This window comes from Stylophora pistillata, chromosome 13 (genome assembly GCF_964205215.1).
Source record: "Stylophora pistillata chromosome 13, jaStyPist1.2, whole genome shotgun sequence".
Taxonomy (NCBI): domain Eukaryota; kingdom Metazoa; phylum Cnidaria; class Anthozoa; order Scleractinia; family Pocilloporidae; genus Stylophora; species Stylophora pistillata.
In genome coordinates this window covers 21,571,615-21,686,614 of record NC_142531.1, presented here as the reverse complement: position 1 = coordinate 21,686,614, position 115,000 = coordinate 21,571,615, and the positions used below count along the sequence as shown (strand labels likewise).

At 37.8% G+C, this 115,000-nt stretch overlaps 13 protein-coding genes and 1 pseudogene across 16 annotated transcripts in view; 6 read left to right on the top strand and 8 right to left on the bottom strand.

Moving 5' to 3' along the window:
- LOC148718142 (uncharacterized) overlaps positions 1–2,432 on the top strand; it is a 4,800-nt pseudogene extending 2,368 nt beyond the window's left edge. The window contains exons 3-4 of the transcript XR_015994573.1: positions 151–237; positions 1,136–2,432. The product of XR_015994573.1 is annotated as an uncharacterized LOC148718142 (transcript). The remainder of the gene's footprint in view (positions 1–150; positions 238–1,135) is intronic.
- Positions 2,433–2,754: 322 nt separating this feature from the next.
- Positions 2,755–4,289, bottom strand: LOC148718141 (uncharacterized). The gene is made up of 2 exons (XM_088742885.1): positions 4,152–4,289; positions 2,755–3,776 (listed from the first exon to the last, which is right to left on the bottom strand). The coding sequence occupies exons 1-2, from the start codon at positions 4,287–4,289 to the stop codon at positions 3,405–3,407; spliced, it is 510 nt and encodes a 169-aa protein (XP_088599011.1). The 3' UTR covers positions 2,755–3,404.
- A 5,461-nt stretch (positions 4,290–9,750) lies between these two features.
- Positions 9,751–10,729, bottom strand: LOC148718140 (uncharacterized). The gene has a single exon (XM_088742886.1). It carries the CDS (start codon positions 10,563–10,565, stop codon positions 10,236–10,238), a length of 330 nt encoding a protein of 109 aa, XP_088599012.1. The 5' UTR covers positions 10,566–10,729; the 3' UTR covers positions 9,751–10,235.
- Positions 10,730–13,844: 3,115 nt separating this feature from the next.
- On the bottom strand, positions 13,845–20,754 carry LOC111329313 (adenosine 3'-phospho 5'-phosphosulfate transporter 2). The gene is made up of 10 exons (XM_022933975.2): positions 20,274–20,754; positions 18,628–18,746; positions 18,078–18,174; positions 17,650–17,707; positions 17,339–17,446; positions 17,121–17,218; positions 16,596–16,688; positions 16,008–16,119; positions 15,859–15,928; positions 13,845–15,563 (listed from the first exon to the last, which is right to left on the bottom strand). Exons 1-10 carry the CDS (start codon positions 20,535–20,537, stop codon positions 15,404–15,406), a joined length of 1,179 nt encoding a protein of 392 aa, XP_022789710.2. The 5' UTR covers positions 20,538–20,754; the 3' UTR covers positions 13,845–15,403.
- Positions 20,755–27,465: 6,711 nt separating this feature from the next.
- Positions 27,466–40,725, bottom strand: LOC111329339 (NEDD8-activating enzyme E1 regulatory subunit). The gene is made up of 22 exons (XM_022934010.2): positions 40,586–40,725; positions 39,058–39,161; positions 37,664–37,724; positions 37,428–37,458; positions 36,449–36,520; positions 35,602–35,681; positions 35,336–35,445; positions 34,531–34,640; positions 33,971–34,033; positions 33,450–33,513; positions 33,006–33,097; positions 32,850–32,909; positions 32,682–32,742; positions 32,081–32,153; positions 31,246–31,321; positions 30,910–30,949; positions 30,488–30,574; positions 30,029–30,121; positions 29,817–29,860; positions 29,069–29,139; positions 28,548–28,597; positions 27,466–27,907 (listed from the first exon to the last, which is right to left on the bottom strand). Exons 1-22 carry the CDS (start codon positions 40,714–40,716, stop codon positions 27,798–27,800), a joined length of 1,683 nt encoding a protein of 560 aa, XP_022789745.2. The 5' UTR covers positions 40,717–40,725; the 3' UTR covers positions 27,466–27,797.
- Positions 40,726–40,755: 30 nt separating this feature from the next.
- Positions 40,756–53,336, top strand: LOC111329311 (transmembrane 9 superfamily member 4). The gene is made up of 23 exons (XM_022933973.2): positions 40,756–40,900; positions 41,027–41,149; positions 41,525–41,624; positions 41,967–42,010; positions 42,181–42,293; positions 42,994–43,045; positions 43,249–43,293; positions 43,881–43,936; positions 44,028–44,069; positions 44,336–44,430; positions 46,151–46,191; positions 46,735–46,846; positions 47,348–47,418; positions 47,741–47,873; positions 48,013–48,094; positions 48,480–48,555; positions 48,711–48,794; positions 48,888–48,983; positions 49,872–49,951; positions 50,393–50,456; positions 50,834–50,953; positions 51,564–51,653; positions 52,377–53,336. The coding sequence occupies exons 1-23, from the start codon at positions 40,862–40,864 to the stop codon at positions 52,524–52,526; spliced, it is 1,908 nt and encodes a 635-aa protein (XP_022789708.1). The 5' UTR covers positions 40,756–40,861; the 3' UTR covers positions 52,527–53,336.
- Positions 53,337–54,117: 781 nt separating this feature from the next.
- On the bottom strand, positions 54,118–56,189 carry LOC111329312 (uncharacterized). Its single transcript, XM_022933974.2, has 4 exons — positions 56,049–56,189; positions 55,541–55,911; positions 54,870–55,174; positions 54,118–54,431 (listed from the first exon to the last, which is right to left on the bottom strand). Exons 2-4 carry the CDS (start codon positions 55,896–55,898, stop codon positions 54,309–54,311), a joined length of 786 nt encoding a protein of 261 aa, XP_022789709.1. The 5' UTR covers positions 55,899–55,911; positions 56,049–56,189; the 3' UTR covers positions 54,118–54,308.
- A 697-nt stretch (positions 56,190–56,886) lies between these two features.
- Positions 56,887–62,359, top strand: LOC111329333 (syntaxin-7). Its single transcript, XM_022933998.2, has 12 exons — positions 56,887–57,026; positions 57,681–57,743; positions 58,079–58,156; positions 58,744–58,813; positions 59,228–59,324; positions 59,932–60,009; positions 60,155–60,226; positions 60,739–60,785; positions 60,936–61,023; positions 61,333–61,405; positions 61,503–61,585; positions 62,085–62,359. Exons 2-12 carry the CDS (start codon positions 57,707–57,709, stop codon positions 62,178–62,180), a joined length of 819 nt encoding a protein of 272 aa, XP_022789733.1. The 5' UTR covers positions 56,887–57,026; positions 57,681–57,706; the 3' UTR covers positions 62,181–62,359.
- A 3,943-nt stretch (positions 62,360–66,302) lies between these two features.
- LOC111329327 (uncharacterized) lies at positions 66,303–71,588 on the top strand. Its single transcript, XM_022933989.2, has 7 exons — positions 66,303–66,581; positions 66,659–66,772; positions 67,093–67,230; positions 67,881–67,938; positions 68,372–68,454; positions 68,673–68,762; positions 70,630–71,588. The coding sequence occupies exons 1-7, from the start codon at positions 66,324–66,326 to the stop codon at positions 70,690–70,692; spliced, it is 804 nt and encodes a 267-aa protein (XP_022789724.2). The 5' UTR covers positions 66,303–66,323; the 3' UTR covers positions 70,693–71,588.
- A 1,831-nt stretch (positions 71,589–73,419) lies between these two features.
- On the bottom strand, positions 73,420–89,891 carry LOC111329332 (hydroxyproline dehydrogenase). Of its 2 annotated transcripts, XM_088743155.1 has the most exons (11): positions 89,460–89,874; positions 84,032–84,237; positions 83,554–83,609; positions 83,199–83,254; positions 82,647–82,748; positions 82,188–82,259; positions 81,506–81,652; positions 80,127–80,398; positions 79,789–79,831; positions 78,834–78,922; positions 78,061–78,199 (listed from the first exon to the last, which is right to left on the bottom strand). In XM_088743155.1, exons 1-10 carry the CDS (start codon positions 89,787–89,789, stop codon positions 78,854–78,856), a joined length of 1,353 nt encoding a protein of 450 aa, XP_088599281.1. In that variant the 5' UTR covers positions 89,790–89,874; the 3' UTR covers positions 78,061–78,199; positions 78,834–78,853. The 2 variants fall into 2 exon arrangements, with proteins under 2 accessions (XP_022789731.2, XP_088599281.1); XM_022933996.2 differs by lacking the exon at positions 79,789–79,831 and having other exon boundaries at positions 73,420–78,199; positions 89,460–89,891.
- LOC148718139 (E3 SUMO-protein ligase ZBED1-like) lies at positions 74,259–76,746 on the top strand. Its single transcript, XM_088743154.1, has 3 exons — positions 74,259–75,619; positions 75,795–75,957; positions 76,068–76,746. Exons 1-3 carry the CDS (start codon positions 74,259–74,261, stop codon positions 76,554–76,556), a joined length of 2,013 nt encoding a protein of 670 aa, XP_088599280.1. The 3' UTR covers positions 76,557–76,746.
- A 1,637-nt stretch (positions 89,892–91,528) lies between the features above and the next one.
- Positions 91,529–105,596, bottom strand: LOC111329338 (SANT and BTB domain regulator of class switch recombination). 2 transcript variants are annotated; one of them, XM_022934008.2, is made up of 23 exons: positions 105,241–105,596; positions 104,283–104,520; positions 103,720–103,732; positions 103,530–103,584; positions 103,355–103,425; positions 102,845–102,885; positions 102,172–102,381; positions 101,633–101,691; positions 99,894–99,988; positions 99,399–99,464; positions 99,050–99,133; positions 98,293–98,403; positions 97,202–97,279; positions 96,674–96,869; positions 96,405–96,561; positions 96,004–96,217; positions 94,765–94,834; positions 94,585–94,650; positions 93,932–94,085; positions 92,917–92,977; positions 92,340–92,511; positions 92,100–92,200; positions 91,529–91,708 (listed from the first exon to the last, which is right to left on the bottom strand). In XM_022934008.2, the coding sequence occupies exons 1-23, from the start codon at positions 105,364–105,366 to the stop codon at positions 91,669–91,671; spliced, it is 2,478 nt and encodes an 825-aa protein (XP_022789743.2). In that variant the 5' UTR covers positions 105,367–105,596; the 3' UTR covers positions 91,529–91,668. The 2 variants fall into 2 exon arrangements, with proteins under 2 accessions (XP_022789743.2, XP_022789744.2); XM_022934009.2 differs by having other exon boundaries at positions 104,283–104,393; positions 105,241–105,594.
- Positions 105,597–107,474: 1,878 nt separating this feature from the next.
- On the top strand, positions 107,475–111,097 carry LOC111329343 (uncharacterized). Its single transcript, XM_088743359.1, has 2 exons — positions 107,475–107,634; positions 109,893–111,097. Exons 1-2 carry the CDS (start codon positions 107,628–107,630, stop codon positions 110,930–110,932), a joined length of 1,047 nt encoding a protein of 348 aa, XP_088599485.1. The 5' UTR covers positions 107,475–107,627; the 3' UTR covers positions 110,933–111,097.
- Positions 111,098–113,686: 2,589 nt separating this feature from the next.
- The window catches only part of LOC148718138 (uncharacterized), a 3,129-nt gene continuing 1,815 nt past the window's right edge, over positions 113,687–115,000 (bottom strand). Inside the window, exons 3-5 of the mRNA XM_088742715.1 lie at positions 114,926–115,000; positions 114,419–114,568; positions 113,687–113,839 (exon numbers count right to left, since the gene is read on the bottom strand). The exon at positions 114,926–115,000 is cut by the window's right edge and continues 72 nt beyond it. Of these exons, the coding sequence (XP_088598841.1) occupies positions 113,814–113,839; positions 114,419–114,568; positions 114,926–115,000 (251 nt within the window). The 3' untranslated portion in view covers positions 113,687–113,813. The remainder of the gene's footprint in view (positions 113,840–114,418; positions 114,569–114,925) is intronic.

The following is a 115,000-nucleotide window of genomic DNA, read 5'->3' as shown; positions in this document are numbered from 1 at the left end:
ATACATGTTAATTTGTGCCACAAAAATCTTAAATATTATTATTAATATCATGTACCATAGTAAAGCAAACTAGCAATGTGTAAAACTGGGTATCAAGGGAATGTGAATTACCTAAGAGAAATATTTTAAGGATTTTCCTTTTTTTGACAGGTTGCACAGGCTGTAGAAGTGTCTACACTTGACCAAGAAGAATGTGCTAGTTTTCTGACTGAGTGTGGCCTGGCAGTAGTTTTAACTGTAAGTCTAAAGCATACTAATTAAGGCAGCATGGCCTCTGAATCATTCCAACTTGTCTCTCATGAAAAAAAAGCAGGTGCAGGGAATGGTGGTAGGGAGGCCAAGAAGGGAGAGAAAGGGCTTGTAGATCCTTTGTCAGAAAAGGTGGCTGTTTACATTTCTTTACTCAATAAAATGCCTGGATTTTGGTGAATAGCTTCATGAGGAAATACATATCTTATATTTTTCTTATAAAAAGATCACTGGGAACAAGTCAGGCATGGCCTACAGATTGCTGGTGGTTACAGCCCCCTTCTTATAGTACATTGGTTCTCACCCTCAAATACTCCTCCCTGAATTAATTTAATTTAATCAATTTTCACTGCACAATCTAACCCTAAGAGAGTATGCAAACAATTAAAATAATAATAATAATAATGTTTTTATTCAGCTCATATTTTTCATACATTTGTTTTTTAGATTCTTTATATAGTTTTGTTAGTATTTTTAGTATTTTGCTTTTTTAATTAGTTAGTAAGTTGCGAGCTGGGGAGCTAAGTTATAAGAGCTAAGCTATAAGAAGAAAATAAAGACGTAGTAGGTAATGACTAGAAGGGAACATTTGAGCCATACATACTAGTCCACTCTAGCTTTGTAAATAAATAACCAGTTAGCTTTCTTTTCGTTGATATTTTTTACAAGTTTGTTCCATGTACAATATATTTTGTTTGTTTTGTCCCCAATTAGCAAAGCAATGTTTGCAGCAGGGAGCCCAAAAGTCTGACCACTTTTAATTAATTCAATTGTTTGGTGCAAACATTGTCCAATCAGGAGAGACTGAATTAGTTTAAAGTGGTTACACTTTGACCTCCTTGTTGTGATACTGCAAGATTTAATACTGATTTTTTTGTTGTTGTAGAATGACAACAAAATAAGGGTTATTCAAGGCATAATAATCCACGATGTGATAAGTCGACCGAAGATTGTCTTAGACCAACTGCGTGAGGGATTAAATGTACTTGGCTTTGGTGCGAAAATGGCAGAATACCCTGAATTGTTCGAGAAGCTGTTTGTGCCCAACAGCGAAAGCACATTGAGTGCAACTCGAGTTGTTGATTTACTACAGTTTCCAGCTAACATGAGTGAAGCTGACACAACTGTAGCAAACTACCTTACACAGTTTGTGCAAAAAGCAGATATTCAAGTACTGAAGAAATTTTTATTTTTTGTCACTGGATCTACTTGTATGCCCTATGGCCTAAGTAAAATCAATGTGAAATTTGATCATGTTCCTTCCATTTTTGCATCAGCGTGTTTGCTTTCATTGACCCTTCCAAATCAATTTGAGAGTGAAGAAAATTTAGATGCATCGCTGAATGCTGTAATATCTTCGACAGGGAAGTCCTTTAACTGCGTGTGATCCCTATCTACCTGTAATTGCTCAGAATAGGAAAGGATTTTTTCAGTCATTTGGTAAACTACCTTGAAAGAGTACTGTTCCTCTCTATTATTTCAAGGATTAATATTTCCTCATCAATCCTTGGTTTTTGTTGTTGTTACATGGACGTTTCAAGATGTGTTTCTCATTCAGGTGAATATTGTAATTGACATCTGTTCTTGTTATATACCCATTCATATTTCTGTAACCCTGGCCTTTTAAGGTTGAACTTGATGTGTGAAGTTCAGTTAACATAAGTACAACCATTTTGTTAACTTTCATTCCATAGCACTGATTCTGCAGATATTGATAATTATTGCAGTAGCTGTTCATGTTTATAAATGGGAGTGCCTCCAATCCCATATCAGTTTCCTACCTGTTGTAATGCATAACAAACATATCTAGATCTTCTCATTGACCAAATGGCCAATATTGGCTTCCAATAGAAATTAAATAAAAAGTGTCAATAAAACTTGTGTTCAATTTGCCATGTCTCTTGACTGTGACAGGTATCATTCACATCACCCACATACATGTAACTAAGGTAGTTGTTTGCCACTCTATATAAGAAATGCTCTGGATAATTCATTGAAAAAAAGTTAATTACATGATAAGCTGTCAAATAATTTGTTCGGAGTTAATGAGTGCTTAACAACACTCATCCTCTCAGTCATTTCTTCAGCATCATTGGTTCGCTCGGTAAGTTTGAATTACTACATATTTTTACCTTTTTAAGGAAGGTGCTGGGTTCAATTTCCATCAGGGGCCCAGGACTTTTTCTTGGCCCATTATAGAAACAAGAGATTACATCTTACATCTCAATGTAGCATGCAGTGTAGCAATATCTTGGAGAAGCTAGCACTGAAAATTTCATTGAGTCAGATTGAGTGTTGTGTTTAAAGCAGGTGAAAAAATTGCTGAGGAGTGGGGCATCAGACCAATAAATGAGTTTAAGGGGAGGGAAAGGGCAAAGGAATATCCCCTTCTGGCCTTCCCTTACTAGCTTTTTGAATTCAACCATTTCCCCCCCCCCCCTCCTAAAAAAAGTTACCTATGGAAGCTTTTCTCAATACAAATTTTCCAACTTAATAGAACAAACATGATGTACAAAATTATGATTTTAGTTTTACTTTTGCAGTCCCTCAGTACATATTAACACACTGACATGACTGTCCTACTCTCATTTTAAATGAGTTTGTCTTTATACCATCTCATTTTTTCTCATGATTACTCAGTTACCTGTTTGGTGTTGCTGATGATAAAAAAAAACAACATTAACTACAACAGTAGTGGTTACCTAAACACAATGGAAATGCCATTAAATTAAAAAATATAGGAACCACTACATATCAAAAAGACATACAAACTGTTTCATGCTTAACTCATATGCTACATCTGACACCATGAAAAAAGAAGCCTACCACAATTTTTTAGAGCCTTGAAGAAATAATAATAATAATAAAGAGCCTTGAAGAAATGAATACATGTAGGTAACTGAACCAATTTGAATAGACACTTTGCACAAATGGGGCCCCAATCTGAGTAACATTACTTTGTACATCCCTGTCTTCATGTTTATGTTTCAAGGCAAAGAACTTTTTAAAAATGAGTGTCAGGCCAAATATTATTTGTTATCCAAATACTGCTGCCGTTTATTTGAGAAAACAAAATTAACTGAGCAAACCCAGACAGTACTTAGCAAGCTCTAATAAGGCCTTTCTCTTTTCCCAAAGTTTCATCCCCACAATTATCATGTTATACTTTCTGAAAGCATTCCATGAATAACTGCCACAAGCTCAGCATATTTGGAGATTCTCTCATCCCCTCTTAGGTTTGTGGGTATTGGGGAATGAAGGTGTTCCAGTTGATTTTCGCTGAGAGGGATGTTACTGCATGGAACAACTACCTCTTGATCTTCTTCTGGAACAAAAATGTCACCTTCATCTTCTCCATACCAAAATAATTCTTCCTTGCTTAAAATAACATCCAATGGCGAGTTCCTGTCATTTGCAGTTCTTAGAATGCCCTCAGTCCAAAGCTGAAGAGGAGATGAACCTCCTTCTGTACTAAGACCATGGTAATTCCATTGCCTGGAAAACTCTTCCAGAGATTTGTTTATTTCCTGCAAAAATACAAGATGAAGTGATAACAAATGAATTTCATTAACAGGGTCTAATAAGCCAGAAGTTTCCATCATACTGAACTCGTCTATATAAGTTTTGAGAACCCCACTGGTCACATCCCTGTGAAGCCGTTCCACTCTTTGATTGTGAACTGAACTTCCAGTTATCATACTTCCTCTGTTAACTCCGCGGCACTCCAACATCATTTGGGCCACACCCATGTTTTCAAGACCATGGTCACTTCTAACTCTTGAAGGTAATCCATATGTTTGGCAGGCATTCTGAAACAGTGCAATTACTGTATCTGATTTGTTGTTATTTGCACAGTGCACATATGGTATTAACCTGGAAAAACCATCAATAGCAGTATGTACCACGAATCGCCAGCGTATCATCTTATGATTTCCATCAATGTGCCAGAGTGCATTTGGGCATTGGACATTGTACTTTCTCCTACAAATGGTTCCTCTCCACCGAAGTGCTGTTCCAACTAGATCCAGCTCACGCATCATTTCTCTCACTTTCCACCGCTGCACCCTTATTCCCCTGCTATGTAATGCCCCTTAGCATCCGGGTTTGGCCAATTCCAGGAGTGACAGTCATTATTTCTTGCATGATTTCCCTTAGATCATCATTTCCAATGCACGACCAGTTCATATCTCCTTCGTCATTTAATTGAAACTCTTGCCGCCTTCTAGTTAGGGTTTTTGTGGAAATTCCGAGAAGTTCCGCTATTCTGACCCAAGGAAAGTGCAATTCTCGAAGAAACTGTATTTTGCGTTTTGAAACCTCCAGTTTTGGTTGACCTCTCATACCTGTGTAATTCCTCTCACATTGGCAGGTTGACACATTTAATGTATTTTCACTTAACTCATCTGCCATATTTTCAAAATATATTCGAAGTCTTGTCAAGTGTGTGGACAGCTCATCCATGTTGCGATGAAAATCTTCCATTTCTAAATCACGATCCGAGCTGATAAGTTCAGCCGCTCTCTCTTTCAAAATAAAAACAGTTTCTCCAGCCTCTGAAAGTCTTTCGCATAACATTTCAATCCTGTCTATGTCTTCATAGGAAAAAAATGAGTAAATGCATTGTTCCGCTTCTGCCAGTAGTGCTTTTGTCCGTTGAAAGAACGATATAAGCCGATTCTCCGACCCAGCAATACCACCAAGAGCCGCCATTTTGGTTGTGCATTGGCCGCGAAAGGCCTGGTTACCAAATCAGCATGTATAAGCGCGCGGTGCATCATATCATACGATATGAAAAGTTTAGAATGCGTTTTTTCCTTAAACAGTTTAAATTTAAGTTAGTTTAGTGAAGGAAATCTTCTCGGAGTTTAGCATGGTTAAATAACAATGACCATATAGAATGTGAAGAAAGTAGAGCATATTTATTTGGACTTTGGCAAGGATATGTGATAATGACCATGTTAAATATGAAGAAATGCCAAGATAAGTTTAAAGTGCACCTACACTCAAAAAATTTTTTTCGCTTAACGAAGTAAGCTTATTTTTTTGAGTATTTCTGCGCAAAAATTTTTTTATTTGCTCAAATCTTCAATTTTCTATGCCCAGTCAAAATACGGAAAATCGGCCGCCATCTTGCCCCACGACCGAGTTTAAAGAAGAATGGCTCTAGCGGGTAATGTGACGTCAAATCGAGAACACGAAAGTCTGCATCTCACACATTTTCACTTGTTTGGGAAGATTGTCGTCGATATCGTCCGAAATATGCCGACTAGGTGTGTTGTATGAAGATTGTATGGAGCGCGATACCCTCTTCCAAATTTCGCACGTTGCTACATCCTTCTACAGCACACTTAGTCGGCATATTTTCGTACAATTATCGACTACAACCTTCCCAAACAAGTGAAAATGTGTGAAAAGCAGACTTTCGTGTTCTCGATTTGACGTCACATTACCCACTAGAGCCATTCCTCTTTAAACTCGGTCGTGGGGCAAGATGGCGGCCGATTTTCCGTATTTTGACTGGGCATAGAAAATTGAAGATTTGAGCAAATAAAAAAATTTTTGCGCAGAAATACTCAAAAAAATAAGCTTACTTCGTTAAGCGAAAAAAATTTTTTGGGTGTAGGTGCACTTTAAGTTTAGCACGTATTATTGATGTTTGTAATATTGTCCAGTACGGCGCCCCATATGACTGGGCATCGATGCGTAATTCAAAGCTGAAGTAATCGTGCTGCAGGTATTTCTCTGCATCGGAGCCTTGCAAATAGATCAGAGCCGGAAAAACGGATGCGATTTGTGCGACCTCGCCGAGTAAACTTCAATCCTACAGAAATATTTGTGATCTACTCCGAACACTTCTCGGAGGACTGTTTCGAGAGATCTGTGTACTTTGAAGGATCTTTGAAGCAACACAACAATACATCATGACTAAGACAGAAAAAACAAAAGAGGCCAAAGTGCAACTCAACAACAGAGTTCACTTCAACCTCTCAAAGCACCGATAGTAAAAGACACGTAGGAAAGGAGTTAATGAGATCATTGACCAAATGCATCGGGGAAAACACCATGATGGCTTAGAAATGGCTTTCACAAATATCCGCCTTCGGATACACAATTAGCCATTGCCGAGAACTATTTTTACTAATCACCCGATCATTTCTCACAAAAAAGGACAATCCCTTACGACAAGCAAAAATACAGTTCGAAGGCGATAAAGCGGTGCGACCACAAAAGCCACATGGGGAGTTCGTACCGTTCTGTGTTTATCTTTATTCGCATGGCAAAAATTCATCGTTTGTCGGCGAAAAACTATCTACAGAAACTTCAGATGATTTCTGGGACAATTCATCGTCTGAAAAAGTCGACATTTCCCGACTGACAACGAAACAGTTCTCAAAAAATTAATATGTGTGACTCTCTGTGCAGCGAACAAAGAGAGTTGTGACAAAGCAAAGCATAACTTTGTTGAGCCTTGACGTCATGATGACGTTTTTGCGGGCTCGGCTGGAACATGTTTTCAGCAATGGCGGACGATTTTTGGACAACTTTGAAGCGGTAAAAATTGGTCATCGAAGGTTTGTTTTGAGTTTTTAATGGCAAAAAGGGTCTTAACTTGACCCAATTCAACATTGTGTAAACAATTTAGGCCAAAATAAAATGCTCAATTTTCGTCTCAGAGGCACTTTAAGCTGTCTGTCGATTTGCTGTTTTGCCTTTTAGCAGGTTTTCCAGCTTTACCTTCTTTGCCGCGGGTGTTTCCTTAATTTTCCAACTTTGCTCAGGACGTTCAATAGAGCGAGATAAAAAAAACGTGAGTGCTATGCGATACTCTTTCCGGCAAATATTGATCCGTAGTCATTGACGCCGGGAGATTCCGTCTTCCCATTGGCTCGCGGTTTCAGGAGGCGGGCAAGATAATCTACTAGTGTAGCACTAGTCGTTTACAAACCTCTAGAAGCTAAAATCTCTCATTTGATTTTGAGAGGAATACATCCACTTTGAGTGAATTTATAGGGTATGTAGATTTGACCGATTTTCGTCAAATTTCACCCAAAAATTTCAGGGATGCGACGAACGATAGTGTGTCGGGAAATGTTGATATTTGAAATATTTTTCAGAGGTGTCCATATTCAAGCAACACGTTTCGCATGTTTTACGCTACTCTAACCTTAAGTGCGAATATCTAGACAACCAATCAGAATATCGGAAAAGCCTGACACACTTCCGTTGATTGATGCCTTGTGAATAATCCGATACCCGATAAATTCAATAGAAGGACCCTCAGTGATCTACTTCGCAGCCGTTTTTAGGCTCGTCACGCAACGCTCCTCCCCTAAAAACGGCTGCGAAAGAGACTAGACCCTCAGTCGTTTCACGCCTTTACCGAAGGGGGGGATCTAGGATTTTCGGTTTTTGCAGTTTTGACTTTTTTTTTGGATCGGTTTTTCGGTTTTTGAGCCAAAACGGTTCGGTTTTTTGGTTTTGATGTTCAGAGCGGTCTGCGGATTTTACGTGTTTTTGCATTCGGTTTTGGGTTTTCACGAAAACTCTGATGCGGTTTTCGGTTTTTCCTTTTTGACTCCTTTGAAGGCGAAAATGTAGTGGTTTTGTCACGTTTGCGGTTTTCGGCTTTGCTGCCTTTTTTCGTCGGTTTTGGGAGGTTTTTTTCTCTGGTTTTGCGGTTTCCCAGAGGTCCCAATGCCCCCCTCGTTACCGGCTCTTGACGCTCCCTAAATAAAAAAATCGCCTTATATTTTAATCGTAAACTGCATTTATTAAGCTTTCTTTCGATGTATAGTTTGTTAGGGTTTTATTGAAACTAGGCGCATATGAAATTTTTCCCGAAGGACACCCGCGAAGGAGGGAAGTAACGAACGCCTGGCAAGACAGAAGCTTCTGTGATGCTTTTATACAATACATCGAAGAGAGAAAAATAACAGTTGTTGCTATACGGTTGATTGTATACAGTTCTGTGCACAGGCAGCCCAAGCTCACTACCAGAAAAGCGGACGTGACTTTTAACGTGTTGCGCAACGTTTTATATTTAGAAAGGTTTGTACGGGATGTTATCGGTTTGCCTTAAAAGAGAGAAAAAAATGTCTTGTTTTGAAATAAAATGGGCTTACCTTCTTGCTTTGTTGTTTTCTTTGTTGATTCCGAGCGTCTCAGGCCATTTTGAAGCGTTTTCGGCGAGTTAGCGCTATGTTGGTGTTCAACTGCTAAAAGAAAGACAAGGCCGGAAACCTCTTTTAGACGTGTCTTTCTTTTAGCAGTTGAACACCAACATAGCGCTAACTCGCCGAAAACGCTTCAAAATGGCCTGAGACGCTCGGAATCAACAAAGAAAACAACAAAGCAAGAAGGTAAGCCCATTTTATTTCAAAACAAGACATTTTTTTCTCTCTTTTAAGGCAAACCGATAACATCCCATACAAACCTTTATAAATATAAAACGTTGCGCAACACGTTAAGAGTCACGTCCGCTTTTCTAGTAGTGAGCTTGGGCTGCCTGTGTTCTGTGCTGCTGCGTACATTAGAAACTATGCTTGTCTGATAATGAAAAGATTTTGTTCGACAAATATTGTTATGCGTTATGGTAAATACACAAATACACTGCTTGGGTCGTAGCTTTAGGAAGAAACTTTCGGGCTCATTACATGTGAGATTAGGCCCGCGTCGCATTGGAGTTTTTTTTGCGAGGTGCGACCCCCAAATTAATTTTTGCAGATTGCCATATTTTCGCTGATCAACTAAAGACCCGACGTCTTGCCTCGGAGGCGTCCACATTTTGCCAAAACAAAAATTCATTTTTTTTTTCTTTTTTTTTTTAACCATATGCGAAAAATTTGGAAACATTTGAAAACATTTGAATGCGCTCTATCGCGACCTGGCCGTTACACTAGTTTGGTTGAAAGTGTCACGCAAGTTTTCCTAGCCAATCACAGAGAAAATATCTTTGAATACCATTGTTTGCACGCGACAAAGAAGAAATGACGACCAGCCTTCTACCCCAGAGGCGAACAGCGCTGTCTTACCAAAACATTGTCATTGAAAGCCTACCAAGAACCAGTTCTAGCATTCTACCCTCAGCAGGCGAGTATACCTACCACAGTTTACCACGATAAATTAGTTTTCGGTATTATCCATTAAAAAATAATGCAGTTTCATGGAATTAAGAAAACAGACTCGGTATCTGTCACTAAGTGTGGTGAAATTTACAGTTTCACAAAGGTCGTTTCTAAACAAAATAAAATGCAAATTTTCTTCACAAAGCTATTTCCTACTTCGATTGGATGTCACCACCGACAATCGTTCTAAAGCGCCATCTTCCTTAAATAAGTTTGACAGTGCTGTGGTTGAAAATCGCCAAAAAAGATGTATCGAAAAGAAAAGTGGAATGAAATTTTTAAAATAATTACGCGGATTAATTATGTTTGCCCAGGTATAAGGGACTCTCCGTCACGCGAACGAACGCGGAATAAGAAGCACTCAAGGACAAATAGATATTGCTTCAAAATATATTTATTGCCACTAAAACAGGTATTACAACCAAGAACATACCAAAAAGCTTTGACGGCTCCTTAGGGCTTAGCGAATTATCTAAAAAATGACCAACGATGTCACAATAATATCGGATACAAACTTAATCACGCTTATCATCGGCGTTTCATACAACATCTGAGATATGAAACCCTATCAATATAACAAGTAATGCATAGCACGTTCTTTAACAGAATGTAATGCTTTGTTGAGCAATGCTTCGGTGGTTTAAGAACTACAGAATAATCATTGTCAGTAAAACTACCAAAATTGACAGGAGTCGTCACGGCCAGAATAAAGTTGAATGTTCTTAAAACGTTAGAATACCATATGCTAAAAGAGCCTTTAGTTAGAAAGTATCTTGAACTTGAAGCCATTAAAAAAATCCAGTATCTGAGAAAGGTGGTTGAGAATACCTTTGTGGCCAACTTTTCTATCCCGCACACCGCTCAAGAACGAGCGATCGACATGGATCCAGGACTGCCTTTCACTTCTTGTGCGGATTGCACCAGCATGCAAAGCGGACAGCAGCAAGTTGCAAGGATGTCATTCAGAAACGTGCCATCGATGCCTTTCTGTTCCCGGATCTTGGAACGGATCTGCGCCATGAAGAAGATGTTTGCCAGCGGAACAAAAGTGGCCAGTCCACAGAGCAAGCAACTGTCTCCGACCGCCTCGGCGTTCTTGCCAGCAGTGTAGCAATGACAAAAGTAAGTTACAAGGCAAGTGCCACAGTCGTCAAAACAACCGAACAATCCATGGCTCCACTGTCTTGCCATAGTAAATCCAACTGGCGCAACTTCAGAGAGAAAAGAGCGTTAAAAATGAAGAGTTGAACGGATGAACAGTCGAAGCTAAAGCTGTGATCACTTTGCCACGATGTAAATTTGAGCAATGATTTGAGACAGCGCCTATCGTACCGGAGGTGATACCTGCTTCCTTAGAATAGCACGACCAGCCAATTGATTGACATATGCCATAGTGAAAGCCAATCGTAATTTGGATGATTTTGGAATGTAGCGACAAAGTAACGTTTGACAGTTTTGACACGAAACCGGTAAAAATTTGCATAGAAGCATAGGAGCAAAAAACAAAAAAACAAAAAAAAAAACAAAAGAGCGACAGTCAAATTTGATTTTTCAGCAGCATTCGAGCAGATATATAATTTAAAGAAATCTTCAAACTACCCGGCCATATAATTTACAAGTTATTGAATAAGAATAGCGTCTATTGTGTTATACCTCATTTTTCAAAGCCTGCCGACATAAGTAAATGATGTGGACGGGTATTCTGAAGTTGCTCCAATCGGAGTTTTATACCAGGGGAAAAAAAGCATGAATTATTTTGCGACTGTGGTAACATTTGAAAAGAAGGGAGTTGTTACATTCGACTGTTAACAAAGGACATGGCATGTTAGGCACATGTCACGATCGTAACCTATTACTCCACAGCTTGAAACCTTGTGAGACGACAGGTATCTCTAGAGTGGTGGGGAGGGGAGTAGGGCTAGACTGTAAAATGACGAGATTATTTCACATATGGAGAAAAATTTGGTTCAATGGCGGAAGCTTTTGTTAACTCTTAGAAGAACCACCCATGTACAAACAAACGCAAGTAAGAGATATAATAATGTAATTTGATATGTCTCAACTGTAATTTCCTACCTACCGAAAAACATTTTTTGAAATAAAAGAAACAATGCGGTCTCTACCACTGCTCCCTACCCCCTCCCCCCTCGGCATCAGCCCATCTCTGTAATTACGATGAAATCGATACTTGAAGCGAGCAGAATCTATCTTGACCACAAACAACACCCCTGGCCTTGTCATAGACAGTGGCGACACTTTTTCTGTTTGCGTCATTCAAAAGTCATTCGAGGAAGCCGGAAAATTTCAGAGTTGCGGCTCTCGACAAAATCCTGAAGCCGCAACACGATTTAAAGGGTAGTTAGAATTAAATTTGCAGGAGCTACTGGAAATTTCAAACTTTGAGATAAATCAAAATGCAAAATTGCCTCAAAAGCTAGTATCGAACCTGAAGGATACGGCCTGAACATCAATTAGCCTTGATCATAATTCTGACCGGAAGCACTACCCTGGCTTTCACTGGAGAAGACGCCGTTCTGTTCCGTTAATTCAGTCTGTTGCTTTATTTTGGCCATTTGAATATTTGTAAACATCTTTTGTTCTCTCGAAACAAGAAGATGTGAGATGCTTTCAAGAAAAAGAAGGAAGCTACGTGTTTATAACGACAATCTACTTAACGTTTGTCACGTTCAAGCAAATACCAAGTTTCAGTTTTAGCTGGGTAGTTTGGAAAAGCCGGAATCCCACCGGAATATTTCAACGTCTGTTTTTTCAATTCAAAACAACTGCGATGATTTTCCGAAGAGCGTCGAGCTCCGAATATACTTCGATGATTAACCGAAAACTATCCGAGGGTCTCCGAAGTTACCCGGAGATCCTCGAGGAACGATCGAACCCCCGGCTTCATTTGTTTTTTATCGACTTTTTTATCTCATCTTTTGTTTATTTTTAATTATTAACTTATTTATTTTTTAAAGGCCGTGAAACTAAATAATAAACAGCAAAACATACGTCAAATTATAGGTTAACATGGTCAGCGTCCTTTTAATCGAGATCTCGATTATACATTAAAAGGGTACAAAGAAAATATAGCAATGCCTAAGTCAGTCTGCCATTTATTCAACTACAATTCCGGGAAAGCGCTGCTTAACGAAAGTTATAAGCTCTTCCGTTAGAGACAGGCCTCCCTCAGTTCTTCTCAACAGACCTTGCAAGTGGCCTGTATGGAACCAGGGACGACGTGTGCACAAACATGCTATGTTAATATGGTACTATCTCCTTTGTGCTCATCCTCGGAGACCTAGGGGCTGTGGGTCGATTTCAAGTTAGGGCGTGAAGAGCCCTGGGGACATTGTCTTACAAGACTAGTTCCAAACGGTCGCAGTCGTTCTGCCTTCTGATTGGTGCCAGAAAACCTTTGTGTTTTTCTGCCCAATCAGAGTGAAGTGTGAGTATAGTAACTAAGTGAAGAATAAAACCATGAAGTTTGCGAAGAGCAGCCTGGTGTTTTTTGGCATTCGCGATAGAAAACCTGCAAGGTTTGTTGAGGAGGAATGAGGGAGGCCTGTCTTTAACGGACGAGCTTATCGCTTTCGTTAAGCAGTGCTTGCCCGGAATTGAAATTGTGTAAATGGCAGACTGACTAAGGCGTTGCTATATTTTCTTTGTACCCTTTTAATGAATAATCGAGATCTCGATTAAAGGGACGCTGACCATGTTAACCTATAATTTGACGAATGATTTGCTGTTTATTATTTAGTTTCACGGCCGATAAAAAATAGATAAGTTAATAATTAAAAATAAACAAAAGATGAGATAAAAAAGTCGATAAAAAACAAATGAAGCCGGGGGTTCGATTGTTCCTCGAGGATCTCCGTGTAACTTCGGAGACCCTCGGATAGTTTTCGGTTAATCATCGAAGTATATTCGGAGCTCGACGCTCTTCGGAAAATCATCGGAGTTGTTTTGAATTAAAAAAACAGACGTTGAAATATTCCGGCGGAATTCCGGATTCCGGCTTTTCCAGACTACCGTTTTAGCTGGCCATCCTTCGCTTACATAGCGACTATATTTTTCGGAAGAAAACCACGATTCCTTGCATGCTAATATTTTGATCATAAAGCGTTAACATTCTTTTGAAATACTCCACCGTTTGACTTAGCAGAACACACTTCTTTGCCCCCAAGGGAGGGGCGTTAGTAGAGGGGATTTGTAAATGCCGATGTGCAAATGCTCGGGGGTTGCCCGGGGTCACCCTCCCGGGATGGCCACTGATAATTAAGTGTATTAGAACCCAAAATCACACATAGTACACTTGGATCGCCTGTGATCACAGGCGATCCAAGTGTACTATGTGCGATTTTGTGATACAACCAATCACAAACGCCTTCCACCGAAGAGTATGGAAACAAAGAGGGATAACCAAAAGCACCAAAAACGTTTTAAGGTGGATAAATGAATATTATTCATATATCAAAGTACTTATATCTTTCTATTCTTACATTTCCTTATGATAAAAAATAATCACTACTTTAATTGATACATCGCCAACCTGTGCGGAGATACCGTAAGCTTGGCCTCTCCATGAAATAATGTGTGCATATATTGCATCAAAAATTTTCCAAATCGAAATACTGACTATAAGAGTGAATAGATTATAGCCTTTCTCTTGATATTTTGCTTTTGTTTTGTTTGTTTGTTTTTGAAAAGTAGCTTTTCGTAACAAGTTCAAAGGCCAACTTCTTAAACAAACCCAAAACGTAATAAATAAACAATGATCTTATTACAGTCCTCTTTCAAAACCATAATTTACGATTCTTCAAATGATTACTTTTTCCGTATGTTTCATGTAAAATTTTAAGATCTGTACCTGAGCAACTGCGCGGCGCCTACCCCTCCCCTCCCCTCCCCCAGCCAAACAACAGTCAGCTGATATATCATGATAACAAGCTAGAGTTAAATGTGGGTTGAGGGAGGGGTGGGCGCGCAGTTGCTCAGATGCGGGCATCCATCCAAACTTTGTGTCGCTTCAGTCTTCGAAACTAATTTTTAAGCAAACACCTTTTTTTAAAAGCGTAAATTGTACACCTTTCCCCAAGCTAGTAGAGAACTCGTCATCGTCTTTTATCAGCGCTGTATGAACCCAAAAGCACCGACGGAAAGCAAATTGAAAATTGACGTTTGAGCGGGAAGAGATTGGTTCGGGAAAGAGCCTCTCTTGTCGATCTGGCGTCTCAATCTCTGCTCGTCTTAAGCTCTCGCTTCACACATCACGAGAAACTGAAAAAACAGATGACTGGCAGTCTATGGGCAAGGAACTGGAAAAGCTTTGATGTCAGTGGTAGAGCAACATATGTAGAGCTCCTTCCAAAGAGATCTTGGCTTTCGAAAGCTCCCTGCCTTAGCGAGGAATTTTCTTCGATAGAGACAACCCCCTCTAAGAAAAGTTAGAGGTAGAGTTGACGCATCTTTAAAATATTTGCCATAAAATTTTCAAGTTCATGATCTGCACGCAATCCTTCTGAATCCTCTCCATCCTATGCAATCCTTGTTCCCTCTTGGTTTATTCTCGCCTCTTTTGTACTTTTGCTTCTCACCGAACTAATGTTTTGTTTTATTACACGACTCGGGCAGTCAGAGGGCCAATAACTAAAATCAACCAATCAAAATGCTCTATTTCCGGTCCACTATTCTCTAAGTATTGGACCGGGCACTGTCCCGAATGGTCCCGAATGATACCGCACTTGTCTCCCTTTGAACTTCAGTCGTATAATAAATCTCTTATTAACCAAGCTTGCTCGGGACCGTACTGGAAGAATATCGGCCCTCGGTCTTTTATGTATGGACCTCGCTGCGCTCAGCACGTACTGTCAAGACCTCGGGCCGATATTCTCCCAGTACGGCCCTCGCGCTTGGTTAATAAGATATACATATCTCCCAGTTTCAGGTTATTTTTCTACACTGCAAAAAAAGATCTCAAATATCCTGACATAACTCCCTCACGTCGTGATTAATAGATATCTCATCTGATATCAAACGTTTTCCATAAAAGGAGTCCTCTCTTGTCTTCGTGAGAAAAACTTCAAATAATGCGATCCGTGTTGAGAAACCCACGCGTTGATTCGTGATTCATTTTTACTGTAAACGTTCAGAAAGATGCCAAGAAGAACGATGAAACCAGACCAGACGTAGCTGCAGAGAGAGACAAGTTGAACGCCATTAGGGGACCAATCACAGGAAAGGTAAAAAATACAATCAACCAATAAGGATTAGAAGTAAGTGCGACTGTGATCGGTTGCCGTGACCGACCGCCGTGACCGGCGAAAAGCGCGGGAAGACGCGTCTAGCCAGTCTCAGGCACAAGAATCGCACATGACAAGGTGTCTTTGTTTTGACTCATGAAGTCATTCATGGAAAAAAAAAGTGTAGAAACGCGTTTGCCAAGCACTCACAGAGTTCAGAAAAGGTTATTTGCCGGCAGACTTACTTAATAGTGAATGGTTTTGCGAAGAATATGAAAGATAACACCATCGTCACAGCTTTCCGGCCAGTTGTCACTGAAAGAGAACATAATACCCGGTAAGAATTTACTCCGCGGTCGTTTTAAAAATAGCGAGCTCTGCAACTAAAGTTTACCTGTTACAGCGAGAAGAGCACCGAACGCTTTTATAAGCGTGAGTACAAAAGTTATTCCTAGATATCCAGAGATGGAGAAGATGAATGATAACCCGTAGGCTTGGAATGGATTCTACATAATAGACAAATAAGAAGATTAAATTTAAAAATCAGGTTTTCGTCAATCAACCAACGGTGCACAGACCTAAACAACAATAAGCCTGCTCATTTTTCATTGGTTAAATATTTTGCAAATCATGCGCTACGTTTTGGTACTAGCCGCACGCGCCGTCGAACCAATCATGATGTGGCCTCCAAAACAGACGTAATTTTTTTTTTGCATTTGACAAGCGAGCAGAAGAAAACGCGAGGCAAAATACGCGCGAAATGAGGAGAGCGAAAATGAAATGCGTTACTTTTTTTCGCGTTTCTCGTCTGGTACACGTCTCGTTCCGTCCGCATGAAAAACGCAAAAAGAGGAAAAACGCCCAACTAACAAACAGGCCCACCACATCTACAGATTTGCCATAAATTGCACAGTGTTTATAATCAGCGATTAGATTTATGGGATCAGAAGTCACGTTAATGATTCATTGCTTACATTCTTACCTGTGCACAAAATTTAAATGCTGGTCCAAGCCCACCAGAAAATATCAAACCAATGAAAATATAAACAAATCCAATGCCGTAAGAATACAATACCTAAAATCAAAAAAAAAAAAAAAAAAAAAAAGAAAAGGGAAAAAAACAAACAAACAAAAAAAAAAAACAAACAAAAACCAAAGCACTAAAGGTATGATGTTAGAAAGCACAGGGATGTAAAAACCCACAACTAACCCACACTGTGCTACATGGGCCTTGACCCTTTAATTCCCAGAAGTGATTAACATGTAACCTCTCCCTATAATATCCATGCATTATCCACCAAACAGGTAACGAGAATATGCAAACTTATCAGGTAGAAATTGTCATCTTGATCAAACACCAATTTCTTGTAATTTCTCACGGCAGATGGACAAAGGGCTTACACTTGAAATGTCAGCTTCCATATATCTTCTACCAAGGCCAATTTTTATTATCAATTCAGTTGATAAAACCGAAGTATTTTAAGAAATGAGCCTTGTGCACGCTTACCACTTCTGTGTTTGAGCTCTTGTGTGCCTTCATGGCCTTCTCTTGTACGTTTCCAATAATAGCATCAGCACACAGGGCCAGGGAGATTAAAACTACCCCTTTGAAAAAACAATTCAATATAGACATCTTTATTTCACCAGGTATAACCCAGATCATGAATTTCCTTAGAGAAGACGATTGGTAGAAACAAGTGATAAGACATGGAAACCACAGCTTACCAGTATGGTTGAACTCTGGTTGGACTGTGCTGTCAGCTAGGGTGAAGAGTATTAAGCCAATACTCATACACAGGCAGGCTAGAAAATCAAGGAGTCTGTAGGATTTTCCTTAAGACAAAGGAAAATAAAACCTTTTTAGCAGCACTGATGGATCCAAAGCTTGATACTATGTCCAATAAAGGAGCATTATTTTAATCACTGAAAATATTTCTTGGAAAAGTCTTTGTAAAGTGATAGCTAAAGCAACTATGTTGTGGTTATATTTCAGTTCCAGGCAAGTTTTTAACACTTTAATCACAGTTCAGCATTACCTTGTATGATAATGCCTCCAATCATCACTGGAATTAACTTACAACATTTAAAAATGACCTGAAATCAATGAAAATTACCAAGGGCAAATTAGAAAACTTTTGGTAAGGTAAGCGGTAATGTTAACTTTATTTCACCAGGGTGGCCCAATCAGCCATTAGGATGGTATCCAGAGGGTTCCTGTACAGCTAATTCTCAATTTAATAAATTTTCTGAATAACAGTTACTTAGTTTAACCTGTACTGTGTCAATTATAACTGGAATGACCCAAAAAAACCTACATCATATGAAATGATCATAGACAAGCTTGAAAATATCTTCCATACTTATTTTAAATTTGTAGTGAATTATGTTAGGGAGTTAATTAAATATAGTAACAATAAAACCTAAAATCATTTGTATTTTACAGATGTTTTAATAACTCCTCTACCTGTGTAGGATAGTTTAAATAGCTAAGAGATGTGTTAGAGAGTCCCATTGTGGCCACAGTCAAGAATGCTAAAAGTGAATATGTCCTCAGAGGAATTCTGCAAACAAGAAGATGACAAGGATAAATATCATTATATATGTTTACATGTAAGACTTACTCAGAAAAATCTGATCGGTCAAGAGTATTTAGTCAATATACAGTGGCTTGAGAAATGATAAATGCAATTTCTGTGATGGATACTGCATTTAACATGTCCAGTTCAAAGTTTGCCCAGTTTCCAAGTCCTTTGACCATGTAGAGTTCCTTAACTTTTGTTAACTCAGAAAGAAGCATCCCCTTTTGCAGACTGTTTAAAAAATGTTGAATAAAACAAATTGTATTGAATTCAGTGTAACTTGCATGTCAATCTCATCATGAATGATCAAATGTTGTGTCTGTGTTATCTACCTTTGCATCTGACTTTGCAAGATAACTCAACATCTTGGTTGTGTCAACTCATGATATCATGTGCAACCTCAACCAATAATTTGTCAGTAACTCTTTCACTTACTTTCTTGCTTTGTCTCTTTGAAAGCTGGTTTCAAATAATCCAAATACTGAATACCAAGCAAATTGAACAAGAGTGAGATACCAGCCAAATGGCTTCATTCCCGTTCTAAAGATCCACTCCTGTTTAAGGGACAAGAAAATTGACAACTGGTTTCTAAACTCTAAAGTTTCACAACTCAGGGCTACCAATGAGTTTTGAAGCAGGAGAAAAAAAAAAGTAGGTGGTTGGATTACTGTGTACACCATCTTGTTTCATCAGATTACAAGCAACATGGAACTATTGTGATAATAATTTGAATATATCAACAAAGTTGAAATGGTAAATTGGCCACTGTTACGATTATAAAAGCTGATGTTTTGAGCGTTAGCCCTTTGTCGGAGCGAAGGGCTAACGCTAACGCTAAGGGCTAATGCAAAGGGTTAACGCTAAGGGCTAACGCTACTAAGGGTTAACGCGAAGGGCTAACGCTCGAAACGTCAGCTTTTATAATCGTAACGGTGGCCAATTTACCATTTCAACTTTGTTGATATATTCAGATTATTTCGTTACCCCCACTGACGTAGCCCCAAACAGTTTCTTTAGAAACTATCAGCCTTTATTCTGATAATATATGTTCCAGCAATACTGAAAATCTAGTTGTTTCACACATCTAAGCTTTTACTGGTCAAATAAGCATTCTATTCTATTAAAACATGATATGACTGCCATACCAATTTCTTTGGTGTTGTTTCAATAATTATATCAATGTTTCTTTAATCATCTACCACGTATGTGGTGAAAGTTAGCAGACTCACTCTTGTTGACCAAAACTTCCTAACTTTGTTCCCAGAAGTCTCTTATGTAGGAAAATTCATTACTTGACGAGGGAATTCTGCATTAAATTGCACGCGAAAACTGATATTGCACGAATCGCGAAGCGATGAGTGCAATATCGGTTTTCAAGTGCAATATAATGCGGAATTCACGAGTGAAGTAATGAATTTTCCTTGAATCGCATAACTGAATAAAAATGAGACAAAATAGGAAACAATAGGAAACAGCATTACTTAAAATTTGTTATGTTTACGTAGATGCGAAACAATATCACTTAGCCTCGTTTTCAACTCGCAATTCCACGCTAAATACCTCGCTTCGTTAACCAATCAGAGTGTGAGATTTTATTCAATTATATAATTCTATAAAATATCAGATCATTTATGTCTTTATATACATTTGCTCACCCTCAAGGTACTGTTACATTATCACGGAAGTTTTAAAATGTTGTAAGGGGCTTATTAGAGAATGAGGCTAATTAGTGAGGGGAGAGGAGAGGGGGTGCTAATAAAAAATCTTACTGACACTCAGAGCACTGCAATTGTTTTTTTTTTTTTTTTATAAAATGATTTTTTGCCTTAATTTAACAAATGCCGCACAAAATGTCTTCTGATGTTTGAAAACCTAAAATGCTTCACAATAAAACTGATACAGGCGTAGCTTTCAAGGAAGTTTGAACGGACTGAAATGCTACCAAATTAAAGTAGTGTGTAAATGCCAGGTTTAAGATTTTTTTTAGGGGGTGCATTGGGAGGATTAATTGCGGCCTAATAGCAAAAGGCAAACTATTTCTTTGTTTTCTTTTTCTTCATAAAAATTGCCTCATTCCTCACCTGAACATATCCATAAATCAGATAAAACACGAAAACTCCTCCACAACAAAAAAAGAACTGGGCTGACTTGGGAAGCGAATCCAAAGCAATTCCCAGGACAACAAGCTCTTTGCGGCCGTCTGAATTTTCTCTGCTTCCGCCATTTGGAATCGATATTGTGAAGTGATCGAGCTTCGATTTTTGAGGCTCTACCATCAGATTTCTCAAGGTTGGATTATTTCTCGCAAATTTTAACGTATTTGGACGAAAGTCGTTTCTCGACATTGAGTTTTATCACCTCTGTGTAAAGATTACCGATAACATCTTTCTGTACCTAGTTCCGATGACAAATTGATTGAGCTCTATTCTACTTTGATTAATCATAGAAAATCGGGCGTACACGTGTCATTAATGCGAACCTGTACTAGAAGTGACAAAAAGAGTTGTCCTCCCTGTAGTGGATCCAGCCGCCATCTTGTTTAACCCGCAAATTCCTGGGAACGACTTACACCAATTTCGAACCCAAGGCTTCGCGCACTGCTGATAGGTATGCAATGAGTGTAAAGTTACGCTAATTCAAGAGTGGGAGGTAAGTTTTTGTTGACTTTCTTTCAAGAGGACCTTAGGCATGACGTAGAATATGCATCTACCCCTTGCACCTTGTCTATCTTGTTTCCCAACTAACATTATAACATAACCAAAGTAAAGCGCGCGCTCTGATTGGTCAATTTAGCGTCCCCCATTTGCCCATGGGTGTACGCTGCTGACGTGAGCAAATGCAAAGACTATTTTTCCGCGCGCGCTTGTTTTTTCTGGTCGCGTAAGATTTGTTAAATAAAAGGGAACTCTTTAGCTACAATGTATCAATGTAATGTTATAAAACAAATGGTAAACACCACAGCGTACACTATTGAGTTATGGATGCACTTGGGAGGTTTGCTAAGCACTCAAGAAGCTAGAGTCGCTCTCGGCTATCGCCTCGAGCGACTCTTACGCTTCTTTCGTGCTTAGCAACCTCCCGCGTGCACCATAACTCAATAGTGTACGCTGTGGTGTTTACCATTTGTTAATAAATGGATCTCAGACTGCGCGTGCAATTAACGGTCAGCGCGCGCGCTTATGCTACGTAACAATACTGCAAGTCATTACAGAACAAAACTGAAGTAAAAAACAAAGAAGTGAGGAAGAGTTTTCCGCGCTTTAATTCACAAATTGTTTCTATATCGCAAATGATAAGATTACACAGGCGCCAAACTTGGAGCCTTAAAGAAAGGATTTCAGCTAGGAAGATCCGTTATAAAAAGCCAAACGAAAACGGCATATACTGCAAGAAACCTGATGGTGTATATATCCGAGCAGTCAGTAACAAGAAAGGAAACAGTGTAAAAGTTGCGGTATTATATATTTCAAGAGTCACTTAGAAAAAAACAACAATTTTACAGTTGCCGTGTATAAATCTTACCAGTCAGCGAGGAAGGAAGCATTTTTAAAGTTGAGGGGGTTGTATCTAAAGAGTCAGCAAAGAAGGAAGCAGTTTTGAAGTTGCTGTGTATATATATCAAGGGTTAATAAGTAAGGAAGAGGTTTTAAAGTTGAGTCAGTAGGAGAGGAAGCACTTTGGAAGTGGCGATGTATGTATCTCACGAGTCACTAAGGAAGGAAGAAAGTCTAAAGTTGCGGTGATTATGTATAAAGAGTCAGTAAAGAAGGAAGCAGTCAAGTTGCGGTATATATATCTCAAGAGTCAGAAGGAAAAGAAGCAGTTTTAAAGTTGCGGTGTATATATCTCAAGAGTAAGTAAGGAAGGAAGCAGTTTTTAGGTTGCGGTGTATATATCTAGAGAGTCCGTGAGGAAGGAAGCAGTTTTCACGTTGCGGTATTTATATCTCAAGAGTACGTAAGGAAGAAATCAGTTTTAAAGTTGCGGTGTATGTATCTCAAAAGTCAGTAAGGAAGGAAGCAGTTTTAAAGTTGCGGTGTATATATCTAATCAGTCAGTAAGGAAGGAAGCAGTTTTAAAGTTGCCGTGTATATCTCAAGAGTAAGTAAGAAAAGAAGCAGTTTTAAAGTTGCGGTGTATATGTCTCAAGAATAACTAAGGAAGGAAGCAGTTTTTAAGATGTGGTGTATATATCTAGAGAGACCGTGAGGAAGCACTTTTCATGTTGCGGTATTTATATCTCAAGAGTAGTAGGGAAGGAAGCAGGTTTAAAGTTGCGGTGTATATATCTCAAGAGTCAGTAAGGAAGGAAGCAGTTTTAAAGTTGCGGTGTATATATCTCATGAGTCAGAAAGGAAAGAAGCAGTTTTAAAGTTGTGGTGTATATATCTCAAGAGTCAGTAAAAAAAGAAGCAGTTTTAAAGTTGCGGTGTATATATCACAAGAGTCAGTAAGGAAGTAAACAGTTTTAAAGTTGCGGTATATATATCTCAAGAGTCAGTAAGGATAGAAGAAGTTTTAAAGTTGCGGCGTATATATCTTAAGGGTCAGTAAGGAAAATAGCTTTTTTAAGGTTGCGGTGTATATATCTCGTGAGTCAGTAAGGAAGGAAGCAGTTTTAAAGTTGCGGTGTTTCTATCTCAAGAGTCAGTAAGGAAGGAGGCTGTTTTAAAGTTGCGGTGTATATATCTCAAGAGTTAGTAAGGAATGAAGCAGTTTTAAAGTTGCGGAGTATATCTCTCAAGAGTTAGTAAGGAAGGAAACAGTTTTAAAGTTGCGGTGTATATATCTCATGGGTCAGTAAGGAAGGAAACAGTTTTAAAGTTGCGGTGTATAAATTTCAAGAGTTAGTACGGAAGAAAACAGCTTTGAAGTTGCGGTTTATATATTTCATGAGTTAGTAAGGAAGGAAGCTGTTTTAAAGTTGCGCTGTATATATCTCAAGGGTTAGTAAGGAATGAAGCAGTTTAAAAGTTGCGGTGTAGATATCTCAAGAGTCAGTAAGGAACGAAGGAGTTTTAAAGTTGCGGTGTTTATATCTCAAGACTCTGTAAGGAAGAAATGAGTTTTTAAGTTGCGGTGTATATATCTCAAGAATCAGTAAGGAAGAAATGAGTTTTAAGTTGCGGTGTATATATCTCAAGAGTCAGTAAGGAAGAAATGAGTTTTTAAGCTGCGGTGTATATATCTCAAGAGTCAGTAAGGAAGGAAGCAGTTTTAAAGTTGCGGTGTATATATCTCAAGAGTCAGTATGGGAGAAACGAGTTTTTAAGTTGCGGTGTATATATCTCAAGAGTCAGTAAGGAAGCAAGTAGTTTTAAAGTTGCGGTGTATATATCTTAAGAGTCAGTAAGGAAGGAAACAGCTTTAAAGTTGCGGTGTATATATCTCAAGAGTCAGTAAGGAAGGAAACAGCTTTAAAGTTGCGGTGTATATATCTCAAGAGTCAGTAAGGAAGAAAGTAGTTTTAAAGTTGCGGTGTATATATCTTAAGAGTCAGTAAGGAAGGAAACAGCTTTAAAGTTGCGGTGTATATATCTCAAGAGTCAGTAAGGAAGAAATGAGTTTTTAAGCTGCGGTGTATATATCTCAAGAGTCAGTAAGGAAGGAAGCAGTTTTAAAGTTGCGGTGTATATATCTCAAGAGTCAGTATGGGAGAAACGAGTTTTTAAGTTGCGGTGTATATATCTCAAGAGTCAGTAAGGAAGAAATGATTTTTTAAGTTGCAGTGTATATATCTCAAGAGTCAGTAAGGAAGCAAGTAGTTTTAAAGTTGCGGTGTATATATCTTAAGAGTCAGTAAGGAAGGAAACAGCTTTAAAGTTGCGGTGTATATATCTCAAGAGTCAGTAAGGAAGAAATGATTTTTTAAGTTGCAGTGTATATATCTCAAGAGTCAGTAAGGAAGCAAGTAGTTTTAAAGTTGCGGTGTATATATCTTAAGAGTCAGTAAGGAAGGAAACAGCTTTAAAGTTGCGGTGTATATATCTCAAGAGTCAGTAAGGAAGAAATGAGTTTTTAAGTTGCAGTGTATATATCTCAAGAGTCAGTAAGGAAGCAAGTAGTTTTAAAGCTGCGGTGTATATATATCAAGAGTAAGTAAGGAAGGAAGCAGTTTTAAAGTTGCGGGGTATATATCTCATGGGTCAGTAACAAAGGAAACAGTTTTAAAGTTGCGTTGTAGATATATCAAGAATAAGTAAGGAAGGAAGGAGTTTTAAAGTTGCGGTGTATATATCTCATGAGTCAGCAAGGAAGGAAGCTGTTTTAAAGGTGTGGTGTATATATCTCAAGAGTCAGTTAGGAATGAAGCAGTTTGAAAGTTGCGGTGTATATATCTCACGAGTCAGTAAGGAAGGAAAGAGTTTTAAAGTTGCGGTGTATATATCTCATGGGTCAGTAACAAAGGAAACAGTTTTAAAGTTGCGGTGTATAAATTTCAAGAGTTAGTAAGGAAGAAAACAGCTTTGAAGTAGTGGTTTATATATCTCATGAGTTAGTAAGGAAGGAAGCTGTTTTAAAGTTGCGCGGTATATATCTCAAGGGTTAGTAAGGAATGAAGCAGTTTTAAAGTTGCGGTGTAGATATCTCAAGAGTCAGTATGGGAGAAACGAGTTTTTAAGTTGCGGTATATATATCTCAAGAGTCAGTAAGGAAGAAGTGATTTTTTAAGTTGCAGTGTATATATCTCAAGAGTCAGTAAGGAAGCAAGTAGTTTTAAAGTTGCGGTGTATATATCTTAAGAGTCAGTAAGGAAGGAAACAGCTTTAAAGTTGCGGTGTATACATCTCAAGAGAAAGTAAGGCAGGAAGCAGTTTTATAGTCGCGGTGTTTCTATCTCAAGAGTCAGTAAGGAAGGGCGCTGTTTTAAAGTTGCGGTGTATATATATCAAGAGTAAGTAAGGAAGGAAGCAGTTTTAAAGTTGCGCTGTATATATCTCATGAGTCAGTAAGGAAGGAAGGTGTTTTAAAGTTGTGGTGTATATATCTCAAGACGCAGTAAGGAAGGAAGCTGTTTTAAAGTTGGGGTGTATATATCTTAAGAGTCAGTACGGAAGGAAGCAGTTTTAAAGTTGCGGTGGATACATCTCAAGAGTAAGTAAGGAAGGAAGCAGTTTTAAAGTTGCGGTGTTTATATGTCAAGAGTCAGTAAGGAAGGACGCTGTTTTAAAGTTGCGGTGTATATATATCAAGAATAAGTCAGGAATAAAGCAGTTTTATAGTTGAGGTGTATATATCTCATGAGTCAGTAAGGAAGGAGGGTGTTTTAAACTTGCGTTTTATATATCTCAAGAGCTAGTAAGGAAGGAAATAGTTTTAAAGTTGTGGTGTATATATCAGAAGAGTCAGTAAGGAAGGATGCAGTTTTAAAGTTGCGGTGTATATATCTCATGGGTCAGTAAGAAAGGAAACAGTTAGAAAGTTGCGGTGTATATATCTCAAGAGTCAGTAAGGAAGAAATTAGTTTTTAAGTTGAGGTGTATATATCTCAAGAGTCAGTTAGGAAAAAATGAGTTTTTAAGCTACGGTGTATATATCTCAAGAGTCAGAAAGGAAGAAATGAGTTTTTAAGTTGCGGTGTATATATGTCAAGAGTCAGTAACGAAGAAATGAGTTTTTAAGTTGCGGTGTAGATATCTCAAGAGTCAGTAAGGAAGTAATGAGTTTTTAAGTTGCGGTGTATATATCTCAAGAGTCAGTAAGGAAGGAAGCAGTTTTAAAGTTGCGGTGTATACATCTAATGAGTAAGGAAGGAAGCAGTTTTAAAGTTGCGGTGTATATATCTCAAGAGTCAGTAAGGAAGGAAGCTGTTTTAAAGTTGCGGTGTATATATCTCAAGAGTCAGTAAGGAAGGAAGCAGTTTTAAAGTTGCGGTGTATATATCTCAAGAGTCAGTAAGGAAGGAAGGTGTTTTAAAGTTGCGGTGTATATATCTCAAGAGTCAGTAAGGAAGAAATGAGTTTTTAAGTTGCGGTGTATATATCTCAAAAGTCAGTAAGGAAGGAAGGTGTTTTAAAGTTGCGGTGTATATATCTCAAAAGTCAGTAAGGAAGGAAGGTGTTTTAAAGTTGCGGTGTATATATCTCACGAGTCAGTAAGGAAGGAAGCTGTTTTAAAGTTGCGGTGTATATATCTCAAAAGTCAGTAAGGAAGGAAGCAGTTTTTAAGTTGCGGTGTATATATCTCAAGAGTCAGTAAGGAAGAAATGAGTTTTTAAGTTGCGGTGTATATATCTCAAGAGTCAGTAAGGAAGGAAGGTGTTTTAAAGTTGCGGTGTATATATCTCAAGAGTCAGTAAGGAAGGGCGCTGTTTTAAACTTGCGGTGTATATATATCAAGAGTAAGTAAGGAAGGAAGCAGTTTTATAGCTGCGGTGTATATATCTCATAAGTCAGTAAGGAAGGAAGGTGTTTTAAAGTTGCGGTGTATATATCTCAAGAGCTGGTAAGGAAGGAAGCTGTGTTAAAGTTGCGGTGTATATATCTGAAGAGTAAGTAAGGAAGAAAGCAGTTTTAAAGTTGCAGTGTATATATCTCAAGAGTCAGTAAGGAAGGAAGTAGTTTTAAAGTTGCGGTGTATATATCTTAAGTGTCAGTAAGGAAGGAAGCAGTTTTAAAGTTGCGGGGTATATATCTTAAGTGTTAGTAAGGAAGGAAGCAGTTTTAAAGTTGCGGTGTATATATCTAAAGAGTCAGTAAGGAAGAAATGAGTTTTTAAGTTGCGGTGTATATATCTCTAGAGTCAGTACGGAAGAAATGAGTTTTTAAGTTGCGGTGTATATATCTCAGGAGTCAGTGAGGAAGAAATGAGTTTTTTAGTTGCGGTGTATATATCTTATTATTAAAAACTGGATCATTGGATAATGCAATTCAAGACTTTTTATTGGCTTAGCCATTATGGTATATCAGCCGATATACCATAATCTACAAATATGGTAAGCGTACGCGTCAGCTTAAAATCAAAAGGGAGCTAAAAAATCCAGTTTCTTCTTACAAAATAATAATTTCTTTGTGGCGTTTTTAATAAAACAATTATTCCACTCGCGCTTGTTGGATATGAGATGATTATAGCCAACTCGGCGCTACGCGCCTCGTTGGCTATCTATCATCTCATATCCAACGCGCACTCGGAATAATTGTTAATTAGCCATTAAGGAAAGGAGGAGTTAAAGTTGTGGTGTAGAAATCACGCGAGCCAGGAAGGATATTATGAAAGAGGCTGGTTAAAAATTATTTAAGTGCCATTAGAGAAGGACAGTGCTGACCACATAGGTAATATTATCTGTAATACATTTTATTACGGAATGCTGTTTTAATTATTCTTTGTCTTTGTAGAAAGTTATCGAAAAAAAGATTTTGTTGTCTACCTCGGTACAAGTCTCATTCTTTAAGCATGTCATATTTCATATCTTATTCGTCTAGGCTTTCAGTCTTCGACAATGGAAAAAAGTCGCACGAAGTTGCATTTTGGTTTAAGTGAGATAAAAAAAAAAAACAAGGACGAAAGTTTAAGACGAGAGATATTCACTGTCTTCGTTTCTACCGAGGAAATGAAACTAGAAAGACACGTGTCCGTTAGATCGAGTTCAATGAGGACTGGGCTCCTTAGAGCTGCAAAGTTGTAGAAGAACCCGTAATTCCGTTGTAGATGTATGTATCATTGAATGGTACAAACTGGTGAGTCACAAGTTTGACGATTTCTTGAGCTGCTGCACCTGAAGGAAAAAAAAAGGTAACGTAGACTTAATACCGCCTCCCATACAAGCGGGCACAAAATTCAAAAGGATTTAATAAATCTAATGCTGAATGTCATTTGTGATAATCCTAATTGGCATAAAATAATATTTTGCCGGAATGAATCAGTGGACTGGTAGTGGGTGCGAGGTATGCGGAGAGTTAAAGAATCGTATTTTTTTATTTGAGGTCGTTAGTAGGCTACGGTCAGCTTTCGCCGTGTAAAGTGGTTACGTTTCGTTTTCGTTTAAATTGATTTATTTATTTACTTTTTTTTTATAAAATATTGTCATGTTCACATCAGGTTGTACAGCTGTACTCGTATACTTCCTTAAGTAACTGTTATCTACTTGTGTATATTATGTTATTCATAGAACACCCTAACACCCCAAGGGTAGCACCACTGCCTTGGTTGGGAGTACACGTTCCCCGTTTTTTCCACCTGCTGGTTTTAGGGGTTTTCGTGTCCAGCTTTGGTGCATTAAGTCTTCTTCAATCGCAATATACTTTTGTAAGCATATTGGTTTTAAATAAATGGTACGGTGGCTTGGCTGGCCAACGGCCCAGATACCATCACTTTGTCTTCCCGGTTGAGTTGTGAAAGCAAAACATTCCTCTTACCTCCAATGAAAGCGGCGACAGGGTGCAATTCGCTAGCTCCATATCGACACCTGAAACCAGGCGGAAAGGTTACTTCAACGCACCATCTTAGCATGTTTGTCCTTAGTTTTCTGAGTGTTACCAAACCAGCTTTCCAAACCATCTGCACTCAATTTTGGGCCGATTGTGGATTCCAAAATCTACTTTTTTCAACTCAACGTGCTTAATGGCCGTTATTTATACAAGAAAAATACCGACTACAAATTTCAGTCCCCTATCACAGTTTTCATACCAACCACGAGTCCAGAATTAAAGCAAACGTGAAACTTAAGTTCAAGCATGTACAATGTGACGTAAAGTAATACTAAATAAGGCCTTACCACCAATCGTGAAACCATGATAAACAAACTAACCGAGAAGAGTACCGTTTGTCAAACAGAGCATAGAAGACAAACATTGCAAAACGGCTCCATCTAATACAAAATAAAATTCTGGAAAAGTTAAATTAGAATTGACAAGGTTAATTAACTCTTCATACTCACATTTCGTGAACATATTCTTCCTTGACGTCCGCGTTCACTGACCATTCTTGAAGTAAAGAGCTGAGACAACTCTAAACAGAACAGAATTCATAAGAAATAAATAAACTTAATTGTGTTGGGCTGAGGCAACTCTGAATATAACAGAATTCATAAGGAATAAATTAATTTAATTGTATTGGCATCAGTAGAAGAAGAAAGCACTGTTCTAGAAACACATACTCGTCCGTGCCATAACATTTCAATGACCCAATTTAGTTATATATGTTATGTGGCAAGAATTTTTAGTGAAGGAATATATGTTTATTGGTATACTGTCCGATTATTCATGGACTATCTGTAAACTCTCCTATGTTACTGTCCAATACGCCATTTGCAAAATGTCAAAATTCTCTGTTTTTAAACCGATAGCAAGTGTAAGGTCTTAATAAGAAGATAACTTTTTTCGTTTTCGAGTAATTTAAACTCACTTCCTCAAGAAAGGCTTTCCGCGTAGCCTTATTTTGAAGGTGAGGGTATTTCGAGCGCGGTAATAGAACTGATAATTCCAACCACAACGCTGAGCTGTACTGCTATAGTATGAAGCTAAGCTGTGTGCACCGAAATCTCTGCTATTAGTGCTTAAATCAGACTGTTGGCTATCAAAAGGGTCCCTAAATTTTTGCCGCTGTCCTCAGTACGCTGATAAATTAGCCGATCAAATCAGATTCTCAGACCATGAACTAAATCCCTCCAAATCAAGCCAACATACCTTTAACTTCACGACATCTGCCTCCACTTGTTCATCAAAATTACCTTGAGAAAAGTTGCCACAAAGTTATTTACTTAGCTCACTAGTAAACTTGATTAACATTTTTCTCATAATTCCTCGCAAACAATGAGACACAAGACAAACATAATACAAAAATAAGCGATAAAAGTAAAACAATTTCAAATCAGGTAGGCTGGAATTTACTTGTTTACCTGGATGTCTATGATACTGCGAGTAGAACCGATCCACTGCTTTTAATAAGATGTAGAACACAACATTACTGTCTGGATCTTCAAGATAACCAGCTGAAAAGGAGAAAAAAAGGAATTTCACAGAGAAGAATTACTCTTAAAGTGCACGAATACAGCGATAAAGAATGGTTCACTACAATGAGAAGCGCTCACGAATAAGTGTTTTAAGACCAGAACCAAAGAGATCACAACAGCCAATCGGAGGAAAGGAAAATATCACATTGAGTATCACATGAGATAGCAAAGTAAATAGACGCAAACTGCAAGCAGGAAAAACGCGAGCGACAAGTTTTCTGGACCAATCACAGAACGAAGTAGAGCAAAACGAAAGAAATCCCGAATCACTTTCGATACTCGATGTTAACTAAATACACCGCATTTAGAAGTTCTACATTTTAATAGAAAGGAGGTGACACACACCTAATTCATTCGCCTTGGCCAAAGAAGGTTCGCTCTCTTCAGCCAAGGATCTACCGCGAACTAATCTCAAAAATGCCGCATTCTTACCTAAAAAAGAAAAATGTGTATTAGACTAAAAGAGACAGTCACAAACAGGACAAAAACCACATACAGTCAAATATAAAATCTTGGGAGTTTAGGGTAAAAGAGAGAATATGTTCACTTTCTGTTTAAATAATCCATCGTTGGTTGATTGCCTTGTGAATTGACTTGCACTTGCCCACTTGTTCAAAGGGATGATATTCAACGGATAAAACGCTATCCAGCGGATAATTATTGACAAAAACTTTCAAATCTTTCGATGACTTACAGTTCGGTTTTCAAGATTTGGGAGAATGTGGATTGAATATTTAACTTTTACTTTAGAAATTGCCTCTACTTACAGAAAAGCCTAATTTCCGAATCTGAAATGCTATCTGTTGACTGAAAAATAATCTAGGTGTCAACTAACACATACAAAAACAGACTACAAAGAAATAAACAACCGTACATTTGTTAACTGAAGGGCCTGGACAACCAGATCAAAAGCCTTCATGTACACATACAGATCTTGCCTCCTGTATAAAGCTGAAAACTACCAAGTGAACACAATTCGGTTTTACTTACAAAAGGAAACTACTCAAGTAAAATCCTAATTTTAAAAAACATAGAAGAGAGAGAGGGAGAAGGGAAAAAAAAAAAAAAAAAAACAAATCAGGGTAAGTCCACAGCCATCTCACCTTTCCTAAGTCGAGTAGTATTCTATGCACCCGTTGAGTTACTACAGCAATATCTTTTCTTGCCTGTTCTTGATATCTTGAAAAGTTAAAAAATGTGAACGCCATTATCAACTTCCTTCCAGATATTCGTTTCGACCGTTTTAGCTGACTTGAAAGTTAGTACACGGTTCAAAAAATGTATTTGTGTGAGTTTATATAAATTGATTGATTGGAATTATTAACGTCCACTTTTCAAATCAATAATAGTGAGAAAATAAGAGTGAGAAAAAAAAACAACATTTTTTTCATTCATAAGTTGAAATTTTACAATGATTCGTTTTAATTCATGTATGCACTGATCTGTGTGAGCTATCCTCTCTCTCTTAATGTATTCTATTGCGTGTAAGAGGACAGCAAGTCAAAAGAAATCAGGAAAAAAAAAGTTGAAGACAATTTTCCCCTGGAAATACTTAGTACACTTCAATAAGCAAGGCATCACCCTAGGAAAGAAGGACTGTTGAAACAATTACATTTTGTTCCAGTCCAAGAGGGCAAGTTTATATGTAATATGTGTCTGTATCATCATCTGATCAAAGGTTAAAGGCTGATAGATTCGAAAGAAACTGTTTGGGGCTGCGTCGGTGGGAGTAACGAAACAATTTGGATATATGAACAAAGTTGAAATGGTAAATTGGCCACCGTAACGATTACAAAAGCTGACGTTTCGAGCATTAGCCCTTTGTCATTCGCTTCGACGAAGGGCTAACGCTCGAAACGTCAGCTTTTGTAATCATTACAGTGGCCAATTTACCATTTCAACTTGGTTGATATGATCAAAGGTTAAATTAACACTTACATATTCTGAAGCTCAATGTATCTTTTTGAATCTGCTGTCATATCTGGGATGGATCCTCTTAAGGGAAGAGCACCTAATGGGAAAATATATCATTCACCCTTGTTACGTAGTGTCACAATAAGAAATAGCAAACTTTTCATGCTTCAATACTGACTGTCATAATGAGACACTTGGAGGGCTAAGTGTTATGAACACAGTTTTTTTTTTTCATCCTGGCTTCTCCAAGAAGTGAAGGTAACAACACTTGTTTGAGTAAACAACTGGATGAAATGCAAAAAAAACAAAGAGAGAGAGAGAGAGAGAGAGAGAGAGAGAGAGAGAGAGAGAGAGAAAGAGACCAAAGAAACAAAAAGGACATTGAGTACAAACAACTGAACCTCAGCAAAATGGCACAGGGACAATCTATGGTGAAAGAATGGAGAAATGGAAAAGGAGCCAAAGTGGAAAAACAAATAAGAGTATAGTAGAACAAAAACAAAAAAAAATTGACAAATAATGAAATGAAAAAGCTGAGGTTTGGAAAAAGAGTAAGGAAACAAAATATAAACATGGTGCAGATGGAACAACAAATTTCAAAGCATATTGGATTACTAAAAATTACCTGAGCCCTCATTTTCTACAAATTCTTTGACAGCTTTGGCCAAAATCCAAAAGGAGCTACGCTGAAGAGAGAGGAACTTTTCATTTACAATCCATGCTACCAAAATGGTTCTTCTTTATTTGTACACAGCTAGTTTTGCTTTATGCTTAATTGTTCATGAATACTTACAGATTCAGTAAAGTTACTACAAAAATCATCTGCGAATATTTTGGAAACTTCACAAGGTATCTGCAAGAACAACGACAAAAAATGTGTAAGTGACAAGATGATGACTTGAAAATTCCACAAGAAGGTGAAACTATGATCACTTAAAATCTTCCTTACCCTGGTGGGAACAAGAGCTGTGTTCACAGCCCTGATGGCCTCATCAAAGTTTTCTTCTTCTTCTGGGATGCCATCTTTGTTGACTAAAATTCCTGATAGGAGAAGTAAATGAATAAAATTTTCTTAATTTTTTAGAACCCTACAAATTGGATAGATTTGAGCAGAAATTATCAGGCTTAGTTCTTTGATACCCCTTCCTAAGAACCTCTACCCATATATCTTAAATTTTCTCTTGCCAAACAAGGAGCACCAAAGTCAACAGCTGATCATAAGTCCAGATCAGCCTTTTAGCTGCCTTTATTAATGACCCACATGACAAATAAAGTAGGCAAAATCTATGTGTAATCTTCAAAGAAAGCATATGTTCAAGGTTGGTGCTTTAATTGCATTGTTGTAAGAGAGGGATTTTATGCTACATAATTTACCAAGCATGAACTGACTAACCTCCCCTAATTGTTTGTTTAAACATGTCTTTTTCTTTGTAATTTTGTGGAGCTCTGTCTTTGTGCTGTAGAGAAAATGGCTCAAGTTCAGACAAATGATTATTGTAAGTTTAGAGCACGCCCGAGGTCTTGACAGTACGGATCGAGCGCAGCTTGGTCCATCCTAAAAAGACCGAGAGCCGATATTCTTCCAGTACGGTCCCGAGCAAGCTTGGTTAATAAGAGATTTATTATAAGACTGAAGTTCAAAGGGACACAAGTGCAGTATCATTCGGGACCATTCGGGACAGTGCCCGGTCCAATACTGAGAAAATATTGACCGGCAATAGAGCATTTTGATTGATTGATTTTAGTTATTGGCCCTCTGACTGCCCGAGTCGTGTAATAAATACCTATATCCTGGGACAGATCATCTAAGGAATTTGATTGGTCAGAATTATATTTACACTCAAAGCTTAAATTGAAGATTGATCACAAAAAATATTTCTAACATTTTTAACTATTCATTCTTTAATGACTAACCTCTGCTTTCCATTTGTTTAAGTACTTTAATAACAGTACTACGTATGGAGTGTGGCCATGCTCCTGTGACAAAAGAGAACAAAGTAGAAATGAGTCTCTTTATTTCAATATTTCTTTGTGGGAAGTGTTTTATCAATTATATGTTTCCTTTCATTTAATAATTATCTAGTTATTGATAAGAACAAAATGATGCCTTATGTTCATTAAGAGCATCCCTGAGCAGCTTGGTGAAGTGATATAAGTTTTATGCATAAAACAATTTGGAGAATAAATTATGATTTTAACCTCCCCTCCCCCCCCCCACCAGAATTGTCAGGCTACCCAGACAGTTCCCTGTTAGCAATTTACACCCCTCGGTGGAGAGAGGCACTGTGAGAACAAAGTATCTTGCACAATGACTCAGGTCTTGAATCTGCACCTCTCAACCTGGAATCCAACATGCCAACTGTTAGGCTAGCAAATCTCCTGGCCAGGGGTTACACCTGGACTTTTTGATCCAGAGTCCAGCATTCATACCATTTAGAGACACTTAGTCACTTGACTAGGCATGTATTATTTACCTGTTTTGTCATGGTGTTAAGATCTAAGGCATCCACATACTGTACAAGACCAGGAAAAGGTCGGTCTAATCTCAGATCTGGATGAGTACTATCAGGGTGTGATTCAACAACTGCATATTAAGTGAGAAAATCCTTGTCAAGAAAAGAAACTTCTTACAAGTTATAGATTTTTTGCAGTTAACTTACCAGGGCAAGTCAATCCACAAAAGAAAAACTTTAATTGCAACCTCTTATTTATTGCATACTAAAAGTTTACCAGCGGTGGTAACCCAAAGTGTAATCAACCAAGTTTTCCTGGCTCACATCCTGGCATACAGAATGCGGGCAAGAAGCAAACTCCATACTCCCATTGGGGGGCTGCACTTAGCAAATGAAACCATAGTTGAAAGGGAGTAAGTTTCTAAAGAAACTGTGGTGCTGCGTTGGCGGGGGTACCAAGGTATTTTGGTTTTATCAACTAAGTTGGTAATTGTAAATTTTTCACCATAAAGAGTTAAAAAGTTGATGTTTCAAGCATTGGCCCTTTGTCAGAGTGAATTACTAGGGGCTAACGCTTGAAATGTCAGCTTTTGAACTCTTAACAGTGGTAAATTTATAATATCAAAATTAGTTGATAAAACCAAATTACCATAGTTTAAACCTTTGGCTGTGTGACCTCTTACACTGATGAAAGCTGACATTCAGCTAAATACTTCTATAAAAAACAATACCTTCCAGTCAAAATCTTTTACACAGAATGTGAGCTATTCTCAGAAATAGAGATACTATAATATTATTCCCCACAAAAATATGATGTGATGCTTACCACAGTGTTCTTGCAACACAATTCTCATGCAACCAATAAAGCCATATGAGTGACAAACTAACAGCGGTATATTACTGGACCACAGCAAGGAACCAAGTTTTAAAAGAGTTCTGTAAATTAAGATGAATTGTAAGATATCTCTTTATATTTGAAAAAGTTTGAGGGTGGTTGAAATTTAAACCAAAAAACTGAGTAACTCTAAGGATGGGACTTAAATGAATATCTTCTTATAATAAACAGTAAAGTATCTATTAGATTTCACTTACTCTTCTGGGAGCTGAGTAGCTATAACCACAGTAAATGACTTGAAATAGTCACTGTTTTCCCGTAACAGGCATTCTGTTGTCTAATCGAAATAATGACAAGATGAGACTTAATGACTAGCAAAAGTTGTTGAGTATTTAGTCTTTTACTGATAATTATACACCACTCTCAAAAATGGCTGCCGCATTGATATTCTTTTGTTTAAATTCAAATTAGCCTCACCAGCCTCGCTTGAGATAATGCATTCTTTTGAAATTTGTACTGGAGAACGAGGCCAGAAAGGCTAATTGAAATTTAAACAAAAGAATATCAATCCAGCAGCCATTTTTGAAAGTGGTCAATGATCATGTACAAAAAGCATCATACAGTGAAACTCAAAAATGATTAACCCTTTGCTACACGTACATGTTAAAAATTCAAATTGTTTCCTAACAATGTTTGCAAATTACATAATTTCATGAGGGAATGCCTAGTGAGGGTCTTATTACCCACTGCACCATGTTTAGTTGAGTGGAACAATAAGTCAGTCTGAGAAATCGATGGAAAATAGATCCAACAAATACAAGAAATAAATTGTTGTACAATTTAGGGCTATTCACAAAATTAGCTTAAAAATTATCATAGCACAAACTGTATCACCATTGAAAAAAACAGACTAAGACATCACTATGCACAATGAATGAAAATTTAATTAAGGGAAAGAAATTCACTCTTCCTTGTTTCCTCTCAAACTAAAACTTAGTTTTATTGGATGATCAATACATGGGAAATAAACAACTCTATGAGATGGCCTCAGCAATAATCTTGAGAATATTTGTGATTCCTTTGATGATTAAGAAGTTTGTTTACCTCTTCAATGAAATCTCCTGACACATCTGAATTAAGTTCAAGAAGAAGTTCAGTGGTGCACTCTGCCCGTGACTTATCAAAGAGAAAGAACATGACAGACATGGTCAACTGATTAACTTTACTTCATTTAAAAAAAAATAAAGATTTCTTTCACTGTTACCTTGCCAACATTTCTACGATGCTGTACATTATTTCTTTACTCATACATTTTCAGTTATAACTCTGTACATGTACATTCCAAAATATTCTTATTTGCAACAAATAGGAGACTGTACTCTTAGCAATAAGTGGATACAGAGTGTGCTCATAGTTATTTTTAAGTGTTAAAATTTTGAATATTACCCACAGAACCTGAAAGAATTGTTTACTCTGAGATCTGTTGACTATTCTATGAGAGGAACCAATATTATTACTCTTTTTAGACCTGTTACTGCTACTTATGGCATAAACTCTTTCAGTCCTACAGCTGCTAAGTACTGGAATGCTCTACCAGATAACTTGAGAGCTATATTGTCTCTAAATAATTTCATTTCAGCAATTTGTCAACATAATTTCATTATATGATTAGCTAATAATAATGATGATAATATTCTTATACTATTTCTAGCTAATGCAAATAGTAATTCATTTTATTCTAGGATTGAAAATTATTTTTTCTTTTTTCTTTTTTTCCTTGGAGATACTAGCCTGCCTTTGGCTACTCTTAATTTGAGATGAAATAAAGTTTTGTGCATGTAGGTAGGCATGTATGTAGGTATGTATGTATGTATGGTATGTATGTATGCATGCATGCGTGTATGTATGCATGCATGCGTGTATGTATATATGCATGCATGCATGCATGTATGTATGTATTCTAATTCACTACAGAGACACGTATAGAACAGAAAGACTGATAATAAATGGTCAGATTAAGGCACTGTTACCATCTTAATGAATTTGTGACAGTTACAATGAGGTCTAAATCTATTTTTCTTACCTTCCCAATACAATCTTTATCTAAAAAGAAGCTGTAAAAAGCAAGAGGCAAAATAACTTAAATTAAATCAAGTTACCAGTGGCACAAATATTGATATCAGAAAAAAAAAAAAATGAATAATTTATGAAAATAATTAAAAATGTATTTTCCTCCTTGAGTCAGATTCACCTATACAATACAATTAATGACTGATTTCTAACATCAAGCAGCAATGTTTGCTTCCTAAATGCACTTACTTGTTGCCTACATCTTCACCAGTAACCTTCTCCCCATCCACAATGGTAAAAGATCCTATACCTAATAGAAATGAAACACATTCAGTGTGTTACCATTTGAAACTTATTATGTGTTATTGGTGATCTGAGAATTCCCTAGGTACCATGAAGAATTCTTTGGAGAAATTCTGATGACTTTTGTTATCTAAATGAATAAAAAATTCTCCTTCTACCTCACTTTATTTTGCAGTAAATGACTTGAACCCGGGGGTAACATGTGAAGGTGTAGTCTGATCGTCCGGGTGAGTGTACTCCTGAGAAGGACTGTTGGTGGTAGTGACTGATGTTTCAACAACCTGTGCGGATGTCATCATCAGAGTCAAGTGAATGATTGTTGTCAGTAGAATGTTCTTATTCCAGTTCATGTAAAATGATCGGTTGGTTTTGCTGTGATGTTATTGGCTGTAAGACTCAAGTGATGTAAGTCGGTCGTGATTGGTCTGTTTCGATCTGTCGGTAAAGTTAGGTTGTTCTTTTTCGGTCGTTTGTGATGTTTATGTTGTGAATGAGTCGTTTGTATGGAGTGGGTAGTTGTTGATATCTGTTTAGGGGAGTCTGTTCTAAGTTAGTAAACCAGCTTTCCAGAGTCAGTCGTTGAAAATAGTCAGTGTTGTAGGTTAGGCATTGCGCAGAGTCCCAGTCAATGTTGTAGTTGGTAAGTCGATGGTGTTCAGCAATGTCATTGCTGACATCACCTTTCCTCGTCGCCCGTCTGTGTTCAGTCAGTCTTGATGTCAGCAATGACATTGCTGAACACCATCGACTTACCAACCACAACATTCACTAGGACTCTGCGCAATACCTAACCTTCAGCACTGACTATTTTCAATGACTGACTCTGGAAAGCTGGTTTACTAACTTAAAACAGACTCCCCTAAACAGATGACAACAACTACCCGCTCCATACAAATGATTCATTCACGACATAAACATCACAAACGACCGAAAAAGAATGACCTAACTTTACCGACAGATCGAAACAGACCAATCACGACCCACTTACGTCACTTAAGTCTTACAGCCCATAACATCACGGCAAAACCAACTGATCATTTTACACGAACTGGAATAAGAACATTCCACTGACAACAATCATTCACTTGACTCTGATGATGACTTCCGCACAGGTTGTCGAAATGTCAGTCACTACCTCCGACAACAGTCCTTCTCAGGACTACACTCACCCGGACGATCAGACTACACCTTCTCACTTTATTTTCTTGCTACTACTAACATTTCTTAATGAGAAACCTGTAAACTGCTAGCCTCACCAAAATTACCCAGACGTATATGATCATCACAAGCATTGGGTGCGAATGTTAGAATGTCACTGGCAGTTTAATCATAAATTTTACCTGGAAGAATGAGGTTCTTGAGAATTTCAGTTCCAGTGGCTGATGCACTTATCAAGCAAATCTTGGCTCCTTCCAGAGCTTCTTGCCCATGATCTCCCCACAGTCTTAACAACAACAAAAATAACATCTTTTTTCTAACTAGCTTAAAACAACAAGTTAAGGTACCAGTAACCTTTCAACTCTGTGACAAAAGTGAATTCAACTTGTTTTGGGATCTTTTATAAAGCTGTGAAGACAATCTCATGAGAGGTCTGGCCACCTAATGGCAAAAAATGACTCTGGATTCCAGATTGAAAGCTCTACATGTTTGAGTTCTGGTCAATCACTGAGTCAGCATGATTTTGCAGTCTGGTTGTCTGGATGAAATAGTATTGATTAAAACTATAAATGTCACTTGTAGTGACTAGTGCTGTGACAATATAGACTTTGTCTCTGATGACCTCTTACAGGCTACGGTCATCAAAATGTTGGTTGCTGCAACCACAGGGGCGGATCCAGGACTTTTTTTTGAGGAGGGGGTGCACCACTAAAGAATGGCGTAACTGACTGGTGACTGGACGTAAACAAATTGTAATAGCAAATACGAAGAAGACTTTTGCCTAGGCAATAACTTAATATGAACTGCTGAGAATACATATCAAACAATACAGTAGATTTTGTATAACTGTGAAGCAGACTGCACAGCGTCAATGCAATGCTGTAAAAGTAATGTGTCATTTTGGTCATAACACCACTTGTAATAGAAAGCCACAGGTCATCTTAGGGGGGGGAGGGTGCACACCCCCTGCACCCTCCCCCTAGATCCGCCCCTGAACCAACAACAGTTCTTCCCAGGTTTACTCTCACCTGGACAATCACATGTACACTATAGACTAAACTCTAAATCATATTTTGCAAATATAAGGTATCACCTATGCAGGAAAAAAAAAAAAAAAACCTCCCAGCCAGACAGTATTCTCTGACACACTTATTCAGAGGAAAACGTGTAACAGATAGCAGAGAGGTATTTGCTTGTCAGATACAGGGAGTTAAAGATCACTGCCGAAAGCTGTCAAAGTCACTCGGCTGTCCCTAGCCTGGTCAAGCTCTAAGGATCAATGATCAATATCTTAACTCTGCAACTCTGTCCATAACGACGTAATCATCCAAATGGGAAAGATTAACATACTGCATGAAAAAAAGGACGATAAATGAAACTGAAAACCCGCGCGCTCTGAACATAATAAATTTGTACATTGTACGTGTATGAGTGGCTAGCCACTGAGGACTAAGGTACAGACCTTATTTGATTTTTACCTGGAATGCTAATCATTTCCGTTTGGCTGGTGGACACATCAAGATCCTTACAATCGTTACATCTATGATCTGGTCTTTTCTGATATCTCAAGATCTGTTAGACGCAGTTGTCAAAAACCACTGATCACGAACGCGCGTCCAGCTTACCCGCCTATCTGCGCATTCTGTTACCCCTAACATTTCTTTCCCGATGCAATTTTTCAACATCATAATGCACATCAATTTCTCTTACCTTAACTGACGATCATATTTTTTGTTTTTATCCAGAGCTACTTTTGACATTTTCCGTTTCCTTGAAGGGCCCGGTGAATCCACCGCTTTCCTTTTCATTACGCATGGGTACTGCGATAAATAAACCACCATTCCTTCTGGACAGCGGTGCTAAACAATCTTCGACAAGCTTCGGATTCTGTCGTTAGGCTCCGACATAGGACGAGCGCAGTTTTGCCGAAAGGTACTGGTACTTGCAACGTGGCATGCGCATGAATACAGAATATACGAGACAATCATGGCGGACGTTGAATCCTCTGTAAGGTCCGCTACAAAGGTGTGTTTTTCTGATAATTCTTCCCCGCCGTGATAGACTTAGCTTCTAAAATGGTGCAGTACTTGCTAACCGCCATTATATACGAAGTTATATTAATTTCTGGTTGTTTTACCGTTGATACACTAGAGAACATCCATGTGGCTACTGACATGTCTGATCTTTTGGCTCAATATTTCGCCCGTTTGGCCCTTCTATTTGCCTGGAATTGCTCCGATTGATTACCAAAAAGGCGAAAAACTTGATGTTAAGGTACGTTATTTAAACTTCAAATATCATGATCTAATATTATGTGAGCATCCTCAATAAATCGTGAGATTTTGATGCTTACATATAGTATATCGTATTTTAAATTAAACTTATTTTTGTTTTTGTTTGTTCGAGGCAAAATTAATTACAACTGTATCGTGGAAATTTTTCTTGTCGATTCGATTTCGTTTCTGATCATGAACACTATTTGATCTTTTTAACACAAACCTCAAGAGTCATTTCCATAGATTTTTTTTGCCTCGTGAACACGGTTGCTATGCCTTCGTTTAATAGTTCAAAGCTTGAAAAAATCCTAAATGATGCCCTAAGATTGTAATAGCGGTCATGTTTGATTTAAATGGTGTTTTGTCTGTACAGGCTGTAAAAATGACCAGCATCAAGACACAGCTGCCCTTTGAGTATTACTCTATTCCTATTTGTAAGCCTGACAATTTACAGTACAAGCCAGAAAACCTTGGTAGGGGTGATTTGTTACACTTTTCTTTGTTTTTGGACCTTAAAGCAAATTTAGATATCATTGAAAAAGTTCAATTTTTGTTATAGAGTGTTTACATGTATTTATTTAATTGGGTGCTCGGAAAAAGGGTACTTTGAATAAATATATGATTAAGAATATTATGAATCATTATTTTGTGGGAACATCTAGGGTAGTGAGAGTAGATTTTGAAATTTGAGGTAAAACACTGTATCTGATAGCAGATGCAGGTCATTCCTCTTTGTTCTTCTTGCTTTCTTATAAGAAAATAAACATATTTGCCATTTAAGAGTGTTGTCTGAAAAAAGTGCAATTTGTCTGTAGGGGAAGTACTTCGCGGTGACAGGATTGTGAATACTTTATATGAGGTTTGTATTATTCTTCTAAACACTGTAGCACACCTACAAATAATGATGATGTACTTGTAAGAGGTAAACCTGAACTTCTCTCAATTTTTTCAGTTTGCTATTTACATGTCAAGTGCAAAATGCCAGATGCACTTACTACTGGGCGGTTTTTTTCTTTTTCTGCCTTGTAGATTAGAATGGCTCAAAACAAGAGTTGCACTTTACTCTGCAAGCAAACAACTGTGAATGCAGAGGAATCTACAAAACTTTCCAAGCTGATATCAGATGAATACCATGTTCACATGTAGGTAGTTTCTTACATTTGTTTCTTTTCCTGTTTTTCTTTTTATCATTTCATCTTTTGTCATTTTGCCTTCTTTCCACTTTTTACTTCTAAATGTGGCATTTTTTGTTGTGTCCTATTTTTATGTGGTTGGGTTTAAGGCTTTTACCATGATTAAAGGCTGCCAATGGTGAATTTGGCAGTCATGCCTGAAAAGTGGCCTCAAGGCCTCATTCCCATATGGGAGTCTGGGGGTGAGTTTCTACCCCCTTACACCCTCCCCCCTCCCTCCTGTTGCTGCTGAATGTTTGCAAAACTCACACACTGGAGCAGGGGTTTCAAAATGTTTTGAAGTAGGCAGCCCACTCTGGAAAAGTAGGCAACTGGGATAATCAAGAGATTGTTTGTCACAAGCAGACTGTTATGATTAGAGTAGCCGGCGACATACAATCAAGTAGCAGGTGGAACTCTGGTGGTCGCTGGCTTGTTTTGAAACCAGTGCTGGAGCCTGCTTCCAGGTTAAACTGACAGCAGTTAAAGGTTTTCAGAAGCAGTGGTAGAACACTAAATTTTTCTCTTTTTCCATCTTTATTCATTTCTCTTCTCTAAATTCCTTCCATTCTTTCTCTTGTGTTGTATTCACATAATATCTTCTCCCTTTGTCTCTCTGTGACTGGAGCATGATTTCAGTTCTCACAAACCCCTTTACATACAATTTCAGGGTTATTGATAATCTACCTGTGGCAACAAAATTTGTTCTTGAGACTGGTCAGGTAAGAAACATAGTTGCTAAAACAATTTAAGGGTCATTTTGTTTTACCCAATACTCTTTTCAGTACAATTTTCAATTTTTTTAAAAAATTGTAACTAATATTAATAATAATGTATAAAAAATTACAAATTAAACAATACAGCATGTAGTACTTTGTTCTAGTACATTTGGGTTTGTTCATGATTTTTTATAATTTTGCCTTAGGTCCAGTATGATCATGGGTTTAAACTTGGATTTTCTAGGGAGAAGGTTAGTGACAGAAAAATGAATATACTGTCTTGATATACAGTCTTGCTATAAATGCTATTTTTTTATTTTGTTTGTATTATTGACAAAAAAATTTTACAATGAAAAAAAACAAAAATCACAGAGGACAAAAAAAAAATGAAGTCACACTCTCAGCAGAGGTCCATCATTAAGTTCTGTAAAGTGAAAGTAAATTCAATGTGAATTATTTAAGTGAAATGCAATGAAGCATTAATTTTGTTGTGTGAAAATAAAAGTAGAATCTCATCTCTATTTACACACTTTAAATCCCTGTCCCACGGCTCAACACTAACAGTAGCCAACTAGCCACTGATTAGCAGAAATTCAATTTTGGCAAGTGGTTTTCGATTTCCACTAACCAGTTTGGCTAGTAAACAAACTGAAATTGTTGTAACATCTGAGATTTCCTCAGCCACTTGGCTAATCAGTTCAAAAGTTAGTGTTGAGCCGTGCTGTCTGCTAACAGCAGTGCTGTAATTTCTTTTTTTTTTTTCTTTCTTTGAGGTGATTATTTTTATTGGTATTCCAATTCTCATCCGAATTAATCGGTAGATTGTACTCTTTTTTAGGAGACTTACCTTAACAATCATTTAATGATGATCCTCAAATATCACACTTATGATGAGTGAGTAAACTTCTGCATTTTATTCCTTTTTCAGTTGTGAGTGTCGTCTCTCTTTGTAAGATAGCAAAAGTTTCTCATTTTCTTTCTGTAGTGTTACATTCCGTGTTGTTGGATTTGAAGTACAATCAAAAAGGTGAGAAAGTTATTGCAAGGAAATTAAAATTACTGACTGTAAATCAAGCTGTGATGTCAGATGCCATCCCAAAACCATTTTTGTTTTTTGGCTTGGCAGTTAGGAACCTGCTAAATGTTGGTGGTGTACTGCATTGAATTCAACTGTTAAGAATTCTTTATTGGCTTGTTTGGCCAAATGGCTCTGAGAACCAATAATGTGGTGTACCTTAGTATTGTTACAATTGAGAATGATTGATTAAAATTCCTGTTTTGAATTTTTGTTAGTGTGGCAACAGATGCTATAGCTGTGGAAGCAAATAGTAATAAGTGTTCCTTTTTGAGTGACAAGCTTTCCAGTCAGCTGCGCATTACTCCTGACCGTAAGTTTGATTGTCAAGGACAGTTTAGAGATACACCCCATGTTGCTGTGCATCTTTTCATTAGATCACAGATGATGTCTGTAACCCTTACTCTCCCATAAGTGACCAAGACAGAACAAATTATGGAATCTTCAACATAAGATTTCAGGGTACTAAAGTCTGGAATGATATAAGTGAAGTGTTTTAAGGAAAACCTTAAGCTAGTTCTTGAAAAATATTTATTTAATAATTTTTCTGGCCTTCCCTTTGCTTTTTTACACTGATATTCCTTGCTTCCTGGACCTTGTTTTGTATGATGTTGAATGAGCGTGTGTGTGTGTGTAAGTGTGTGTGATATCTGACCCAAATAACTACATTACATAAATCACCTAAGTAATAGCTGCCCTTTTTTTTCTAACCCCTATGGTTATTTGGGGCAGCTAGTACTCCTCTTTACTATCCAACTACACTTAGATGAGTACAAATAACGCCATAGATGAGTGTAAATATCGCGCGGTATTTGTACTCGTCTATTGTAGAGTACCGGTTAAACAGGTTTTCTTGCATCGCGCAAACGAAGAATTGGATTGTAGTTACGAAAAGAAAAAAGTGGCGGACAATTTGAATCATATTTCTGACAACAAAGAGTCGGAATGGCTGGCAAATATAGGTCAATGTTTATTAGATGAATTGAACGAAGAAAACCAGCTTGATGACCAGAAAATTTCTTCATTTAATGAAGAAAATAGAAACAGCAACACGACAATGGGCCAATTCCTTTCCACTTCTCATACTTCTGTCACACACTCCCTGTAGATAAATATCCGCAAAATTCGCCTGCACTGAAATAACAGTTTGGCATGTTGGATAATAAATAACTTATTAGACGTTTTGTTGTGTAGTATCGCTGAGTATTTACGGGCTCGTCAAAATACAGCACGACTCGTAAAAATACTCAGTGATACTACACAACAAAACGTCTAATAAGATAATTATATATATTCTTGTCAATTTATCATTATTTTTATCAGTATTTTTTATGTAGGGTACAAAATTAATAAACTAGTAACTGTTGTTATTGTTTTTGCTGTTGTTGTCTCCTTACAATAGCAATACAATATCAAGCAGACAAGTGATAAAATAAAAAGAAATAAATAAGTGATAAATAAAAGGAAACTATCAATTAGGGAATTATTAGATGATCAAATACCAAATTCTCTGAACTAAGATCATGAGAATTTTATGGCAGACAGTAAGGAGAATTACAAAGGAGATCTTGAGGGTTAAGTGGTTAAAATCTACAAAAGAGGCACTTAAGGCACAAACAAGTGTTCAAGTCTTGGAGAATGACAGAAAAATTTAAGATTTTGAGAAAGTTATGATTAGAAATACCTCAATTAGATGATCGTTTGATATGCATTGTTTTGAAAGTTTCAATGTCTCGGTTTTTGAGTCATCAACAAAGTTCTGAAAATGTTTGTCCAAACTGGAAGAATTTCTAAATAAATGTTTCATAGCGCTTGAATCTTGAAGAGGTCCACCCTTACTTTGTGGTGAATAATAAACAGCTATCGATTATTTCATCATTCACATGCACAATTGAGATGTTGGTAGAGATAGAAATTGAAATGATGACAGAGGTTTGAGTTTAATTTAGAAGCTGTTTATGTGCAACTGAATTTGATGGTTCAAGTACAGTAATGGTTTATGCTGAATACTTTTTTTTGTTGATTTTAAATAGAGGACAATGCGGTGCTAATGACGTATTCTGTAACTTGGGAGGTAGGTCAAGATGTGCTCATAAATACTAAATTTCATTAAATTCTATTTGATTGGTACAATATGAAGATTTATATGATTAGCTTCAAAAAAAGGGTCGTCCTTCCCAAAATTAAAAGCCAAAATTAAAAGCAAACAAGCCAAAAAAAATATTACCGGTATCTGATGTATGTTTTGCTCACTGTGTAAGTGGAAAATCCTTTCCAAAAAGGCTTGTAACTTTTTGGGTGTTCTTGCCATGAAACCCAGAAAACCATAATCATGACAAATAATTCTGGAATGGGATTATATCAAGAAAATTAGAGCCAATCAAGCTTATGAAATCTTAACTGTAATGTAGTAGTAATAAGGAGTTACTGGGGATATTTTGTGGTTTGGTGTTTCTGAGCTTGCTTAATCTCTTTATATGTTGGGACAATTCTTTGGTTTTCATGCTTTTGGGCTTCATGGTAAAAAGATCCAAGAAATAAGAAGATATTTTTAAGTGAAGCCTTGTGATCATTGCTTCAGTAATGTGTTATTTCTATTCATTTACTTTTTGCACAGGCCAGTGACATTGTCTGGGCTTCACGATGGGACACATATCTAGCCATGAGTGATGTTCAGATCCACTGGTTTGCTATTGTCAACTCTGTTGTGATTGTCCTGTTTTTGTCTGGTGAGTCACCAATCACATGTACCTTAATTTCTAGCACTAACAGGGCTTGACACTAACTTTTCAACTTGCTAGCCAAGAGGCTAGTGACAACATAGATGTTACAACAATTTTAGTTTGTTTACTAGCCAAACTGATTGGTGGAAATCAAAAACCATTACCCAAAACCGAATTTCTACTAGTCTGTCACTAGTTGGCTACTGTTAGTGTCAAGCCATGACTAAACTTGTTAAAGAAGAAAATATAAACCCTCAGTAAGGTAGAGAAGTGGAGGGAAATGTGTAGTTTGGAGTGGGAGAGACTGAAATGAAGATGTTTCAGGGGGTAAGTTCCCCTTTGTCTCCTGCTTTTGGGAGAAATCTGATTGTAGATGTACCTGTCATGGAGAGAGAAATATTTCTTTATACCTACACTGTAGCATGCAGTCAATGTTACATTTATTGTATATTTTGTAATTAAAAGTTTGATTGATTGCACCTGTTAACTACCCTATCTTTGTCACAGGTATTGTCTCCATGATAATGATAAGGACATTACGACGTGACATTGCACGTTACAATAAAGAAGAAGAAATGGTGAGTTATTTCAAGGGCCTATCAACAGTGAAAGAATTTTTTACCAAAACAGTGAACCTGTGCAGCTCTGAATAATATAAATCTTACTAGTACCCTTGCTAGGCTGTGTGACGTTTTTGTTGTTAAAGAATGAGGTTAACTTTGTCAACCACTGTCTAAATTGCAGATCATGTTGAGGCTTTAGTATAACGTGTACAAATGTGAATTTTACTAATTTTTGTCAATTTAAAGCATGATGTAAAGCAGAGTGACATGTTAAGGGGTAGTAATATAATATCAAAATGTGTCAGTTAAAATTAATAAGGGATTTTATTGTTTGCAGGAAGATACCATGGAAGAGACAGGGTGGAAATTAGTCCATGGTGATGTGTTCAGACCTCCTAAAAGGGCGTGGTTACTGACAGCATTTGTGGGCTCAGGAGTGCAGATCTTTTTCATGGTTCTCATTACTCTGGGTGAGATCAATTTAAAAGAATGTGTCAAATGATCAATGATATTTTTGTTTGAATTCAAAGAAAAGTTGAAGAGTGCTTGTAACTATATTGGGTGTTATAATTTAATTATTTATTTCATTATTTAAATATCTTGTTATAGTGTTTGCTATGCTTGGAATGTTGTCACCTGCCAGTAGAGGAAGCCTTATGACAGCAATAATATTTCTCTATGTCTTCATGGGGTGAGTGTTCAACCGTTAAGAGATCCTAAGATCTGATTGTTAATTCTCTTCTCTATCTGCAACACATGTCCTTGTAAATTAGTTTTTAGAATTTGTTGTTGAAACAAGCCAGTCTGGAAAAAAAAAATTTTATTAATGGTATTTTATGAATTATATTGACCTCTTAAATATTTGAGTTTTGTACAGCAATCACTTTAACTTGTTGAATGATGTTATGTTATTGTACTGGAATTGATAATGATGATGATGATAAAGGTGATAACAATGATATGATAATATTAGTAATAGTGATAATGATAATGCTGAAAATGGTAACAATGATAATATTGGTAACAATAATAAATTACAATAATCCTGAGTTACATTTCTCATTCTTTTTATAAAGTGTTTTTGCTGGATATTTCGCTGCTCGACTCTACAAGACATGCAAGGGCCAAAACTGGAAGAAATCTGCAGTACTGGTAATATTCTTAATCTTAAGGGTGACTACAAGATAGTTGCAAATTAGAGTAACTTGTGCACAGCTCTACCAATTTGTGTGGCTAGACATGTATTATGGCCTAAAACTGGACAATGTGACTTAGTCTAAACATTTTCTTTTTTTGTTTTCCTTCAGACGGCTGCTTTGTATCCAGGAGTTGTTTCTGCAGTCTGTTTTATCCTGAACTTTTTTATCTGGGGACAGCATTCTTCTGGAGCTGTAAGGGATAAATTTAATGGTATTGTGCTCTAAATTTTCCTCCAAATTTTTGTTTAATGGTTATCTGTTCTGCTTACACTTACCACTTGTCAGGTTCCCTTTACAACCATGCTTGCTCTTCTCTGTCTGTGGCTGGGAATTTCAGTTCCCCTTGTCTTCATTGGATACTACTTTGGATACAGAAAGCATGTAAGTATCAGCTTTTTATTAAAGTCTGTTTAGGAGCCAAGTGGCCCATCAGGCCAGCACTTAACTCCGTAGTATTTCTATTCCCCCCCCCCCCCCCCGGCTGAGAGGCTAGTCTATTGCAGGGTTACCCCCTAACATCAAATTTGTGGTTACCCTGGTACCTTGGTGAAGAAAGGCATTGTGAGAGTACAGTATAAACCCGCAAGTAAGAACCTACATTTTTAGGAGTTAGCCTGAACAGGTTCTTATATAAATGGTACTTAACAAAATTTTAGGCTATTTAGGTTCTTAAAACAGGTTCTTATTCTTGGAGAAAAACACACCTGCATAACAAGTTGGCAATTGTCCTATATTTTATAACTACATATTATGCACTCATTTTTCTTAAGAAAATCATGTTTTACAGCAATGGCAATCTGGTTTTTCTTCGATTATGATTACAGTAAATAATTTCAGTGTACCTGTAATGTACTATACGATTTTAGAAAATAAGAACTTATTTTAATTTTCCTAGGCTAAATAGGTTCTTGTTTATAGGGGGTGTAAATGGTAAATTTTAGCCTAACAGGTTCTTAATTTTTAGGTTCTTACTTGCGGGTTTTTACTGTTAAGTGTCTTGCCTAAGAACACAACACAAAGTTCCCAGCCAGGGCTCCAAGCGTGACCACTCAATCCAGAGTTTAGCCCACGAACCATGAGGGGACTGCACCTCTCATAGCTTTGTATTACTCTTATAATAAGATTTTTTGTATTAGTGGGAAGAAGCAATTCTGTTTCCCAAGACTAATTAGGTACATATCTGTTGTTTTATTGACCTAAACTAACATTTGTGGGTTTTGGACTTGACAAGGGAATTAAGTATTTAATTTTGCTTGGCATTTTTTTCAGCCATATGAACACCCTGTGCGAACAAACCAAATTCCTCGGCAAGTTCCTGATCAGGCCTGGTTCATGAGTCCCTTGCCAAGGTGAGGTTGTTACTTTTTGCTGTGAGTCCAACTGAATATTGCCGCAAGTTGCAAAGTTTTTATTACCACAAATTACTGCTCAAAAAAGCACCTTTTGGGAATACCAAAACGGGGCATTAGGACTGCCAAAAATTAATAACTTGTGGACAGACTAACTTGTTGGCTTATATTTCAAGTAGTGCAGAATTCCATTTGGTGAACATCTTGGACAACAGGTGTCTGAAGAAGCATATGCATATGCTAAAGTCTGAAAATTACAATGCATGCAATTTTTGGCGTGGCTTGTCTGATCTTACTATTTATTAGAAACATCTCTGTCTGGAACACTAGGAAGGAGCCACGTTTTCTCCAACAGGAGCTGGAAATGTGTGAAAATTTTATCAGCACTTGTAATTTTTTGTTCAAATTATTTAACATTGAATTCCTTGCTTTATCTTCCAGCAACCTGATGGCTGGAATTCTCCCCTTTGGTGCTGTGTTTATTGAGCTCTTCTTTATTTTATCTGTAAGTAAAGTAAACATAAATTTAATTCCTCTTGGATCAAAGTAACTTCTCTGGATAGGAACTCGTCTTTTACTGTCAACTTTAATTATTTCACTTCCAAGAGTGATCAAAGAGGAATTTTTTTCTACAGTATCAATAATTTCCAGTAGAACAGTGGTGAGAGGAAAAGAATATATCAGTTAGGGAATATTGTTTGATTTAGCACCAAATTCTCAAAACAAAAATTATGAGAAATGGATGAGAGACAGTGGAGAGAATATACATCTTGATCATGGGAGTGAGAGGGGTAAAGAATTTTAGTTAGTGTTAATAGAGAAGAGTTTTTTTAAAAGGTACATTTGTGTTATCTTATATGATTGTTTTCTCTGCATTCCTAGGCAATCTGGGAAAATCAGTTCTACTATTTGTTTGGTTTCTTGTTTTTGGTGTTCCTGATCCTTGCCAGCTGCGTTTCACAGATTTCTATAGTGATGATTTACTTCCAGTTATGTGCTGAGGTAAGAGGATGTCATGGGACTTTGCAGTTAGACCCAGTAATGTTGTGAAAGCAACTGTGGGTGATCCACTTGTACTGGTTTCCATTTTCTCAAATCCTGTCTTTGATCTTCTGGAGAAGGAGTTTGCTTCTGCTGGAGAAGGGGTTGGGTTATTTCTGTGTCAGCACCTGGTTTATCAAGCCGAACAGTACCATTTCATGGTTAAGCAGAGGGCGTTATCTTAACTGAAGCCTCCAAAGAAAGTTCCTTTCTGCATTGAATGCCACTGTTGAGAAAACATTGAAAGTTAAGAATTGCACAGGAATGCGACCAAGAGCAATTTTCATTTTCTCTGTCTTGGTTGGGATATCTTTTGAAATATTTTAGTTTTTCCATGCCACTCCTCTTTTTCCACCTTGGCAAACTGTACTGACAGGCTTTATTCTTTGGAGAATACACTGCAACTAATTTACAGGTATCTGAGCAAAAATTACAATTGAGCAAAAACAATTGCCTTCCTCTCACAGACTCGTGCTTACCACATCAACTTGTCCACAGCCTGACAAAGGAAAGAAGAGAAAAGACATCCAAATTCTTAAAGTAATAAGAAGCATTTTTCTTTTTCTTGCAGGATTATCACTGGTGGTGGAGATCGTTCTTTATGTCTGGTTCATGCTCCATCTATGTATTCTTTTATGCAGTATTCTATTTTGTTACTAAAGTAAGTTTCACTACAGCTTCCTTACTGGTTGTTACTGGTGAATAGCTTTATAAGGATGTCATATCCCTTAACTGTTAATTTTTCATATTGAGATTTACATTATTTGACAAAAATAGTTCATGTGTATGTATTTTGCATTCATTTAATTCTTAAAATAGGGGGTAAAAATAATTGGACTTCATATGCAATGTCTGTGATTTTTTTTTTTCTTTTAAAATGTTGTGTGCCTTGTCATTCAAGATTGTGTGTTCTTTCTTGCAATAGTCTAAAAGATACCCAACTGTTCTAAATTCAAAAGTTTGTTTGAATGGAAATCTTCCCCCTCTATTTGAACCCAGGGATATAATAAATACCTTGCTAACCTTGGTCTTGGTCCATACTGTAAGTTGCAGAACCTTGTTTTTTCTTCCAGGGCTCAACACAAGCTTTTCAACTTACTAGCCAAGTGGCTAGTGACATCTTAGATGTTACTACAATTTCAGTTTGTTTACAAGCCAAACTGGTCAGTGGAAATTGAAAACCACTAGCCAAAACTGAATTTCTACCAGTCTGTGGCTAGGGTGGGCTATTGTTAGTGTTGAGCCCTGTTTTCACTCAGATTTATGGCCTGTGCCCTTTGCACTTGGGCTAGTCACTATAAATCAGAGCTGAAAAAATTTGCTTCATAAATCACATTAGAGACCTTGAACTTACTGTGGAATTCTCCTCTTATCTTTGTTGTAGCTTGACATCCAAGATTTTGTCCCAGGTCTTTTGTACTTTGGCTACACATTTATCATGGTTTTGTCCTTCTGGTTGCTAACAGGAACAGTTGGATTTTATGCCACATACCTGTTCATCAGGCACATTTATGCAGCTGTAAAAATTGACTGAGTTGGGCTAGCACACAATGAACCAAGTTATAGCGACATTTGTAACAGCAACTAATACTACACAAGGGAGGAAATTTGGTAGTAATGGACTGGTTTTATTTCCAACATACATGCATACAGAGATACTGTGTGCCTAAGATGTCATCTGTTGTTTTGGTAATGAACACATTTACCAAATTTGAATGTTCAGCATTCTTCACTGAAGACTTTTTTTCGTCTAAAATTTACTAGTGAGATAATTTACTGTACACTGTTAAACTTAATTTTTCTTTGGCTTGTGTTAAAGTATGAGAAAATGATTTTTTTTAACAGATCAATTCTTTTATGTAAGTTTTCAGACAGGCTTTGCTTGAACAAATAGTTCTTTAACTCCTGTTGCCCTTGCACTCCCAGTGGTGACAAATGCATACCGGTACTTTCCCTTTACAATATCAATACAATGTCAAGCAGACAAGTGATGAGAATATCAATTAGAGACTTATCGTTTCATCCAATACAGAACTAGAAGTATAAGGAATATGTGGTAGATAGTATGGAGAATTACAAAACAAATCTTCAGAGCAAACAGTTGAGTGACCAACATCTAATTTCTCTGGACAGTATCACTGCTGGATCTAACATTTAGGTCGTGGAAAAAAAAAAAAATAAAGAGGTTGCCAACTAAGGAAGCCCTTGATTGATAAACAAATTCTCCATTTTAGAACTATAAGAAATGTATAGAGAACAGCAAGGAGGATATGCACATTGATGCCAGGTTGTAAAGGGTTATTTAATCATTATCATTGAAAAGATAATTATTGCTTTTAGAAAATGGTCTGGATTACTTCATGGAATATTGTCTGGTTGCAATGACAAAATATTGAACCAGATATAATTTAAAGTTGTCAGATATGTCCTCCTGACTAACCCACAGCATTCTTATCATTTTTGCTGTATCCACTGATTTCCTCCATCTGCCAAACCCTTCACACCAAACTTCAGTTCCACCTGGACAGTTTAGAGGATGGATAAAGCCACCCTCTGCTTTTTTGTCTTTTTTTGGAATAATCCTTTTTAGTGACAGGATTACTGGAGGGGAATCTGGAGTAATTTTAACTGACAGCCTTAATCAAACCATGAAAGCAGTTATGGAGTTTTTCATTCACAACTAAATGTCACCTAAAATGTAACTGACACCACATGCTGCAGTTTTATCACAAAACCTTTATTGATGTACAATAATTTCACTCTTGTTAATCTCATAATTTTCATAAATTCTTTTTCTCAAACAATAACTTATTCCCACACAATAAGACTATTTTACAATTTAACCCTATCAATTTCTTCCAAGAAGCAAATTTATTGACAAGATTCCTCAAATGTATGCATTCTACACCACCAATCACAATTAGTACAAATTAAGGTACTGTTAGTTGTTGAAAAAATGACCAATAACTTTCAACATTAGTATTGACTATGGCTAGCATAGCTAGCTTTGCGGTAAATTCCATCTCTTGCCCCTAGGAGTGTATGATAAAGTTGTATTTGCAGAAAGTATGAATATCAAAACTTGGAGCGAAGTCATTCAAATGAAGAAAATGTTTTAGTCGAGAAAGTGCTGCTTTCCAATATATTTAACATATGAGGACAGTTGGTTTCAACAAAAATAACTTGCAGTGAGGCAGCAGAAAAACTCTCTTGACAAAGGCAAGGAAGACCTTTATATAATATATTATACAAATTACCACTCAACCGTTAAAAAAATATAATCATCAAACCAAGATCTTTTTCGGAGATAGAGCCTTCAGCTAGAGACAGTTTGTTCGTTATTTATTTGTCGTTGTTCAAAGTCATCTAAAGCTTGTTTAACTTGTCTTTCTCTAGAAATCATAGCGTGCGCTTTCTCTCTCATGTGCTGTTCTTTCTCCTGAAACCAAAGAAAGAAAAAAATTATTGCTAAAAATGATTGCCAACCAACCACTTTTGGTTTCGTAACCCTATTTTTCCTCGTGCAAAGGTTAACATTGACAGAATTGCGAAAAATTAAATTGAAGAGGACCTCTTGTAAATTTCTTAATAATGAAAATGAAAACGATTGATTTTATTACCTAGTACTCATTAAATCATTCCACCTAATTATTCTAATAGGCCACGAGATTAATAACGCTCTAAAACTTTTGAGGGAAAAATTGAGGAGATTTTTCAGCTTTACTTACTAAAAAAAAAAAACCTTCGATAACTAAAAATAAGCAGTTTGCCACGTCAGGTAATGATTGAAGAGTTTGAATTTTCTATAGCTCTCATTAATTGTTGTTTTTATTACCAAACCGTTTTAAAATATTGTTAAAATGAAGTACACTCTTACTCTTCTTCTATCCTCGGCGTGTTTAAGCTTTTCCTCTATTTCTTCCTTGGTTCTTCGAGCTCCTTTCTTCTTCCGCCTTTCCAACGTCTCCAGGTGTTGAGGCCTTCTTTTCACGTTACCGGTTTCAGGAACCAACATGATATCAAACGCCATTCCACCCCTGCTCTGGGGTCTTTCTGTCACTCCACCAAGCGGCGATAAAGCATTTATTCGGTTTCTAACTTCTTCCTGTTTTTCTGAAAAGGAAACTCGCTTCTCCTTCAAACTCTTCCTTCTTGAAACTTGAGTACCTTCGATGCATAGCTCTTTAGAAAAAAAATTCAAATTAAAAAAGTGCACTCTGATAAAACTCAAGAGTTAATATAGTAACGAATAATTAGTTTTACTAGCAGAGAATTTTCAAGATTACACTGGTCGTCAAAATAAATAAAGACATCATTAATTGAATGCATGTTAACTCGAACGTGACACTGTTTTGCTTCGCTTGGACGCTTGGAAACAAAGCGCGCAACCCTTTCGCAATTTTTGATCCTCCCTCATGCGACTAAATGCACGTTCTTTCACGCAACGCGTAGCAAGCTCGCGAAAATATCACACCTCACCCAGAAAATTAATTTTGAAAAATAACATTTTGCGTTCACTCAAGTTTCAGAACTAAATTGTACACCAACCTGGCGTCGGAGGCCTCTCGTCTATCAGTGCTTTCTTCTCTTTGTCCAGCGTTGATTTTTCTGTCACAATATTTTCGTCGTCTTCTAATTCACCTAAACCACTATCCATGGTTCTCGTAGATTTCGCCGAGCTTTCCCGATTGGATCTTTCAGAATCAGAGTTTGAATTCAGACTACTTTGACTTCCTTTTAAACTGTCGACATTGGACTGTTTCACTAGAATTGCTGTCGAAGTTTTACTTCCTGTCTCGGCTCGAAGTTCTTGTGTATTTTCTTTGGGTGATGATTTTGAATTTTCTTTTAGCTCTGTTGGTATCGGGACCACAACTTTGGACGTTTTCGAAGCTGAGCATCCCATATTTGATCAAGCACTGCAACGCAACAAGAGTTTCCGTGTCAAATATGCCCTTGAAGAAATTTCTTCGTGCTCACTCGCGATTGAAATTGGGAACAGGCACGAAATGTAACACGCATGAAGCTTACAACGAAAAAATAGGTATCTTTTTACCTGTTAAAGATCCAGATTAAGAGGAGAGAGTTAGAAAATCAAATGAGAGGGAAGAACCACCGATAGACTGAAACATTCACGGCGAAGATGATCTTGTTAATTGGATTTTGCGTTACTGTAGCTCAAATTTATGCACGAAGTAAGGTTGCTAGAGCAAAATAAGCTATTGTCATGGAAACGTTTACAAATTTTCGTGTTGCTATGGAACTCCGAGCTGAAAGAGTTAGGATCGTGGGCTCAGCCTATTTCCAGTCTCTTTCCTCCAAGGATGATGACGTCATTAAGTTGAGAAACCGCTGATCATTGTAGTACCCCAGTAATAGGCCATTTTACAGTTGTGTGCTTAGTTGCCAAGCCTTTGATTCAGAGTGAGGCTAAAGATGACCCTGTTGTGATAGAGACCTTTATCTAGTTAGCATGATAACAAAGTAATTTACAACAACAAACATATGAAACATATGAGTGAACTGCGGTTATGAGACGTATATATAAGAACGATCCTTCGCAGTAAAGCACTATTTGAGCAATAGTGGAAATCAGACCTGAAAAAAAAAAAAAAAAATTTCAGGCCTGTACGGGATTCGAACCACTGACCTCTGCGATACTAGTGCAGCGCTCTACCAATTGAGCTAACAAGCCAACTGGGAGCAGGCCAGTTGGCTTGTTAGCTCAATTGGTAGAGCGCTGCACTAGTATCGCAGAGGTCAGTGGTTCGAATCCCGTACAGGCCTGAAATTTTTTTCAGGTCTGATTTCCACTATTGCTCAAATAGTGCTTTACTGCGAAGGATCGTTCTTATATATAAAGTAATTTACATTTGAAAGGCAGGAAGGTTTGTGTCATAACAAGGTCATCTCTTGCCTCACTCCCATTCAAAGGCTTGGCAACCAAGCACACAACTGTAAATTGAACTATTCGGAAACTACTTGCGACAGAAGTTATCAATACGAAAAGTGAGCAAATTTTGGAAGATTTTAGGTGAGAAAGCTGACTTTGTTAAGTATAACAAACACTAAGTTATTTTTCTTTCTTTATTTGGTATTTTGGTGGGTTTCCATGGTATATTTCGCATCTCTGGTCCTCGAGATTGTTTATTACCGAGTGGTTGAGATCGCGAACGACTTCATTTTGGCTAAGCAATTTATTTCAGGCTAAATCTACCTAATGGACACCAAAACTTATTAAAAAACTGGGAAAAGTTACATTTAACGTGGAAAGTTTCGCAAATTTATGTTAAATTGATGACGCCAGAAATATCTCTAAAAGTTGTTGTGTCGACAAATATGACTTCATTACACTAGATAAAGGAACCGCGGAAGACTTTCATTATCGTTAGAAGTTTCCATACAAATTAAACAAAGTGAATCGTATTTGCGCATGAAATGAAAAGGTAGAATTGAAAATAGCTGTTTTCTGAAGAAATTGTCGAGTGTTGTCTTCAAACTTGAACGTGTTCATTTTCGCTGAGCTGTTAGTTAATAATTATGTACGTATGTGTACGTTGGAACGTAGTAAATTTATTTTGTTGAATCAAGAAATTAAGTTGCATTTTAATCCTATTTAATGCTACCTCAACTAGGTAAATTTTTCAGCTTTTACTTTGGGTTTTAATTTCCATCTCTATTTTTACAGCCTCGTTGTAAAGAGAGATAAGCACCATGTCCTTTGGTGAATATAGTACAAACTCCAGCACAGGTGAATATGAATATAACTTCTTGACTGCTTTACCTTCAGCCTGTATTTCAAACCCAGATTGATTTCTGATTCTCTCATACTATGCTGTAATCAAAGCTTAGTACACATTAAGTAATTATGATGCCTGATTTTGTTCTAATTACAATAATTTGTACGTAACTGTCGTATAAAAGGACCTTCGCATAAATCTTTTTTTTTTGTGCTTAAATCTGAAGTAGAGTGCAATTCTCCATTTTTGAAGCATACTCTAACCAGTGTTATTTGGTGTGAATTCAATTTTGTGGTTAGAAAACTAATGAATTTGTGTATGATTTAGTTGTTTATTTTGTTTAAAGGAGCAAAGGGTGGATCCACGGAATATAACAGACTCTGTAGCTGTGTTAGCAATAATATTCAAGCAATCAACAAGAATGGTATGTTGATTTAAAATTGTGTTAATATCTGATAAATATACTTGTTGAAAGATATGGGTAAGTACATGACCCAAAAGTGTGTTACAAACTTTTCTTCAAAATCTCAAATTAACTGTTAGTGAATAATAAAAAACACAAGTCCACAATGAGTCTAAGGAATAAGCAAAAAAAGCAGAATTGAAACTGACTTTGAGGTAACATAGCTACATTTCTAAATATTAGTTAGAGAAGTAATACTATGTGCTTTCAAGATAACTAGTGGACCTCGCCGCCTGTTGTTAAGGCAAATTCAGGTTTATGTTCAGTGTTATCGTCTAAAAACACATCCAAAATCACAAACCAGTTTAATTTACATCCATCTATCAAAAAAGTAATCAAAATGTTGCCCTGTGAACCATGTCTAATTTTTTTGTAATTATGTTCTTGAAAAGTCTGTGACATCGCATGTGGTGGTGAAACATAAACACATATTTTCCGTCCTGAACTCGAGACATCTTTAGCTCATATGTTATTAAAACATGCAGTGATATCTTTCTGAGACCTTTAATTTATTGGAGTAATTTATTGTTGTTGGTATCAATCCACAGTCACAACAATTCAGAAGCTTGTGGACAAGCTTGGCACTTCAGAGGATAAATCACAGCTGCAGAGCAAACTGTAAGTTGTGATATTAATAGACCCTTCAACTCCCAAGATCTGATTGTTAATTCTCCCCTCTAGCTGCTACACATTTCTTTGTGAATTAGTTGCAAGAATTTGGTGTTAGATCAAGACAACAACTTTTTTTCTGATGAGTTTGAGTATTCTCATTACCTGTTTTCTGGATAATGTAGGGTTATTCATTACACAGGGCTTGAAATTGCGACCACTACAGTCGCATTTGCAACTATATTTACGCATCAAGTCGCAAAATGGCGACTGAACTTTTCTTTTAATTTTGAGCCCTGTTGTAGGAAGAAGCTGTACGTTAATCACTCCTGGGTTAAAGGGTTAACACAGTCACAGTTACCTTAGATTTTTGTTGATTGAAAATGACAACATTCATGATGAGTTTTGAATTTTGTATTTTAGACAACAAACAGAACAAGCCACTCAAAGACTTGCCAAGGAAACTCACTCCTACTTGAAGCAGCTTCCTCATCTTTATGGAGAATCACCAGCTGAAATAGTAATAATAATTTACGCGCAACTTTTTTAACAGAACTGTACAGCTGCATTCATACAACCATATTTAGTTCAGTTTATTTGGTCTCCCTAGCACTCTTTAGGAAGGGATTCCATGCAAGGGGTAAAAGATACCCCGATAGTTCTCTGTAACTTTATGATTATAGTAATGGATGTCCAATTGTTCGATACTGGAGTCCCTTCTAAGGACAAGAGTGAACTGAATTTAAAGAAAGATCATGATTTCCATGGTTAAGTTATTGGACAAAGAAAGAAAAGTTTCATTTGTTATGAGAAAGCAGACCCTCTCCTCCACCCCTCCCCCCCTCACCCCCCCAAAAAAGGAAAACTAAAGCAATAAAACTGAATCTGTTATGAGAAATCTATTTGTAGTTGTTTTGTCTCTTGACAAGAAAATGACATTATATATCAAATAGTGGTGTGCTGTTTGTGTTTGAGCATTTGGTACGAGGGAGAAGAATTTTACCAAAAAAATTTTTATTATCTTAAGGTAGTTAATTTGTAGCCCATTACTTGAGAAAAACTATTATAGAAGTAGAAGTTTTCTGATAAATCATAAAGCCAAAGTTTTTTTTTTTCTCTTATTGTAGCGTCAAAGGAAAATACAAGTGGAGAAGTTAACAGACAACTTCTCAACTGCCTTGAACAAATTTCAGGAATTACAGAGGGTAAATTAATTTTGAGTTTCAATAGAATAACTAGTTTCAATATATAAATTTTTTTGGATCAAATTGAGGTGATATTTGTTGATGATCATGTGGATTTTAGACAGTTTAAAGTGTCAGTTATCTTTTTCTCTTTTCGGGTAAACAGACTGCAGCAGAAAAGGAGAAAGCATCTGTTTCACGTGCAAGGTCAATGTCAGCAGGAATGCCAACTCCAAGTGTAAGTGTGCTCTGAAAATGTTGAAAAATCTTTTAAATTTCAATGAATAGATGAATTTTTATGTAACATGTAATGAACTGGTCCTCACATATTTTTCTAAGAATTCATTTTTTTGCACAAATGTTTACATCACCTCAAGCTTTGACTACAATAACTGTGTAATGAAAATGTGATTACCGTAAATCCTCTATTAAGCCCCCCCTCTAATAAACCACCCCCCTCTAATAAGTCCTCCCCCTTTAGAGGAAGAAGTTTATCAAGCCCCCCCCCTCCCCCTCTATTAAGCCACCCCCTGAAATAAATAAGCCCTTGGCCCGGGGGGGGGGGGCTTATTTGAGGATTTACAGTACTTGTTATGTGACCACTGGGATAGAAGCCAAATCAGCAACTTTTGTTGCAAATTTGGTTGGGCAAAAGGTTTTCTTTTTATTATGGCAATCCAAATAGTTGCAGTGCAGTGCCTTGCTCATAATATATGTTTAACAATTTTGTTGTATGATTTGTTTCAATAGCCAATGGGTGGATATAATGATGAGCATAGCTCGACTTCAAATGATAGGTAAGTAGCCTAATGCCTTAGTGTTATTGTAAATGGAATAAGAAAGATGGTAAGTTTAGCATCATTCTAGAGCAGTTTCCTGATGAATGCAGACCGGGAGTGCATCAATTTTGTTAGTACATATATTTTCGATTGTTACATATTTTTCAGAACTGGTGGTGGATTCCAGGTACAAGCAGAAGAGGAGGTCTCTGTGGAATTGATAGAGGAGAGGGAAAGAGCCATTAGACAGCTGGAGGTATTGTCACATGGCCCTTAGAGTCTGGTGAAGAAAGGCTTTTCTTTGAATGTGCAACACTCTTGTATCCAAGTTGCAGTGCAGATGAAAATAGCCCATTCCCAATTCTTTTAAAATACATAATAATCTGCTGTGGAATGGGATTGTGTTGGAGACCAGACTGATTAAAGTGTATAGCAGGGATTAAGAATGAATCTGACAGAGTGTGAAGTTTTACAAGTCATTCACCTTTATAGTGCTGTCTCTGCAATCCCTTCGCATTATGGCCTATAACTTTAATTTAAAATTGTTTTTTCTTCTTGTCTGTAGGCTGATATTGTTGGTGTCAATGAAATTTTCAGAGATCTTGCCACTATGGTCTACGAGCAGGGTGACATGATTGGTAAAATATAATTTCAATTTTACCTAATACCATTTTCCTAAATAGGTCCTTAGTTTTTCATTAACTTTCCAATCACCTTTCTCTCTTTGACCTACAGATAGCATTGAGGCAAATGTAGACAGTGCTGCAGTTCATGTTGAGGATGGCAATGTCCAGCTACAGAAAGCTAGTAACTATCAGGTATGCACAACTATTTTGATTTTGATAGGTTTGAAATCATAGTAGCTGTTTGTTTTTACTGTCTACATGATATTGCCATTGTAATTAACAAAACCAATTTGGTCTGTGGGAGATTAGGACTTACAGGGTTAGGATTCCAGGTGTCATAGTGTGATGTTCCAGGGCAAGACACTTTACCCTCGCAGTACTTACCTCTTTCCATCTGAGAGAAAAGTTGAGCACTCATAAGCTGTCAAGAAAATATTCTGGGAGAGGGGTGATAGAGGTAACCTGTGATGGATTAGCAACCCATCCCAAGGGGAGTAGACATTTGCTTCATGCCACATAAATCAGGGATTAACTCAGACAGCTATGAGCCACTAAGTCTCAAAGGCTTATTTTGACTGCTTTTATTGCTAAAGAATGGGAATGCTTCGCTGAGATCAAAGGGTGTAAAAAGTACCCTAAACTTAGAAACAATTAGCGAGTTTATTATAAATTAAAATATATTTCATTGCAGAAAGCAGCAAGGAAGAAGATATGCTGTATCCTAGTTATTTTGGTTGTTGTTGCAGGTGCCTTGGGTCTTATCATTTGGCTGTCAACAAAGAATTAATATTAATAGCATTAGTAAATGAGGTCGCTCTAAGCTTAAAAGGAAAGTTTTCAAATAGAAGTAAACCATTTAGCTCCTAACACATTACTATTGAATACAAACAATAGGAGTCAGAACGTAAGACACTCCAGGAACATAGGTGCATTTCATGATTCAGTAGGCACAATGTTGTCTTAAATGAGCTTTAGTGATTGCAGGCATATGCACTCTCATCCATTCCATTTCTAGTGTTTAGTTTCATTCACAAATAAAATAATTTTGATTACCATGGAGAGCCACTTCATATTTTGTACATGGTGAAAAATTTAGTATAAATTGTTGGTTGAAGTTTATTTTACTCTCAAACACAGAAAATAGTGAGCACCTGAAAAGTATTCCAAATGCATATTGTGTTCCACTAAATCAAGCTGGAGATCAGGACATGTGAGGATTAACCTCAAAGTAGTTTTTTGTTCATGGCTTTTTGAGTTTCACAGTGATCATTGCTGCCCTTGTTCCTCTTCCATCGATGGTTGCCCCAGTCTGTAATGTGTTTTCTTTATATTGTATTACTTCAAAATGGGGTTAAAATCTCCCAACTTTTAATAGCAACTTATCAATCAAGATTTGATATCTTTATTACTACTAGAAGATAGATTAGCTAGAAATCTACAGCATTAGGTTTGAAATATGAATGACAGTTTTACTGTACCCTTAATATGGACATAAGTGGTTTGTAATCTTCACATCAGAATGTTGCCAAAAATTTTTTTTTTGCATTCAAACAAAGGTTGGTGTTAAACAAGATGCACTTTATGTAGCAGTGCATAGTTTGTAATTGTATGATTGAAATAATTTTGCCAAACACATTGGGTTTACTTGGTGATAGTGAAGTTAGAAATGTTAAAAAAGTTTTTGTGGGTAGATCAAATGAGAGAATAACGTATATTAATATAGTTGTACTTTTCAAAACAACAATAAGACAGTACTGTACATTCCTATGTTTCCCATTTATAGAGTTCAAGTATACTGACATTAGTATGGTTAAGAGAATTAGTTGTAATTAGGTTACTTGCCCTCCTAAGTAGACAATGAAATGAATGGATCTTAAAAAAGAAACCAGAATGTTGTCTGTTTTTGTTTTCTACCTTCCAGATATAATTGCATTGCAATTAAGTATTTTTCCAAACTTTCTGTATCTGTAAAAATATTTGTGTTTAAGAGTGTAACAACCCATTCACCTGATTAACCCAAGTCTTAATTTCAACTGACAAACCCATAAACAAGGCTTTTGTTTTTGTCACTTGGTATATATATATATATATATATATATAGTTAATGGAAGGTTTTATTTGGGATGTGCTTTGTTTGAAGTTGCCACCTGAAAGTTGTTGGTAGTTGATAAAGATAAGATTCTTGTTATATTGTAAATAATCATATGTTTTTGAAAAAATTAGTGTACACTCTAAACTCTGTTTTGTTAAGATCAGATAAATAAATAAATAAACTTTAATAGCTAACACAATTACTGGTAACCCAGTAGTTTACATTGTGGACGGTATTAAAAATAATTATAAAAACTAGATTATCAAGAACAGCATGTACATAAATAAAAACGTCCTAGAGGTAGTAAAATGTTCACGATCTAAATTACTTTGTAAAAAATTGTTCACTAAAAGTTTCTTAAAGTTGCTTTCATCTGTAATAGTTTTAAATTTGTCGTCCAGATGGTTCCATAAGTAAGTGGCACTCGCATGAAATATTCGAAGGCCTGCGTTGGAGCGACATTTCGGCACGGCCAGATGATCATGAAAAGAAGCTCGCGTATTATAAGAATGGGTGTTTTTTACTTTTGTTACACCATTTTGAAATCACTGGTGGTCCCTGTAATCTGATTGGCTCTGATTGGTGCGATTTATTCACGAATCGCACCATTTTTTGCACTAAATTGCATCATTTTACGCTTGACTGAGTGTTTGACACATGATCAGGCAATCTTTCTGTTTTGCATACAAATTAAGATGTGAAAGCGTTTCCGGTTTCGCTTTTTATTTAAAAACCCGCTCAGAACTGCATCAATAAAATATTTGAATTGACTAAGTCCTGTATTTGGGCGATTTCAAAATGGATGTAATAAAGGGATAATTGAACCTCCTGTCGTGCAATTTTGGTCTGAAATCATACTTGTGATTTCAAATCGAACGAGTGCTGCGCGCTAGTTCAATTTTGAAATCATGCTTATGATTTCAGCCCAAATTGCACTCCACTCAGTTCAATTACCATTATAAGTTCTCTAGCTTGTAAAGTAATGCAGACACTCTCTGTTCACAATTTTGAACATCATGCACAATTTCTTCATGCGTATTACATCAGCAATTGGCATCCACTGTAGTTTCTCCAACATTTGAACCAAGTCATCGCGGAAACTCGGGGGGTGTAATTTGCAGGTTGTAGGTTGCAAGTTGAAGTATGAGAAACAGTCCGTGTGTTTTTCATGACCCTGTTTAAGACTGTGGCCAAAAATGCCCTGTTTAAGGAAATATTTTCTTTTTAGACAGAATAGAATACAATACAAAATGGGAAAAATTCCAAAGACTGTTGAGCTTATTCAAAAGTTATCATCAAAGGAAGGGACTACGCGCTCCAGTCAAGTCACACTATCTTTAGAAAAAAACTAAGCTGGAGTTTACTAAGTCACAGAGCAATTCTCCATACTTGAGGTAGCTTCCTTAAGAGGCACTTCAATCTTTTAATATTGGATCTGTAAAACATGCTGAAATCATGCACAAAACGTGATAATTTAACATTCTGCAAAGAAAACTAACAAGCTGGGCCCAGCGTTCTAACTCTACATTCACGGACTAAAGAAGATCACCTAGTCATTAACATCCAGAATACAATTGGAGAAAAGTTCAACCCTTATTCAGCCGTAATAAAAAGCCTTACGCTTCAAAGGAGGTCTAAGAAAACGCTATTGCATCAGAGAGGAAATCAACAAAAACCACAGTAAATCAATCTGTGTCCAATTACCTCTCAATGTGACGTAAGCGGCTAAAATTACATTAGCTCAGTATAAATGCTACCTTCCCGAGCATAATCTCCCTAGCAGAAGTAATTAGAATACTTTATAAAAAGGAGCAGCATTTTGCCATGAGGTAAAAGTCGTGAAGGTCTACCACCACCTTTTTTCAGATACAAATTAAAAAAAAAAACAATTTCGTGGGACTAAAGATATTTCCGGTTTGCGTAAACAGTGAATCACTAGCCGCGTACTTTAACCTGCAACCTGCAACCTGCAAATTACACCCTCCACGTGGAAACTAGCATCTAATATTAACCTACTACAACGTTTCTGCACTCTAAACATTCTCAGATTGAATTGTTACTCACTTCAGTGAGCAAGGTCACTATCTGTCCAGTTGAAATATTTACCCCATTAGTCTCCTAAGCTTTCAAGCTCTTTTGATTCTATAGCTTGATCTAGTTGGCCGTGAAGGCAAAGTTTGACTCAATCGTTGCACATAGAAATGAATAAACATAACAGCTCTCTATATAGCTGTGTAATGGTGGTTGGAAATGAGTCGGTAGAATCTTACTCCATCTGCTGTTTGTTGTTTTTGTGGTTGTTTTTTTAGAGATTCCTCCCAAATTTTTTCCTTTTTGCCCGTAAAGGGGACCCTTATCAATATGACTTCCTTTCAAGGCATCCTGTAAAATTGATATCTAAAATAAATATTATTTAGTTCCCACTATGAAGGTAAAAAAAAAAAAACGATCTCCCTCAAATTTGCATTTTTTTGCGCTCGGGAAATGTCAAAAACGAAAGAAATTTTGGGCTCTTTCCATTCAACAAAAATCACGGGTTCAAAATGTCGGTATTTTCGCTGGCCAAATGGAACGCGTCCGACCGTATCCAAGAGGGCACACTCAAAACGTATTCCTAAATTTTCGAAAACTTATCCCGGAACTTTTCCCGTTCCATTCGATTTCAGACCGAAAATCTCGAAAATTTTGGTCAAATAGAAAGCGCCCTTTATCACCATAATCAAATAGAAAAACGGTACTACAAGCTTGAGTGAGACTGAGCACTAACCTTTCCTAACATGGTAGTAAACGTGACCCTTTCGTCATTGCACGCTGGAATTTCCCGCGAGGTTTAAAAATATGGAGGACAATGAGAGTTGTGAGATTTCATTTGCGTTGCCAATTGAAAAGCTCCCATTTGACAGTGACACACCAAAAAGTAGACATATCTGCGACAAGAACAGTCCTCTAAATCCAGGAGAAGTTTGCAAAATGAGAAATCACCCTAAAGTTACCTCTGTGCTTTTTTCTCCGCCGCGAGCTTCGCGCGTTGGTGAAGGAAAAATCAAACCTAAGTCTTTCTCGACGAGGTTATATTCCTCGCCAACAAGGAAAACGGTACGCAGTGTTGTTGAATGTTGTATGTCTTGAACTTAAGTTCCTCAGTGTTTGAGAAAGTATTTATCTTTTTCCAGAAACCGAGCGGAGTCGAAAAGGAGAAGAGAAAAACTCTTCAAGTTCTCCAACCAGCTGCAAGCGGCAATGGCACGCTTGTTGGGAGCCGAGGCGTCGTTAGGCACAGTGAAATGGTAACAAGCAGATTTTTTTTATTTGAGATGAATCCCTGGTTGGTAGTTAGTTTTCCTTCGATTTGAATGTTGTTAGTTGTTCATAGTAGTAACATAAATGAAGAAAAAAAAAGAGAAAAACAACTACGTGGACTCGTAAGTTCAGATATGATGAAACGAGTTGAAATTTTGTAGCTTGAAGTTTAATATTTCTCTTCTAATTTCGCACGTATATAGTTATCAACCCTTTTTTACGAAGAATTCATTGTAACCAATGAGGTTGCAAAGTCGCGGAGGAACATTTTTATTTGACTTGTTATGTTTTACTTTTACGGTTTAAGAAACTGAAGAAGGGTAAATCACCATCTTCGAAACTCAAACAGCAGAAGATTAAGATTCCTCACAAATCAGGCAACAGTTCTTCTTCAACATGTGCGGATTCCTCAGATTCTGATACCGCTGTCAGTTCAGCCAGAAAGGTGAAATTAAAAATTAACGTATATTCCTGCCTTCCTGGATAACTTATAATACATACTTTTTAGGTGTGAAAGGGAACATCCCATCCTTTTCTTTTTTATCCGCACCCTGTTCCAAGATGGCAGGATTCGTGGACAAAATCCATGGGTTGGTGTATCTCCATCATCTTGCACACTTTCCTATGCCTATTGGCTGCCAAGCAGACCCTTGACAAGCTGGGTTGCTTTGAGAGGGTTTTCTAGAGGTTTGGACAATACCTTGTGCATGGAATATTTGGACCCAAAGTAATTAAAAGTTGACATAATAATTTATTATTGAACAACAATATTGCTTGCCTCTACCAAATCAATTTATTCGTAGCTTAGGACTGCTCTACCACAGCAAGTTGTCACCAGCCTGTGAATATGTTCCTCTCATTGCTCTCAGCCAGTGTCCCCAATAATGTGTTTGGCCAGTTGTGAAGAGAAGCAGCTGTCTTTTGTGTTATAGCACTCGGAAACATAACATTCTATGCAAATTGTAGTGAAGCAAGGTTCTCCTTTGCTCTATTTCCTCTCAATTTAGTGGGCGATTATTGATTCCCAGTCCACCAATCAACAAGTTTGTGACCTCTTGACTTTTGAATGATACCAAATGGTTCTTTGTTTCATAGAATACAAAATCTTCTCATGGGGAATCATTAGATGAAGCAGTAGCATTAATGGTTTCAGGCAAGTGGCTATTGCATGGTTGTGTGACACCATGTGATTTTTTAATGTTGTAATCCCACTACTAGGTAGTATTCAATTTACAAATGAGTAAAGGCTGTTAGTTTCGAAAGAAACTGTTTGGGGCTGCGTCAGTGGGGGTAACGAAATAATTTGGATATATCGACAAAGTTGAAATGGTAAATTGGCCACCGTAACGATTACAAAAGGTGACGTTTCGAGCGTTAGCCCTTTGTCAGAGCGAAGGATTCAATTTACACAATTTGTTAGACTTGTGCCTCATAATTTATTCTTGGGGCACAGGCAACTTGATCAAATTTTGTATGGTGCCCAAAAGGTACAAGATTTTCCACCAATTACTCTTTTATTTCTTGCTTTATTGCTTGGTTGCCTTAACATTGGTTTTAACTTCAGTTGGTAAATTGTTTGTCCAAAGATCCGCCACCTGAAAGATATTGGGAGCTTTTGGCAGAGGAGAGGAGACTGGCTCTACAAGAGGCATTGGAGGAGAATGAAAGGGTGAATATATTTATACTGAATGATAACTATTTAAACAACATTGAACTTGAAAGGGTTAATAAGTCATTTCAGTTCAAAGTTTACTAGCTTGCATATGAGCTGTTTGCAAGCTAATGGTTGCAGAATGAGAATTTTGTAATAATATTATATATATATATACACACACACACACACACAGAGTACTCTTGTTTTGATTAACTTGCTTGTTTTTAACTTAGATGCATAAGGAGTTAGAAGAACTCAGGGAAAGAAATAAAAGCCTTGAAGAAATTGCTGGTCAAGCTGAGTATTTTGCTTCTCTTTACCAGGTACTTGAAGTGTTTTAGAATATTCATTTAACCTATTCGGTTTCTTTTTAGTAATCAGGATAAATTTACCACACATATATATCTATATATATAACAAGTTAAAAGGCCTTGAGCCAACAGTGACGCCACGCCAGAAGGATCTAAAAGGATTCACAGTCCAAACCTTGATAAATGGTAGGAGAAGAAGTGTGGCACACGAGGATGGACAACTTCGAGTGAAGGAAGACATATACTCAATAAAATGTCTAAAAATTTTAATAAGATTGTATTACAACTGATTAAGGTCTCGGACTGAAATGTTTTTTATTAAAATTTTTAGACTTTTTATGGAGTATATCTCTTCCTTCGCTCGAAGTTGTCCGTCCTCGTGTGCCACACTACTTCTCCTATATATATATATATGTATGTATGTATATACTAAACAATTGTACAGGAAAATAAAAATTAAAACTTTGCACTAGAGATCTGTTTCGAAAGGGTTAAAAAGTCCTCTCTCATCAGGTGCATAAGATACTGGTTGACTAACGATCCTTTTTCAAGTTGGTGGTTTAAGCATGCCTTATCAAGTATTAAGTCGAGTGCCGGCACACACTTGCCAGTTCGTTCCTTTTGTTTAGGATGCCTGCCCCTCTTCTGCATATGATGAAGAATTATTCAGTTATGCAAAGGTTGCATCTCTTTGTTGTATTCGAGTACGGCCTGGCGCGAGCCATTATTTTCCAGGTCATGGAAAACTCCATTTCAGCATCCTTTAGGGACCAGATATATTTGCCCATTTCTGTTGCGCTCCTTTTGTTCTCCTGTCTAAATGAAGCTGTATGGTTTCTAAATCTTGTTTTAAATTGGTTCGCAGTAAGGCCAACGTACGTTTGGATTCCCAAGGGACTTTTCAACTGTGGCCTGGTAGACCACATTTTGAATTAGGCAAGTGCCACATAGCGGACAAGAGTGCTTGTCTCTACAATTGCATGATTTTTCATGTGATTGAGAATTATTTGTGAGGGAGGACTTGTTGTGGGCGTTGATTTTTCTTTCTAAATTTGGCATGCATGAATAGCTCACTTGAAATCAACAGTTGAAAGTCCCTTGGAAACCCAAATGTACGTCGGCCTTACTGCGAACCAATTTAAAACAAGATTTAGAAACCATACAGCTTCATTTAGACATGAGAACAAAAGGAACGCAACAGAGTTGAGCAAATATATCTGGTCCCTAAAGGATGCTGAAACGGAGTTTTCCGTGACCTGGAAAATAATGGCTCGTGCCAGGCCATACTCGAACACTACAAAGAGATGCAACCTTTGCAGAACTGAAAAATTCATCATATGCAGAACAGGGGCAGGCACCCTAAACAAAAGGAACAAACTGACAAGTGCATGCCGGCACTCAACTAAATACTTGATAGGGCATACTTAAACCACCAACTTAAAAAAGGATGGTTAGTCAACCAGTATCTTCTGCACCTGACGAGAGAGACTTTTTAACCCTTTCGAAATAGATCTGTAGTACGAATTTTTAATTTTTATTTTCCTAGTATACAATTTACAAAGCTCCATGATTGTAGAACACTCTCCGATTCGAGGATAAGGTTTTTTACGTTTATATATATTCTATATACAAATGTGAAAGAAGGAAATTATTACTAGTTACATGAGTTTTGCGCTCTAGGCAATCATCAGACTGATGATCGCCTAGAGCGTGAAACTCGAGTAACTAGTAATAATTTCCTTCTTTCACATCTGTATTTTGCTCTGTGCATTTCTGCATCAAGCACTCCAAGGATAAGTGAAACAATTTTCTTGTTATTCATTTATACTAAATACATGTATTTATTTCTTATACCTTCTTGTGATGGATCATTTCACAGATGGTGATGGAGGGAGAAGTTCCTGATACAGAGTCCAGTGATAATGATGAAGAGGTGGATTGATGTATTTTAACTGTCTTAATTCAATGACTTATTTCTGATCAAGTACTATTGTGAGTTTTTTTTATTGTTTTTTTTTTAATTGGGTGATGTTTTCAAGAAGGATCTCCCTGTGATGCACATTTCCCTCATATTTTTATTTATCCATGCTCACATTGTTTCACTATGCACCTTAAGAAACCTGTTGCACCTCAAAATTAAGATGTAATTGTATATATTATAATTAAGAATAATTGCATAATGATTGTTAATTTGTGTTCTCTTTTTGGAATTCTTACGGCCATTTTGTTCTTTAAGCTTATGTATGCATAACTTATTTTCTCCAAAGATAGAATTCTTAGTGGCTTTGCCTTGATTATTACTTGTCGTAATACAGGCCCCAAATTTAAAATATCATTTAAATGAAATTAGTGAAAGCTTTATGTTTCAGCTGTTTTTATTGAAATGACACTCCTCATCAGAAGTCTAACCAATTTTGACAAGTTAGCAGTACATAAGAATGTCTTGTTAACCCTGTGACTTTCTCTACGGCTTTCAAATAGTTATGATCTGACCTTGCTTGTATTTCTTAGCGGCACAGCCCTTACCTTGACAACTGAGTGCTTGCTGAAGCACACTTTTCCTTTCCCTTTATTTCAAACAAAGCAGCTGCTACTTTTGTATTCTCCAACACTGTCTAAATAATATTTTGTTGAGTGATGTATTGTGTTCAGGCAGGTATTTGAACAATCTCTCTAAATTTTCTTCCAAGAAGAGGTATGATGCTAAAACTATTAAATGTTGTTACAAAGAATCCTTTGGAACCTTATAATAGCTTTTCTACCTAATTTTTCTTTTTCCTTGAGAATGAAGAGGGGACTTTCTTGGTGTACTGGAATAAAATCCCACTAAATTTACAATACTTTGACATGTTTGCCTCTGTAGAACCATGGCCAGGGACTGCCATTTTCGTTGGTCACCAGTATTTGGTGATACTTTCAGTGCACAGGTTTCATTCAAAGTCTTGAATTCTTGAAAAAAGTCTGGAAATTTGCGAACTACTTTTCCAGACCAGGAAAAAGTATGGAAATTAAAGGCAAGGTCTTGAAAAATGGGATTAAGTCTGGAATTTTTCTCAAGGAACAACAGGTGTTTAAAAGCTAGCTGAAATATTTTCAAAGTAGCTGATTTCACTTGAATTAACTTGGCAAATGGCTAAACACTTTATGATAAGAAGTGGTACGGTAGGAGAATGAGATTGTTCAAGTCTGAGAGCCCAGTCTCCAATGCCCTGCATTGCATTGTGGTTCATTGTGTTTGCAATGTATCATGGTTTATTTGTTTCCCGCGTTAGTTGAGCAAGGGAAGCAATGTTTGTTTGCGTTCATGCACTAGCAGCTGTTGTTCTCTGGCTTTTCTTTTGCTTTGTGATGATGGGGAAGTGTGTCTTTAATGGAAAGTGGAGAGCAGATGAAAAAATTAAGGCCTGGATTGCAGCTGATCCTACATCAAAGACCAAAGCGATGTGTGTTTGCAATAATGCACCTATCAATGGTTTGCCCCAGGATGGGGGGGCCGGGCAACGCACGGGAATTAGACATCGTAAAGCGCACGTGGGTGGGGATTTTGACCTCCACAAAGGTCTGTGTATAGTCTGTCCATGAAGGCCTATGGTCCCCAGGGGTAGGAATTTGACTCACAATAGAGACCCAAGGGTGGGAAAAATTGACATTTGGAAACCTGAAAATGTCAAATTTCCTGTTGGTTGCCCAGCCCCCCCCCCCCCCCCCCTTATCCTGGGGGCAAACCATTGATAGGTGCAGAAGGCAATTGATATTTCAAGCATGGGAGAAGCTGCTTGGCAAAGCCACATGATCAGCAAGAAACTACCATGGCCGGTATGGACAAATTACGTACGTTATCTACACAAAACACTTGCAAGTTGTGGGGATGCCTTGTTTGAAGTTAAAGCCAAGATTTTTCTGTCAATTGCTAATGAAGTGGCCCATTTTCTTAACTGATATTAGACAAACATGCCAATGTTGCCATTCCTGGCAACAGATAATTATGTTTCAATTCATCTTCAACCTTAGAAAGATTTGTGAAAGAAGAAGCCTTGGCTAAAGTGATATCAACAGCTAAGCTGGTCCAGCTAGATTTAACGAAAAGGAAAGCTACCCTTGAGGAACTGAATAACTTAAAAGAAGTAAAGAAAAGAACTAAAGCTAACATTGAGGCCCTGTTGAAGTCTGCTGACCAATTTGCAGAAGAGGCAGAGTCCACTGGGAAAGTAACTCATTCTAAGTCAAATGCAATGAGACGAAGCGCTAAAGAGAAAGGAAAGTTGAAGTCAATTGAGGATGCAATAGACAAGAAACTTGAAGCTCTAAAAAACTAGTTCTTGTAAGATGTAATAGCTATTCCACACACTAATGGCAAAAACCCAAGGACTTTGTTGAAAAAGTGTACTGTTGAAAATTGTTTTGAGAACTGAGGTACTTGCTTTCTGGTAGAAATTTAGTAGACTGCTATAGTTTGGTTGTGTCGCTGTAAGTTAAGAACTAATCAGCTGAAACTGAATTTTTTTAAATTCATTGTTTTCATAGTAAAGACAGTTATTTCTTCTCAGGCCACAAAGAATCTCACTGTTACCCTGAGTCTGGAAAATAAAAAAGATGGTCTGGAAAGTCTTGAATTCTGTCTGCAAAAAAGTGTACGAACCCTGAGTGCAAGGCAATACACAGAATAAGATCATGTTATAATAATTGTTTATTTACATTCAATTAACAGTAATGAATCCACGATTTACAAATACACATTCTTACCCATGTGAAAATAATTTTCCCCCTGTAAGGGAAAAACCCCATGCTTTAAAAGCCTGAGGAGATTGACAAAAATTATCATTTGTTGAGAGCATAAGATTGTATAATTCACAAGGTTTTAATGCTATATTCAGGAACCCAACAAGTCTTTAACCCATTAATAGCCGCAGCTTTTGTGGAAAGCTGTGTTTTGAAGCTAGTCGAGTAGATTTCGGGTCACTGTTGTGGTTTTAAAAGCTCAAACTTACCAAAAACCCCTTGACAGCTCGTGCACTCAACGGCCTTTTGATCCAAATGCAAAATGCCGGCCTGAAAATCTCGGGCACGCGCAGAAAGCAAAATTTCAACAGTTTTTGGGTTGAAAAGTCATGCCCCCCTTACGACTTTTACTTTTCTCTCTTTCTCCTGCCCTTTTTTTCCCCTCTCCTTGCCTGAAGTTCCTCCTCACTTGCTGGAAATTGAGTAGGCTTCATTTTGGTGTAGAGAATTCTCGATTAATCGCGATTATGACCGTTCGGTTCGATTCACGATTATTTGATTCCACGTTTCGATTTTGGTTCGATTTTTTGCATACCTTTCCAAAAGTGCCCTCAGTGAGTCATTATATTGTAAACTTAGAATCCAGATCTCAATAAGATGTTCGTTTTTCATTGACAATCGATCAAAGACGCTAATTTGCAGTTCTTGCGCCATGTTGCTTGGTAAAAATCCCGGGGTAAAAATGTTGCCCCTCTACCACCCCCTGAGAATTTCCAAATAAGGCAAACCATGTGCGTGCTCACAAACATGGCGGACAACACGGCGACGAATGGCCAAGCGATTGTGAATCCGCCTGCTTCTTTTCGATCCGCAGTGTGGAAATATTATGGTTTTCCGACTAAAGACGGAACAACAGACAAGTCTAAAACTATCTGCAAAATTTGCTTCGCAACTTTCAAGTATTGTGCCGGTTCGACTTCAAGCATGAGCGCTCACTTAAAAAGTCAACACAGTATTGATGAAAAGTCAGAAGTGTTGCAGTCAAAGACGGCAAAAACTTCACCGGGTACCAAAAACAGTACTGGAACAGGACAGTCAAAAATTCAGGATGTTATGAAGAATAAGTTGCCGCGGTCGGGCAACAGAGCAACGGCAATAACGAAGTCTATTGGAGTTTTCATTGCAAAGGACATGAGGCCCTATTCAGTTGTGGAAAATAAAGGGTTTCAACACATGATCAACGTTCTGGAGCCAAGGTATGACTTACCAAGCAGAGTTCATTTTTCTGAGAAGGTGATACCTAAACTTTACGAAGAAGTCAAAGCAGAAGTCGAATCAGACCTTAAAAGTGCCGAGTTCGTGGCTTTAACAAGTGATGGATGGACATCTAGATCAACCGAAAGCTACATAACAGTTACCGCACATTTCATCCAAGAATGGAACATTAAAAACTATGTTTTGCAAACAAGAAGAATGGATGTGTCACATACATCGGAAAACTTATCAAATATACTGACTTCAGCTATATCTGAGTGGAATTTACAAAGATATGAACAGAATCCATCTCTGACATCTGACAATGCCAGCAATATAGTGAATGCTGCAAAGCAAGCTGAACTTTCACCACATGTTGGATGTGTGGCCCATACAATCAATCTGGCAACCCAAAAAGGACTTAAGGTATCTCAAATGGACAGGCTTCTTGGAAGGATAAGGCGCATAGCAAGCTTTTTCCATAGGAGCACAACAGCTATGGCAGTTTTGAAATCAAAACAAGCTTTATTGGAATTGCCACAACACAAGTTGATAAATGATGTACCAACTAGGTGGAACTCCTCATATGACATGGTGCAGCGGTTTTTAGAGCAACAGGCAGCAATTGAAGCTGTCCTCTTGACAAAGGATGTCAAGAAAAATGCCAAAGATGTTCATTTCCTGTCAGAAAATGATATCTCTGCAGCAGAGAGTGTCATCAATGTACTGGGACCAATCAAGACCATTACTACTATCCTTTGTGATGAGAAGACGCCTACAGTATCCATGATTCACCCTCTGAAGGAGATGCTGATTCAGCAGTTGAAAGTTTCAGATGATGACATTATGCTTGTTAAAGAAGTAAAAACAGCTATAGCAAAGGATTTGGATGCTAGGTTTGGAAACAACTGTTTGTCTAGTATGTCTACAGATTAAATAATAATTATTATATCCAAATTATAAAGAGTCTTCCCAATAAAGGTTTTTGTTAGAGCTTTCTGTCGCAAATAAACATGCTGCAGTGCTATTTGAGTTGCAAAATGTAGTTTACAAATTGTTCTCATATTCTAGATATACAGACCTTGACACATTGCAGTTTCTGAAGGAGAGTTCCTGTTTAGATCCAAGGTTTAGATCCATGCCATATCTTGATGAAACCGAGAAACTAGATGTCTACACTGCACTTACCTTGAAAGCAGTCTCACTGAATGAGCAACAACAAAATTCAGTTCAGGTTCGTAAAAATTGGAAATTTTTAACAGCCAACATTTACTGCTTGTACTGACGGTACTGAGTTGAGTTACAAACATATTAAATGATAATAGAGTGTTTTTCTGTTCATAGGTGAAGACTGAAGCAGACCAGCCTAGTGCGCAGGGACAGCCACAGCTGCCCAATTTGCCAAGTCTACCAACTCTGGAGGGTGAACATTCAAATTCCAGTGGAGACACAACTGTTGTCCTCACAAGTGATCCCCCACCAGAAAAGAAAAGGAAATCTGCCTTGGATGATCTTTTTGGAGATGTTTTTATAACTAAAGTTCATCCTGGGAAGTCAGTGTTTCAGTTAGTTGAGTCAGAGTTGGCTAATTACAAAGTTGAAGAAACCATGCCTTTGAACTCTAATCCATTGTTGTGGTGGGAAGCAAATGAGCTGAAATATCCCATTTTGTCAAAGTTGGCCAAAAAATATCTATGTGTCCCTGCCACATCAGTGGCCAGTGAGAGGGTTTTCTCTTCTGCAGGGGACATTGTGTCTGCTCAGAGGTCATGTTTGCATAGTGATCATGTAGACAAGTTACTTTTTTTACAGAAAAATATGAGAGTGCACTAGATCTAGATTCTAGAAAGAACTCAAAAAAGAACACTGACAAATTGCATGTTTTTTATTTGTTATTGCATCCTTGAAATAGATTAATAATGTTCCTGTTACTATTGTATCCTCACATTGAGAGTTTAGGGTTGTATGTTGTTACATTGTGTATCATCTTGCAAGAATTAAAAATCATTAATATTTTGCATAATCGAATCGAAATAATCGAAACCGAAAGGCAATAATCGAAATCGAATCGAATCGAAAGAAACATGAATCGTTACACCCCTACTCATTATTTTCAAAGCACATGCTCGGAAAGGTAGGTGGGTAATGAAACACGATTTTCATGCAGATTTTCAGGTCAAAGTGACATGGTTTTTTGGCTATTCCTCCAATCTCCTTCACTCAATTGCACTCATTCTGGTATTGTCTGTAAGATATTTTCAACCTGTTCAAGTATGTGCTCAAATGCGTGCTCCAGGGTTAAAAGTCATGATGTCACAAGGCGTAGAAAGGGTGTGGGTCCCCATGGGCGCACTAGACGTCAATAGTTTAAGGAAGTTTAAAAAAAAAATTATAAGATGAATTAAAACAATATAAAGCTCTCAAGTTGTAACAATCTGTTGTAATAATCTGTTATTCTTTGCACCCTAATATTCATAAAACTACAAAAAATGTTTGATGAGTTTGACTAATTTGATCACAAACCTAACTAGAATTATTGAAATATTCATAAGGGAAACCTCTCATTTTTAAATGATTGTGCCCTCAGTACATGTTATTTGCGCAACAAAAGCAGGACTGATGTTTTTTACATCATCAGCTGTACCACACAGTAAATTACATTTGGTATTGGCTGTACCATGCAGTTAAATAATGCCAAGCATCTTCAAGACAGCAGCAAAGGCCATTAATTAATTAACACCTCTTCTTGATATGAAATGAAGAGCACACAGGCCTAAAAGTGGATTTCCAGTTCATTAATTGCACCACACATACTTTGAGTAGAAATATTCTTAATGTGTGTTCAGAGAAGCATTGCTTGGGGCTAAGGGTCTGGTGCAGTTAAGTATGGAATCTTTCGTTTTTAAGGTCACAAGATGTACTGAAAACATCCAGCTATTATTAATGGAAGTTTATCAGCAACTGCAAGTTCATTTCTCCATAAACGTTTTTTTAAGCTGTAGAGCTATATTGAGTTTGAAAAGACCAACTAGAAACTGTGTTATTGAACAACATCAAATTGCTGTAAGTTATGATTTTGTCAGAATTGAAACCCAAGAGAGTGCTTTAAGTGGTGGCAAATAAACTACTATTGATCATTGTTGGTAACAACAAAACTATGCACCCATGCCATTTTTGTTTTTACCTCCTTGCCAACTATTGTCTCATTTATTGAAAAAATGTGTTGATTATTCCCTGCTGCCTTCAAAAGACTGCCTTGCATGCCAAGGAATTGATCAAATAAGTCTGAAGATAGTGTTCACATTAATGAATTGGGGAAGCAATTCTTCTCCTTAGCTCTTGCCACAAGAGAGATCTTTCCTTTTCTGTTCGTTTGATAACATCCCTGTTCTCAGATGCTCTGCGCCCAAGATAAGCAAGTGCTTCACCTACAGGGCCATAGGGTACTGACTTGTACACATTGAAGCCTTTCTGCCCTGTAATAATAAAGGAGCAATAGAACATACGGATAGAAAAATTGCTCTCAATTGGACATTCCTTCTACTCCTTCAAGAGGAAAGGCCTTAGTTTATAAGGTTTTGTCTCTTTATTTCTTAATGTTTGCTTGATTACAGCTGATAGGTTGTCTTGCAGAAGCAGGAAAGCACTGGTGACAATAAAGTACTTTGTAAAGGTGATTTAACCAGAAATTACAATGACATGCTCTTCTCCACTATCACAAATAAATCAACAACGGAAGAAATTAAATTTTGGAATGGTAAACCGCAATGTTTTCAAAATGCACTATTGCAGAAACCATATTTTGCATTTTTTGGAACCACCTTTTCCTAAACTGCCTGTATACATCTGTCACACTGTACACCTATTGCTGCTGTCAGCTGATTATTTCACAAGATTCAAAACATGCAAAGGCACTGCTGTTGCCAATGTACAAAGGAGTTTGCAAACAGGAACTAATCTTGCCAACATGCAAAGGGGAACTTTAAAACTGTTTAGACTGTCTGATAACTACAAACTGCAAGGAGCAATATGAAAATGGAAATGTGTAATTCCCCATGGAATGGCAGATATAAATGAACTGGTATAAATTGTAGGTGTAATACCCCTTACCCAACAAGAAAGAGACCTGGTCACACATCCCATACAGTTGTCCAAATGAAATCTTCCTTCCATCCTGTGCAATGCCAAGTTCCTTCATTCTGTTCCAACATTTTGATATATGTTACATTTAATCACCAAAATTTGTTATCAAATTAAACAACTTTAAATTGAGGCTAGTCTTAAACCCATTGATAGCCGCAGCTTTTGTGAAAAACTGTGTTTTGAAGCTAGTCGAGCAGATTTCGGGTCACAGTTGTGGTTTTAAAAGCTCAAACTTGCTACAAACCCATTCACAGCTTGTACACGATGGCCTTTCGATCCAAATGCAAAATGGTTGCCTGAAAATCTCATGCAGGCGCAGAAAGCAAAATTTTAGATAGTTTTTGGGTTGAAAAGTAATGCCCCACTTACAACTTTTACTTTTCTCTTTCTCCTGCCCTTTTTTTTCCCTTTCCTTGCCTGAATTTTCTTCTCAGTTGTTGGAAATTTAGTAAGCTTCATTTTGGTGTCGACATTTTTTAAGGAAACTACTCATTATTTTCAAACCACATGCTCAGAAAAGTAGGTGGGTAACGGAACAAGATTTTCGTGCAGATTTTCAGGTCAAAGTTACATGGTTTTTTGGCTATTTCGCCAGTCTCCTTCACTCAATTGCACTCATTCTGGTATCGTTTGTAAGATATTTTCAACCTGTTTAAGTACATGCTCAAAGTTGTGCTCCAGGGTTAAAAGTGATGACGTCACAAGGCGTAGAAAGGGTGTGGTTCCACATGGGTGCTTACGGGTGCACTAGTTATCAATAGGTTAAACAAATTTATGGCTTCTTTTTTTTTTTGTAATTTTGCACATCACTGCTTACAGTTTACTATTTTGAGGAGAAGGGAACCTCTGATGGACCAACTTTACTGTCATTGTCAATGTTCTCATCATCTTATATCATCTTCACCACTGTTCTTGTACTTGCCTTGTTAAATTCCTGATCCCTTCTATAGCAATCCCACAGTTTCCTATATTGACAAGATGCCAACAAGCTGCACATCTGCTTTATGACTCGTACATGTCTAGGTTGTATACCCAATTTCACCCCAAGTCCTACCTTCATGGAGCAGACTGGTCAATTTAAGGGGAAAAGTAATCCCAATGCACTAATATCAAAAGAATACCAACATGACAATGTCAAGAAAGATGCATCATTCATGAAAATTTAAGTGCAAACAAGGCTTAGGGGTGAATTTTCAGCCAAATGACATCACTGTTTGAGAGCTCTTGTTTAAGAGTAACATATGCACTTTTTAGAAATACCTTTGGACAACAAGTTTGACTGATTCTTCATTATGAGTGGCTACCATGACTTCTGCGGGAGTCCGACTTGCCAGGTGTAACAAAGTGTCTGCCACCTGGTCATACATTCTACAGGTGTCTTCATAGCTGTTATGTATTGGGTCATCGTACCCCATATCTGCTGCAAGATTCCTCTCCATTGTCATGTATGCACCACGAACAATCTTGGCACCAAAGTGGAAACCCAGTCTTTCCATCAATTCCAAATTTGCCACCACTCTGTCATAGGTGTCCTGTTAATTATGAAATTGTGTTATACTACATAATACCAAAAAATAACTAAGCAATTTTAAGCACCCTGTTGGTAAAAACATAATAATAATAATTTAATATTTATATTGCACAAATGAACATTTGGATATGATCAAGTGCGCGTCACAACACTTTTCAGGGGACTTTGGCCGGACTGCATCAGCAGTTTACAATCAATTGAAGGAATGAAGATGCCCCTCCCCCCCAATTCCCAGTAAACAGGCCAGACTACATAATGTTAATCTCACGAGTGGGTTCTTTAACATCCCCTGCCTAACCAAATTAACTAATTAATAGATGCAGGAGATGGGACCTATGGTTTACTCATCTATATCTGAGTAGACTAGAATGTCTATCCCATTTCTTGATATTATAGAAAGGTAGCACATTCTTCTCAGTTATTTTAAGACCTTGAGTGTTGATCTGGCCGGGGCTCGAACCCTCAACATCCCACACGACAGTCCAGATGGCACTCTAACCAATTGAGCTAACCAGGAGGCAGTATCATATACTGCAATTAGCCATAGAAATTGGAAGTTTATTTTTGTAAATTAAAAGCAACAGACCACACTTTCCTGCTTGATTTATTCTTCCATAATTCCAGAAATATTTCTAGAGTTTAATATTTTTTGGGGGATGTCACAGAACTAGTTCCGTGCTCGAAACCTTAAACAGCACCTGACCTACATGACGGTTTTGTTTTGTCCATGTCTGGTAGTGTGAAGTTAATAATTTGCCTCAGCTAAGCGTTTTCCTGTGTTTTGGATATCTGTAAATTTTACAAAACATTGCCAGGTACAAAAATGTAACAGGCAAACATAAAGTTTCTTTTCTGGAGGTGATGAAGTTCAAAGACACCATTTTGAATATGCCACAACTTAAACCCAGACTTCCGTGAAAACCATTGCCGCACACTAAGTAAGAACCATGGGATTAGTTCAAACTTGACTGCCATGTGATTTTCTACTGGGCAACCAAGGATTCATCAGGGCAACCAAATTCACGGCTTTGGTTGCCCAGTTTTTAAAATAGGGACAACCTGGATTTTTTTTTTCTAATTTCTAGCACTGTAGTACTATAGTAAATACCTTTCTGTAGCACTGATAGGTGTTGTAGACCCAAGGGTTGTTTTTGTTGTATTTATACTGAAGGGCTAACACCAACTGATTGATTGCTGCCTGCAGATATGTCTGCTCTGCATCAATAACCAATCGCACATTGCGATTTATGCATGTCTGATAAAAGGAATAAATCCAATTTAATTTACTAAAACAAAATAACTTACTAGTAAATATTGTAAGTGCTCTCAATGTTCAATAGGTATGTTTAATGAGATTCCTCGTGAGTATTTGATAAAAGCCATCTATTAGAAGACTATCTCTGTTTTTATAGCCCCATGTAAACAAAAAGGGGGTTGAGAGAATTCTTGAAAGGTGTGCTAACCCTTGACTGCCTCTCAAGTTTGCAAGCTGTCTCGAACATTGTTATCCCCTTTGTTGTTAGATCTGGCCCTATAAACATGGAAAAAGTCTTCTTGTGTGAAATTAGCACAAATTACTGGTGTGTTTGTATTAAATCTTATTGAATATTTGGTCATAATATGTATGCATAATAAATTTTGAATACACAGTTTCCAAATCTTTGGCAGAAATACTGAAATTAAGTTTCAAATTCATAAATAAGAATAAATTGTGATTAATAATAATATATTATAGTATGTTATGATAATCATAGCAGATAAATTAAATATACCACATGTATATTAATTACCTCAGCAAATTTGTCTTGTCTTTTCAGTACATTGACAAGGTGCTCATTTTGATTGTCATTTAAAACAGGCAACTGCAATCAAGTACAACACATCAAAACTTATAAGGATACAGTATTTTAAAATACAATTGCATCAAAATTACAGTTGTCTTCCTGTTTAAATGTTGATCTTCCAATTAACAACCTTCACATTAATTCCTTACTCTTCTGGTGTTAGTAAATGTAGACAATGAACCTTTCACTCATTACAAGATCAAATACTCTCAAGATCTGATTAACTCTTCCTCCCAACTATTGGACATTTTTTTTTTTTTTTTTTTTACATATTAAGACCTAACCCAAATTAGTTTGACCACATTTTCATCAACTTTTTTTGTGGATAATGTCCTACACTATGAAGAATTGTTCCAGGTTAGTTTCTACTGGGAATGAAAGGTCAAAAGGTAAATTATAACTTACATTTATCTTGTTGTCAAACCCCTGTGCAAAGCTTGGAATATCAAGTCCTTTAGGTGCCTCTGTACTTGATTCATATGGTGCTAAGTGCTTGTTCAACTCATTCTTAAAACATTTATAATAATAGATATGTTTTAATGATTTATATACTGAACAATAATTTTTTTCATGAAATAATGAAGTAATTTTGCCACAGAATGCAAACTGTTTGATTTCTCCTGTCTGACTGATAGCTAGATAATAACTGACAAAGTATCAAACTCAGTTATTCTACAATTCTGCCATATTACCATATCAGGGAAAGAGAACATGCAAAATATGTAACAGGATTACATTGTAGAATGGGTAAAAATAAGGATGGAAAACAGAGCAAGTAAGTGGTCTGACTAAATCACCCAAACTTTGATTTGCTTAATTCCTTTAGGTTTGACTTTGGAGGCAAAAAAGTGTTAAGAAAACCAATTACTATTTAGAGCTAAGCAAACAGACATATTTTCAGTTTTCCAAAAATAAATATTTTGCTTCTTTGCTGTCTGACTTAAAATAGCCACTTACCAGTAGCATTGGGCTGCATATGGCTGTCATTTTCATTTGCGAAAAGCCTCCCTCTGCTAAAAGTCATGATCAAAACAAGATTTAAAACAGCTGAAAGAACTAACATATCCCAAGACAGTGGAAGTAAAGGAATTTTATAATAGAAAAAAAATTTTTCTCTGACTATCACATGTCTTTATGCCTGCCATTTAATTGAAAGTTGGCCTTTTAGTTGAGGTAACCAAAAAGTAGGGGGAGGTTATTGAAACAAGTCTACCTGAACCTAACAAAAGGGTCTCAGAGTTTATAGTGTCAAAATATTACAATACCCTTTTAGAGACCTGGTGTAAAATTGTTGCAGTAAATTGTCAGTTACCTGTCTTTTCAATGCAGTCAAGAATGGCATTTGCATTTCTATCAAACATAGCTTCTCTGCAAGAGTAATGGTAATTTGTTTAGAATTAATAATTTTTTAATTGCTCTTAATATGTCAATCGTATATGTATTAAAAAAAATAACTTGGCAGTAAATGTAATCATAATGACTAGCAATGTCAATAATTTGTACAACAAATGTTTTTTCCCTTTACCATTAGCATCTAAGGCACACTCCATTTGGCTATTCAAACTCTGCTTATCCTTTGCTATCTACCTCTGAGCAACTTGCCTTGGATTTAAACCCCAAAATATTTTTATCCTTGCTGGAATGAAGGAGTTTAAATGATCTTTTTGTGCTACATCATCCCAGCCACCTCCACTTCTGTGAATGGTTGCTAAAAATATAGTTAAAGTTGCAGTTTAGACTGTTACAACTGTGGGTGTGACTGTCTGCAATGCGAGTCAAAACAAGCTCACCTTTCTTTAAAGTTATTGTAATCAGTTGAAAGATCTTCTTCATTAGGTACACATAACATTGTTCCTATTCCACATTCACCCAGCTCTCTAATTGTGTTCTGTATAGCTGGTAGAGTCTCTCCAGCCACAAACTGGCTATACATGGTTTTACGCAGTACAAATTCAAACAAAGTTTTTCCAAGCACCTTTTGACCAAAAGACATAAGCTGTTGAAATAAAAAGAAAAAAAAGACAGTTGTACACAACTCTGCAAAACATTTACACTCAGCCCTACCCTTGGGATGCTTATTAAGTTGGGAGGGGTAAGTTATGGAGTGTGCTCTTGTCTGACCAGAAAATTAGGGTCTGGCCATTTATTATTTGAGGTTATGTTGGTCCTGGTGCATTTTCATTTCCCTGACATAATTGCCATGGGTCCAGTTTTTTTCCCCTGGTTTGCTAAAGTAACGTCCCGGCCCCCCCCCCCCCCCCCCCCCCTCACCTCTTTCCCTAAGAATGTCTTTGTCCCTTCTATGCTGTTTCTTTCATAGAAATGAAAAGGAACAAGGAATACACAGAAAATCGTGACCCACAGAAATGGTCGCAAAATTTAATGCAGTCCCTCTATTCAGGCTCACAACAAGATATGACCCCATCTCTATCTGTGCCATCTCCTTAATGGAGGACGACCTAGTGGGCTCTCTGATGTGGCTAGGGTTCAATTCCAGAGCGAAATGTACCTCGTGCAGTCTTCAAGCTAGCGTTTGTCTATCCCGATTTTCTGCTTATCCTCCCTTCACGAGAACCAAACAACCAAACTCGGTTTTGATGCTCTTAGGCCCTGAAAAGGGCGTTTGACTACTTTGCGGTACGTGGGAAAGAACGTTCAACGTCTAAACTCGCAAGAAATTCCGTACTCTTTGCATTTCGCTATCATTCCTTCTTCCCATAATAGGATAACGCAACGCGCAAAATTAGCGACTGTGAAACGCTGTAAAAATGGGAAAATATACGCACGCAAAGCGTAGCAACAGAACAACCGCTCAAAACGACCTTGCCTGTAATTTGCGGAGCGAAGGTGACTACACGATCCCAAGATAATGCCGACAGATAAAATTTCTAAATCTGAAGAGCAAAATACTAAAAAATGAAATAATTATGGAATAATCATCTCATTCGAAGGAAATTTTCCTACATTTAATACAGGCGCGCATTCTGCTAAGAATTTTTCCTCGTCCTTTCGTATGGAGCTCGGTCAATTACTACGCAAATCGCAGAAGAAAAAACATCATACGTTGTTACAAACGTACCACCAAACTTTTTCTTGCCACAATATCGTAGGAGCAAAGTCTGAGGACAAACAGAGAACGCAGCACGTGGCTTGTACTCTTCACGGCAAAAATTCTGGTGCCCACGTCGAAAAAAAATTATCGTCGGGAACTGTGTCCATGTCAGCAGTGAGCTACAAGATGGCGATGAATGACTGTGGAACTTTGGACAAAACGAATACTATGTCTGCGGATAATGTGTCTAATAAAAGACATTTCAAGAGAATTACTTCAAAGCCAATTATTGCAGAGCTAAGTGACTTCAGTTCAAGGTTTTGAGTGTGTTGCGGATAAAATGGTCACAGATAGCTACCGTCGGCTTACGTCATGGCTTGTCGTAAAAAAAAAAAAATCGGAGAGGGGATGCCGTCAGGCTGAATCTCGTTGAAAACTCGTTTTACAGTCTCATGGTCATGTTTAGATTGTCTTGACCGTGATTCAAGCGCATATTCAAAAGTCGCTATGAAATAGTGGGAGATCTGCAAGAAAGCTTCTTTACGTATGATGTGCGATCCTCGCAGTAGATAGCGCTATTTATGCAATAGCGAAAATCAGACCTGAAAAAAATCAGGCCTGTACGGGACTCCTGACCTCTGCGATACTAGTGCAGCGCTCAAGCCAACTGGGAGCAGGCCGTTAAGTTGATTCGTAATAAACCCGTGAAAGTGATGAATGAGATGCAATGAATATATGAAGTTCATATATTTTGAACTGCGGTATTAGATACGTATGATGTGCGACCTTCGCAGTAGATAGCGCTATTTATGCAATAGCGAAAATCAGACCTGAAAAAAATCGGGCCTGTGCGGGACTCGAACCACTGACCTCTGCGATACTAGTGCAGCGCTCTACCAATTGAGCTAACAAGCCAACTGGGAGCAGGCCGTTAAGTTGATTCGTAATAAACCCGTGAAAGTGATAAATAGAGTTGATTCGTAATAAACCCGTGAAAGTGATAGATAGAGTTAACAAGCCCAGTTGGCTTGTTAGAGCGCTGCACTAGTATCGCAGAGGTCAGTGGTTCGAGACCCGTACAGGCCTGATTTTTTTTTTTTTTTTTTTTTTTTTTTTTTTTTTTTTTTCAGGTCTGATTTTCGCTATTGCATAAATAGCGCTATCTACTGCGAGGATCGCACATCATACGTATCTAATACCGCAGTTCAAAATATATGAACTTCATATATTCATTGCATCTCAAAGCTTCTTTAAGCGACCTTGTCAGTGAGCTGTATGAAAGGGATTCTCGCGAGGATTCCTTTCACCCATTTTATGAAACCACGGTTCACATACATGATTATGGTGGCCGAGAACTGCCATTAAAAATATTCAAATTTACAGGAATTATTTTTGTTATCTTTTTTTTAATTTCGATTTATTTCTCATTTTCTTTTTAAAATAAAAGCAAGCGAAAGTAAAATGTAAAATAGAAATAAAATGAAACCAAAGATAAATGAAATCAAATCAAAATTAAATACCTACACGGCCGAGCGCTGCCACAATTTTTTTTTTTTTTTTTTTTCGCGGTCGGAAAAAAAATTTGTTCGTGGCCGGAAACTGCCACATGGCCGAGAACTGCCAAACGAACTCAGAATGCTTTGCGGGATGCCTTTTAGTTAGACATTTTAATTTACTTAATCATTTCAAGCAACATATGGCAATCTGCGGTCTTTCCTTACCCTTAGGTAGCACGGAAAGCCGTAAAAATCTTGAACAAAAGTTCATCTTTCAAACCGGCAGTCTAAATCCCACAGGGATCAACGAACGCTTTTCATTCCACTAATTTATTCTTGTTTTTCTCGTTGCCATGTTCCCACCAATAACGTAGCTCCATTCTCTGCCTTTAAAAGCACACACAACCCACAATTCCTCTGCAGTAAATGGTTTGAACCCGGGGGTAACATGTGAAGGTGTAGTATGATCGTCCGGGTGAGTGTAGTCCTGAGAAGGACTGTTGTCGGTGGCAGTGACTGACGTTTCGACAACCTGTGCGGAAGTCACACGGCACTGCCATGAGGTCTCCAGTTTCTGTTGTTATAGCAGAAATTGTGATGCAGAACATCGAGGAACGCGCCCTTTCGACTTGCCGACAAACGATACCGCTTTGGTTACGTTACGTTGACGACACATTCACCGCCGTTCGACACGACGAAATTGACGCATTCCACAACCACCTTAACGAACAAAACACTGACATACAGTTTACCAGAGAAGTCGAAGAAAATGGCAAACTTCCTTTTCTAGACTGCCTGGTAAGCCACAACGACAACTCATTACGAACGACAGTTTACAGGAAACCGACACACACCGACAGATTACTAGACGAGTCATCCTACAACCCTACATCGCACAAAGCCACAACTATCAGAACTCTAACACGACGCGCACAACTAGTATGTGACTCGACAGACAGCTTATCCGACGAGAACAAATACCTTCACCGTGTTTTTACGAAGAACAACTACAACAACGACTTCATCCGACGAAACACTCACCGACCCACTACCACTACCGAAACAAACGACACCGCAACCCCTACGACTACAGCAACCATACCGTACATAAAAGGCATGTCCGAAAACATCTCGCGCATCTTACTACCCTTCAATATCCGCGTCGCCCACAAACCCATCACCACACTACGTCAGTTACTAACCAACGTTAAAGACAAAGACGAACCGAGGAACAGACAGGGAACGATTTATAAGATCAATTGTTCCGACTGCCAAGCTTCCTACATCGGTGAGACTGGCAGAAACCTCACAACAAGACTGACTGAACACAGACGGGCGACGAGGAAAGGTGATGTCAGCAATCACATTGCTGAACACCATCGACTTACCAACCACAACATTGACTGGGACTCTGCGCAATGCCTAACCTACAGCACTGACTATTTTCAACGACTGACTCTGGAAAGCTGGTTTACTAACTTAGAACAGACTCCCCTAAACAGATGTCAACAACTACCCGCCCCATACAAACGACTCATTCACGACATAAACATCACAAACGACCGAAAAAGAACAACCTAGCTTTACCGACAGACCGAAACAGACCAATCACGACCGATTTACGTCACTTGAGTCTTACAGCCAATAACATCACGGCAAAACCAACCGATCATTTTACACGAACTGGAATAAGAACATTCTACTGACAATAATCATTCACTTGACTCTGATGATGACTTCCGCACAGGTTGTCGAAACGTCAGTCACTGCCACCGACAACAGTCCTTCTCAGGACTACACTCACCCGGACGATCATACTACACCTTCCCACAATTCCTCTATTCGCTCCGACCAGAGTTAATATTAATATATTAACTCTGCTCCGACGAAGGGCTAACGCTCGAAACGTCAGCTTTTGTAATCGTTACGGTGGCCAATTTACCACTTCAACTTTGTTGATATATCCAAGTTATTCCTTATAATTAGTTCGCTTTATCCTTATAATTAGTTCGCTCATCGTTTTGCGATGAGTTTTTAACCGCTCAACCTTTGCACAGGTTACAGAATCAATGAGGGATTACGTTACGTTTTCCTTCACAAGGAATATGTGCGATGTCTTCGATTCTCCCACAAGGGAAAACTCTCTCTCTACGTTCCTTAAATTTCTCAGCTCGGGAACTCAGTGATAACTGCTACTCACTCTTCTCATTCTCAGTCTAAGCTGCCTAATTGATTCTACCCATCGAACGAATACCTTATAGAAATTTTTTCTGCCTCGGCACCGATAGTAGCTTGCCCCGTCACGACAGATCAGACTAAATTGGTCAAGCCTCTTACTGACGTTGAAAATAAAGGAATCAGTGCAACCAATACCCTTTGCTGATTGCTGATAATATTAATGTTCTCTAGAATCAAATCGATAACTTTACCAGTAACTGATTATGCAAATGTCGTAACGCCAATTTTACAGACCTGTTCAATATTGCATCGTGCAATTTGCATTCGAATAACACAGCATCAATCCCTCTTTTACGTTCTCTCTTTAACAATTTAGCGATTTTCTTTTTCGATAATCGTGTTTTCGTCGAATGTTTCTATATTAACTATAAATACTTCGAAAAGTCTTACGACAAACTGTCTCTCAAGTCAAAGTATTGGATCAACACTTGCCTGCATACTATTGCGGACGAAAGTGTCATAGGAACATATCTTCAGCACAAACATCGCGCGTAAGATCTCCCCATTTCTTTTAGGTTGGTATGTAGTCTGAAGCTGACTCCACTCGAAAGTTAGTTCAGAGTCCGATGCACCCTTTCCGTTCCCTTGAGCGAATTTTAGCTCTTGATTTGCAGAGGTAAATTCTGTCTTTGTTTGAACCTGAATTACGCGAGTACCGGTTTGAGGAAAACTGAATTTTGCTATTGTGGGTTGTAATCTGTACGATCGCTTTACACATTCTATAACTTGACGAGATATTCGATGTAAAATCGATGAAGACATCGTTGAAAAAAATATTGTTTTGGCGAAATACTAAGTGTGACGCTGGAAATCAGCATGTAGTATTATTCAAAATATATTATGAGTAGCAACCGCACACTTTAACGACTGGTTGCTCAAGCCATAGTTAGTAGAGGGGACTGGTTAGGAAACGCGGCAAACTTCAGTCGGCAAACTTCACTACTAACTATGCTCAAGCGGAATCGAAACAAGTAGCCTATCTAGTAATTAGAACAACCCCTTCGGCAAAAGAGATGTTATCCATTGTTGTCAAGTAAACCAACCAAAAGCAGTTATTGTCTAAGATATAATTACATCTGGTGCATAGGCCTAGACACAAATAGCCCGAAAAATGCTCTAAAAATCTATCCGGAAATTGTCAACATTTTCCCTAAAAATTCCTCCAAAAATCTCTAAATATCCCCAAAAGCTTCTATAAATCCCTAAATATCCCAAAATGTTCTAAAAATCTCTATTTTTCTCACAATTATTTTTTAATGAAACCTTAGGTCTCCCTTGAAAAGAAAACGGCAAACACATTTTGTACTCTAGATAGCACTGTTATTAAACAAAAGGCACTCAAATGGATCAGTGTTCCATGCCAGGAGTGCAAAATCAGCTGCTAGCTCGTGTGTAAATTTAAAAGCTTTTGAAAACTGAGACAGCATTCACACTCAAGAACGTGTAGTCGGCTTATATCAGTCCTTGACAAAATTTTCATTTCATAGGAATTTTAGATAAAACTGCAAAGAATATAGAACAGTTTTTGTTCCAAATCATCTAAAAATCCCCCCAAATCCCATTTTTTTCTAAAAATCTCCTGATGCTCTAAAAATCCTAAAAAAAATCCGGCTTTTTGTGTCTAGGCCTACTGGTGCGAGGGGATCGCGATGATTCGAGTGGAAATTTGGTATCACGCCCACTCCTTCAACTGATCAGTGCAAGGACAAATCGAACGAACGGTCTTGTAGTGCCTGTATGCCTTCACGTGTGGTGTTCAACTCGAAAAAGAAACAGGATGCTCCGCTCTGATGGTTCGGTTTTCAACAGCCGTGATCGGAACATTTCGATCCTCGCTCTTCTGAAGATGTTCCTTCGGCAGTGCACTGTCACACGGTGGTGTTTTACCCCCATCCTTGTGCAGCTCACACGTCGGGATTCATGATCGTAAGCACGAAAACAACGATCCTAACTATGCTTCTTCAATTTCTATTCTTAAAGGTCTTTTTATGTTGTTAATGTTGGGCGTCACATGTCTGAATGTTAACTTTCACCCCTAAGATCTCATAAGTGATTCTTCTTACTGTCTGGCATACAATTCTTATGATGTTAATTGGGAGAACTTGGTATTAGATCAAATAATAATACCCTTAATAATATTTTTTCTTATTCTCATAACTTGTCTGCTTGATATGGAATTGATATTGTAAGGAGAAATTCTGCCTTGGTCACTCCTTGGAGTTAAAGAATCGAGTCGTGCGTAAGTCTCCAGTCCTCTTTTTCAACTCGCGAGAATCAACTCTTATTTAGTAAGTTCTGTCTCTCGAAAATACTAAGACAACACTGCTTCGATTTTGTCAAACGTTGCCTCAACCAACACCGACTTTCGTTAATCTTTTTGTAATTTTTTTTGCCCCCAAAAACCCATCAAAGCGTAGAACAGAAAGGACAGAAGTGTAACGCATGGTCCCCATTTCAGCGATTAGCGAGAAAGGTGACAATAATAAAAAGAGAATTCGGACGAAAATAAAGAAAAGCTTTTATTATACACATTCTCTACAAAACGTGTAGTCATTAAAAATATGACTAAACTTGAACATTACTACAAGCGACGAAGAATAAATTAAATTGCCTTTCAAATTGTATTTCATTTTCCATGGCATCAAGTGGTTACTTTCAGTTGAATCTTTCGAATTCTTTGACTGTGGCAAGAAGTACAAATAGAAAAGAACAGTTACAAAGCAATAAATCATCCACCGGTCTTTATAAAAAGGGACAATGCAGAGGACCAAGAAAAAGGGCCCATTTGTTCAAAGGGTAGCCCGTTCCAGGCTTACAGTGAGTGAACAGTAGCGGAGGAGTGAAAAAAACCAGGGGGTATGGGTCGAGTCGCGTATGAAGGTTACCCGATCGCACCCAAACTTCCCGCTAGCTTTTTCACTCCTCCACTTCTTCCGGTTTTACTGACTGGACGCCTGGGAACAGGCTATTCAAAGGGCGAACAACCCTATTCAACGGACTGATCACTATCCAGCGGAAAAGGGTTGAGTAAACATATCCATTTTGAGTGACGTTTTTTCGACCTGAGCGTACCTGGATCCTGTTTGTGGCCCGCTGGACTGTGTCTTTGATAAAACGGCCTGCTGTGATGCACGAAACTGAATGTCCAGCTTGGAGAAAATACCTCCCACAAACTACAAAACAAAACAAATTAAATTATCGTTTATGATTGTGAAATCTCTTGCGGGTGTTCAAAATGAAATTGTCTAAAGAAGAATACACACAAAACACTGCACATAAAAAACAACGATAATCAAATCAAAGTAGTCTTACTTCTTTTGGTTTTTGTTTGTTATCGTTTTTCTCTTGTGGCGTGTGAGCCCGCTGTCGTGCCAAATAGGACACCAACTCTGTCATGCGCTTTTGATCTTCTTCACGCTGTGCATCCTGGTTCCATCGCACAGATCGTTGTGGGTCCCACTTATAACTTTTAAACGTACTGAAACTTAAATGAAAAGTGATCAGTAAAATTGTCACAGTATCACCAATGAACTTTACAAGGACAGTATTCCCATTTTAAGAACGAACCTACAAATTAACTTCATTAGCTCTGAGGGACCAGTCATTATTTATAGCCAAGGGAGAGGGGGAGGGAGGATTTTGGTATCATGGTTTTCAGAAGAAGGGAGGGGGGGGGAGGCAGTCAACGCCAACAGAGTATGAAGGGGGAGTAGAAAATTGACTGCCAATCAACTGACAATAGTGGAAGGGGGGTTCATTACGGAGCATTGGGGGGGGGGGGGGAAACAGGTAAATTTAATTTTACCGTGACACAACCAAAATCCTTCTTCTTCAAGGAGAGGTTACACTCGGATCATCCCAAGGGCTCAAAGTAACAAATACAACTTACTCTTTTCTGGACGCAGAGGTGACTTTCCGCGGAGGTCGTAGTTTTTCCCGAGATACTGAGACTAAGAGATAAAAATTAAATATCTTGGTTAAATTTAAGTTTAAGGGGAATAAAATCATAGCAATAACTTGCTTTTCTGTGACAAAACGGGATTCCAATCCGTCGCAGGTAAATTCCCAGCATCACGTAATGTTTCCCTCACGTTTCGCCGGTACCCATCTGTAACCCTGGCTGTAGCTAGGTACTGGCATTGTAAAGTGCGTAGAGGTCCATACTATTCCATAAAATGCCACGACTTTTTGTCATATTTTCTATGTTTTCAAAAGTTAAATTTTTGTAATTTTGCATGATTTCCCATAATCCACACTCAAATTCCAAAACTCTTATGGCCTGGAAAATAATACTCGGTTGAATTCCACGACTTTCAAAGTTTTCCATGATCCTTTCGAACCCAAGAACAAGAACACTACTCAATGAAATCAGCCCGAGGGTGGACCTAAACACGGATCCATCTGTCAGATCTTAGCCGTGTTACTCCAAGAAGAGATAATACGTAACTTCTCTTCATGATTCTAATATGTTATTTGAAAAAAACAAAAAAAAAACAAAAAATAAAACAGGTCACAAGAAAAGAAAAGCTAAAATGTATGACTCTCAGTAAGGGAAGTGATTATTAGGATCTTGACCGTTGAAGAGTTAAGCGAGCCAATCATGATGCCTTCCGTCTCCCACACAAAGGGAGAGCTATTGACTGAACCCTTTGGCTACTAAGAGTGACTGGCATCTTCTTTCTCCTAACAATATCACTCCCTGAATCAGACTTTAAGGTCACTAACAAGAATAAAGGAAATGATTACCAACTAAAACAAACTCTTGGTGTTAAACAGATTCTGCTTGTCAGAACCTTGGGAAATGTATAGAGGACAGTATGGTAAAATATGCAGACTGATGTTTGGAACTAAAAGGTTAATTCTGCTCTTTCTGATCACTGGGAAGACACAGGTCACTGACTCACGTTTTTGTTCCATATCATTGTCCTCTGACTCTGGTTGATCCTCATCTTCTCCCAGATCATAGTCGTCATCTTTGTTCCCGGCCTGCAGCTTCATTCTGCGAAAAGAGCTGCGATGGACCAATCGACTTCGGCTTCGCCTTATGGAAGGTAGGTACTGTCAGGGGGAAGAAACATCTTCGCATCATTTTCCCAAATAGATGAGGGAGAACCATAGTGGCACCTTACAAACTCAACAACCCATCCCTCACCCTCCCCTCCCCCCCCCGAACCTTAACCTAGCTCAAAATCATCTCCACTAGGGCATTCCACCCCATGTCGTCAATTACCTGAAACTACCAACTGGAAGTAAAGTAAACCGGGACTGCATTGGTTTTTCTTTACAACGCTATGTGACTGGTTTTGAAAATCCGCGCCACTCTTTCAACCAATCAGATACCAATTATAACTTAATCACTTGTATTTTCCCGCGCTTCGTGCAGTTCGCTTGTTTTTACTTCGACTTCTCAGTGGGTCGTTCTGATATATTTCCTTCGCCCTGATTGGCTGGTGTTGTCACTTTTGTTTTGATACCCGATTGGAATGCACTCTACTAGTACAAGTCTATAGCATTGCATTATGGATAATAGAAAATTAATTTTTTTTTCTTCACTTACCGTAGGAAATTCTAAAACTTTTCGTTCACTTGGGTCTATCATGTCTGATAGAGCGCTCGTACTGCTCTGTAATGAAAGCAAAAACGAACGATTCAAATCTACATTAGTTCTTTACGAAGGTAAATGCATTAAAAATAACCCAATTGCTAATTGTATACAAAAAGAAAAGCGTTGTTTTACCTCCAGGTCCCTGATATTCATGTTTGCTAAAGCTAACTCCTCCGCACCAAACACATTCAATTCGGAAGACCTGTTGATTCACATGTAAAAACAGGGTTCAATGAGGTTTTTATGAGATTTTTAAATTGTAAAGTATTCAACCGAACAGTTGAATGAGGTACAAGACACAAGAGATGTCTAAATGAAAACGACTTTCAAGTTTTCAATCTTTCTTCAAAGCGCGTTTCGATTGAGTGTCGTCGGACCAAAACCAAAGTGCAGTATAATCATAATGCCCAATAGAAACAAAGGAAAATATATCTTGATGTCGGTGAGAAGTCAAACAAGAAACAAGCAAATTGCCTAAAGCGCGGGAAAACGCGGGTGCTTCGGTTTTGCATCTGAATGGTTTATAAAGTTGCGTGAGTTATCTAGACCAATCACAGCGAAGCATAGTAAAGCCGATGCAATGGGGGATAACTTTCGACTCTCGATGGAAAATTTCTCTATTCGGTAAATTGTTTAGAAGCCTTTAAACACGAAGGCGCGCTATAAAAGGAGCCTTAGGTCCCACTGGACCATTTGTCAATCAACCGTCGTGTGATGTAGAACTCTTAGAGTCAAGTCAGCTTGAGCTACAGCTACTCCAAAGTAGTGAGCAGCGGGCGCATTCCTCAAAATTGTTTTGTCTTCATCACAATACAAGAATTTTTGAGATCTGTATTTCCTTTCTCCAATGGAAACTGTCTTTATTTGTGGCGGTAAATTTGAGATCGAAGTAGGTAGTTCGCACGTTACCTCATGCCACCATGCTGGTCGAAGTAAACAATAGATATCTCATTAGCTCCTTTTGTTCGTCTACCAGCATTTAAATTTGACCCGCACACGTCAACGGTGAGGGTTCTGTCCTGGTGTACCGGTTCACAAGGGAATTACCATTGTTCTTTCTTTGTTTAGGAGTCATTGGTTAGCTGTTGTGCATTGTTCGGTCTTTTGTATCGGCTCTTGTGAACCGGTACACGAGGACAGAACCACGGTGAGTGACAAATGAGCCTAGGTCTTCCCAGGGAAGACTTTCTTATATAGCGCGCCTTCGTGTTTAAGTAACAAATTGATGACGTATACCAACACCAGTAAGCAACAAGGATTCCAAGAGTCACGACCAAGTTATTTCACTGTGCAAGAAGCACCCTGAGTTCATTCTGATGATTTGCCACACGCGTATAAACCTAGAATCGCACGGACTATGACTGTCATCACCTCGCACTTGATAATCTGCGGAATGGTAAACAGATAGCGTTCCTATGTGCAAACATATCTTCCACAACAGTTGGAATGTTGGTGATGGGTGGCTCCTCGTTAGAAAATGAATTTTCATCCAAAGGTAACTTTCCAGAGGCCACTACATCGTGTTCTTGTTCAGTGGTCTTTTCCTCCTCTGTTGACTTTTCTTTCTCTGGTTGAGATGACTCTCCTACAGAGAATATGGATGATAAATGCTTAGAAAAGAGAAGATTGTAAATTTTAGGGTTACTTGTGGGAAATAAAAAGATGCCAGAGCGCAAGAAAAGTAAAAATTCTCACAAGCTGTACCATTAGTTAAATCTTTAATTAATAATGTGACATGCTCTTTAGGTACAAATTTTTAATGTTGTGAATACCTTTTTCATTATCTTTCTGTGCATTTTCCTCGCTATTTTCTGCTTTTACGTCGTCGTCTTTCTTGTTATCGCTCGATTCAGCTGAGCTTTCTACGTTCTCCGTTGTTGTCGAAACTGGTTTATTTAACGTTGGTTTGTGATCGCGCACACAGCAACCCTGTTGAGTTAAACATAACAGATGCATCTCAAACAGTACGAGACCAGTGCAATATATGGGATCACAAGCGTTACACAACCGAGACGTAAAATTAAACAATCATGTCACTTACAATGCCTTCTAGGGACGGGTCAAAATGCAATACGCGTTGCTGACAGCAGGGATATACCCCAACTATTTTGGTCGCTGCACACTCCAAGTTTCCAAAATCCACAGTCATCGGATGATAACTACAATGACCCAATTCTGAGCACTGGAAATAGTTACCACAGCGGTGACAATAAAGGACGTTCACCGTACCCCATAATCTGTGTAGAAAATAATATGAATATTTTAGCCTGTGATAAATTGATAACTAGGAAACTTCGGGTCTTGAACATCAAAGTAGACTACCAGCAGTCCTTCCTTTTCGGCGAAGTCTGTGGCGCGAGTCAAAAAAAGTTAACGAAAAAAAAAAATGTTTGTTTTGGCTAGCGCGCCGCACGAAAAACTAGGAGTGAGGTGCACGAAGTGCGGGCAGAGTTCCGTGCGGCGTGCTACTCGCAATTTTTATTGTCCTTGCTGATTTTTTCGGACACGCGCGACGGACTTCGCCGAAAGGTAAGGCCTGCTCGTAGTCTAAAATCAGAGGGAATTTTACCTCCAGTAAACTTCTTTCCAAGATTTTACCTCATCTCGTAATCCAAGAAGGTAGTCATTCACATCCCAGGTAAAGTCCCTGTAGGAAGCGAAGACTTAAAGCCATGCTATGCCAACAATAATTATTCTTTTTAGAAGAAAAAGGGAGACCTCTCTTTACCCCATTACTCTCCTATTTCCGTTAGGAACTAAGATGCAACACAAAGATGAGTCTTTCAACTAAAGCTTTACCATCCACTTAAGGGAAACACGCCCCTTACTTGTTCCAGAGGGGGAAAAAAAGTAGGTGCCGTCGCCCAAAGAGAACATTGCAATCACAGTCGATATTCAAATGAAAACACGCAGACGAAGATTTCCGTGGAACCCCATACTTTACAAAACAGTTCTTTGATAAAAGCAACTGAAACAAGCTCTGTTATAGAATAGTAAGGGGTTATTTGGAAATCATTCCTCTCAACAAATAGATTCTATGTTGCCGGGCTTCTGTTCAGTAATGGAACATAGAAAGCGTCAAAAAGTGGTAAGAACAAGAAAAGTGACAAGTAAGAAAGATGGTAAGTTTTGAGCTCGGTAAAGAAATGTAGAAAGACGTTTTTTTCGTCTAGTTACGAGCGCGGGATAAAGAAAAAATTCTGAGTCCCTATGAGGAATTAAACCTCAGACCTTCAGATCCCGCGCATGCTCCGATTCTCTACCACTGAGTCACAGAGACTCTATGGTGAGCAAGGCCCATTACGAAGTTTAAGCATGACACGCGTCTGGCGTACTGCTATGATCGGCAACGTCGAATCGTCATGGTTTGTAAAGAATAAGAAAGATGGTAAGTTTTGAGCTCGGTAAAGAAATGTAGAAAGATGTGGTACGCGAGGCGCAGCAGAGTGTGTCACTGATGTTCTCACCACATTTTGACGCCTTCTATGATTTACAACTTTACAGACCCACGGCAACAAAGAATCTATTTGTTTTATACGATAAAGGAGCACACATTGTTAATAGCGACGTCATCTATACATCTGCCCTCCGATAACTCACAATCAAGAACCAATCAAAATGCGCACGTAACTCATCTCATTACACAAAGGCTGTTTTTACCGTGAATGGACGTAAGACACTTTTCCTCTATGATTCACCATCATTCTGTTAGGAACACATCGTAGTTTTCCTTGGGATTCGGCCGTTAGAAGCCTTCCGCAAGCGATGCATCTATATTATGAGCATGTGAAAATTTAATTCAAAATACAGAGTATGATGTATGCTGAGAATGTGCAGGCCTCTTTACTAAGGGTATGACTTGTGTCACGACGAAAATTAGAAACACCTCGCAGACTTGGATCACTCTCGGTATCTGGGCATCTGCCAACCCACCCCTTCCATAAACCAAAAACAGCCAACTGAGAACAAGTTGGGTTAGGGGAGGGGTGGGTGCGAGTTGCTCAGATACTGACTTTGATCCGCAGACTTCGATTGATCTGAAGTGTTTTTTTTAAACCCCATTAGCAACCGCTGTTCGGGAGCCGGAGCTCGCGCTCCTCCCCGAAGAGAGACTCTTCCCGGGAAGGAACGAAAACAGATTGGACCTGAGAGTGCAGCGGAAATTGAGCCTAAAGTATTTTACACCGCACACAAAAGGGTGTCTTTTAAAAGAGGTCTTTTTTAAAGCTTATCATACATAACGTTTTTTAGCAATTGCGGTCCCTTCTTTTCAATCAGGTATTAGAAGCAACAAGAATAAGTCATGTTTCTGAAAACTTTTGTCACAGAGTCCCTGTACACCGCCTGACTGGCGGTAGACGCTACTTTGGTAGACATTACAAACAATGCACTCTGCAAAACATTTCCCGTCCCTTACCTGAAAAGGGTGCTGGCATTTGCTGTGGAACTTGATGAGAACCTTGGATCAAACAGTTCTTCAATTTTCTTGCAAAACAGTTTGCTGCAGTCAAAACAAGAACAACATTGACAAGCACAAACATATTACTACGACATCCCTTGATAGAGATAAAACGATAAATTGAAGCCAAAGAACTCAAACCACTTTTTGTTTCCCTTTGGAGTTTGAGTCAGCGGGGTCTATTGTAAAACTAAATCTGTTTTATCTCTCTGTATACCCATTCTAGGGACCTACTGTGTGAGCAAATATATCTTTTCATGGACATATTTTTATCAACTCTAGTGGTGTGCAGAAAATGACATCTCACCTTTTAAACTTGTCTTTCCGATCTTTAATTGCTTCTAACTCATTATGATTAAACAGCTTTGCCATTCTGAGAAAAAATAAATCCAGTTCAAGATACTATATCAGTCTCTCAATAGATTTCTTGCCATGTAGCTTATGGAAAGAATAAAGAAAGACGTTATTCGTTTTTTTTTTTCCTTTTTTATGGGTGTGGGACAAATAAAAAAAATGAGTCTCTCACGAGGTGAGCATCAAGTTTGCACTCTGATGCTCACTCGCTGAGATACTGGGAATTTATATGATAAGCTATGTCATCATAGTTAGTAGGTCATTTAAAAGGTTTAGATATGACAAGCATGATACAAACTGCTATGATGAGAAATTTTGAGCTCGGTCATGTAATGACCAAGCAGTCTTTACACCTTATCACTTTTCACTGTCGCCATCAAGTAGGCCCATTTTTTACCGACCACATGTACACATAGCACTGGTTCACTTCTATGTTTTTATCACATACCTGGTGACCAACTTGTCATTAATACAGTTCATGTTACAGGGCGTGGCCACAATGGCTGACATATTCTGATGACAGTAGCGGATACACTCCGTTACCTAGCATAAATGATGACAAAAAATAAGAATATTGAATATCTGAATATTGGTAATGTTAGACCAGACTGGCCCAGTTCAGCTTCTGGCTCGTTCACATGGGAATGCTCTCAAATGGTTCCACTCCTATCTTTCTCAAAGAAGCCAGCGGGTCTCTATACATGGTACTCTGTCCAATTATTTTGAATTGGACTGTGGTGTTCCACAGGGCTCTTGCCTCGGACCTTTATTATTCATAGTTTATGCATCAAAGCTATTCGCTATCATAAAGAAACATCTTCCTAGTGTGCATTGCTTTGCTGATGATACGCAATTGTATCTTAGCTTCAAGTCTGATGATAAGTCTAGTCTTGATGAAGCTGTCAGTGCTATGAATAGATGTATTTGTGATTTAAGAAATTGGATGATTAGGGATAGGCTAATGATTAATGACGATAAAACTCAGTTGATCTTAATAGGAACTACACAACAATTAGGTAAGATCAACGATGAATGGAATATTTCCGTAGGTGATTGTGATATTTATCCTAGTTCCTGTATTAGAAATCTCGGTGCATGGTTTGAAAATAAGTTGTCTCTGTCAACGCACGTTAATAAAATTTGTAATTCCGCGTTTTATCACCTACATAATATTAGGAGGATTAAGAATTGTTTATCTCGCGATTCGTTATTAACGCTTATTCCTGCTTTTATCACTAGTCGTTTCGACTATTGTAATGGACTTTTGTATGGCCTTCCTAAGTCGCAAATAGCCAAATTGCAACATGTACAGAATGCTGCGGCTAGACTTGTACTGAGTTAAAGTAAGTATTCGCATATTTCTCCTGCGCTTTGTCAACTTCACTGGTTACCAGTACAACATCGTGTTCATTTTAAGATCATAATTTTAACATTCAAAGCTATTCATGGATGGGCGCCTAGGTATATCATTGAACTAATCAACATCAAGCCTAGGTCTGTATATAATCTTAGATCAAATCAAAGTTTATTACTTGACCCTCCTAAGGGGAAAACGCTTGCCACGTTGGGGGGACAGATCATTCTCTGCTGCTGCCCCGTACTTATGGAATGCTCTGCCAGCTGAATTACGTGATATTCAATCATTTTCCATTTTTAAATGTAAGCTGAAAACTTATTTATTTCGTGCAGCTTCCTCAAAGTACCCTGTCTGATAATTACTTTTATTAGTATTACTATTTAAGTTCCTTATTAAGATCCTTATTCCTAATTAAGATCCTTATTATAGATATTCCATATTATTCTTATTTTTAACATACATTGTTAATATTAATGTACATGTAATTAGTTTTATAAATTTGAATTTACTGTAGTATTCTAAGTTGTTAAGCGCTGTTGATCATTGAATGAAAAAAGCGCTCTAGAAGTTATTATTAAATTAAATTAAAATGGAGGCCTGCCTGAATGAGGACCTGCTTGAATGAGGACCTGCCTGAATGAGGACCTGCCTGAATGAGAGCCTGCCTGAATGAGGACCTGCCTGAATGAGGACCTGCCTGAATAAGGGCCTGCCTGAATAAGGGCCTGCCTGAATAAGGGCCTGCCTGAATAAGGGCCTGCCTGAATAAGGGCCTGCCTGAATGAGGCCCTGTCTGAATGAGAGCCTGCCTGAAAAATTTCATTATTTACCAGGGCATCCATCTTTAGGAAGTCCGAAGATATCAAGATGGATATAACATTGTTTGGTTCTGTTGGTAAAGAAGGAAATAGGACATTTTTAGGTTAAACTTATCCATTTATTCTAAAAATTCCTAGAGCTGAAGGAAGAAAGAAATGTAAGAACTGACAACATCAAATTGAAAAATTAATACAATTATGGGTTTTATGCTTTCAATACTTGCATATCAGATACCTTAAGTTGAATACTATGAATTAACTAGTAGGTATATATGTAAATTGACACTTATCATGAAATATTTTAGGTGAAAAACTAAGCTTTACAAATGAACTGCATCTGTGAAGCCCAGATTCACACCCTCATCCAATCCTGAATTTGTTTCGGGTTTCATCTTCTGACTTTTCTTTCACCCTTTCAGTCCTATAGATCTCAATAGTAATTCCCTACCTGTGTGCCATACACTCTAATTGGCACATCAAACTCTAAATTATTAATTTAATAATTCATTTGCAAATTTTGAGGACAATACTCTCAATATCTAATGGCTCACCAAGTTTTGGTTTCTTTTCCTCAGTCCTCGACTTGCTCTTATCAACAATTCGTCTTTTGACATAGTTCATCAGCCAATCAAAGATCTGCACATCACAATGCACAGAAATGTCGACCTCCTCCCATCGTTGGGCTTCTACTGATAAATACTCAGCAAAGTATTTCATTTCGCTTATCAACAGATCCCTTGGACATGTGAAGTCTTGTTTTACTGAAAATAATGTAGTGACATTGATAAATCTATCAATAAATTAATTACTATTAGTAAATGATTTAGTATTTAATTCCTAAAACCAATAATAATTTAATTTGTACTCTGTAATACATAGTAAAGTTTTAAGATGTATATAATTTTAGATTATACAAGTTGAGAAAATGGATCATGTTTACTATAATAGATACTCTTAACAGATATATCGCTCAATCTATCAGTCAAGAGCTGGATGATATATTGGCCAACATACATCTCAGCCAATATAATCAACCGACTATCAACCAAGTCTCAGCCAAGTATTAGCCAACTATCAACTGATTATTGACCAAGTGTCGACCAAGTCTACCGACACATCTACCGACATATCGGTCAAGAGTCACTCGATCTCTACCAATATATCAACGGCTATACTGGTCAAAAGTACCCACAGTAAACATGATCCAAGGAAATGACTACTTACAATTTTTACTTTCATCACACACGTGGATTACCATGTTAGGCCTAGTTATTAAAAAGAAATGAGAGTAAAAAACATCATATTTGCTGAAGGATGTCTCCTAAAATGCATGAAACAAGGTGCTACATTTTATTACAACCATTACAAGACACAGCTTAATATTTGTTGCAAATTCAGTTTCCAAGCATTTTCCTACTTCCCATAGCAACCCAAAGAGTCACAGGTTGGAATACTAATGTGAACCTTAGAACTGAAAAAAACTCCTCTCCTAAGTTAAAGATTAATAGACCCTTTAACTCCCTTGATCTGATTGTAAATTCTGCCCTGCAGCTGCTACACATTTCCTTGCAAATTGGTTACAAGAATTTGGTTTTCAATCAACATAACTTTCACCTGATATGCTTGGGTACTCTCATCACCTGTTTGTAGGATACTGTATGGATATTATAAGGAGAAGTTACATGTTAATCACTTCTGAGAGTAATAGGGGGTTAAAAACAACATGACATTTACCCCAGTAATGGCTCCAGATTAGAAGCTTGTGACGAGGCTGATCTTGAAGGTTGACGTTTAGGAACAGATCTCTAAATAGTAAACAAGATGGTTATCAGGAATTGCACAAATTATGATGAGAAAAAAATAAAAAGTTTTACACAATACAGTCTGTCCTCAGTTGATAGATTGGTACCTGCTTTGACAATGATTCTTCACTACTTTCTACATAGAATGTTGCCTCTGATAACCTGAAAATAAGTGATTTTATCTCAATATTCAAGGTAAAACCTAAAGTAATATTTAATGACCCATCTGACTGGTTAGTGCTGGTTATTGAATGCAGATGTATATATCAATTATAATTATTGTATCAATTTGATTACCTTTTGTTAAGTCCTTGGTGATGTCCAAGTCACAGAATTCATAAAAGAAAAGAAAAAGACAATGGATGTTGAGTCCAAACATTTCTGTCCTCTATATTCATGATCAAATGTAAGAAAAATACACATACAGACCCCAATTATCCGGATTTTTCACTATCCTGACACACTCCTCTGGTCCCAATTTTTCACAAATATTAATTACAAGTAGTCACATTTGAGTAACAACTTTTTCCCATCAAACAAAGCAGATGCACTGGAACAGTGTTGGTGCTATTCCATTATTGCAGCTTCAAAGAATGATAGAATTAGTGACCCACCGCTTAATATACCTGTCAATCTTTGAATGTTGTCCTTCAGTAAAATTTTGGATAACAAAATAAAAATACTAATTAATTTGGCCTTGAAATACTGTAAAATATTTTAGAAGTTCGAACCTTCGGTGCTCAATGGCATCATTTGGATCATCCATCCTTGATGATGCCGCTGAGCAGTGAAAGCTTGGACTTCTACAGCATTTTACAGTAATTCAAGGCCACATTAGTGTTTTTATTGTTTTAATATACCTGCTTCCATATTGGTTTGAAGTTTTTGACTTAGAGAGCTGTGGGTTTTAACTGAAGCTGATTCTGCATTGTTCCTTACTATGTCCTTTGGCACAGTCTCATTTGCTAATTCTTTTCCATCAGAAAAATGCAAAACAGAATTTAATAATCTGGAGAGGTGTCTAGAGTCTGAAGAAGAATGCGACAAAGCTGCAGTAACTGTTGAGGTCTGCTGGATTTCTGTCCATCTCTTGGCACACTGAAAGATGGCTCATTACTATCAGTACTCTAAAAAAAAAAAGTCTCTGCTACTAGAGCGATAAAACTATCCAATTTTGGCCAAGTTGTTATTTTTATCTGATACCCTCAACAGAAAATGGCACCTTTATCATAAGCTTTCAGTAAACAACACATTTTCATAACAGCTTGTAGACTGGAAAGCAAATGAAAATGTTGCAGTCAAAGAGCAATTAAGAGTAACTGTGACTCACTTCTCTCTTCAGTTCATATCATAATAAGAATGAGAAGTGGGAAAAATTTCCATGTAACCCATCCTTCTCTACGTGTAGCAGTTTTGAGAAAAGAAAACAATAGCAAATACAATAGATTACCTTTGGTACATTAACTAATGCTATGTGTTTTAGAATAGTTTTGGGCCAGTGTATGGAAATCAGTGTGAGAAGAGTGAAATTCAGGAAGTACTCAGGGATGAAATGTCTGATTTGACCTGTCTGATCGCATTGAAGCAGCCTGTGATTAGACAAGTAAAATCAAACAATTTTGTACTGAACTGCAACAGCCAGTGAACCAGTCTTAAGTGTAAAGCACCAATCAGATTTACAGATTACTTATAACCCATTTCTATCACAGAACGTACAGAATTTACCTAGGTTTTTGTAGAAGTTTCATCTAAACCGCAATCAACACAGAATTTCATGTACCATCATTATTTATATTTACTATTCGGTCGAATACAAACCTGTTGTGCAGTGCTTCCAGGAATAAGCTTGGCTACTCCCTCCCAGTTTTTGTTTTCCGATTCCCTGAACTCAGGGGAACTCATCAAGGTCCTCAACATCAAATCTACGGCCAAATTCTGCGCCATTTTGAGGATTCAATTCTACCAAAGACCTAGAGGCGTTTTAGAAATGTTTGGGAAAATACTACCCCTCTCTGAAGCTTTAAACTACTCTTCCTTTTGAATATTCCATTTCAGATACACTAAGTCGTTGAAAAAAAAAATCATCGTATCGGTTTTCGATCCCGATTAGAAGCATAATTTTTAGAAGTCGTTAGGTCATGATCGCTAGGCAGGACGCCATCTTGTATCTAAGCAGCATAGTTTAGTACCCAACTCTCCTCGGTTTATGTTTTGCGTTGTGACCTGCGACCAATACTCCTACATGGTGCAAATCTGCGACGACAGGATGGGAAAAGCTCTGTCACCTCAATTTTTTTCTTTCTACGATCAATGCGTCTATCTGGTTGCGAGCATGACAGTGGGAGGATTTTCTAACGTCCGCCCTCACGCTACCGAGTGCAGCGGTCTCATCGGGAAAAAAGATCTCGATTTTCACCCGAACTGTGTTTGGTTTGATCTGCCAATGACCGATAACCAGGCCAAGGAGAAATAGTGGATATTATTATCATTATTATGTCTTGATCGAAGATCTGACAGTTTGGCAAACTTTTCAAGAGCTTTTTTATTATTATTACTGTTTTTATTTATTTTTTCAAAGAACCTACATTACAGATAGATAGTGTGTTTCTTTTAAGAGTTCACTATAATTGATGGGTCGCTTTAAACTGTTTACTTACCAATGGATGGCGTCACATCAAGCAGCAAATAGAAAATTAATTCTCGCAATTTGATTGGCCATCTGTTACGAGCCTCACAGATGTGGCCTCATAAACTTCTCAGCTTGCGATCAAGGTGAGAGGTCAAATTTATCCAAGTCGTTACTACGCAATGGTTCTCTGTAACATTTCTAGGGCACTAAAAACTCGAATCTCTATATTAAACCATTAAAGCTATCTTTTTTAATGTCAATATGGTGAACTTCGAATTCGTGAGCTGGCGAATTTGGTTTAATATGCAAGTACTACCAGCTGATTTATTTTTACGGGAAAAGTTGTAAGTTTGTGTAAATATTGTTACGTTTCATCACGGAAAAATCTACGACAAGGTATAGAGGTGAATAAGGGGGGACGATTGCAAAATTTGGTTCACGACGGATGACTGACAAATGTAAACCTTCCAGTTCTTTTAATAAGTTAGAGGATTCTTTTCAAGGATGCAGAGCACTTCATTAACACGTAGACTTTGTTAGGAAAAGCAGTTATTAACTCCTTAACTAGTACAGACAAAAATATTTTCCTCAATAATCAACGTCCTTTCCAAAAAAAAAATCATGATGTATTTCACGATTACGTGCGCATAAATCCTTAAAATTGTTTTACGTCTTTGGGAAGACTTGGAGACGTACGCGTTATAAGTGTTTGCGTTTACGGTAATGCGCATGCTGATCGTGAACGTGATCTATAGTGGCTAGCTTCAGTCGTCATTACCGAGAGAGGTGTTTTGATTTAAAAAGGGGAAAAGGAGTTAAGTGCCAACATTACTTGTAACGTTACACTGAATAGATCAATTTTGTACGCAATTACATCGATGCCTAGAATAGTCCTTTTCTCTCAAATGAATCTTTTCTGTATATCGCTCTCAGAATGGATTGCAGATGTTCTAGTGGAAATTTCTCATCAAAGTCAAAGAGATTTTACTTGTAATTAATACCAATGAAACCTAAAAAACGAAAAAATTTCATTCCCTCTGCTTTTAAATCATGAAGTTTGATCTTAAAAAATACTCTCATCCCTAAGGGTGTGATTTTGCCGCTGATGAAAATTCCCTCCCGTAATGAGTAATAAATATGTTCAAAGGTATCCGAGATAATGAAGAGAGAATATATAGCAAAATTTTTTTCCCTTTCATACTTACTTTTAGGACGTCTTACAAAAAACTAGTCGATTTTTAGTGCGCATCTTTCGAGTTCCCATGGCAAACAAACTACCACATACTAATACTGATAAATAACTGCAAATTATTTCGCGCATTAGTGTTTTTTTCGCTCTTTTGGCCAAAATCATAATTTGCCGAACAAAGGACCTAATGTAAATTGATGGGAATGATAACAGCTGGTTTTGCTTTATTTATAGCTACGCCAGAACCATCTTTTGTAGTTCAAGTTCCATCCTACGCCTTAGAACGTTTAAAAAGAAGAAAGCCACTGGCAGTTGGGAGCAGTTCCTCTTGTTCTCAGCTGTTGGAGTTGAGAGATCTTCAAGAAGATCATATCTTTCGACGTTAAAATGAAAGGTAGGTAAAATTTCAGTGTAAGTTTTTTTTCCTTTAAATCTAAGAATACATTTTGTTTTCGCCTCCCAAACTTGAAACGACGGCCTCAGGAAAAACATTACTTCATTCTAAAACGGACATTTGTTCTCGATGCTGTTTACTGACTCAAAAAGCAGATGTTTCATCACTGTAACGGCTAAATTTTGGTATTTTAGCTCTTTTCCGGTTCTTATCTAACGCGTTTTATATCTTTATTTTCTTCAATTTGAAAATTCGAAAGTAATCAATTTTATTTTAGGTTAATGCAAGTCGATCTCAAATTGAAACTGTATGTTTCAGTTCAGATTGGCTGATTTTGGAAAAATGGTCTTACTCTGAAAAACGAGCTCCTTGAAAAAAATAAAAATAAAAATAATAATTAAAAAAAAAAAACGATTAAGGAATTACATGACGTTTCAAAGTTTGTCACTCGAAAGGTTTCGCCGTGAATATTATTTGTATTTCTCGTCAAGCTTACAGTTTCGACATGATTTTGCGGTAAACTCAGGGTCAACCTTAGCGTCGAAGAAAAAAACATCAAATTTAGGATACATTTGAGCGTGATTTCTTTTTAATTTGTTTAGTAGCACAGTCAAGTGACAAATTTGACTGCGGTCGTAGAGATGTTCGAATATATTACTGTAGAAATGGCCGGATTGTTCACACACGTCTATTTATTGAGATTAGTTGGCGTGAATCGGTAGAGGCTTGATCTGAGTTTTAAAATTATGCAAACGATTTCCTGCCGGATCATGTTTTGCCAGTGAGAACGAACAAAATATGTACCTTTGAAAATAGATCTCGCCATGGGGATGACATAGCTGTCATATGTTCGACGCGACCTATATTTTCTTCTCCGACTGAAAACGAAAAGTTCTGAAAAAAACCGATAGGAGAATGAGGTATGTTAAAAAACTCACAAAGGGGGAGAAAGTTGACTGTCAGAATCCTAGCAGAAGCGAAAAAAAGAAAACGGGTTTCAAACGATTGAAGTATTAAGAGGGGATATTCCTACACCTAAATTAAGGATATTCTCAATATAAAAACGAAATGGGTTTTCATAAAAAGAAGACAAATAATATTAACCAAAAACACGCTCTACAACTGATTAGTGAGAAACAAATTGCTCATAACTAATTGCTCCGAATTCGAAGATGAGTGAGAACTACTTAGTCATTATTTTGTTTTCTTATGCCAGTCACCTTTAGCTTTTTTAACGCTTAGAAAAAAGCCTAGTTTTACTTCTTGTATATCTCTGCCCTTTTGATGAAATTCCTCCATAAATACCGAGGGTTTCTTCGTCAATAAAGTTTTCTTCAGCTCGCTACCATGATAACTAATACGCTTGAAACAATGATAGCAGTTCATAAGATTTTTAAAATTGCAATTTCTTAACTTAAATGAGTAAACTTTGACTCCTGCTCTAAACACTAATCATATTCATTGATCAGGTCTACTTTTGTTCGCCTGTAAAACAAATCCGTCCTACCAATGGCTAAAAAATAAAAAATAAAAAAAAAAAGCAAAAACAAAACAAAAAAAGGAGAATTACAATAGAGATTATGATAATAACAATGTTAATTACCATATAAATATATCTTATTAACCAAGCGCGAGGGCCGTACTGGGAGAAGATCGGCCCGAGGTCTTGACAGGGGCCGATATTGAGGTCTTTTTGTTCGGACAGTCGCTGGGCTCGGTCCGTACAAAGAAGACCTAGGGCCGATATTCTTCCAGTACGGTCCCGTGCAAGCTTGGTTAAAAAGAGATTTATTACACGACTGAAGTTCAAAGTGACACAAGTGCGGTATCATTCGGGACCATTCGGGACCATTCGGGACCATTCGGGACAGTGCCCGGTCCAATACTGAGAGAATATTGACCGGCAATAGAGCATTTTGATTGGTTGATTTTAGTTATTGGCCCTTTGACTTACCGAGTGGTGTAATAAAAACAATTATCGCGTGTCACCATTGATTATTGAGTATCTCTTTCCTATCGGATCAGTGTTTGACTAAACCGAAAATGATAACAACAATGTAGGAAAGAAATAATTTGGCTAAAAAGAATGAGAATTTTGTGGCCAGCGTCATGATTAATTTTTGTTTCCACCGCCGTCTCCCAGTTTGATCCCACTGGTTTTTTGTTCGCCCTCCTCTTCAATTGACCGTCACTACAAACCTATAACTTGCCCGATGATCGACTCACTTTTTTCTGTGTTTGCATTTTTTTTTTTGTAGTTTTGGTGCTTGTCCAAACTACACACCTATTATGCTCAGTTCTCATACTGGTTTCTTCAGCTCCGGTTGAGAATGAGATTCGCATTAGAGGCCCTGATTTGGAAGAGGAGGAAGAAGAGAACTTTCCTCCGATAATGCCCGCGCAGTTTGAACTCAAAGCAAGAGAGTTTCCAGAAAGAGAAAAGGAGGGTGAGGAGGTGAAAGAGGATGAAAACACGCTACGGGAAGAGTTTGAACACTTCCGCGATGAAGAAAGTGTGAAGAACTTTATAAAGAGACTGGAAAGGGAGCTTGCATTGGAAAAGACTAAAAGGGAAGAAAACGGAGAGACTGAAGATCTTAGTAATGAGGAGCTTGTGGACAGGGAACTTCCTGAAGAAGTAGAAGAAATACCGGAAGAAAAAGGTGCAAGGGAGTTGAAAGAGGAAAATGGGTTGGAAATGTTCTACCGGAATTTACAGAGAGAACTTGAAGAGAAACAGGAGAGAGATATGCCTGAAAAAGAAATGGAGCATGAATCTCCCGAAGAACAAGAAGAAGAAATGCAAGAAAGACAACTTGATGAAGAACTCGAGAATAATTCTAAACGGGAGTTAGAGGAAAAGGAGTTGGAGGAAACAGAGGCTGAGGAAGGTGAAGACAAGCGGGAATTGGCTGAGGAAGTGAGCTCGAGGGAGGAACTCGAAGAAAACGAAGAAGAATCAGCTTTGAAAAGGAAAAGAGGCGAGGAGAACATGGCTACAGAATGGGAAATTCCTGAATCTGAGGAACGTTTTGACGAAAACAAGCGATCTAAACATCCTCCAAAGCACATGCGCGAACGAGAAGCCGAGAGGGAACGAGAGCGTTTTGATGACCACGGATACAAGGAACGTGAACGTGAGGAGTTCAGAGAGAGACAACGGGAACGGGCCCTTAGAAACGGCAGAAAATTGCACGAGAGGGAGATGGAGAGGCTCAAACAGCGTCAAGAAATTGATCCCCATGGTGTCAGGCGAGAGGAAAGAGAAAGATTCCGATTTCGAGCCCGTGGAGAATAAGACCATGGACATTGTTGTAAAGAATGTTGAGAATTGTCCCTCTTTTGCCATCAAATCTTTAATATCATTTTTGTAGTGGAGCAGTTGAATAGCAATATCGAGTTCATACGGTGTAAAAGAAGGATTCGGTAGTTGAATGCTCTAATAAAGGACAAGAGAAACATAGTTTCATTTTCCTTATTTTTTTCTGTTTCTTTGTCGCCGATAATTTTTTTAGCATAACACACATTCCATTTAGTCAATCTTCTACATTTGAAAGTAATCCTAGTAGGTTTTGTTTTTTAGTTGCATGACCTAATTGGAAGCAACTGGCAAACTTGTAGCCTGGTTGGCTGCGAAGAAAAGTCTCCTTGATTCAATGTGTACAGTGTGATTGGTCCGGAATATTCGCGCTATATTCATAACAAATCAGATTCAAAACTGAACCAACCTGGTGACTCAAGTTTTCCCTCTCGAGACAGTTTACTCATTATTATTTCGAGTTTTCATTGGATACTTTCGGTACATTGTGATTAGTCCAGAAAATTCGCGCCACATTCTCAACCAATCAGATTTAAAACTAAAACCAATCACGACTTGGTCACCCGCATTTTCTCGCGCTTTAGTCAGTTCGCTTGTTTTTACTTCGAGTTCTCATTGGTCTCTTTGGATATTTTCCTTCCTATGATTGGCTGTTGTGATTGCTTTGGTTTTGGTTTCAGTACGACAGACCGTTATGTGCGCTCCGTCATGCTGCTTTGTTTCAGATTCTATCGACCTAATGGTGGACACAGGGACCTATTCTTACTCGTGAAAAATATCCGGAGAAATAGAAAGATCTTGAATTCTAATAAATTTGAATTGCACCTGCTTTTTTTTATTTTGAGGTCAGATTTAACCCTTAGCATACTAAGTGAACACATATGTCCAGATAATACCGTTACTACTTTTGATACTTGTTTCTTGTTGAACTTAAGACACGACATTATGTAAGTGTGTAAATTGTGCCGGCTAGTTGATGTGACACCTATTGCAACCTAAAACACCCACAATGATTCCTGATTTTCATTGCAGTGAACCGTTCGTATGGCAACAAATCCCAAAGTGCAGCATTTTGCTCCAAGAGAAACACCAAAAACATGTCAATCTTTTAAGATAAAAACTTGCCAAAAAAAGTCAAAAGTTTGCGTTCAAATCACACCTCAGGGCCAGATCTTAGAGTTTGGCAAGACAATTCCTTCTCACTTTATCTGCCAGCCCTTGTTTCTCCACTTGATGAATGTCAGTGTCGCGAACACAACCGTTGCCTTGTTCATACCCGAAAGGAATTCTGGGTAACTCCGCCATAACTCGAAAAGGCAACTCCTATCATTTCCATTTACACACATACATACATACATACATACATACATACATACATACATACATACATACAGACATACATACATGCATACATACATCCTTTATTGTAACTCCCTAAAAAGGGATTTTCAGTCACAAGGCTACTAAATAGCTAAAATAGCTAAATAAATTACCAAATAACTAATAAAATGAGAATTATTGGAATCGTGTCGGGCCTTCCAGTCCTACCAGCAAAATATCGCATCGATTGAAATTTTTATCGGTCAAAACTAGGCCACATAGCCTAGCTAGGTCCTGGAAGCCATCCACAGATGGGCCCGAGAGACAACTTCACTTGTGAACTCGCCAAGCTGTCAGTAAAGCATCGTTGGCGGACCAGTCTACATGAAACCATCTTTCACCTCTGTTTTCCTTCAGAGGCTTGCCTCTACCCACATTCCAGCTTAATGATGCCGTCGTGAAGGCTTCTGTAGAGGGAAAATGGCTCGAAAAACACTTCTAAACGGCCAGAAAAGCGAGAAACCGAATCAATTTGAACGCATCCAAACACAAACTATTGATCGACATTGCTGAATAACGTATACGCATGCGCCAGGTTTTGCCGCGGAAACACGGATTTTGAGTCGTTCGCATGGTTGATTTCCTACTCTGTTGCTTCGAGGCGTCGTTTTCCTTGCCGCTTTTCTTTTACAGAACAACCTCCAAAAATTTGATACACCCCCTAAAAATTTTCAAAACTTAATTTTCTCTTTCAGACCTTTGGATATAGGAAAGTGCCTTCGACGAAAACAGAGTTCCTCTGTTTTAAAGGTCATCCCTTATTATTTTCCGCTAATTTCGCTAAATTTTAGACCTTGGAAACTTGAGCCCGCGTTGTTGACCGCATACCCGCTGACGTGGCATTTCATTATTCAGCTCTTTCCTGTTGATCTAGGTCATGTGACCCTAAGGTCTGAGCCCATGGTGTCTCAAAACCGCAAATATTGTAACGAATGCTCCATGTAAGGACCAACAAAGTGAGGTTAAGTTTGTATCGCCAAATTACAACTGAAAAAATATGGTCTTTTTCGTATTCAAAGGGTTAAAACTTCTTTTTCTCCTGCGCGAAGTTAGAGACTGAATTTGTTATGACTATGGACAGCTGATTTCACCCTGAGGTAAAAATTAGTAGCAATTATGTTTGCTCCTCAGACTAATCTATCAATGGGAATTTCTACCAGTTAGGAAGTCTGACAGTTTCTCTTCCTCAAAACAATGTGGGAGTAGAAAGGGCTTTTTGGCCTTGTTGAGACTACATATTCAAACCAAGAGATTGAAATTTACAGTTCCCTTGTCAAAACTTATATTCATTCAGAGCATTAATTGCAAAGTTATAATGCAATTGAAACAGAGAGAAATAAGCACCCAAAGAAATATCGTTGGTCAAGCTTTTTCACATATTTATTCTTCTACACTCCCTTGGTAATGAGAAATCAGTCGGGTTACATTTGAACACTACTACTGAATAACAGGTCCTGCTTATGATGCCAAGATTTTCTTTTTATTCTTCTAAATCTCCTCCAGGTACTGCAAAATGAAAAAGGAAGAAATAAAATAAGATTAATTTGACAAAATCTTCCTCAAATGTTCAAGAAAAATTATATTGGGATTCTGATTGGCTGATTTACTCAACCATCTGTCAATCAGCTCTTAGTTCCTCAAAATGATTTAATCTTAATAGAGCGCTGATACGTACTATCAACCGCTATAGCTGCATCGGAGTTTCATCTCTTCTAAGCTATTTGCATTGCCCAAGGATAATCATAACAATCTTGAGGTCGCCTTCCAACTAATGGCATACAACAAAACTTAACAAAACTAGGTATCATTCTTAGGGCCATACTAGGCCCCAAATATTCAGGATGTGGCCCAAACTTACTCTGAAGACTAGGATAAGAGCCCCAAATCACTCCTTACGCAATGATAAAGGCCCCAAATATTCAGAAAACGGCCCCAAATCATTCTGAAAGCAAGGATAAGTGCCTTAATTATTACTGGTAGGGCCCCAAATCATTCTCTAGGCAAGGATAAGGGCCCCAAATATCTATATCAGGGCCCAACACATTATTTAGAGAAGAATGGGGCCCCAAATATCCATAAACTTACTGTTAAATCTGTAGACGAAGTTGTGCCAAGCTTTGCCGACCATGTTTTTGTAGCAACCAGTAGGATTGGATCCATACTGGTCATAAGATAGGTCCGCTTCGTCACCTCCCCAGCATTCCCCATAATACTGGATTCCAAAATACTCTTGGCCTGTTGAAATTAAAAGTATTTTCTTTCACTGAGTGTCAAATATAACGCGGAAAACACTTTGGATTGGTTTGGTTTTGTAATAGGATTAGAGGACTCACGCCACACCATATCAACCAATCAGGTACAAAACTAAAACCAACCACGTGACTTGAGCAAGCGCGTTTTCCCGCGACATGAACTAAATGTTGCTAACGTCTATGGTGTTGACAGGAGAAGTAGTTGCCAAAAAATGTGCGGGGGAGGGGGGGAACACCCCCCCTTCTCAGTTCCCAATTCAGTTGTAAAAGTAAACCAAGTCGTCTTAATTGCATTCTTGTGCACTTTGCATCAGTGACAGTATGAACAATTTTCACTTACGCTTGTTCATAGCTTCATCTGCACATTTCTGTACTGTCTTTGACAAGTCGGACCAATCAATAGTCCCACGGAAGT

What these genes read in the sequence shown, in the direction of transcription:
- LOC148718140 (XM_088742886.1), bottom strand. Translation starts at nt 10,565, where the DNA reads ATGGCAAGACAGTGGAGCCATGGATTGTTCGGTTGTTTTGACGACTGT.
- LOC111329327 (XM_022933989.2), top strand. Translation starts at nt 66,324, where the DNA reads ATGGAGGACAATGAGAGTTGTGAGATTTCATTTGCGTTGCCAATTGAA. An exon ending in CCTCGCCAACAAGGAAAACG is followed by an intron (nt 66,582 to 66,658) that starts GTACGCAGTGTT and finishes ATCTTTTTCCAG; the next exon opens with AAACCGAGCGGAGTCGAAAA. An exon ending in CATTGGAGGAGAATGAAAGG is followed by an intron (nt 68,455 to 68,672) that starts GTGAATATATTT and finishes TTTTTAACTTAG; the next exon opens with ATGCATAAGGAGTTAGAAGA.
- LOC111329312 (XM_022933974.2), bottom strand. Translation starts at nt 55,898, where the DNA reads ATGGGATGCTCAGCTTCGAAAACGTCCAAAGTTGTGGTCCCGATACCA. An exon ending in CGAGAGGCCTCCGACGCCAG is followed by an intron (nt 55,175 to 55,540) that starts GTTGGTGTACAA and finishes TTTTTTCTAAAG; the next exon opens with AGCTATGCATCGAAGGTACT. An exon ending in ACGCCGAGGATAGAAGAAGA is followed by an intron (nt 54,432 to 54,869) that starts GTAAGAGTGTAC and finishes CTTTGGTTTCAG; the next exon opens with GAGAAAGAACAGCACATGAG.
- LOC111329333 (XM_022933998.2), top strand. Translation starts at nt 57,707, where the DNA reads ATGTCCTTTGGTGAATATAGTACAAACTCCAGCACAG. An exon ending in AATTTCAGGAATTACAGAGG is followed by an intron (nt 60,010 to 60,154) that starts GTAAATTAATTT and finishes TCGGGTAAACAG; the next exon opens with ACTGCAGCAGAAAAGGAGAA. An exon ending in CAGGAATGCCAACTCCAAGT is followed by an intron (nt 60,227 to 60,738) that starts GTAAGTGTGCTC and finishes TTGTTTCAATAG; the next exon opens with CCAATGGGTGGATATAATGA.
- LOC111329313 (XM_022933975.2), bottom strand. Translation starts at nt 20,537, where the DNA reads ATGTCGAGAAACGACTTTCGTCCAAATACGTTAAAATTTGCGAGAAAT. An exon ending in TGGAGGCATTATCATACAAG is followed by an intron (nt 17,447 to 17,649) that starts GTAATGCTGAAC and finishes CTTTGTCTTAAG; the next exon opens with GAAAATCCTACAGACTCCTT. An exon ending in ACCAGAGTTCAACCATACTG is followed by an intron (nt 17,219 to 17,338) that starts GTAAGCTGTGGT and finishes GTTTTTTCAAAG; the next exon opens with GGGTAGTTTTAATCTCCCTG.
- LOC148718139 (XM_088743154.1), top strand. Translation starts at nt 74,259, where the DNA reads ATGTGCGTGCTCACAAACATGGCGGACAACACGGCGACGAATGGCCAA. An exon ending in GCAAAGGATTTGGATGCTAG is followed by an intron (nt 75,620 to 75,794) that starts GTTTGGAAACAA and finishes CTCATATTCTAG; the next exon opens with ATATACAGACCTTGACACAT. An exon ending in AACAACAAAATTCAGTTCAG is followed by an intron (nt 75,958 to 76,067) that starts GTTCGTAAAAAT and finishes TTCTGTTCATAG; the next exon opens with GTGAAGACTGAAGCAGACCA.
- LOC111329338 (XM_022934008.2), bottom strand. Translation starts at nt 105,366, where the DNA reads ATGGCGCAGAATTTGGCCGTAGATTTGATGTTGAGGACCTTGATGAGT. An exon ending in GTGTGATGAAAGTAAAAATT is followed by an intron (nt 102,382 to 102,844) that starts GTAAGTAGTCAT and finishes CATTATTTTCAG; the next exon opens with TAAAACAAGACTTCACATGT. An exon ending in AAGTTTTAGAATTTCCTACG is followed by an intron (nt 94,086 to 94,584) that starts GTAAGTGAAGAA and finishes TCCCCCTGACAG; the next exon opens with TACCTACCTTCCATAAGGCG.
- LOC111329332 (XM_022933996.2), bottom strand. Translation starts at nt 89,789, where the DNA reads ATGTCTTCATCGATTTTACATCGAATATCTCGTCAAGTTATAGAATGT. An exon ending in TCGTCCGCAATAGTATGCAG is followed by an intron (nt 84,238 to 89,459) that starts GCAAGTGTTGAT and finishes TTATTTCAACAG; the next exon opens with CTTATGTCTTTTGGTCAAAA. An exon ending in GACAAGACAAATTTGCTGAG is followed by an intron (nt 81,653 to 82,187) that starts GTAATTAATATA and finishes TCCTTTTATCAG; the next exon opens with ACATGCATAAATCGCAATGT.
- LOC111329339 (XM_022934010.2), bottom strand. Translation starts at nt 40,716, where the DNA reads ATGGTGGTTTATTTATCGCAGTACCCATGCGTAATGAAAAGGAAAGCG. An exon ending in AAATATGATCGTCAGTTAAG is followed by an intron (nt 39,162 to 40,585) that starts GTAAGAGAAATT and finishes GTTGTTGTTAAG; the next exon opens with ACTGTGGGGAGATCATGGGC. An exon ending in TGTCGCCGCTTTCATTGGAG is followed by an intron (nt 27,908 to 28,547) that starts GTAAGAGGAATG and finishes TTTTTCCTTCAG; the next exon opens with GTGCAGCAGCTCAAGAAATC.
- LOC111329311 (XM_022933973.2), top strand. Translation starts at nt 40,862, where the DNA reads ATGGCGGACGTTGAATCCTCTGTAAGGTCCGCTACAAAG. An exon ending in GTACAAGCCAGAAAACCTTG is followed by an intron (nt 41,625 to 41,966) that starts GTAGGGGTGATT and finishes ATTTGTCTGTAG; the next exon opens with GGGAAGTACTTCGCGGTGAC. An exon ending in ACTTTGGATACAGAAAGCAT is followed by an intron (nt 48,984 to 49,871) that starts GTAAGTATCAGC and finishes CATTTTTTTCAG; the next exon opens with CCATATGAACACCCTGTGCG.
- LOC148718141 (XM_088742885.1), bottom strand. Translation starts at nt 4,289, where the DNA reads ATGATGCGTGAGCTGGATCTAGTTGGAACAGCACTTCGGTGGAGAGGA. An exon ending in TGATACGCTGGCGATTCGTG is followed by an intron (nt 3,777 to 4,151) that starts GTACATACTGCT and finishes GTATTTTTGCAG; the next exon opens with GAAATAAACAAATCTCTGGA.